We start from the raw sequence: 141,913 nt of genomic DNA, 5'->3' as shown, positions 1-141,913 counted from the left end.
TAACACAGTACTATTTAATGCTGGATGTAATAAAAAAACCATATTAGGGAAGTTTCTTGAGGAATAAGATTTTAAATTATAAAAAAAATAACTTCTGTAGGGCTGTATTTATTGTTACTGAAGAGAGGAAAGTTTTTTATGAAGTTTTTTTTAAAGGGGAAGCCATCATCCATAGGCTGATGATACTGTTTTACAAATGTTACAAGTCATAACTCTAACAATTAATTCTCATAAATCTGATATAGAATTAAATTCTACAGTCACTTAAATGAGATGGGTGGTATAGAAATTTGATAAATAAAAATCGTAATTGCAAACATTCTTGGACTATATAACTTTATATATTGATTTGTTTCAAACTCAAATTTTGGGTTTATCTACATCCAGAACCTACATTTTAACTTGCTAGGAAATTAAATTTCTAGTATTGATTTTAATGTATTCCAGTTAGGGATTTCTACTGTGTAAACAGGATGTCTTTAATTGAGAAACCTGAATTTTGTTTCTGGTTTTTTTTTAAACTGGCGTGTCAAAATATAAGCAACTAGAGTAGCCTTTATGATTTTTTATTCATCTATTTGCATTGCATTACCTATACTTTAGTACTTTTACTTCTATATGCTGTCCAAACGTGACAACTTTTAATACCAGTGGACCTCAATTTTTGCTTGGCTGGCTGGGGAATTCTGGGAGTTGAAGTCCACAGACCTTCAAATTTGCCAAGATTGGACACCCCTGGTTTAGATCTTCTCTTGCTTATATTCTTTACTAAACAAAAACCTGTTCAACAACAACAACAACAACAACAACAAAAATAGTTCATTCTCTGTCTACATCAAAGGACCTGCATTACTGGGTGCTGGGGGTGGTGGAACAGAAATGTTTAACTTTCATTATGGATCTATCTCAAGACTTTGGGCACCCAATCTATTTTATTATTATTAATTCCATTTTTTTTAAAACCCCTTTAATGGAATGGCTTATGTTTTTCTGCTAAAAACATGTCTAACTGATCTACTATCCGGTGGTTTTTATTTATTTATTTTTATATATAGGGATGCGGTGGCTCAGTGGGTTAGGATGCTGAGCTTGTCGATCAGAAGGTCGGCAGTTTGGCGGGTCGAATCCCGAGTGCCACGTAGCAGAGCGAGCGCCTGTTACTCGTCCCAGCTTCTGCCAACCTAGCAGTTCGAAAGCACGTAAAAATGCAAGTAGAAAAATAGGGACCACTACGGTGGGAAGGTAACAGCGTTCCGTGCGCCTTTGGCATCTAGTCATGCCGGCCACATGACCACGGAGACGTCCTCGGACAAGCGCTGGCTCTTTGGCTTTGAAACGGAGATTTGAGCACCGGCCCCTATATATCCAAGAAGCTTCTTCGGCTCTGCCTGGATGGTGGAGGGACGGAAGGATTTGTATTCCAATGAAGGAGGGCCTTTGTAGCTCCTGGTTGAAATGGGGGGGGGGTGTCGTTGCTGCTCTCTGAGCTGGCTTGTTTTCTTGCAAACAGGATTTGTATTCCTTGTAAGCGGGATAATCCTTCCCTTCCCCCACCATCCAGTCAGAGCTGAAGAAGCTTCTTGGATGAGAAGGGAAAGGTCTTCCAAAGAAAAACAAGAAAGTCCAGCTGCCTCCTGAAAAAGCACCTTGGCGACAGCCCTGCCCTGAAGGACTGAGAATCTTCGGAGACATCTGTCATATATATATATATATATATATATATATATATATATATATATATATATATATATATATATATATATATATATATATATATATATATATATATGTTGCAACTCCATTTTGGAGTTGGGTAGGAATAAGCAGCAGGACAAAAATAATTAGAGAGAAGAATGCAAAGGGGAAACGTGCTTCAGAGTCAGCTTTAGTAAGTGTGATGTGAAGCAAAGGGTGACATCAGCAGGGTGGAATAGTTGTGGGATGGAATCATTGTGGTTTGTCAGAAGGGTGACACACAAAATACCACTGAGTATTGCTGCTTGCTAGAGAGAGGTCTAAATTTCGCCTTTTTGTCCTCTTGAAAAGTTTCAATTCCCTTTCAAAACAACCCAAACATGAGGTCAAGTCGGGAAATCCTGATCTGGTCTAATCCACACCTAGGAAAGATTCCAATGCCCACCAGCTGGAGGAAAATTGAGCAAGGGAAGTCTCCATCCAGGAAGAGTCCAGATAGGAAAAACACACACCGTTATTTAACCCAACAAAGACAGTTAAAAGCGCTTATAGCTTATATCTACTTATGAAGTAGACGGAAAATGTTTAGGAAAACTGGAAAGCGCGTCTCTCCCTGCCGCCGAACATACTAACTTGGTTAATTAAATCTGGGTTAATGCAAATTGACCCAGAGAGCTGCTTTCCCCCAAAAACAGCTGAGTAAGAAGTAAAAAAAAAACCACAGATGTCTCCGGAGATTCTCAGTCCTCCAGGGCAGGGCTGTCGCCAAGCTGCTTTTTCAGGAGGCCACTGGACTTTCTTGTTTTTCTTTGGAAGACCTTTCCCTTCTCATCCAAGAAGCTTCTTCAGCTCTGACTGGATGGTAGGGGAAGGGAAGGATTATCCCGCTTACAAGGAATACAAATCCTGTTTGCAAGAAATTAGTGCAGGTTCGAGTCCCACCAGGCTCAAGGTTGACTCAGCCTTCCACCCTTCCGAGGTAGGTAAAATGAGGACCCAGATTGTTGGGGGCAATTAAGCTGACTTTGTAATAATGCCGCTGGGGGGGGGGCGAAAGCCCTAATAATCAGGCATATACATAGAATGAAGGCTACTGCTAAGCACATTGGTTTGTGCTTCTTAGATTGTAAGCCGCCCTGAGTCTTTGGAGAAGGGCGGGATATAAATGGGATTAAAAAAATAAATAAAAAGAAAGAAAACAAGCCAGCTCAGAGAACAGCAAGGACCCCCCCCCCCACCATTTCAACCCAGAGCTACAAACACCCTTCTTCATTGGAATACAAATCCTTCCGTCCCTCCACCATCCAGGCAGAGCTGAAGAAGCTTCTTGGATGAGAAGGATGAGAAGCGAAAGGTCTTCGACAGGAGAAAAAAAACCCCACCAAAAAGTCCAGTTGCCTCCTTAGAAAAAGCACCTCGGGCGGGGACAAGTCAAAGCCAGGCCAGGAGAGTTGAGGTGGCTGCCAACATTAAACAGGGAAGGAAGCGAGGGCAAAAAAAGAAAAGAAAAGAAAAGAAAGGGTGTGTGTGTGTGTGTGTGTGTGCGTGCACTCACCGACATGCAACGTCTTCGGGGTTCAGAGACACCGCCACCCCAAGCTCAGCCCAGGGGCTTTGCTAGCAGTCCCCGCTTTGCACAGCTGCGAGCGCACGTCGGAACGGGACTGTCCCTGGCCCGGTTCGAGCTCCGTCGGCTCCAGCAGGCGAAACCCAGCCCCGGCAATGGCTGGGGAGGCGGACGTGGGTCCTTAAGGAAGGGTGTGTGTGTGTGTGTGTGTGTGTGTGTGTGTGTGTGTGTGTGTGTGTGTGTGTGTGTGTGATGGAAACACAAAACGCGCAGCGCCCGCAACGACAAGTCTTTCCCCCCCCGCGCGCGCCCTTCCTTAATCGAGTTGCTGTTGATGGGGCGCGTCGTGGCGCGCGTCGGCCACCAGGCGGCGCTGCTCCGCTCCGGCTGCCCGGGACGTGGCGAAGCGGCCGCCTCGGCTCGAAGCTGCGCTCTTAATCCGGAGCGGCGGGGGGGGGGGGGGCTTCGCTGGTTCGCCCGGGGAGACCCCGGCCCGGGAGGTGAGTGGCCGCTCGCCGCACTTTGCAGGTGCGGGTCGTGGGGAGGGAGGGGACGAGCGTGCAAAGGGAGGCTGGGGTCGGTTTCCCTGGAATGGGAATTGGGGAGGGGGGGGAGGGAAAAGAAGGATGCCCTGGAGTGGGGGAGGGAGCCAAAGACAGGATGCAATGATAGACCGGTCCTCTCTCCCCCCCCCACACACACACACACACCCCGCGCGCTCCCACGGATGCCGAAGCCTCGGGAGCGCTAGCCCGGAGGGAAAGTGCCCCCTCCGCCCAAGTGGGACCGATGGAGTCGGAGGTAAAGGTCTTCGGCCATGGGGTGGGGTGGGGTGGCTGGGGGGAACTTGAGGTTGAGGAGTCCCCCCCTCCCTTGGAGAAGGCAGACAAGGAAGCCAGTGGCTGGGCGCGTGGCGTGGGTGGAGAGGGAAAGAGGGGTGGGTGGGTGGGTGGGTGGTGGGTTGAGGTCAAGCCAAGTGCCAAGTCCTCAAGGAAAAGACGCGCGCGCGCGTGTGTGTGTGTGTGTGCCCGAGGTCTGTGTCCAAGAAGGGCTGGAAGTCCTTCGAAGCCGATTTAGAGGGATTAGCGCCTCCGAAGGAGACTTGGCTGGCGTTGAGGAAGGCCAACAGAAGGGAATCTCTTAGCCCAGGGTTGGAATGAGGGGTCTGTCTTTGAGCTGGGTTGTTTTCTTGCAGGTGTTTCGTTGCCCAGCTGAGTAACATTATCAGTGCTAGAAATGAGTGGGGAGTGGGGAGCGCGGAAGAGAAGGGAAAGAAGAGAACAAGGACTGGGGGGTCCTTGGTGCTCTCTGAGCTGGGTCGTTTTTTCTTGCAGACGTTTCATGACCCAGCTAGGTAACATCATCAGTGCTAGGAGGGAGTGAGATTGTGGGAGGAGGAGGAGGAGGAGGAGGAGGAGGACTGTGGGGTCCTTGGTGCTCTCTGAGCTGGGTCGTTTTCTTGCAGACGTTTCATGACCCACCTAGGTAACATCATCAGTGCTAGGAGGGAGTGAGATTGTGGGAGGAGGAGGAGGAGGAGGAGGAGGAGGAGGACTGTGGGGTCCTTGGTGCTCTCTGAGCTGGGTCGTTTTCTTGCAGACGTTTCATGACCCACCTAGGTAACATCATCAGTGCTAGGAGGGAGTGAGATTGTGGGAGGAGGAGGAGGAGGAGGAGGAGGAGGAGGAGGAGGAGGACTGTGGGGTCCTTGGTGCTCTCTGAGCTGGGTCGTTTTCTTGCAGACGTTTCATGACCCACCTAGGTAACATCATCAGTGCTAGGAGGGAGTGAGATTGTGGGAGGAGGAGGAGGAGGAGGAGGAGGAGGACTGTGGGGTCCTTGGTGCTCTCTGAGCTGGGTCGTTTTCTTGCAGACGTTTCATGACCCACCTAGGTAACATCATCAGTGCTAGGAGGGAGGGGTGTGTGTTCTGCTATTTATATGTGACAGTTTCTGCAGGAATTTAGTTTCTGATGCAATGGCAGAGGTGATCAGGAGACAAGAAAGAGAGAAATTTTTTTGTTCTTTGTTTGCAGGAGTAGCAACGCAAAGGCAATTATTCCCCTTTCTTTGTTTTTTGGATCCTTTTCCCGCAAACTATTTACGGGAAGAAGCTCAAGATGCTTTTTTTGTTTTGTTTTTTGCAACCCACCCATCCACCCACCCATTCCCACATACAGGGGCAAGTAGAAGCTTGCCTGGTTGTCACGGGTGACCCAGCTGGGACAGTTAGGGCCACCTGGCCTTGTGGTGGGTGCTCGGTGGGCTTTTCCAAACTCTTTGGATTGTGTCTTTCCGCTGGATCTGGATGAATGGTTTGGAGGCGATTATCCAGCTGTTCGGATCGTTTGTTCAGTCTGGGCTTTTAAGCTGCAATGTGACTGAAGCCTTCCAGAGAAAGGCGGAGAAGGAATTTTTCCTCTGACATTTCTGCTCCATGGAGACACAAGACGCTGGTCAGGCTGGGGAGTTGTGTGTGTGTGTGTGTGTTGGAAATCAAAGCCTCATTGTTATGGCAGTGAATCCTCCCTTCCTTGGCTTTTGCAGTTGTTGAGAAATTTCAAAAACAGAGCAAGGTTCCCTCAAGTCCAAGGAAAGGATGGATTGGACTTGGCTTTCCAGGTGTTTGTGTTTGTGTCTGGGCTTTGCAAAGAGCCAGCATACGGCTGGTGGTTTTCGGGACACGTGGCATTATTTGGGCCGGACCTAGGGGGGTAAGACCAGGAACAAATTTTCTACGATTATCATTTTCCGACGCTCCGTCTCCGTTCTGACGCTCCGTGCAATTGCCTAATGGTGATGGCTGCAATAAAATCTTTATTAAGCAACCTTCGGAGACCTGTGGCGTTTGGGAAGAGCTGGGATGCATTCTTTTTTTGTTCTTGCCTGATGCTTTTTGAGAAGCCAAGAGCCCAATTGCCTGGGCCTGGGCTGGAAAATCGTTTTAAATTCCGACGCCCAGCGTGAATTTTTAAGCAGCCAAAAATTCCAGCGCCAGCAATTCGATAATTTTTTTGGGGTGTTTCCCCCTCCCCCCTCGTTTCTTTGCTCCGTTTTAAGCTATTCAGATGAGGAGGTTTTCAATTTTTTAGCCCACTCGGTGTGGGATGTGTTGGAAGAAAAACCATGGAACGCCAGTCAGTTGGCACAAGCATTATAAATTTGTGGATTTATTTATTTATTTATTAAAAAGACACACTGTCCTGCCTCTTAGAACAAGGCTTGGTCAGCAAAAACAAAGCAGCTTGCTTGGCTTGCTTGCTTGCTTGCTTGCATGCATGCATGCTTGCTTGCTTGCTTACTATTTATTTATTTATTTATTTATTTATTTATTTATTTATTTATTTATTTATTTATTTATTTATTTATTTATTTATTTATTTATTTATTTATGAAGTTTTTGCCAGAAACCTTTCTGTGACTTTGCTCAGGAGTTTGCAAAAGCTGACTTCCCCCAGCACAGTTCTGCCCAAATGCAGACGGTCCAGATTTAAGTTTTAGGTGCAGGCCGTGAAAATTAAGGACTTGAGCCCCAAATTGTTCCATTTTGACTTTTTTTTTTTGTCCTCAACTTGGCAGTCTGCTCATCAGCTGCTTTATTCCAGTAGGGGGTCAGATCAGGAAAGACCTGGAGGAGGATTATTTATTTATTTATTTTCCCCCAAGGATGCTTCACCGGCAGCAAACAGCTGATGTCACCCTGTGGTGGAATGCTTAGTTTGGCCATGGAGAAGAGAAGGACAGGATATAAAATTTGGCAGAAAGCAAAATTTTGCTTCAGTTTCCTATTTTCGTTCCTCCCCTCCGCCTTCTATTTCCTTTGCTGTTTTGGAAATAATAATGTTTTCCACATGGCGACTCTGAAACAACAGTTCCTCTTTTACATTTTCTCATCTGCTTTTTCGTTCCGTGAAGACCGCGAAGGTTTAATGGATTTCCACAGACTTGGTTAAAATGAAGAGGAAGGGGCAGGATTAGAGAGGAAGGCTGCCAAATATGTTCCCTTGATTTATTGTCACGGCCATCTGCAAATTATAGCTCTTAGGAGGGTTAACAAAGCAAACAATACATTCTCTCCAATGATTATAGAATAAAAGAGGGGAAGCAGTCAGCAAAATAATATACTAGGCCTGACATAAATCGGATTTGGGTACATGTCCATTATCCGGCTGGAAAAATCGTATTTTTTGCAGGTTGAAGTCCTAAATTCTCCACTGTTCCGTGCGGAAAACGACCCACAGTTACTAGCTGGAGCTATGAAAGAAGAGAGCATCATGCAGTTAGTTCTTGACTTACGACACAATTGAGCCCCAAATTTCCATCGCTAAGCAAGAGGGTTGTTAACCGAGTTGCGGCCCATTATGCAACCTATTCGGCCGCCCTTGTTAAGTGAACCTCTGCGGTTGTTAAGGGAATCAGGTGGTCGTTCAGCAAATCCGCCCCTTCCTCTTGACTTTCCTTGTCAGAAACCAGCTGGGAAGGTTAACCAATGGCGATCACGTGACCTCGGGACGGTGCATCCGTCCTAAGTACATGCCAGTTGCCAAGCCTCTGAATTTTGATCACGCAAGGATGTAAAGACCGGTAAACTGGGGGGAGGGGGGAAATCCTAAATTGTAGTTACATTTTTTTAAAAAAAATAATTAAATAGATTTTAAATTCATTTGCAACCTCTCTCGCCGTGATATTACCGTAGTTGTAATTGCTGAGCGCTTAAAAACGCAGTCACGTGACCTGGGGAGGAGAGGCAGATGCTGAAACTTTGGAACTGGGTCCTAAACATCTTTCCCCCCCCCTTTGGGTGTGGGGCTGTGTTTGTCTGTTCTGACGTCGAATGACCACGAAGCAACCCGCCGTAAGTTGAGGACTGCCTGGGTGTTATTCTGCAGAACGTGTTGTCTAGGGTGGGGATAGCCAAGCGACAGGTGTTCGCAGATGTTGATGGTCAAGAAGCTCCGACAGAGTAACAAAATTTCTTCCCCTGCCTTCTCTGCCCCCCCTCCCCCCCCCCGGTGCCTTTCTACCCAAGTTTAATGCCTCGTTTAAAGAAGCTCGCTTGACAAATCCGTCCCAGCCAGCAGGCAGGGTGGTTCCCTTCTCCTAAAAATAGAAGCTGAGATTTTTGGCATGAAACTGTCCATTCCCTCCAGCCGTGGTCTCGCGCAGAGCAGGGGCTTGATAAAAGAGCCAAGTGATGGCAGATCCCTTACAGATTTCATTAACCTCCCCACGGGGGGGGGGGGGAAGGAGGCATCAGCTCCGCCAGTCTTGTGGCCATGGGAACGTCTTCCGCATTCTTCGTGGAGGACGGAAAAAAGGCAAAACATATTTAGACAGAATTCAGAGGGGGCCTGCGGCTCTATTAGTCCCCCTGCCAGGCTGAAGGGTACCCAGAGCTCCGAACGGTGAAATGTTTTGCATCCAGACAATGCTGTGTCCAAAACGAAGGCGGCTGGTGACGTTGCTATAAGATATGCGAGTAAATAAAATTATTCAGGAATTTTTACACGTGGCAAAACAACAAAGTTGGAAGGGGCCTGGGTGTTCATCTAGTCCAACCCGCTGCTCAGGCAGGAAACCCTACACCATTTCAGACAAATGGTTGTCCAATCTCTTCTTAAAAGCTTCCAGTGATGGAGCACCCACAACTTCTGGAGGCAGGCAGTTCCACTGATTAATTGTTCTCGCCGTCAGGAAATTTCTCCTTTGTTCCAGGTTACTTCTCTCCTTGGTTAGTTTCCATCCATTGCTTCTTGTCCTGCCTTCAGGCGCTTTGGAGAAGAGCTTGACTCCCTCTTCTTTGGGGCAGCCCCCGAGATACTGGAAGACTGCTATGCTATCATGTCAGTCCTTCTTTTCACTAGACTAGACATCCCCAATTCCTGCAGCCGTTCTTCAGATGTTTTAATCTCCAGTCCTGTGGAAGGACCGATCTTCCCTTGAGCCCAAACCTGGCTTTTGTTCACAGTGCATCTGTGACAAGTTCTCCAGATGGTTGGCTGGCGGGTTCAACAACGTTGGCAAGGACAAAATGATTGTTTGATCTGCTCTCCCGTCGCTGAAAGCAACATGGGATGGCCGGAATGAGTGAGAACATTGTAATACTCAGGAAACACCCTCTTTCAAAGGGGTTCTAGTTCAGGATGGGCAGGAGGTTAATTGGCATCTGGATGATGGTTGCTAGAGCAGTGTTTATCCCAAAGTTGCCACGTTTGAAAGTCCCTACCTTGGGTGACTTCGCCAAGCTTCCTTTGGTTTTCTTGGACCGTTCTCAAAACCACGTTAGCAAACTCCCTCTGGTGCTCCAGCCAATGGTAGGCTTTGGAAGCCACCTGTACTCTCTGGGATTGTTGCTCTTCTGCAGAGCTTCTGTGAACATCTGCAAGTTTGTCAGCCGTTTGTCCTCTTGTTTTCGACCTCCCGACGACACATTCATGGCTCTGCTTTCTTTCTGTCCAGCCACCCCCCATGACGCCCTCCTGCGCGATGTTCTACAGGTCGCCTTCAGCCATGTCGCCACCTTCCAAAAACCGATTCAAGCGACAAAGTCGGATCTTCTCCCAGGTCTTGTACCGGACGCTAAGCTACAAGGATCGCAGCTCAGCGGCCAGTTATTCGGGAGCAAGCAAGGAGGATCCGTCGGAACTGTCCACCCAGGTCTCGGCCCCGGGGGTCCTCAAGATCTTCGGATGTCACGTCTGTGTGGGGACTCACTACAAGAGCGTCTTGGCCACGGCCAGCTCGTGTGCCCGGGAGCTGCTGAAAGAAGCTCTTGAGCGGTACGGACTCAGCAAGGTAGATGTGGGCTGTTACGCTCTCTGCGATGTCGTTGGGACGTTTGCCGGATCGGAAAAGCAGTGGAAGATGGAAGGCTTGAGGATCCTGAGAGACCAGGAGAAACCTCTTTTGATCCAGGAGCTTTGGAAGCCCCGGGAAGGTTTCTCTCGGAGGTTTGAGCTTCGGAAGAGGTCCGAAGTGGAGGAGATGATGGCCGAGGACAAAGACACCATCACAGCAGGTGAGGGACAGGAGAAGTTAGTTGATGGCGGCCTCTGCGGCCTCAAGGTTTCAATGTCGCAAGCTGTCATCTTGTGGTTTGTTGGGTTTGAGCTTAGCGTGCAAAGTTGGCATGATGGAGGGATAGGGGGTGGGTGGGGAGGAAAGGATATATCAACACATGGCTTAGAACTAGAGAAGTGGGGCCATTCCAGGAAAACCTGGCGGAGACGAATTATTCAGCCAAATAGGTAGACTTGGTGGAAACCGTAAGGAAGCTTTGGAAGGTGTAGCTATTGGCTCTGGGGCTTCCCATGGATTAGGCTTTGGAGGAGGTGGGTGGGAGGGGAGGATATTTGGGTTGAAATCTTGGCCTGGCCAAAAGTCCTTCAAACTAGCCTTGTTTTGGGAAGCAAGGGATCAGCACTGGATCCCTTCCTTGCCGATGGACGAACACTGCAATGCAGCGGCCATCCCAGCAGAGTTTATTCGCAAGGCTGCCCCGGTGCATACAGTCGAAACAGTGTGAGAGATTAAGGGCAGGCAGGCGAGACCAGTTAACCTGGATAGTCCTGGGTTTACGACCACATTTGGGCCCACGTTTCTGTCGCTAAGCAAGGCGGTTGCAGGAAGGCTGAGAGCTGAGGGGCCCTGGGTGCTCTCTGAGCTGGGTTGTTTCTTGGTAGGCGTTTCGTGGTAACACCATCCGTGCTAAAGGGAGTGGGGTTTGTGGAGAGGAGGAAGAGGAGGGGAGGAAGGAATGAAGGGGGGGAGGAGGAGGAGGAGGAGGTGGGGGATTGTCAGGTCCTCAGTGCTCCCTGAGCGTGGCTGTTTTCTGACAGACGTTTCATGACCCAACTAGGCAACATCATCAGTGGTGTTGTTACCTAGTTTTGGGTCATGAAACATCTGCCAGAAAACAACCAAGCTCGGGGAGCACCGGAGACCCCTCATCTCAACCCCGAGCTACAAATATCAGAGAAAGAGAGAGAGAGAGAGAGAGAGAGAGAGAGAGAGAGAGAGAGAGAGGTCTAGGGGGTTGCAGAACCCTCTTGCTGGCAGGTTAATCATAACCATAATAGTAAAGTTGGAAGGGACCTTGGAGGTCATCTATTCCAACCCCCTGCTCAGGCAGGAAACCCTATACCGTTTCAGACAAATGGCTGTCCAGTCTCTTCTTGAAAACTTCCAGTGTTGGAGCATTCGCCGCTTCTGGAGGCAGGCTGTTCCACTGGTTGTCTGAACTTGATTCAGTCTGAAAACCCCGTCTGGTGGCATCTGCTCACCGAGTGGAATTTGAAGAACCAAACCTCTCAACCAGGAGCCCGAGAGGCTGAGACAGGCCAGTCTCTCTACAACCAAGCAACACTCAGTGGGCTTTGAAAGCAGAAGCTGCTTGGCTGCTGTCAAGAAAGGCGTCCAGCCGTAGGGCCAAGTCAAACTTTGGGGCTGAAAGAACCAAACGGCCTCTCCCCCCTTTGGCACAGGAGGAGTCACATCACGCCCAGAAAGCCATGTTTTCATTTGCAACCCAAGCCCAGCGTCCAGCGTCCAGCGTCAGCCGCAGCAGCGTGGGAGGGAAATTCAGACCCACAAGCCAGAGAGAGAGAGAGGGATAGAGTTGGCTGCATCCAGGAAAAGTCCTGGTGTTTGTTTTTCCAGCAAAGCTTTTTCAGCAGGGCTTAACCGTCTTCTCTGGAGAGCGAAAACTCCACAGAGTGGCTGTTTTTCTTTTTTTTTCTCTTTTCCCCCTATTTTGCTTTCGTTTGGCTACCCAAAGTCAACACAGCAAGTTCCTTCCCTACAGATAAGGAGATTCAAAGTCGGCTTTCTTTAGCAGAGGAAGCTGGAGGCAGAATGCTGAAGTTCGTTTTTTCCCCCCCTTCTTATTTTGACTTGAGTCTTGTTCTTCATTTGGACTCTTTTCCCTCACAGAATCCTGAGGTTGGAAGGGACCTCTAAGGCAGACATGTCAAACACAAGGCCCGGGGGCCGGATCTGGCCCGCGAAGTGGTTTCATGCAGCCCGCGAAGCCATCCTGGAAACAGTGAGGGAACGGCCCCCGCTTCCTTGGCCCTGGCCCAGAGACCCTCCTTCTGTCGGAGACCCTCAGATCTGTCCCACTCCTGCCCAGGCACCCATAGGCACCCTTGATGCGAATGATGTAGAGCTGGCCACGCCCACCCAGTAGGCCACACCCACTCTAGCCATGCCCACCCAGTAGGCCACGCCCACCCTGGCCATACCCACCCGGCCCCCTGAGGGCAACCGCCATGCTGATGCGGCCCTCAATGAAATTGAGTTTGACACCCCTGCTCTATGGGATCCCAGTCCAGCCCCTTGCTCAAAGCAGGAATCTTACACCGTCCCGGATCAAAGTTGTCCAGTCTGTTTTTGAAAACTTCCAGGGATGGAGCAGCCACACTTCCAGGAGGCAAGCTGGTCCACTGAGTAAATTGTTTCCGCGGCCAGGAAATTTCTCCTTAGCTTTAGGCTCTCTCTTTCACAAGCTTTCGTCCACTCCTTCAAATCCCGGGTAAAATCCAGGATCGATTCCTAGGGCGACCTGCTATCGTTGACAGATTATTCAGATCAGGAGAACGATGGAAGACGAAAAGATAAAACAAGCTCAAATCCTTCCAGGCTGGCCCATCTTGGAAGTTTTCCCCTTCTTCCCTCCACTCAACCTTCCGGGGACTGCCTTAATTCGAAAACTCAGGTTTTTTTTTAATCTCAGCTTTGACCCTGTGCTTGTTTTTACAATGTATAGTCATCCCTCCTGCTCCCAGGAAAAGCTTCCAGATCAAGAAGGATCTTAAACAGCTTGAATCAATTGGACTCAAGAAGCTTCTTGGACGAGAAGCAAACTATTTTTTTAAGAAGGAGGCAAGAAAGTTCAGCTGCCTTTTGGGAAAAGCACCTTTGGGAAAACCACGACCTGGATGGCTGAGAATCTCCACAGACATTTGCTGCAAGTAAGGTAAAGGTAAAGGTTCCCCTGCACATGCGTGCTAGTCGTTTCCAACTCTAAGGGCTGGTGTTCATCTCCGTTTCATAGCCGAAGAGCCAGCGCTTGTCCGAGGACGTCTCCGTGGTCATGTGGCCGGCATGACTAGACGCCAAAGGCGCACGGAACGCTGTTACCTTCCCACCGTAGTGGTCCCTATTTTTCTACTTGCATTTTTTTACGTGCTTTCGAACTGCTAGGTTGGCAGAAGCTGGGACAAGTAACAGGCGCTCGCTCTGCTACGCGGCACTCGGGATTCGACCCGCCAAACTGCCGACCTTCTGATCGACAAGCTCAGCGTCCTAACCCCCTGGTCCTAAGCATTGCCTCCAGCTCTAGATTAAGTTTGGACTTTCGGCTGCTCTTCTGGGAGTTACAGAATCCTCTGAAAAGCTTTGAAAAGCTTCAAGATCTTCCAGCAGCTTGGAGCAGCTGGGCTGCTAACGGATGGCCTGTTGATCCCTCTCTTCCCAAGCCACGTTGCTGGGAATTAGGCTGGTTGTGGACAGTGCCAGCTGGGAAAAGATTTGCCGCAAGTCCCAAAGGCGCTTTTCCAAGAGGCAACCGGGCTTTCTTAGTTGATTATTTTTTTTTCTTCATGAAAAACATCTTGCTTCTCCTCCAAGAAGCTTCTTTGGTTCTGAAGAACCACCTAATGATGAAGGAGCTTCTTGGAGGAGAAGTGAAACGTTTTCAAAGGAAAGAAAAGAACACACACACGAGAAAATCCAGTCGCCCTTTGGGAAAACCATGACCTGGATGCTTGAGGAACTCCGTAGACGTTTGCTGCAAGTATCGATAACCGAATCAAAACTCAACCTGCGCTTTGCTTCCAGCTCTCGATTTAGGTTTGGACGTTCAGCTGGGAGTACAGAATCTTCATTATCTGACCCTTGAGTGTCAAATGTCCACATTTTCTCCTCCACGCTTCAGTTTTGTGTACTTGAGCCCCCTTTTCTTGGTGGCCAAGTCCTGCTTCCTACCAATCATTTTTTGGTCCAGCTTGACCTGAAAATCATTGCTTGTTATGGCGATAGACTATTCTGCTCTATTTGTCCTTTTGCCTAATCTGGAGACGTATAAACAAACTCAGTAAGCGTCTTTGACCATTCCCTGCTCCAGTCACCTCTTTTGAGTTTCTCAGCAAAGGCAGAGTTTAAAGCAAACAAGAACAAAAAAAAATGTATTTAAGAACTGCAAGGCTGTTCCTCACCAAATAAGGTAGATGGCTTGGTGGACTCTAAGCCGTTTCCTTTATAACTGGGCTTGGAGAGTTTTCTGACCCTGATTTCTTGTTTCGTCCACGAAGAAGCTGGCTCTTTTCATTCTTTCTCCACCTTCTTCAAAGGGGGGGAGGGAAGAGTCCCATCTCTAAATTTCACTTCTGCCCAGGAAATGCAGAGGTGTTTTTTTTTTGTTTAGTCCCCCACTCAGGGACTGTGAGCAAAACTCGAGAAATCTAGTTTGGGGAAGATAATGGAAAGTTTTATGGAAAACGGTGGTCCACCTCAAGAAGAAAGGGGATATCTCGCTTCTACGGGAAAACTGCGGATAGAAGATGCGATCACCAGGACCAGCTGCCCCATTGGGCAGAGAATGGAGGGCAGAGGTAAATCCATTCAATGAATGTGTGGGTCCAAATGAAGTTGTGGGTTCACCCATACTCAAGGTATGGTGGGAGGTCCTCAAGAAAAGATTGCACAACCATTTTTTTTTCCAGGATGGCATAAGGACTCCTTGCCTCGGGCAGAACATTGCAGATCTCCAAGTTCCCTCCGATTCTATCATTCGTTGTTTTTTTTTTGAGGTTGGCGTAGTTGTATCCATGCCCCACACCCCAAACTCATTGGGGGGGCTTCCTTCTTCAAGAGCCCACCCGGACTGCTTGAACTGTTTAGCAATAAGGTACCTTCGCTGGTCCTCCTCGGATGGTTGAAGAGCAAAGGTGTCAGAGATAGGAGAAAGGAGGAGAGCGATTGCTCCTCTGCTTTTGCACGAGGAGGCGCATGGGACTTCTGAGCTGGCATTTTACAAGCTTTGTCCTGCCCCAGGGAAGACACACACACACACACACTCTCTCCCTCTGTCTCCTGGAGAGACGGTGTGGAGAAGTTAATTGTTCCTTTCCTCTGCAGCTAATGCGCAGAGTCTCCACTGCAGTCGGCAAGTCCTGTCAACCAGCCAGCATGCTGGCAAATGAGCTTGGCTTAAAGCTAGTAAGGAAAGCGAAACCCTTGGGAAGCCCTTGGTTCAACTTTGCGGTAAGACGTTGATGCTCTTCAACCTTCCTTGGTCCAAGGAAGCAGATCCGTCCTCTGCATTCAAGCTTTGGCTTGTTTCCAGGGATCTGGGGGGGGAGGGGGGGAGGGAGGGAGGGAGGGAGGGAGGAAGAGACTTTTTCCTTTTCTTAATCCCCCCCTCCATCCCGATAACGGAAGGCAGGCTAGGAAAGGTTGCTGCACAAGATGTGAAATTGGATTTGTGTGTGTTTTGTGGTTTGTGTGTCAGAAGAAAGAGAGCGGAGCTGCTGAAAGGGCAGAAGGGAATCTGGAAAAGGCTGACGGAAGGGAGTGGGGGGGGGGAGGGAGGGAAGCCAAGAGAAATGTCATTTGCCTGGCCCAGCCAGATGGTCTTTTGAGGTGTGTGGGTGTGTGGGTGTGTCTCTTCTGTGTGTGCAATCTCTCTTGGAGTTATATTTTGGGCTTTTGTTCTGCAGCATGGTTTGGGAGGGAGGCCAGAATGGAGAGCAGAAAGAGGGAAACATCTTTATCCCGGCAACATGATTTTGATGATGGATAAGCGCCCTCCCCCCCCAACTCCCTTTTCCTTGACCGCCATCCCAAACTTTTTTGTTGGTTTGTTTCAAATGCGTATTTCCTAAAGTTAAAAAGAAAACCTGCATTTCGCCAGGATGCGGCCGTTTACAAGAGGTCACAGAAGGGGCCAAGTTAGCAGGAAAAAAACCAAACGAAAAACTAGAGGTCCCCAGATGTTCCTGTTGAAATTGGCATGAATTTACCGCCCCAAAGTGGGTTGAGATGAGGTGAAGCAGCCATCTGCAAAAGGACTCCAAGTTCCTCGTTAGGTCTTCTCCCTGAAATTGTGGGGTTGTTGGTTTTTTTTTTCTTCATTTACTTTTAATTAAAGTCAGACCTGAGGTTTGCTCATTTTGCCATCCTGGTATTTCCCACCAGAGTTGACTTGTATTGATTCTTCTACAATGTAGTTCCTGTGTGTGTGTGTGTGTGTGTGTGTGTATGTAAATTTTTTTGGTTTGCTAACAAAGAATTAAAGGGAGACTGATATGCATTTCAAACGTATTTGTTTTCGTCAGTCAGCCACACCCTTCTGAGATTCGAACCTGGGCTGATTGCACCTTAGGCAGTTGTTTTAACCTCTAGGCCACAGGCTCTCTCTCGCTTTGTTAGCTGAGAAGCAAGGGAGGTATGTGTTAAATGCTTGTTAACTATTTAGATTACCTTGCTAGGCCCCAAACATGGGACAAATCTTTATTTCCTGTTTCAGCCTAACCGAAGGCCATCGACAGGCAGTAGTCACACCGGTGACTATTTACACAAATATGAGCTGTCACCGGTGTGACTACTGCCTGTCGATGGCCTTCGGTTAGGCTGAAACAGGAAATAAAGATTTGTCCCATGTTTGGGGCCTAGCAAGGTAATCTAAAAATAGTTAACAAGCATTTGACATATGTATGTATGTGTATATATATATATGTCTATATCTCTCTATATGGCATATGTATATGTATGTGTATGTGCATCTATGTGTATTTGTATATATCCTGTCCTATATCTGAAATTGAGTATGTCTAGTGTAGTGAAGAGAAAAACGAAGGGGGACATGGTAGCAGTCTTCCAATATCTCAGGGTCTGCCCCAAAGAAGAGGAGGTCCCACCTATTCTCCAAAGTACCAGAAGGCAGGACAAGAAGCAACGGATGGAAACTAGTCAAGGAGAGAAGCAACCTAGAATTAAACAGAAATTTCCTGACAGTTAGAACTATTAATCAGTGGAACAACCTGCCTCCAGAAGTTGAGGGTGCTCCATCTCTGGAGGTTTTAAAGAAAAGATTGGACAGCCATTTGTCTCAAATGGTGTAGGGTTTCCTGCCTGAGCAGCGGGTTGGACTAGAAGACCTCCAAGGTCCCTTCCAACTTTGTTATTCTGAAATAATGTCTAGCACTGTTCTTCGCAATCAGGGCTCAGAGTTGGTAATTTTACAGAAGTGGACCTTGAACTAAATTCAAGTCTTCTAGACGAGACTTCACAAACATGTCCATGACATTCCCTTGGCAATGGTATAGAAATCTTACCTTTGCCTTCTTCATGGATGTTGTCTCAATGTCCATCTTGCAGCCTGAAGATCTCTTGAGGTTCCTCATGCTTCCTGCTTCATTTTAAAGACCAGCCAGGATCAGTGAGGAGCATCCGTTTAGCTGGGTCCTTCGTTCCAACCAACTGGGAAGTCACGGAGGTGGGATAAGGGGTTCCCGATGGAATTCCTAGCTTGAAGGAGGGATGATGACCAGCTATCCAGATGGATTTTAGTTGCGTCTGTATGGAACCTGCAAGGTCAGGGGAAATGCATCATGAGTAAGAAAAGAAGCCAGGATGTTGGCTTAGATGGTGCAGATGAGTCTTAGCTGCCAACTTTCTTCTCCTTCACCCTCAGGAATTAACGCCCAGGCTCGGAAGCTCCAGCGCAACCGGACCAAGGGCACCATGACCCTCTTGGCAGCTTGCCATACTTCGCCCCCCAGCCTTAGGCGCACGGTCAGCGAGACCAGCCTTAGCCAAGCAGGCCCACCAGAGGACCAAGAAGAGGAGGGGCCTCTTCGGCGGCACTACTCCACATTGCCGGAGACCCTCCGATGCATGGAGGGGGTGCCAGACGGGCGGGCATCTGCCACCACCGAAGAGCCAGACGGAAGCAGCACTTTGAGGCTCTCCATCTATCAGTCCCCACATCTTCTCCTCCTGCAGGGATACAGCCAACAACATGTAAGTGTCCCCTCTTACCTAAGGCAGCCTTTTTCAAGCTGCCTCCCTGCTAGATGCCTTGGACTGCACCTCCCGTTATCCCCAGCCAAACCCCAGGTGCGTTGGAAAGGCATGGCCATGATTGATGGTGGCCAAGATGCTCCTCTGCCTTGGAGTTTTCTAGACTGCAACAAGAGCTCCCTAGCCAGGTTCTGTGACCCCTTCCTCCCAGAAGAGTAGGACTGTAACTCCCATGTCCCCCAGCCAGACTTCATCCCCATCCTGCTATTCTCTAGAGTGGGGGGGGGGGTGTCTTCAAACACGGCCCTTTTATGACTTGTGGACTTCAACTCCCAGAATTCCTCAGCCAGCCCTGGCTGGATGAGGAATTCTGGGAGTTGAAGTCCAGAAGTCTTAAAGGTGCCAAGTTTGAAGACCCCCTGCTCTAGATCCATACCTTTGCCGGTCTTCTCAATCGCCTCCCTTCTCAGCCAGCATCCCCTCCAGCCAGTCCCAGGAGATTGTCCACCATCCCAGCATGTGATCCTTCATCTGTGTGGAGGAGAAAAGTTCTAAGTTGCTTTTGGTAGACCCCTTGTTGGGCTGTGAAAGGGAAGTCCCTCCCCCCCCGAACGTGGTATGAAGGTCCCCCCCGCCCCCCAGTCAGAACAGGTTGCCCTGAGCTCGGCCCCGTCTACCTGCTTTGTGTGTTGAACTCCATAGGACAGTCTGGTGTACCTGTTGAACCGCGAGCAGCACACGGTTGGCCAAAGGACTCAAGCTAGCAAGCCAAGCATTAGCCTTTCGGCACCGGATATCCTTCCTCTCCACTGTTCCATCCGGCGGGTGAAGCTGCCCACCCGTTCTCACCATCGCTCCAAAGAGAAACTCATCTTGGAACCCATTCCCGGCGCCAGTGTCTCCATCAACTTCTCTGAAGTGGGAAAGACGGTGGTCCTCCACCACGGGGATCTCATCTCCCTTGGCCTCTCCTACTTGTTCCTCTACAAGGACCCCCTCAAAACTCAGCTGCTGCCCACCCAGACACTGGTGAGGCTGAAAGCCCTGCGCCAGGCTTCTGAAGCCGAGCCGTCCACCTGCAAGACGTGTGGCACCCATTCCAAAAAGCAGGATGCCCAGGCCTACTCTGGCCGGAAGAACGGCCGGAGAAAGCTGCAGCTGGAATTTGACAAAGCCAACGAAGATCTCTTGCTGAGAAGGATCATGACGCTCATTGAACCCACAGGAGATGACCACAAGTTGGCGCCGGCCTTTTTGCTGTGTCTCTGTATCCAGCACTCGGCCACCCACTTTAGGCTGGGAGACTTTGGGCAGCTGCTCCTCAAGGCAACGAAAATGATTCAGAAGAGCGTGTGGGTCAGTAGATTGGTTAGAAAAGGAGAAAATGGGAGGACTGGCAATTTGGGGGATTGGATGGTGGGAGATTTGTAGTCCTCTCTCTCTCTCTCTCTCTCTCTCTCTCTCTCTCTCTCCCTCCCTCCCTCCCTCCCTCCCTCCCTCCCTCCCTCCCATCCAAGGGGTCCTTGGTGCTCTCTGAACTTGGCTGTTTAATTGCAGATGTTTCATGACCCACCTAGGTAACATCATCAGTGCTAGAGGGAATGAGATTGTGGAAGGAGGAGGAGGAGGAGGAGGAGGAGGAGGAGGAGGAGGAGGAGGAGGAGGAGGAGGACGACCACTGTGGGGTCCTTGATGCTCTCTGAACTTGGTTGTTTAATTGCAGATCTTTCATGACCCACCTAGGTAACATCATCAGTGCTAAGAAGGGAGTAGGGTTTGAGAATTAAGAATGGGGAGATGTGGAGAAGAATGAGGAGTCCGTGATGCTCTCTGAGCTTGGTTGTTTTCTTGCAGATGTTTCTTTCCCCAATGAGGTAACCTCATCAGTGCTAGAAGGAAGGGTTTTGCAGAGAGGAGGAGGAGGAGGAGGAGAGCTGTGGGGTCCTTGGTACTGTGGGTTTATTCAGAAATGGCTTGTTCAGTCAGTGTCGATGGTTCTTTGATTAGGCTCTTATTTACTGTTGTTTGGCTGAGCTGATAGTTCCTTGACTGGGGTATTGTTTACTGCTAGGTGTTAACATTCCCACCAATACTGACAAGGCAAATGACTTGTACAGGAAGAGAGAGGCAACTCCATACTCCCTAACACTGAAGATGTTGCCCAGTTGGGTAATGAAATGTCTGCCGCAAAACAACCAAGCTCAGAGAGCACCTCATTTCAACCCTGAGCTACAAATATATTATCTCCTGTTGGTGCCTCTCTGATCTTCAAGGTTCCTCCTTTCCCCTCTTTCCAGATCAAAATTTGCATGGGATCCGAATGGCCCTTTTTCCAGAAAATGCAAATTACACAGCTCGCACGAAGATCCAGTTCACAGTAAAACTTCATTCTGCGTGTTCCGTTCTCAAAATACGCACCGTTGATCAGTTTTTCTCTTTCTTTTTTTTCTCTCTCTCTCAAAAAGCTCTTGGGGTTGGCACGACAGCCTCAAATTCAAAATGGTGGTTTTTGAGCTCAAAACACTTTTCGGAGCGATCAAAGCAGCCTCTTCGACCGTGCCAAACGCTCCATGTCAAACTTGAAGGGACCGTTTTGAATTAAGAGCCAGGCGTTTTGAATTCCAGATTGAGATGTTTTGCAGGCACCAAATGGAAACTGCATTTTAATGGCCACACACACATTTAGGCAGTGTGAATCGGCTTGGTTTTCATAAAAATGTAGATGTATCCTCATAACGGCCAGCAGAAATGGAATGTGTGGTCCAGCAGTTAGATATCTTCAAAAAGGACATTAATTCTTGCAAATAAACGGTGCTGTTTTGCTTATCCCATGCAATCGAACTCATACGTACAGAGCCCGGAGATCACAGATAGCTTTGTCCGTTTCTGTAGATCACTGGCATAGATTTTAATTTTTAAAAAATTTGTTCCTATGTGCTTTCTGATTCTAGGAGAAAACAAACGAGCTTGCAGAGAAACAATCCTTACAGTAAGTTCTCTGTATTCATATTTCTGTTCAAGAATAGTTGAAGAGGGATTAATGTTTATATATTTATTTGTATGTAAGGGTGTAGGTAGTGACAGATTTTATTTTCCTGGGCTCCAAGATCACCGCAGATGAGGACTGTAGCCAAGAAATTAAAAGATGCTTGCTTCTGGGGAGGAAAGGAATGGCAAATCTGGACAGCACATTAAAAAGCAGAGACATCACCCTGCCAACAAAAGTGCGTATAGTCAAGGCTATGGTCTTCCCAGTTGCAATGTATGGCAATGAAAGCTGGACCATAAGAAAGGCTGAGCGCCAAAGAATTGAGGCCTTTGAACTCTGGTGCTGGAGAAGACTCCTGCGAGTCCCTTGGACTGCAAGGCGATCCAACCGGTCAGTCCTAGAGGAGATCAACCCTGACTGCTCTTTAGAAGGCCAGATCCTGAAGTTGAAACTCAAATACCTTGGCCACCTAATGAGAATGAAGGATTCACTGGAGAAGAGCCTAATGCTGGGAAAGGTTGAGGGCAAGAGAAGAAGGGGACAACAGAGAAGGAGGTGGCTGGATGGAGTCCCTGAAGCAACAGGCGTGAGCTTAATTGGACTCCAGAAGATGGTAGAGGACAGGAAGGGCTGGAGGAACGTTGTCCATGGGGTCGCAGTGGGTCAGACACGATTTCGCAGTTAACAACAACAAGGGTGTAGGTCTATCCCTGTGTTGTACTTAGCATGTTTAAATGTGTGTTATGTATACGTACACTTTGAGGGCAAGCAACTCAATTCATTTTTAATGTGGGCCATTGTGCCCACGGTAAAAAAAAATGGCAATAAAGGTCTAGCCATCTTAGACTCCTTTTAATTCTTGGTCTGTTTTGTCAGCCAGGAGGATCCAGTGTCACTTTCCCGCTTTACCATCACAGACCTTCTCCCCAACCTTCAGCACGTGCTTTTCTGGATGTCCAACTCCATCGAAATCCTGTATTTCATTCAACAGAAATCCCCTGTTTACATCCAGAACATGGAAGAAGAGCTGGACATCAAGGGTAAGTGGAAGAATGTCCATTCCTGGAGCTGAGGTGTCAGTAAGAGCTTCCTCGAAATTTTGATTCAGAACGTTGAGTAGAACTTGACTTTCACCCAGTGCCATTGGGGAAGCTGGTGGCCCTCCAAATATTCCTGAACTCCACTTCCTTCCATCCTCAGCCATTTTGGATGAGATGTCTCTTGGTTTCTTTAATTGCAATCCACCTGGAGATCTATTGCGATTAAGCCGAGCTCAACAGAATTATGAAGGATCACTAGTTCCCTATCTCTACTGTGAGAGCAACCCTTTTATGGGCCACCAGCTGGGCCACGAAAGGTCCTACAAAGCAAACCACGTGCGTCTTTTTCTCCTTTGGGGTTGTCTAGCCAAAGAGAAATCCCCACTCAGCTTAGCAGAAATAATTCCCAGGGCAAGGAAAGCTTGAGTTGGATGAAAACTGGCTAATTCCTCAGCTGGTTGACCTTGTGTTATCTTGGGTACTTCTCCTCCTCCTCCTCCTCCCCCTTGCCCAGCTTCGTCCCAAAGGGAAAAAGAGAGCAAACAAACCATGTTCTGGACGGCTTCCATGTTTTTGTCCTATCTCAGTTCCCATGCTGATAAGTACAGCGAAGAAGGTCAAGGGAAGAGAATTAAATTCCACCGAAAATTCAATCAGTGGATTCAATCCAATCGCTCCCCACCCCCAACGCTACCCCCAACCCCTCAAAGTAGAAAGCTAGCCTGTTAGGAGGAGGAAGACTTCCAAAAGCAGGCTTCTGAGTTGAGCTGGACTGATCCAGGAATCTGATCCTGAAATCTCCACATCTTTCTTTTGCCACAGGTTCCAAGGAATCCCTCTTCTCCTTGACCATCACAGCCAGTGAGGAAGCCATGACGGTTCTTGAGGAAGTGATCATGTACACCTTTCAGCAGTGTGTTTACTACATCTCCAAGGTACGTCAACCTGAAGTGGCTCCAAGTTAGCTAAATCAGGAAGGTGTGTTTTGCAAGGAGAAACCAAGCCCGTCTAGAAAGAGGGCAGAGAAGAGCAACAAAGATGATTGGGGGACTGGAGGCTAAAACATATAGGGAACCATTGCTGGAAATGGGTACGTCTAGTTTAACGAAGAGAAGGACCAGGGGGGACAGGATAGCAGTCTTCCAATATCTCAGGGGCTGCCCCAAAGAAGAGGGAGTCAAGCTATTCTCCAAAGCGCCTGAAGGCAGGACAAGAAGCAACGGATGGAAACTAGTCAAGGAGAGAAGCAACCTGGAACTAAGGAGAAACTTCCTGACAGTTAGAACAATTAACCAGTGGAACAACCTGCCTCCAGAAGCTGTGGGTGCTCCAACGCTGGAAGTTTTTAAGAAGAGACTGGACAGCCATTTGTCTGAAATGGTATAGGGTTTCCTGCCTGAGCAGGGGGTTGGACTAGATGACCTCCAAGGTCCCTTCCAACTTGTTGTTGTTGTTGTTGTTGTTGTTGTTGTTGTTGTTGTTGTTGTTGTTATTATTATTATTATTATTATTATTATTATTATTATTATTATTATTATTATTATTATTATTATTATTATTATGAGACGAGCTTTCTCCCTGCAAGGGTGAGGATCAGTTGGAGGAATTAGATCCCACGTCTTGGTGTGAACGACACGGGCTGAAAAACTCAGGAATTCTGTGGGTTGATCTTGGCCGTTCTTACAAAAGTTCAGCTGGGCTGTACGTGGATGGTAGACTTTGGGAGATTTCAGTCTTGCAAATTAAACAAGGAAAAGTGGGCCGCCAGCGGTTCTCCAGATGTCCCTGCATCACACTTTCCATCAGCCACAGCCAGCAACAAATAAGAATCCGAGACTGGGCCCGTCATTGCTTCTGGCTCAGCATGCCAGGACTACCCCTTCAGACCTTCGAGAGACAGAGACGTGTGACAGAATTGGATTTCTTCGCGGCACATTATGAAGCTGTGACTCTCTTCTTTGCCCGTCCTGTGTTTTTAGGTGAATAGGGCACAACAGGGAATGTCGTTCCCAGGGTTGTGGCCAAGAAAAGAGCACGTCTGCCTCCATTGGGTCACCAGAAATCCCCTTCAGCTCGAAGGAGACTTTCTGCTTTCAGAAACTAAGAGCTTTGTTTGTTGTTGTTTACACTCGCGATGGGACTCTCCTCTCACGAATGGCTGAAATGGGCAAGGATCTCCTTGCCGAGTTGCTGCTTCCTGGTCCAGGAGGGGAGGGAGGTCCCCGTTGGAGAATAGAGCTTGTGGAAAAGAGAATGGTTGTACACCACAAGGAAAGAAGGGAGGGAGAAGGACCAAGGAGAAACATCTGGACGGCTTCCCAAGTTGGAGAAGGCTCGCATTTCACCCCACGCTGGGAGTCGGTCCTGAAATGGTTGAGTTCCTCCTTGGGGCAGGACGTCAGCCTTGTCCTTCAGACAGAAGCCTCTTTTCTTCGCTTTTGCACAACAGGCTGCTCTGTTTGGGTTTGTTCCTCCCCCTCTTCCAAGCAGCGGGGAGGGGGGGCAGAGATTCCTTCTGCTTGTGGGGGGGGGGAGAGCCAAGGGGGCAGAGCCGATCTGAGAGCACTGAGGCGCGGGACAGGAAAGGCCTCCGACCGGAATTTTTTTTTGTTTGTTTGCCGCAGAGTAGAAATGTAAGCCAGAGAGGGGACTGCCTCCCAGGAATTTGCAATCCAGATGTTAGGTGGGGTAGAGGCAGCAGAAGAGAGAGAAGCCAATTGCTGCATTCAATAAAACACAAGCACAAACAAAACCCTCAAATGCGTTTTTCCTCTTTGTGGAAACAGAATAAGGTCAGGAGGCGGGGGTGGGGGTGGGGTGGGGGACCTTGAAGCCCTAGACGAAACCCAGATGGGGAACTGAGCTGCTCCCCACCTGGAACACAAGAATGGCATCACCTTTGCATCGACCTGAGCTGTGCTCACAATTAGAATAGAGCTGGAAGGGACCTTGGAGGTCATCTAGTCCAACCCCCTGCTCAGGCTGGAAACCCTATCCCATTTCAGACAAAGGATTGTCCAGTCTCTTCTTGAAAATCTCCAGTGATGGAGCACCCACGACTTCTGGAGGCAAGTCTTTCCACTGGTTAATTGTCCTCACTGTTAGGAAATTTCTCCTTAATTCCAGGTTGCTTCTCTCCTTGATGAGTTTCCATCCATTGTGTCTTGTCTTGCCTAAGTTGAGCCCCCCCTCCTCTTTGTGGCAGCCCCTCAAATACTGGAACACTGCTATCGTCTCTCTCTCTCTCTCTCTCTCTCTCTCTCTCTCTCTCTCTCTCTCTCTCTCTCTCTCTCTCTCTCTCTCTTCTCTCTCTCTCTCTTTCTCTCTCTCTTTCTCTCTTTCTCTTTCTCTCTCTCTCTTTCTCTTTCACTCTCTCTCTTTCTCTCTCTTTCTCTCTTTCTCTCTCTCTCTCTCTCTCTCTCTCTCTCTCTCTCTCACACACACACACACACACACACACACACACACACACAGAGTTCTTCTTTTCTTTAGCCAGACTCAATTCCTGCAACCGTTCTTCATATGTTTTTCTCTTCCAATCCAATTCAACGCCTCCTGTTTCTCGTTTTTCCTTCTTCCCTCTGTCCCTCTTTTGCAGTCCCTCTATGTGGCTTTGCCCCCCTTACTGGAGTGTAACCCCTTCCAAAGCGAAGGCCGGGATGGTTGGCTCGCCTCTCCCCCATTGCCTGAGGAAATCCGCAAAGTGGTTCTGATTTACCAAGCTGCCCTGGACCTTCTCCATCAGTACGATGTCCACCCTGAAGTCACCTCCCAGATGTTTGCCTACCTCTTCTTCTTCTCCAACACCCTCCTCTTCAACCAGCTCATGGAGAAAGGTGAGTGGCTTCCCACCAAGGCAGGGACAGTTGGTTCATCCTGGCTTGGGGAACTCATAAAACCATGGGGCACTTTTCCCCGTCTCCCAGTGACCTGCAATGTAAGGATCTCCTTTTCCTTCTGTGAAACTTGAAGGACTCTAGAAATACGTCAGTCAGGTGTGGCTGATCCATTCCTGTTCTTACTCTCTCATGTCCAGGTTCTTCTCTGGGCTGTTTCCACTGGTCAAAAGGGGTCAGGATACGGGCCACCTTACGTCTCCTTCTGGATTGGGCCCAGAGTGTGGGCCTGGGGCCATTAGCTGACCAGTTCTTCATCAAGCTTGCCAGCCTCGCCAGCCTGTTAGCCATGCCAAATTCTCAGCTGCTACAGGTGAGTGTGTAGACAAGGGTGAGTTTTGCATGGCTGACCACTTATTGAAGGCCACCCAGTCGAAAACATGGGTTAACTCATGACCAGATGTGGCTAGCTGCTGAAGATAGTGGAGGGCCACCACAGACACCCAGAAGTTCTAGAACGAGGAAGGTTTGGATGGATGGATGGATGGATGACCTTTATTCTCATTTTTTACTGTGGGCACAATGGCACACCTCAAAAATGAAATTTAGTTGCTTGCTCTGAAAAGCGTACACATACATAACACACATTTAAAAATACTATATGCAACATATGTATAGACCTACACCCAGGGCTTTTTTTGTCATAGAACGCTCAGAACGGAGTTCCGGCACCTTTTTTGGATGGAACCTTGTAGGGTAGGCAAGGTGGTTTGTATGACATGTGTAAGTTCTGGCACCTTTTTCTTTTACAAAAAAAGCACTGCCTACACCCTTACATATAACTAACGTATAAATAGTAATTGCTGTCCATCTTGAATACATAACATCATCGTACACACGATCCTTACAGGACTCTTTTTTTGCATTTCTCAAGTCTGTTTTATTAACGCTGAAATATTTTTTAAAGCAGGTTTTCCATTCATGCATTTGCTGGGATGGGAAACACGGCTTTCTAGGAAGCCTTTCCCAAACCTGCACGTTAGCCCAACTGACACAGCTTAGAATTAAACAGAGTTTTTTTTTTTTTTTTAAAAAAAAGCTTACCCAAGACTTCCTTACTTTGCTCAGATGACCTGGCCAGTTTTGAGAAGCGAGTTTCCTGCCTTGAATGCAGCACAGCTCAATCACATTTTGACGCAGTACCAGACTTCATCTGCCATGGGGTGTGTCCCTGCATGGCAACCCAGCAACACTGATGCTCTTGCAGCTGTGAGGACAGGTGAGGCTTCAGATGTTATGCGGCTGAGCTGGTTGACCTGGAAAACCTTAGGCCAGAATCCTGGAGAAGCTTTAGTAGAAGGTCCATTAACATGTTGTTCCAAACCCGGAGGTTTCCAAGAGAAGCTGATGTTTTGGTTTGCGAAATTACCGGTACCTGGTTTTCAGAGCTGCACCCTGGAGATGGGGTGGATGGGTGGGTGGGTGAAAGAGCTGGATCTTGGGGCCAAAGAGGTTCCACTCAGCCTGGCAGATGTTTGTAGCCCCAAACCTCCCTCCCAAATAGGGAGTCCTTGGCACTGCCCCGTTTTGGACTTGACGTGCAAGGCTGGATTGGGGTGTGTTGACTTGAGGGATGTGTACCCCACATAACCTAGGAACAATGTGAATTCAAGCACAGATTGAAACAAAATGGTTTTGATGGGAGGGCTGTCCCTTGCAGATGACATTCTGGAGTCTTTTGATAACCATCCCCCCATCATGCTGCCCACTGGGGGGTTCAAGGTGGACCTGGAGACCGATCATCTGGATGATAATGTCTACCGGCACCTTCTGTACGTCCGCCATTTCCTGTGGAGCCTACGCAGCAAAAGCCCTCACTCCAGTGACTCTCTGGAGGCAGAAGCCCCAAAGGTAACCCCACCCTTTAGTTTGGATGGATTTCAAAAATCCTGCCTCAGCAGAATGTCAATCTTACCAAAGCATAGTCTCCTTTGAGTTCAGCTGGGTTGGAGGCTAGGCCAAGGATAATGTGGGACATTGGTAGAAATGTCCTGAGGTGGGACAAAAACATAAAATAATTTTATTTTTTTTGAAGGAGAAGAATTTTTTGGGGGTGGAATGTGGTCTGGATTCCCAGGAGGGGTTGGAGAGCTGCATTCCAGAGAACCAAGAGACGGCAGAGTTTAGATAGATTGGTCGGGAGGAAGAGGGTCAAGATAGTTCCTCCTCAGAGGTGCCCAAGAGTGTACTTTTATTGATGCAAGTAGCTGCTTTAGCTTGGCAAGATTCTGTCTATAGGCGAGGAACAATAAAAGAATCTGCTCAGAAGGACCTCAACGTGTCTCTCTTGGTTTTTGGAGCCTGATATTTTTCTTTGTTTTCCTACTATCTTCTTAAAGACTGAAACAATCAGCTGCCAAGTGACACCCCCAGCAGAGTCTGAGAAAATAGTTGGGTCAGTCGAGAGTGCCTTTGACTGGACAAATAATGGCAGGCAGATGATGAACTGTGAGAAGCCAAAGATGGAGGAGAACGTCTCCCAGGTCACCAGTACCAACCCATCCATCCCAGACTATGGGACTTGTGAGACACAGCTAGCTAAGACCCTCCAACAGCACCATCTTGAGGGACCCAAGGGGAAGAACGGGACTAAGGTGGTCACTGTGTCCATGGACTCTTCTTGTTTGCTGACTCCGCCGAACACACCCCTGATCTTTGACTCCATGGGTCTGGAATTGTCCCCAGAAAGTACTGCTGGGAAGGACATCCCAGCGCCTCGGAGGAACGGACTCAGTGGCACCAAAACCCCAACCCAGGAAGGTATGAAGGATTGTTAATCAGGATGGGGGTGGAGAACAGTTTGACCTTCAAGATGAGGAAAGTGTTGAAAGGAAACAACTAAAGGAGAATTATTTGTAGCTCAGGGTTGAAAGGAGGGGCCCTTAGTGCTCTCCGACCTTGGTTGTTTTCTTGCAGAGGTTTCATTACTCAAACTAGGTAACATCTTCAGTGCTAGGAGGGAGTGAGGTTTGCACAGAGGAGGAGGAGGAGGAGGAACTTTGGGGTCCTTGGTGCTGAGTTTGGTTGTTTTCATATAAACGTGTCACGACCCAATTAGATAACGTGATCAGTGCTAGAAGGAAGTGGGTTCGCAGAGAGGAGGAGGACTGTGGGGTCCTTGGTGCTAAGGTCGGCTGTTGTCTTGCAGGCCTTTCATTACCCAACTAGGTAACATCATCAGATGTTAGGTGATGAAACGTCTGCAAGGGAACAACAAAGATTTACAATGCTTTCCCAGCCATGTGGTAGGAAGTTATTGTTTCGAGGAGCTGCAAATCTGGTTTGATTTAGGCGTGCTTTTTTGCAAATCTCTGACGTTATTATAATGGTGATAATTACCTGCTGCTGCTTTCATAAAAATTGCTGGGCTAATGTTTCTTTAGTGCTTTGGGCCATTTTCAGTGGGGGCGGGGGCTTTGCACTCTGTATCCCACTGTGCTAATTGCGCCCCGAAGCAGCCTTATCCGTCTTAGTAGAGAGAAAGGGGGCAGAAATGGAAACGAAATGCAAGAATAGAACACAACCCACTCCATCCCCGTGGAGCAAATCTTAACATTCCCAGTGATTATGCAGGTTAGAAATCCAAGTTGGGGGAGGATGGTTTATGAAATTCAAAGGAACTGACAATAGCGTGTGATGCTTATAAAAATACAATCGGGTTACTTTTTCTCTCCTTGGCCTCAGGATCTTCTCCCACGCCCTACGACTTTCCTACTCCGGCTTCTTCGAATCGCAGCTCAGCCACCGATGATTTTTGCTATGTCTTTGTGGTGGAACTGGAAAAGGGGCCCATCGGTTTGGGGATGGGACTGATTGACGGCTTGGTGAGTAGGTTTTTCTGGGTGAAGTGGTACAAAGTGAGGACCGCAAGGGGTAGCTTCCAGGAGCTGCGGTCGATAGCTTCCATTGTTTCTCTCTGCTGGCTCTGGTCCCTGACGTGGAGGGGAGGTGTAGCTAAACAACATTTGCTGATGAGATGGCCTTTCTTGTATTAGTGCTCTGCAGATGTGCAGGACTAGAATTTGAATCTTCCTCCTACCACCGTAGCCAGTGGGAATTCCAGTCCATCCCACTTGGAGACCCCTGGATTGAGGAAGGACTCCAAAGAATGTCTGTTTTAGGAAGGAAGGAAGGATGGAAATAAGGTAGCACGGAGGACCTGCAATTTCTCAACTCTGACGTCCTGCGTTCTTCTCTCTCTCTTAACTACTCTGCTTGTGGCCGACCTGGTATATTGGAACTTACTCACGTTCTTCTGCTCTTCTCTCCTCTGACTTGTAGCATACCCCTTTAAGTTCTCCTGGGATCTACATTTGGACTTTGACTAGTATATTGGAACTTACTCATGTTCTGCTCTTCTCTCCTCTGACTTGTAGCATAGCCCTTTAAGTTCTCCTGGGATCTACATTTGGACTTTGACTGGTATACTGGAACTTACTCATGTTCTTCTGCTCTTCTCTCCTCTGACTTGTAGCATACCCCTTTAAGTTCTCCTGGGATCTACATTCGGACTTTGATCCAAGACAGCCCAGCGGCAGCAGATGGCAGACTCTCCATTGGGGACCGCATCCTTGCTGTCAACGGCACGAGCCTCATTGGCTCTCATTACCAGAGGTACGGGCAAAGTAAGGTTGATGAGTTTTGCAGGACAGCCATCTGTGACGGTGTCTTCCCTCTGGTGGCTTTTGACAGAGAATTCTGGAATTGCAGTTCGGAGACCTTTGGAGGCAACCCAGTTTGGGAGTGTGTGCTATCCCAGGTCCATCCATGCTAGTTGGTTTTCGTTTCCTTTCTCCCCAGTAGAAATATTGAACATCCCTCGCAAATCTTGGATTCAGGGGGTAAACTTATTTCCGGGACTATGTGAAAAGGGTCAAACGCCGTACCTAGAAGATCAAAACGTGGCATGATTCCGTTTTCAAGATGCAGCCTAGAGATACAGACCCTTCATATTCCAGAGACAACTTGCAGATTTCTGTAGCCTTTAATGGGTGGAGCTTCATCCTACAGATACCCATCTTAACGGATGAAAGTCTCATGGGAGAAGTAGCTCAGGGTTCTCTCATCCTTTTCATTTGTTTTTTTTTTCTTTCCTTTCTTTCAGTGCTGTAGACCTCATTCGATCTGGGGGGAAGAAGCTGCGTTTCCTGGTAGCCAAGTCTGATCTGGAAGTTGCCAAGAAGATCAGCTATAGTTCTTCCCCTTCTCCATAAAAAGAAACTGGTCAAAAGCATCCTTCGGCATTCATCTACCGTTGAAGGTGCTCCAAAAGTAGCAGAGTAAGCTTGGTAGGACCATCAGCAGTGGACACACTGGGAAGTTCAGAATGCTGCCCGGAGTTGCAATTGGTCAATTTGTGTGTAAGTTTGGGGGACGGGGACACAGCACCATGGTATTCTGAGACCCAGAGGTTTTCCACCAAGTGCCCCAGTACTGACTACAAAGCATTTTTTTTTCAAGAGGACATGAAAAAAATTGATCTTCTAGCAATTCCCAAGTACTGGAATTCAGAACAAGCTAAGCCCATCTCTGCTTTGCTTTGCAGCAGTGAATTCCATCTGTGTCCCACAGTCCTTTTAATACAAAGTTTGCAATGGTCCCAGCTGGTCACTTGGGATCTGCCGCTGATGCTAAGGACTTCACTGGTTGCAGATATCTTGAATTGCCCACTGCACCAACTGATCTTTGTTGCAATGACTGGTCAAGTGAACGGACTTTAAGGATACAGTACTGAGGTGGTGGTACTCCATCACGCTGGGAGGCCCTGAAGCTTTCAGCTCTGCTTTTTGCCCTAACGGTCTCTGTATTCAGCTCAGAATGGTCTGGAACCAGCTGCCTGCTGCCGGGTGTGGAAATCAAATTGTTGTTAGCTGCGAAGTCGTTTCCGACTCATCGCGACCCTATGGACGTTCCTCCAGGCCTTCCTGTCCTCTACCATCTTCTGGAGTCCCTTTAAGCTCACGCCTCCTGCTTCAGTGACTCCCATCCAGCCACCTCATTCTCTGTCGTCCCCTTCTTCTATAGCCTTCAATCTTTCCCACCAGTGAGTCCTTCTCATTATGTGGCCAAAGGATTTGAGTTTTAGCTTCAGGATCTGGCCTTGGCCTGATTTCCAGCCGAAAGGAAATCAAATTAGGACATTTTAGTTGCATGCCGGTAACCAAAGATGGATGCTTTCTAAAAACATTCCCTTCCTCTGGTTAAGTAAAAAAGGAACGCTGCTATGCACGTAAGGGAAAATGGGCTATTTAAGCAAAAATAGAATGGGCGGTTCTCTCTTGCAAGTATGGCTCATCTGCATACAGGATTTCTCTCTCCGGATCATCTGTGGGGTAAACCAAAAGCAGTAAGAGGGATAGCTCTGAAAAATTCACAGGAATTCTTGAGTTGGGATTAGAGAGTTGGATGAAGACCCCTCCCGGCTGATCATTCTTAACTTAGCCAATCTCACGGGGCTTTCCAGTAAAGTTAATCGTATCCGAGAGTGTACATGATGAGGTAGGCTGCTACCTAGAGTCACTTGAGATAGGAGAAAGACAGACAGACAGAGAGACAGAAAGAAAGAAAGAGGAGGGAAGGAAGGAAAAAGGAGGAGGGAAAGAAGGAGGAAGGAAGGAAAAGAAAGAGAAATAAATAAATAAAGAGAAAAAAAGAGATTTGGGCTGCACTAATCGAGATTACCACTAGACAGCAGCAGATACAGGACACAGTAAATCTCTGCTGCCATCCAGTGGCTGTCCAGAGATGGAACAGTAAGGAAAACTATCTGTACAGAATCAGAAGGCTACGTTGATCAGGACATTCCCTTTGGGGACTTCTCAGACCAAACTCATTTATGAGCTTCACCAGCGTCTGAAAGACCAGCGGCCAATGCCGGGGCAGGCGATGACGTTCAAGTATGACTAGACTCAAATTCAGAGGTTTTCCTCTTAGGAACATCAGATGGTTCGAATTGCTGAGGACCAACAGCCAAGAGCGTCGTCGCTCAGCTCTTCCAACCATCTACAGATGCCAAGATCAACAATCGGCCGGTTGCCACTTTGGTGAGGCCGTGCCGCCCCCTGCTGGCCTGCCAAGTCCCTTTGCAATCCGAAAGGGGAGGCTGGGGAGAGAGCTTCCAACCCAGACCAAGACAGACAGGATTGGTGGCCAGTAGCAACGCCACAGAAATAATTCCTGAAATAAAGTGGATTTTAATTGCTTAGCTACCCACTCACTTCCGGGCTGTTTGCCAAGGACTGCAGGAAAAGTAGAAAATTCAGATTGCGGCATCGAAAAGGTCAGCATTCCCCAACCGTGGCGCTTCCCAGATGCTTGCTTGAAGGTGCCAAAATCTTCCAAGATCAGGAGATCATTGCTACCTGGGGCCTGGCAATCCATCTCAAGCAGCTGAGGAGGATGGGTTGGGGGAACATTGGAAGAATCTAATCTCAACGTGTGATCTGAGAGGTGGAGGAAAGCAGAGTTGGCCCAGGGATCCTCCTCCAGTCATCAAATTCACCTGTTCCTTACTAGCTTACAAAATTCATCTGCACTGCTGGCTTGGAAAAAAAGACACGCAGAAGTGGACGATGGTCCAAAATGGTGTTGGCAATCCTCCAAAACTGTTGGGTATTATTTTTCTTTCCAAGCTAAGGGCTGTTTTGTTCCGTGCTAATGCCACGTTCTTTGTAGGCTGGCAATCAGTTGTCCATCTCTTCTATTGATCTCCAGCGACAAACATTGGGGAGGATCTGTGCGGCTCTTCCACTGTTCCTGAACCACAGATCCCACCTCTCTCCTCTCCCAGATCTGATGACACTGACAGAACAAGATCCAGAGGGTCAACCGATGGATCGTGAACTTTCTCATAAGCACAAAGTCCCTTCTGCTTCTAAGGACACTTGTAGGAAGTGTGCCACCATAATAAACCTAGGGCATCTCCAACCTTGGCAACTTTTTAAGACTTCTGGACTTCCAACGCCCAGAATTCCTGGCTGGCTGAGGAATTCTGGGTGTTGGAAGTCTGCAAGTCTTCCAGTCGCCAAGGTTGGAGACCCCTGCCATAAACCATGAACGCCTCTGTCTGGGCAAATTCCTGAGACCTGAGGTTGCCCCTCATTTTCCAGAGAATGTGAATCCTTGGCTTGTAAGAATTAAGGGCAGCTGCCTTTTTGCGTTCGTTATTTCTTAATCTGCTCTGCATCTTGCAGGTGGGTGGGGAATGTATATAGTTCTAATATTGCAAAGGACTTTAGTGGGTGGATTCGAACCGCCCCCTTCTGTGTCAAAGAACGGGATGAAGTAAAGAAAGAACATCACAGGTCCTTGTGTTCAAGTCTGTGCTTCCAAACCTGTGTAAGGGGGGAGGAGGAGGAGAGGAGGAATAACCACCTGGGACGTGAGACAGTCCTTGATTTACGGCCACAATTGAGCTCAACACTTCTGACGCTAAGCGAGACCATTGTTAAGTGAGTTTTGCTCCATTTTACGTCATTCCTTGCCACTGACTTTGCTTCTCAGATCACGAAAGGGGGTCACGTGACCCCAGGGGGACACTGCGACCGTCATAAATACGAGTCCGTGGCCGAGTGTCTGAATTTTGATCACGTGGCCATGGGGATGCTGCAACGGCCGTTAAGTGTGAAAAACGTTCGTAAGTCCCTTTTTTCCGGTGCCGTTGTAACTTTGAACGTTCACTACACGAACTCTTGTCAAGGCAAGGACTAGCTGTAATCTGCTCTATGGTTAAAGTCCGGCGTGGAATGAGAGCACCCTTTTTTATCTGGACCCAAACTCAGAAGTGGAAGATGGCGCCTGAGGGATCTACAGGGAGTTGGCACTGCTGCCCTTGCTCCTTGGAAGCAAGAGATCCACCCACCACCCAAACAGGAAGCCGGAGGTCCTTCCCCACGCTGCCCATCCACGAAGGACACTTAATTTGCTGAACTCAACCAGAACTCGAGGAGACGTGTACCACGAAGTCTTTTAATATGCGAGACATGCTGATGGAGTGAACGTTTGCCATCAATGGTAGACATCGAGGGGTGCTAGGAGATGGGCAAGTAGGACCTGTAAGAGTCCTCAGAAATGGAGAAGGCAACAAGATCTACCCGTCACCAGGAAGCAACCTTATGTTGATCCGGAGAGCTTCCTCAGACAGTAACGGATCCGGTTCCGCCTTCCAGAAGCTGGCTGGTCATCTTCATGGCCAGCAACAAAGGGATGTGGGTCTCCTGGTGGCTTATGTCCCCGGAGGATGGCCTGAGCACAAATTGAGCCACGCTGGGCATTTTCAGCAAGTTCATCAGCTCTGTCGCCTGGGTTAGGATGGCCTCGGCTTCTTCGGCGCAGTATATGGAGGACACAGCCGTGCTCTGGACGAATATCTTCATCTTAGACAGAAACAGGCAAACCCTGCAGAGAGGACCAAATAAGTCATAAATAAAGTCACTTGGAAGCAGCAACAATTGGTTTATAAACCAAGTTCAGAGGGCAGTAACTGCTCCAGATCCAGAGCTGTGCTCCTGCAAACCAATGAGGGAGGGGGGAGGGAGAGAGGGGGGAGGGAGGGAGGGAGGGAGGGAGGGAGGGAGGGAGGGAGGGAGAGAGAGAGAGAGAGAGAGAGAGAGAGAGAGAGAGAGAGAGAGAGAGAGACTCACTGGGGACCATTCAAACCTGGGGATCAGGTCCTGGCTGCGAGAAGCTAGCTTGGTCAATGCGGTCATGAGAACAGCTATCACACGAGGGGACGACCTGGGGATGTTAGCTGAAGGGCGCAGCTGGGTGATCTCGAAAAGCATGGCTTCCAGAACGTCAAAGAAGGTGTTGATCTGCTCCACCGTGCAACGCTTATCGTGGGTCACCGATGCATATTCCCCGATGGCCCAGACCTAGGCCAGAAGAGAAGAATGGAATGGAATGGAAGACACTTGCCGTAAAATGACCTTTCGTTTTATGACCTTAACAAGTGTCGAAACTGTTACAAAATTCACCCGTCCACTGTCTTCCTCGGCCACGGAAATCTTTGGGCTCTAGTGTGGTCGTAAATGGAGGACTACCTGTAACTCACTGGGTTGACCTGCGACTGTTCCATGGACCAGCTCGGTAGGATATCCAAGGCACGTAATTGTTAGCACCGCCTCTCTTAGTGGCACAACAACGGAGAGGAACGTGTAGTCTAGCCGGCTCAGGAAAACTCAATGAATTCAAGTGTCAGGTTTCCGATGTATGGGCTTTTCAAGTGACTCTGAGGCCTTGTTTACTTTAAAAGTCCTTTATTAGCCTAATACAGCGGCAAATGCTTGCTCGAAGGAAACTGGAATCTGAAATCTCCGTCCCCTTGAATCAGCTTCCCTTCCGTTAGAAGACCCGCCAAAGCCTTATCTTCTTTAGAGACAAATAGCCTTGAAAGTGCACGCCTACTCTTCCCTCCTCCCAACTTTAAACTAAAGCAATACACAAGTCCTAAAGCAAATCACAAGTTTAACATATGAAATAGCTACTTCTTCATCTCTTGTCAAGCAAGAACATTCGATGTTAGCAGCGTTGACATCAAGAACGAATTTAGGTTTCCTGGTGGAAACAGGACTAGGGGACAATTTGGGGAGGGGGGGAAAGTCTCTGGGACATGCAGGTATCTCCTTACCACGTGAATGAAGAGGTCCTCCTTGGTCTGGATGTTGGACACGGTTCCCGAAAACTCCAGAAGTGGCTTGGACAGCTCCACCACCAAGGAGGGGTGTTGCTTGCATAAGACTCGTAGCTGGGAACTCATCACTCTGTCGGGCAACAAGAGACCCTGAGAAAGTGAGGACGCTCCCCCAAAGAGGAAGGGAGCTCCTGGCACGTCCCCAAAGCAAGGTTCAAGCAGAGGACCAGAATTTAACTCCAGTTTCTGAAGAGGTTTGCAGCAGAAGTCGGTCAGAGCTGATCCAGCTCAAGCTCCTGTCTCTTGATTTAGATAGCTCTCCACTTACCTGAACACCTCGGCCTTGAACCCGGGGATCTCGTAAAGCTGATCACTCCTCTCCAGAGCTGCCAAGGTCAGCTTCTTGGCAAGAGCTTCATCTGCAAACTGGGGAAGAAGCTTCGAAGAATCAGCCAGTTAATTCTTTTCCTTGGACGAGGATCGCAACGCGCTTTAGCAAACGTTTTCTTCAGGTTTGAACCTTTACTTTTTTGAGCTTGTAAAATAAAAAGGGCTAGAAAGGAAAGTTTTTTTTTTGGGGGGGGGGCGCGCGATTCTCTTGCCGTTTGGCTTTCCTGAAGACTTCACACCTGTCTTTCAATCAGAATACACCCCGGATCATTGCAGCAAACCTGGCGGGGAAGATTTTAAGCGCATCTTAATGTAATTTGTGGTCTTCGGTGCTGCAGCCATTTTGGAAAAAACAAACAAACAGCTCTTTTATCAAAAGAAGACTTGAGGCAGTGATTTTTGCAAAGCCACACACTGGAACACATGAAGCCTTCCTTCCCTATCATTTACATCATGGTTAAGTATTATCACTATCTAAGGCTGGTGCTTAATGCCGCAGATGTTGTCCAGGTAAACAAACCATGAATGCTGATTCTTGATGTATTTCAAGGGAAGAAATCCTGGATTAAGACCAAGAAAACCTGGGTTCAAATCAGGTTGGTTTGTGGAACCACCTGCCTCCAGAAGCTGCGAATGCTCCAACGCTGGAAGTTTTTAAGAAGAGACTGGACAGCCATTGGTCTGAAATGGTATAGATTCTCCTGCCTGAGGAGGGGGTTGGACTAGAAGATCTCTTAAGGTCCCTTCCAACTCTGTTATTCTGTATTTTTTAGTTGTGAATGCTACAGCCTTGGCTGTTAAGCTGCCGTCAACCACATCCTAGCCATAACCTTTTTTGGACCAGGTGGCAATGGACATCCTACAGGTGGGATCTTACCTTGGACACCAACCTGAAGAAGAGCTGCAGTAAGTGTGGGACGCTCCTGGCACATTGCCCAACACGAGGGTGGCTGGCCAGGGACCCCAAAAGCTGCCGGAGAGGAGTCAGCCTGCGGACAATCAAACAACATACGTCACAATGTACACCACACAAGGCTGTGTAAATTAGCCACATCATTTTTTTTTATTTTAAAAAAGGCTTAATCTTGACGATACCTGCCAGGGTCCCCGGGAGTGGTCTCAACCCGCAGGAGATAATGGAAGAGGCCCCTATACTGGGGGTGGCGGAAGGCTTCCAGGCAGGTGGCAGGCTTTGTAGTTGCATCTATGGTGGTCCTCTCAGACAGGGGGGTCAGGACAGACCTAGTGAGAGATTTAAGAGACTGGAACCAGATATAACAGTGGAACAGCCTGCCACCAGAAATTGTGAGCGCTCCATCACTGGAGATTTTTAAGAAGAGGCTAGATAGTCACTTGTCTGAGATGGTATAAGTTCTTCTGCTTGAGCAGGGGGCTGGACTAGAGGACCTCCAAGGTCCCTTCCAGCTCTGCTCTATTCTATTCTATTCTATTCTATTCTATTCTATTCTATTCTATTCTATATTTTATTATTTTATTCTATTCTACTCTACTCTACAATCTGTTCTATTCTATTCTACAATCTGTTCCATTCTATATTTTATTATTTATTATTCTACTCTACTCTACTCTATTCTATATTTCTATTCTATTCTATTTTACATTCTATTCTATATTTTATTATTCTATTCTATTCTACAATCTGTTCTATTCTATATTTTATTATTCTATTCTACTCTATTCTATTCTATAAAGGTAAGGTAAAGGTTCCCCCGCACACGTGTGCTAGTCGTTTCCAACTCTAGGGGCCGGTGCTCATCTCCGTTTCAAAGCCGAAGAGCCAGCGCTTGTCCGAGGACGTCTCCGTGGTCATGTGGCCGGCATGACTGGACGCCAAAGGCGCACGGAACGCTGTTACCTTCCCACTGTAGTGGTCCCTATTTTTCTACTTGCATTTTTACATGCTTTCGAACTGCTAGGTTGGCAGAAGCTGGGACGAGTAACAGGTGCTCACTCTGTTACGCGGCACTTGGGATTCGACCCGCCAAACTGCCGACCTTCTGATCGACAAGCTCAGCGTCCTAACCCACTGAGCCACCACGTCCCCTCTATTCTATATTTCTATTCTATATTTCTATTCTATTTTACATTCTATTCTATTCTATATTTTATTATTCTATTCTATTATTCTATTCTATTCTATTCTATTCTATTCTATTCTATTCTATTCTATTCTACTCTACTCTACTCTACTCTACTCTACTCTACTCTACCAATGTCTGGAGAACCCTCACAAGGACCAGCCACTTCGTTCATCCTTTTAAGCCTGTCTGGGCATTGTGGTTTGCCCCTTCTCATAAAAAGCTTGCCCCCATCCAGTCCACCGGGGCCTAGACCTAAATTATGAGAAAACTCTTTGGACTTTTTCCACTGCAAGAACCAGAATGGAAATAGGCCTTTACAAGTGGATTTAACAACCTTCGAGGTACCTCAGTTGGGTGTCCAGTGCAGCCGTTAAACATGGAAGGTCAAGCAACAAGTGGAAAATTTCCAAGGCGTTATCCGGACTGAGCAGGGCTGGTAAAAGATCTGTGTAATCAACAATCAGAGCTGGGCTATTCCAGGCCAAGAACTGCAAAAGGAAGCAAATGAGCGTCCATGCAGGGGATCCATTTCTTGGGAAAATCTCAAGAGATCTATGTTCTGGGAAGAAAGCAGAGAAAGAAATTCCCAAAGGGAATTCTCTGCTCCCCCGCTTCCCTGTTTACAGCTTCAGCTACTCCTTGAGTTGTCAGGGTTTTCGTAAAACTCAGTTAAGACTCTTAAAAGCCCTGCTAATGTCTGAGTGGGTTTCCCAGGCCAAAATCATGCTAAGCCACACGGCTTTTCTCTTTTAGCAACTTTCCTGGGCGTCTTGCCGGAATGTGGAAATTAGGTGACCTTAGGTCGGGGTGTCAAACTCAATTTCATTGAGGGCCGCATCAGCATTGCGGTTGCCCTCAGGGGGCCAGGTGGGTATGGCCTGGGTGGGCGTGGCCTAATGGGTGGGCGTGGCCAGCTCTACATCTTTGGCATCAAGGGTGCCTATGGGGGCCTGGGCAGGAGTGGGACAGATCTGAGGGTCTCTGGCAGAAGGAGGGTCTCTGGGCCAGGGCCAAGGCAGTGGGGGCCGTTCCCTCACTGTTTCCAGGATGGCTTCGCGGGCCACATGAAACCACTTTGCGGGCCGGATCTGGCCCCCGGGCCTTGTGTTTGACATGTCTGCCTTAGATGGTGGCAGAGGCACCCATGGGACCTCTGTGTGCGTCTGTGTGTGTGTGTGTGTGTGTGTGTGTGAACACAGACAAAATGCCTCTTGCAGATGTTCCTGCGTGGAGGTCAAAAGCCCAGAAGGATGAAACAGTCCGGGGTCTGATACCTTAAATAGATTTGGGGTGCTTTGTCGGAAGATGCCGAGATTCCCAGTGAAGAGTCCAACGTTCTGCCGGCAGAACTGGACAAACTCGTAAGCCAGCATGAGGTTGTGGAAAAGCTGAGCAGGTACTTTGGTGAAGAGATGCCGATAAATGGCTTCAGAGTCCACCGCTGCCGTCTCACCTGGTCGACGAAGGAAGATTTTAAATACCTCTGCAGGTCCAGATGGGGCTGAATTGACCCACAAGCACCCGCCGGGGGTGGGGTGGGGGAATGCCAGGCGTGGACAACTTGAAAGTCACCCCTCTTTCTTTCCTCCCACCTAGCAAAGCCCTAAAATATTTGTGGAGTTTGAAACCCCGCTCCCAAGAAGCTAAAAAAAAAAAAGGGGGGGGGTTTCCTTCAATTTTGTTTTAAAGATGCAAGCTTCCCGGCTCACTGTGGTTCAGGAAAAACCGGGCGATGGGAATCAGCACACGGGCGGAAGAAGGATCCCCGCTGATCCGTCCGTGGAGGTTTTTCAGGCAGGAGAGGGAGCGGTAAACGTAAGAAGAGTCGTGTCGGCAGATGATGTCCATAATGGTGACCGCTTCAATGAGACACTGGAAGGCAAAAGAGAAGCAAAATAAATAAAATAAAATAAAATAAATCCGTCTTGTCAACTTCTGGGTTCCTGCTAAACCACCCCCATCCTTCGGCGATACTTACGGCTTTCTGCAGCTCCCCATCGGCTTTCTTCAGAGCTCCTGAGGGACAAAAAATGAACTGCGCTCAGGGTCCCGGCCACCAAGAGGGAGAACTTTTGACTGCACGGCTGTTTTCGTGCAGTGAGCCATAAACAAGCCTGGTGGGTGAGCTTGCAAGGCGGCAAACTCTACGGGCTTTGATCCTAAACCCTGTTCAAAGGCAGGGAGAGAGTGTTGTAGTCCTTGGCTTATGACAAAAGGGACTGGGAAATTCATCCTTACGCAGGGCGGTTGCTAAGCAAAGCATTACATGACTGCCCCTCGGTTTTTCCCCAATATCTGCCCCCCCCCTACTGCCTAGGCCAGAGCTCCTCAAACTAGGCCGCTTTAAGACTTGTGGACTTCAACTCCCAGAATCCCCCAGCCTGTGAAGTCCAGAAGTCTTAAAGCGGCCAGGGCTGCCACTCACTGCGATTGCTCTGCTCCAGAAGACGCTGGCAGTATTCAAAGGCCTTTTCTCTCAAGCGTTCCCTTGGAGAAAGGAGGCGACTTGAGGTGGACGTGACGGAGACCATGGACACGAGGGAGCCATCCACCTCCGACTTGTCATCTGTAAGGGAAGGGACAAGGTGGGGGAGGACAAAGTGTAGCACGAGGCTGGATTAGCAAAACAAGATAACAGAATAACAGAAGGGACCTTGGAGGTCATCTAGTCCAACCCCCTGCTCAGGCAGGAAACCCTATACCATTTCTGACAAATGGCTGTCCAGTCTCTTCTTAAAAACTTCCAGCGTTGGAGCATTCACCACTTCTGGAGGCAGGTTGTTCCACTGGTTAATTGTTCTAACGGTCAGGAAGTTTCTCCTTAGCTCTAGGTTGCTTCTCTCCTTGGTTAGTTTCCATCCGTTGCTTCTTGTCCTGCCTTCAGGTGCTTTGGACAATAGCTTGACTCCCTCTTCTTTGGGGCAGCCCCTGAGATACTGCATGACTGCTATCCTGTCCCCTCTCGTCCTTCTCTTCATTAAACTAGACATACCAAATTCCAGCAACCGTTGCTTGTATGTTTTAGCCTCCAGTTCCCTGATCATCTTTGTTGCTCTTCTCTGCCCTCTTTCCAGAGTCTCAACCTCTTTTTTTTACATTGTGGTGACCCAAACTGGGGGGCTTTGGGGAATAGGTGGACCCCCCCTCTTCTTTGGGGCAGCCCCCTTAGAGACTGGAACACTGCCATCATGTCACCCCTGGTCCTTCTTTTCATTAAACCTATCCCACATTAAATTTGTCCCATTTTGCTACACTGTGTTCTTTTAGACAGTCTCACTGTGATGGAATATAGTCAGAATAACAGGGCTGGAAGGGACCTTGGAGGTCTTCTAGTCTAACCCCCTGGTCAAGCAGGAAACCCTGTAACATTCCAGACAAGTGGCTGTCCAGTTTCTTAAACACTTCCGTCGTTTTTAAGGTAAACAAGAGGGATTTTTGTTTTTCAATTCCCACAAATTTCGCCAGCCTTTCGATAGGACGGCCCACCTTTCCCTGGAACCCAGGACCCAAAGGTTTCCATGGATTTGGAAAAGTCCCGTTTCTCTTCCACACGGGGCCCCAGGAAAAACTCTCACCAGAATTTGGATTGCTTGTTGTGTCACTCCTGTAACACAAGAGCCACTTCCTCAGCATGGAAAAAGCCTGCATGTTGAGCCATTGGTCCTCTGTGTAATTCTGGCCCAGCGAGAGAACGGTGAAGAAGTCAGTGGCCACCGTGCCGTCCACCTCGGTGATGGGGCCAGGCTGGGAGAAAGGCAAAAGACAGGTTGAGTTGTAGGATCCTGGGAGCGAGACAAGGGGCAGGGAAAGTTACTCCGGGTTTAAATGTGAGGAGTGCCAAGGGTTTGTCAAGGGGGCTACCCAACACCAGCCAGGCAAAACAATCGAGGGGTGAGCCCCTAAAGCAAGGGTGCTCCTGCTGGCTCAGGAATTCTGGGAGTTGAAGTCTACAGGTTTTAAACTTGCCAGAGTTGCTAACCCCTGCTCTAAGTCATGGGAAAATGGCTGCTCACGCCATTTTATAGCAAGGCTCTCCTAACTTGGATGATGACAAAGGCACCCACCCATCACCCTAACTTGGCGACATTAAGTCTTACGGACCTCAACTCCCAGAATTCCTAAGCCAGCCATGTTGGCTCAGGAATTCTGGGAGTTGAAGTCCACAGGTCATAAAGGGGCCATCGTTGCCCACCTCTGCCCTAAAGGCTGGGCCGAATACCTGTTTTCCTCTTGGATTGAAAAAGCCACCTGTCACTGGGGTCACTCCTTGCTGAAGGCTGGCATACCTCAGCCAGTCCACCATCCTTTTGCTGATCAGGTTGATCTGGTCTAGGAACACAAAAGAAAGACACCACTGAAGAGACTGCAGGTGATATTTGCAACTCTAATTATTAGGGTTTTTTTTAAAAAAAAATCAGACAACTTTTATTTTATTTTTATTTTATTTTAATTCCATTTATATCCCGCCCTTCTCCAAAGACTCAGGGCGGCTTACAAGCTTAGCAGTAGCCTTCATTCTATGTATATGCCTGCTTATTAGGGCTTTCACACACGCACACCCAAGCGGCATTATTACAAAGTCAGCTTAATTGCCCCCAACAATCTGGGTCCTCATTTTACCTACCTCGGAAGGATGGAAGGCTGAGTCAACCTTGAGCCTGGTGGGACTCGAACCTGCACTAATTGCAGTCAGCTGGTGTTACTTAAGGAGGCTTTAGCCCACTGCTCCACCAAGGCTCTTTAGTCCAAGCGTCCCAGACAAGCAGCCACTCAGCGGAAGTCTGATTGAGGAGGGTTGAGAAGTTGCCTAAAATTTTTAGAGTTGAAATATTCACCTTCATTCAGGCTCAAGGGTGCAGAACTGATGACATTGGAAAGAATGGGAAGAAGAGGGCGTGTGCTCTGATCTTCAGGCAGTCTGGCTTCCAGAATTTTCACCACGTGCTGTCCCACTTCTTCAACCGTTGCCTTTTTACTGCACTTTGGAGAAAGCAATGATTCAACATCCGAAAGTAGAATTGGATCAAGTCAACCAGAGAGTCATCGGAATTCTGGAGAGGCATTTTAGAGGTCGCACAATTAAAGACCCCCAAAGCAACTAGAGGTTCTTTGTTATTTTTGTAGATTTCCAGAATTTGAAAAATATCCATTTCTACCACACGGGGGAGCTTAAAGAAAGTGTTAAGGAAATTCCTTCTGCATGTGTTTATCAGGTCCAACATGGAAGGGAGGGAGGGTGTGTGTGTGTGTGTGTGTGGGTGGAGAGGGAGAGAGAGAGAGGGAGAGAGAGAGGGAGAGAGAGAGAGAGAGAGAGAGAGAGAGAGAGAGGGGCAGGCCAAATGGAAAACAATTGCAAAACCAGTTTTAAAAAAACAACAATATTTTACTATGCAATATTATTATTTAGCTTTTTTTTTTTGCTTGATTACATATGATAGGGCTGAAAGCTGTTCAGAGTTAATGGGAACAGAGTTGATTATGTACCATTAAGTTGTTTTTGATTCCTAGCAACCATTCAGATAGAATAAATTGGGGGAAAAAGTAAATAAGAAATAATAATAAAATGCCTTGCTTACTTGGGATTGCACGATGGAGAAAGCTAAACTCAACAGCCTGGTGTCCCGGAACTTATCCCAAGGCAGAGATAAATCATCACAAAATGATACCTCTCTTAATATGGCACTACAAAGTATCTGGATTTGCTTAGGAGACGTTGGTAGGTATAGGGTTGTTTGCAGAAGCTGAAGAAGTTTGTCCTCCAATCTGCAAGTCATCCAAAGGAACAAAACAGGAAGTTTAAAGGAACAGAAATACCTAAACAATGTACTATCTACGCGATGTTTTCCCATAAACCTTCCAGAATAAAAGACACAACTGAATGAAACTACGATGGCAGTTCTTTCATTGTATTTTCTAGATTTTTACCCCATTGTTGTCAACCACAAATTCCTGATTTCAGATGCCTCTTAATTCATCTTTTTTTAAAAAAAGAATGTTGGATAGATATTGAAAAAAGGCTATTTTCTTACCTTCCCCACCCAAACCCAAAATAATTAAGCAGTAAATCTGATTAGGAAAATAAATTCCACAAAATACAGTACATGTTATATGCAGTGCTGGTTCTCACTCACTTCCGACTATATTTGCTGGCGGAGACAATAAGAAATAGTCTTCGCAAGGAATCAACCGTTTCATTTCCAAAGTCTTGATTTTGAAGGAAGCCTGAGATCCGAGAAGTGAATTTTTTAAGTTCATCATCCTGGATCTCTCTAGCAAGAAAGAGGAATTGACAAATTAAGAAGTGCCATTTTTGATACCAATTCCAAGTCAATTTTGGTCAAACGCCCCACTACAGATAGTCCTCAACTTAGGATCTTGTTGGTAGGAAGGAAAAAAAAGAGCCTAATTATTTCTGAAAATCTTGCCAAGAAAACTGTGGGAGCTTGTCCAGGCAGTTGTATGCAATCAACGCTGACTCAAAAGTATGCGCGCGCACACGTGCACACCTTCCCCTAGCACAAATACTATTACTATACAAACCAGGAAGTGGTCCCAGCGACCAGGCACCACCACAACGGAGGGACAAATGTTATAATGGGAATTATTTTAAAACGGCTGTTCGCTCCTATTCCCTTCTAGCACTGATGATGTTACCCAGTTGGGTCATGAGACGTCTGCAAGAAAACCATCAATCTCAGAGAGCACCAAGGACCCCACAGTCCTCCTCTTCCTCCTAGCACTGATGATGTTACCTAGTTGGGTCATGAAACATCTGCAAGAAAACGGCCAAGTTCAGCGAGCATCAAGGACCCCCAGCCCTCCTCCTTCTCCTCCCTGTCCCTTTTTCCTCCTTCTCCTTTTCCTCCCCCCTTCTCCTTGTTCTTCCTCCTTCTCTGCCTCTCCCTCCTCCTCCTCCTCCTCCTCCTCCTCTTCCACTCCACAAACCCAACTGCCTTTTAGCAGTTGGTATTCCCTAATGAAACGTCTGCAAGAAAACCATCAATCTCAGAGAGCACCAAGGACCCCACAGTCCTCTTCTCCCTCCTAGCACTGATGATGTTACCTAGTTGGGTCATGAAATGCAAGAAAACAGCCAAGCTCAGAGAGCACCAAGGACCCCACAGTCCTCCTCCTTTCCTTCACCTTCTTTCTCCTTCTCCAATCGCTCCTTCCTATCACTGATAATGTTACCTAGCTGGGTCATGAAACGCCTGCAAAGAAAGCCACCCAGCCCAGAGAGCACCATGGATCCCACTTGAGCAATGAGGCTGAGCCTCTTGGGAATAGGCAGACAGGCATGAGGACCCCTGTGCCGCAGGAGGGCGGCCTGACAAAGCTCAGCCAGCCAGGGAGGCTTGCACAAGCCAGGATGAATCTAGGATTGTCCAGCTGCCAGCCAGCAGATGGGAAGCTGGCTTATGCAAACCTTCCCCCCACCTCCTCTCCTTCCTACCTGGCCTGCCGCAGCAAGCTTTCCGTCCCCGCCGAGTACATCCCGCTCTCTTCTCCCGCTCCAGAGCCGGGGTTACTCGGGAGGAGGAAGACAGACCCGACCAAGCCCCAAAACCAAGTTAGTTTTCAAGCCCAGTCGAAGACGACTCTGCGCATGCGCGCGGGTCCTGCCCTAAAATCCTCCCGGGCGGAGCGCGAGGCTCCCGCTCGCAACGTTCCGGGTGAGGTTTTGGGCGCTGCTTTGCCAAGAAATAGGGAGAAATAAATGGAAGAGGAGAAAGAAGGGAGGGAGAAACGGCGGGGAGGAGGTGTGTGTGTGTGTGTGGGGGGGGGGGCTTTTCAGTCCTGGCATCAGCTGATAAGATGCATAGGAAGAGGAAGAAAAGGAGGGATGGAAGTGGCTGGAGCAGACAAGGAACAAGAAGAGGTTGTTGCAATGCTTCCCAGTCTGGCAGCTTGGAGAAGTGGACCAGCCTGCTGGGTGTTTTGGGAATTATAGTCCTGATGCATTTAAGGACTGCCAGATGGAGAGAGGCTGACACAGCCTTTGTCTATGCCAGGGTTTCTCAACCTCATCCATTTTAAGATGGGTGGATTCAACTCAATCAATCTAATACGGTCAGACCCGCAGGAGGAGGGTGGGTACAGCTAATTAAAAACCATAGAAAATGCAAATAAAAACACGGTTCTAAACACCATTGTGGTTTCTTAGTGACAGTTTCACTTAAAAGACCAATTTGCCTGTCTCAATTTTTGTTGCTAAATGAGGATGATCAAATTGAAAGGAACAAAGCTTTCCCCTGCTGAATGGGTAAATAGCACCTTCCAACCTCCAGGTAAAAATTGATCACTGTATGAAGAACAGTAGTCTGCATTTACAAGATTCACTCACCACAAGATGATTAGCCATTATTTTATCCCAGTGCATTGAATGAACCCAGCTACATGTTTGAAACCTGAAATTTAACAATAATGTACAATAATGAAATGGTATAAGGTTTCCTGCCTGAGCAGGGGGTTGGACTAGAAGACCTCCAAGGTCCCTTCTAATTTTGTTATTCTGTTCTGCACCTAGCTGAAATAACGAGTATTGGAGTTTAACTTCCAACCATTTTGCTTTCTGTGTAGAATAAATGATGCTCGTTGCCTCTTCTGCAGGTGCTTACAGTAAATTGCTTTTTAAAAGCTTGTCAATGGTTTTAGCCTAGCCCTATTCAGCTAATGTGATTTTTCTTTCTCACCCAGCCAGTCATTTTAATTAACCTTCTGAATGCAGCAAGCTTCAAACACGAATGCTTCTTCTAAGGTGATGCACAGTTCATTCGGCTGATGGGTAGCCGGCAATCCAAATGACATCCCAGCTCAAAAGATTTTATTGCATCTCTACGCTACATTTAAAATTAGTGTAACCTGTGTTCCTGAAAACAGTAGACGAGTTCACAGCTTTTGGACATGAATTGACTCTTTAGTTTTCCACTGATTTGGTTTTAATCTTTGGTATTCTTTTTCCTGTTTTTAAAACAAAATGTGTTCTCAATTTGAAGTAGAAAAGTCAACCAAGGCACAACCTTAGTTCCTGCGGTATCTTGGGTTGGGATTAATGTTCTGTAGTCATATTGCATCTAACATTAGATATAAATAATACTGTACTAAATATACTATTCAGCAAAACGTACTCAGTAGGGCTATTCCCTGGAGAACAGCCTAAAAGATGTATTTGCCCATTTGTTCTATTTCCTCTCTGGCATCTCACAGCTGAAATTTAGACTGATGTCCAGAGATTTATTATTTTTGCCAGACAGGTAACCTGGAGCTGTTTTCAGAAACTCCCATCACAGCATCTGTCGCAACTGGCCATGCTTATATACTCCAGCAAATCTGGATTTGTCTAGATGTGCTACCCAACCCCATACAAGGATAGGAACAATGTAATAACAGGCAAGCTTAACTTACCAACAAGCACAAAGCTTCTCAAGCGATGGAAAGGAAGTCACTAGTTGGAAGATCTCACAAGAAAGTCAAGTATGAAAATTCACCAGGCTGCTGTTAAACCTCCTGTCCTTCACTTCCACCATTCTCATTTCTTTTAGCAGTTTTCTCAAACTTGGGAATTTCAAGATGGGTGGACTTCCAACTCCCAAAATTCTTGGTTGGGGGAATTCTGAGAGTTGACGTCCATGTCAGAATCCATTTATATCATATTCATAAATGTATGTTTAAAACATTATTCCATGGATCCTGCCATCTCCCGAGGAGGAGGGAACGGATGTGTGAGGAGGAGGGAACGGATGTGTATTGAGTCGGTATTAGGCATTTCAAAGGAGAAGAGAAGCCTTTTGAACTGGGGAAACAAAAGGGGGGGGGTTAGGGTAGGAGCATCTGGCTTGTGTCAGGGAAGAGAGCAATAAACATAACAGGTCCTAAGTTCCTTTTTCCCACGAGAGGGATGATATGATACGAGGTAAATGATGGGGGTCTGACCAAATGGGGTTAAGAGGGGGTTGAACCGGGAACTCTATATAAGGGTTTAGTTTGTAGTACAATATTAAGTCCTGTCTTGTATTCCTACAACCAAGCATGTCATAGTAAAGATTTCTTTTGGACTAAGATTTGGCTCCAAGAGTTTTGTCTTCCTAAGGCGTGGTTTGGGGTGGGTCCTGACAGTCCACACATCTTAAAAGTTCCCAAATTTGAGAAACACTCACTCTTAGCACAGGGAGGGCTGGGAAAGGACATAACTTCTGGTTTACTATCTACAAGGCAAGATGTAAAAGGGAGAATAGAAAGAAAAGTGGGAAGCGGGAAGTTCATTTGCCCTTCTCTTCCTGGATGGAAGACTGGACACCCGTTCAACATTTGTGAATGCTAACCAAGGACGGAGAGAAAACTCACTAGAAGTATTTTTGCATTATACATCTGGAATTTTTTTAAAAAAAAATATGGTGGGAAAATTGATGTTTGTTTTTTTTTTAAAGAAAAATGCTAATACTTCCTACCAAGAGATATATTGGGCTACTTTTTTCCCCATGAATATTTTGGTCATGTCTCTAACCAACCCTTCTTTCAGGAATTTATACGGCAGTATAAATGCAAAGCATGCTTTCTGGAGATGGGGCTGTTTGACAACTGCGTACAATTTACTACTGGGTTTTTCTCCCCACCAAGAAGAAATTCCTCCCAGATTGCCACAGTACACCAAGAGCCTAGGAAGATGGTTATCTAAAGATCTGGTTTGCTTTTTTCTTTAAAAAAAAACTATTTCAAAATGATTTGAGACCTTTTTTATTTATTCAAAAGAGTATTGTTCTGACAACACAGTAAATGGGATTGTGTAAATTTTGTCTCTCTGAGATAGTTGCTGCAAATTGACTTGGCTAAGTCGGGTGGCATATAAATTTATTCTTCACCAATTTTGCTGAAAATGGGCAGGTTGAAGGATCCAATCACCCTAAAGAGCTCTCTTCTCCACTAACTGCATCCACCTTTAGATAGTTATTTCTTATTCTCTTCCCAAGTTGGCAATTCTGTTATTATGCTTTTAAATTACCTTTCCCCTATCAATAGCCATGGCTCTTTTCCTTGAATTTTATTACCCTATGATACAGAGATCAGGGTCTCTTTTATACATCATCCTGTAATTCGTTTTAACCATGGTGTTAGTTGAACAAATGGCAACGTATGAGATCCCCATAATTTACTTAGCACAAACCAGGCACGCAGAATCCAGCATCTTAAAACTATCTCTGCCTCTCCCACCACCCGGAAGGCTTGGGGACACCACGGCTTACTCCCATCTTATCCTTTTTAGCGTGAAAGGAAATTGTTAAGGCTATGGGCAGCAATTACATTAACTGTATTTAATTAAAATTAATTTCAGTTACATTTCAAGGTCAATTAAATCAAATTTGGCTTTTGTCTGGATCCCTATCTACGTCTTGGAATTCAGCTTCCCCAGCACAGCATTTTTTTAAAAAAGAGGACAAATATGATGTATCATACAAAAATAAGAGCACGCTGGTTTTGTAAAGTGTGATGACATTCACATGCTTGGTTAAAGTCAAGCAAATTACCCAAAATGTTTTCTGCAATGTCCCAATTCGGTCAGTAATTTAACCACCCAGACAGTGGAACAATTGATAAAAAAATAAACCCATAATGAAACTAGCTACAATCCATTAAATCACCTTTGTAATTAATGATAGAGGTGGTCCTCGACTTACAACAGTTCACTTAGGGACTGTCCCAAGTTACAACGGCACTGAAAAGTGACTTATGACCATTTTCCACACTTACGACCGTTGCAGAATCCCCATGGTCAGGTGATCAAAATTCAGATGCTTAGCAACTGGCATGTACTTACGACAGTTGCAGCATCCCAGGATCATGTGATTCCCTTTTGCGACCTTCACTAACTTAACAACTTCAGGGCTTCATTTAACAACTGTGGGCAAGAAAGGTCATATAATGGGGCAAAATTCACATAGCGAGAAATTTGGGGTTCCATTGTGGTCATTGAGGACTATCTGCACTTTGAGACAATTTCTACCATAGAGATGGCAATGCCTATCAGCTCAGAAGCTAGAAGGGCAAATTAAATCCAACACAACTTGGCTGTCACTTGTGATAAACTCAAGTTTGTTTCGACAACTCGATGCAAATTCAGGTCAGCAGGTCAGCCCCTGTCAATTTTCTGCCCTGACGTTATTAAAATGTTGTTTTTTTGATATGGAAATCAGGAGGGGGGGAAAAACGCTTGTACAAGCAGGTTGCAAACCGCAGCTGGCTTTCTGGGTCAATCCTTTTCCTATACTTAAGATGACAGAAATTCAGCCTGGGTAAATGCTCCATTACACAAAGACATTATTCTTTTAGCATCAGAGCAGAGACATTTACATTTTGGTTGAAGCTGACTGTGTCATTAATTCAGGAACTCCGACCCAGGGCGTTTGGCAATTAAAAATGAAAACTGGTTTATCACCTGCACAGCAGGAGTCTGCAAACATATTAAGCAGTGATAAACAATCTGTAAATTAAAATGTTAAAATGCAAGCGTGAAAAGGCCAGAAAGATACCCTTTCTTTGATTTATGTGCATCTGGAGCAACGAACAAAATATACCGAGGTACAAAGAATGTGGCCATTGACATTTTGAGAAAAATATTTACTCTCAGGAAACAGCGCACTTATATGCAGAGATTCATTTCCAAATAATCTGCTTTTCAATGGTTTCCAAATGTTGTTAGATCTGGAGTTGATCCTAAAGATTCAACTGTTCAAAGAAAGCCAAACTGGCATCAGCGCGCGCGTGCACACACACACACCCCTCTTGCCCGGCTTCAAACACCAACGTAAGAAAACAAATATTACCGCAATAAGATCTTGTAGTAACACAAAACAGCCGATCAATTCACAAGCGCTTTTGAAAACAAAAGAACCAGCTCAACTTGACCCCTGCAGAAGCCTCACCAACCTAGCTGTATCAGTTATTCAACCAACCCTGGTTAAAGGAAACTAGGGTTTACTCAAAGGTATGTACTCAGCGACTAATTACACGGCACCTCACAAGCTCAGGGAAGTAAACACAATCCTGAGCACAAAAATCTCCAGTGCAAAACATCTCTCTGGACTAATCAGTCATTGGTGTTAAGATGAAACACCCAGTCTGCTCAACTTTACAATGGCCGGCACCTGTCCTTAGTACTTTCTGGGTGACCAACTTCATAGTATGTGCAGTGACGTGGGTTTTTTTGGGGTGGTGTGGATGTTGGAATTGGGTTTTTCGATAGACAGCCAGCCAGCCAACCAGCCAACTTTTACACTGGATGGAACCATTACTTATTTCCCATCTCCATGTATCAAGGAACTGTGTCCCCAGTTTGTGGGAACTTCAGTCAGAGATGGAGCTTTGGGGGCATGGATGGAGGACTTGGGTCCCCCCTCCCCACTTTATGGCTTGTCCTATAGCAGTTAAATGGGCTAATTGCCTCCTTAAGGAACACCAGCTGCCTGCAATTACTGCAGGTTCGAGTCCCACCAGGCTCAAAGTTGCCTCAGCCTTCCATCCTTCCGAGGTAGGTAAAATGAGGACCCAGATTGTTGGGGGCAATTAAGCTGACTTTGTAAAATGCCACTTGGGGGCCCCGAAAGCCCTAATAAGCAGGCATATACATAGAATGAAGGCTATTGCTAAGCACATTGATTTGTGCTTTAGATTGTAAGCCGCCCTGAGTCTTCGGAGAAGGGCGGGATATAAATGGGATTAAAATAAAAATCTGGGCGCACCTCTGCTTTTTCTCACAGCTTTCTGTTCCAGCTGGACTCAATGCACTTGTTTTGGACTTCCCTTTCTCATCGCCTGTCCCAAAGGTGCTTTTTCCAAAAATCAAGTGGACTTTCTTATTTTCTTGGAGAACATTTCGCTTCTCATCCAAGAAGCTTCTTCAGTTATTCTTCTTCTGGGTTGAAGAAGCTTCCTGGGTCAGAAGCAAAATGGGATTAACCCCTTTGGGACAACCATGAACCTGGATGATTTGAGAATCTCCATAGATGTTTCTCATCATCAGCCGGAAATGTTTGCCAGGTGTAGGGTCACAACCCTGTCCTGGCTCCCTTTTTTATGTGTGCCTTTGGGCCTCTGCAAATTCCTACTGCCAGCTGCAAATGAACGAAAGGATCAGATCAAAGGCTAACGGTCCACTTGTAAATTAAGACCATCACACTCTTCTTGTGATGTGTCTTGGTTCTTACAACTTTGCTTGGCGTGACTTACAGCCTGAAATAGAAAAAAAATAATAGTAAGACAAGTTGCTTGCTTGGAAGAGCTTCTGATTTACCAAATCTGAACTGGGGGTACGGTCCTTTGTGGCCTGACGTGAACTTCCTGCTTTTGAAAAGATCCCAGGAAGCGCAGAATCAGCCAAAAACATCCGGAGAACTGAGGCTCTTACAATACAGGGACTTTTTTGGGGGGCAAACAGCTTCCGGGTTATGATTATTTGCAAAGGGAAAACGCAAACCAATGTATGGGATAGTTCAAATGCTTAAAGAAAACTGCAGAGAAGACATTCGGTTTAACCCACAGTAATTAAAACCTTTTCCCGCTATTTCTTATCTTCCACGATGTCCGTCAGGGGTGCATTTTTTTTTTAGTATCAAAGGGCTGCTAAAGTCAGACAAAAGAAGGAAGCCTGCGTTATTTAAATATTAGTATCACTCCAGTATTAGCATTGAAATGATAAATGTTATTAATAAATATTTAAATAGTAACAACTCTTTTTGTTTCGATTTTGTCTTACTGGAAGCCCTCGGGACTCCGTTTCACCTGTGAAGTGGATCATAAGGGGATTCTGTTCCATTTTATCTTCAATTTTTGGATTCGTCCTTATCGGGGACGGTCCCAAAGCTGCCATTAAGAAATTTCTGCTAGGATTACCGGCTTGCAAAACTTACCAGAGGAAAACAGGTCGAGATTCCTGTCTTGTTCATCACGCACAAAAAAACCCCTACACTCTGACGTGAGACAAGGGATTGTGTGACCTGAACACGTTGATGGTTACTGATTTATTACGTTTTTTTTTAAATTCTGCCTTTCCTCCAAGCTCAAGGTGGCATACATAGCTCTCCTCACCCCTCCCCTTTGTCCTCACAACAACCCTGTGAGGTGGGTTAGGCTGAAACAAACAACGGCTGGTCCAAGGTTTACCCAAGGAGTTTCATGTTTTTAAACCTGGTCTCTCCAGACTTTAAGTCCAATGCTCGAACCGTAACACAACAGAGAGCTCCGGGGAACTGTCCTTAAAGGTTATAAATGTTAAAAACATTCTATTCCTTCTCTCTCAAAATCAACAGGAATGAAATTAAGGAACCCACTTGGTTGTTTTACAAGCCTGCAGGTAGGACAATTCTTAACAAGACCCACAAATTTCAGGCCTTCTTATCACAACTGGCTGTTTTCATTGAACAGACAATATTTTCCAAGGATTGAAATAAACTTTTATCTCTTTCTCCAAAAGGCACCTGTGGGGTGGGGGGGCAAGTGCTGTGTAGGTCAGCCATCCCAACGAGGTAGGCTGTGACTGCGATTCCCAGAATTCCCCCATTTGTCCACTAGGCTAAGAATTCTGGGAAGTTGAGGCTTCGAATGCATTGGGAAGCCATCTAAGTGGGATAAACTGATTTTATTGTGCTCTGAGATCAAAACTTTGGATAGGGATGTGACTCCCCATTATCAGAACTGCATGTAGGCAACAAGAAGGAAATATAAACAAGTTTCTGCCATTTTAGGTGGCAGTTACCGACGTATGATATTGCTTTGCAAGTAATTTTTTTTTTTGCAAATAATTTTCATAAATTGGGAGTTCCGAGATACAAACCCGGACGTGCTTCTCTTCCTTGGAGAGTGAAAATAAAAATAAAAAATAAACCTGTTTTTGAGGTCAGACGTTCCCACCTGAAGTTCGTGTCTCTGTCTGGCATTTTTAGTACGCTCACATAATAAACTACCATGCTTAAAGGAAAACAAGGAAGGGATGAAATTAAGGAAGGTGAGCCAAGGGATAGAGAAGTATCCCAAACAATCAAAACGGTCTGCGTTTCTTTTTTAAATCAAGAAAGAAAGAAAGAAAGAGAAAGGAAGGAAGGAAGGAAAGAAGGAAGGAAGGGGGGGGCAGGAGGATGTTTCCAAAATAAAAAGCAGAAAATTAATTCCCTGGGTCCAGAACGATGGGAGATTTTGCCCAATTCATTTGGCACCTCGACAATCTTGACAAACGCTGGCCTGTCCTTCAAAATGTTCAGAAGGATATTTTTTTTTAAAAAAAGGAAAGCACAAAAAAAAAACCCAACAAAACAACAACAACCCAACCCCACTGAAATGATCCAGGTGTTAACAGCTTCAGAAAGAAAAGATTTCTGCTAAGGGGGGGAGAAAGAGAGAGATATATATATTTTTCTCCCTCGGTGCCTTTCTGATCTTTCCGCGGCCTCATTCTCCAGCGGACTGTCCCGAGGGGGCTGTGGATGTGATGACACCAGTTTGCAATGCTGCAACCGCTCTCGGGTCTTCGATTCGAGGTCGTTTGCCCTCAGGCTCTCTCAAAAGCTCCTCTGGATCTTTCACCCCGGCTTCTCTCGTCTGGCTGATGACCACGGGGGTGGAGGAACTGGCTTGAGCGGCGAGCACTTGCAAGGGATTGGAGAGGGCTGGAAAAAAACGAGATATGAAGGACTTTAGGAAAGCTGACAGGGTCTATCTAAAGGAAAGGTAGAAGGTTTCCCCTGTCCAGTTGTGTCCGACTCTGGGGGCAGTGCCCATCTCTGTTTCTCGGCCGAGAGAGCCAGCATTGTCCGAAGACATTTATTTCATTTGGCCAGGATGACTCTACACTGAGGTGCACGGAATACTGCTAATCTTCTCACTGAGGTGGTACCTATTCATCTACTCGCATTGGCATGCTTTTGAACTGGCAAGAGCCAGAATGGGACAACTTGCTGCATCCAACTCGCTGGGGGAGAATTTAATAATTCAATGACTCAAAATAATTACACCGTTATTTTAATTTTTGCCATTCAAATTTTAACCCAGCTTTCCAGCTTGGCAGACCTGACAGGGGTCGGGGAGAGGGGATGGTTCTGCACAAGTGGTGTGCGAACGTGCGTGCGTGCCACTCGCGCCAATGGAGCTTCACACGTGTCTGCGCATGCCCGGGGTCTGTACAAGTGCAGCTTCCACGGCCCGGTTCTGAATGGGCCACAACCCGGGGGTTGGGGGACCCGTTTTGCACAAAAGGTTCGAAAGGCAGGTAAACTCTGGGAGAATAAAGGAGAATTTGTATGTGTGTGTATATATATATACCGTAAGTCCCACTGCTTAGGCTGTTTGTGGGAATGGCATGCTTTCCATTTTGGGTCACTGTGCGGACGGGTAACTGGTGCTGTCCGAGGGCCATGGGGGTGGCTGGCTGCAGGATGGTGACCGTCTGTCCAGGGACGCCCTGACCCATCTGGCTGGCCACTGTCTGGATGACCCGACTGGCAGTTGGTATGGCGGCAAAGGCGATGGTGGGCTTGTCATCCAGCCCTGCAGGGAGAAAAATTTTTTCAAAATTTATTTATTTAACAACCGAGAGTTTGGGCTCCGTTGTGATTGCAAGCAGAGGGCTACCTGTATTCTTAAGCTTTCTTATTATGTCCGTACATTTATTTTTGAGGGTCCAATTAATTAACCAGCCTGAAAGGAAGCTGGAGAAATTTGCCTAGCCCTGAGTTGAGTGAGGATCTTTGCCACTCTGGAGACAAGCTACTAGCCCGAAGCTCACCGGCCAGGTCCAGGACAGCCCCTGTCGCGTCGTGGGTGCTGCCGGCTGGCCCCTGGTTGGTCAGGATGTATCCATTTGCTGAGTTTGCCGATGTTGTCACAACTCGGACCATTGTAACAGTGGGGGCTTGCTGGACCACGTGGACCGCGTGGCCTGGAGGCTGCTGAGAGGTCACGATGGAGGCGGGCAGGTAGGCGAGTGGTTTGGCCACCAGCGCTGAAGGCCTGGGAGGAACAGCCATGATGACCGGCTGGGCACTTACGGGGGATCCTGAAAGAGGGACAGAGAAGGAGGGAGGGAGAGAAAAGGGAGGGAGGGAGGGGAAGAGAGAAAGGAAAGGAAGGGAGGGAGGGATGGGGGAGGAAAAGAAGGAAAGATCAAAGGGAGGTTGCAAGGAAGGAGAAAAGGAAGAGGGAGGGAGGGAAGAAAAGGCTCATCAATGGCTTAGAAGAGATTCAAATCCAAAATTCCCAAATGAAGCTAAACAAATTTTGAGAACAACACTCCACTAAAAGCCAAGAACCGGTTTCTCCATAACTTGACGATTCTCAACCTGTGTGAAAAAACCGGGGCACTCTGTTGCTCACGACACTCTTTTGGGGATGTGGTTTTTTTTGTGGGATAATTCTTCCGCTCTCTTGCGCCAGGAGCCTAAACAGGGCGGCCGAAAAGCTGACTAGAGCCCACCTCTCCCCCCCCCACCCCCCCGAGCCCTCCTTACCAGGAGCACTTTGTGAATACCGATACTCTGGGACAGAAGCCAGCTTGGCGCCAAAGTCGTGGTCGTGAGGAATCGGGGAGCCTTCCCTCGACACACACTCTGGAGTCTGTAGGCCGCTCGTGTGAGGAGAAAGCAAGCCGGGGTGAGTAGGGGAGGCGGGGGCGCTCCTGGAAGAGAACGGGGAAGAGTGCAAATCAAAGCAAACCTTCTTTGCAACGGCAGTGTGCGTCAGGACTGCCATCCTGCTACGCCAGGGGTAGGCAACCTCGGCTCTTTTATGACTCACGGACTTCAACTCCCAGAATTCCTGAGCTGACTCAGGAATTCTGGGAGTTGAAGTCCGTGAGTCATAAAAGAGCCGAGGTTGCCTACCCCTGTGCTACGCCGTGCATTGCCTTGCTCTCCGCCTGCCACACGCTCAATGGGAGGGGGAGCTGCAGGGCGGGATAAGGGAGCCGTGGTTCCAAGGTCAAACTATGGACTGCAGAGCCATCCAGCCCACGAAAGCAGGGACCCTTACCCAAACAATTTGTTAGCGCCCAACTGGATATTAGTTGGTAACCGGCGAGGAAGGTGGGAACAAGGAAAAAGTTGCCCATGTGCTTTGGGCAGGAAAGCTTCAGATCCGGCTTTGCTTCTTCTGTAACCACTCGGCTTTAGTAAAGTGAAGTTTGGTTAACAATGGATCTGAGAGTCTCTCTTTTCCAACTTCCGGTTGCCCTCCGGGTGAGATTCAAGGTGCTGGTGATGGCATGGGTGATGGTGATGGCATGGGCCCGGATTATCTAAGGGAACACCTGCTGCCAGCGTCAATTTCCCATCGTCCTGTGCGCTCCCACAGGGAGGGCCTCCTCAGGGTACCGCCGGTCAAGGATTGGCGATCCCCAGGGGGAGGGCGTTCTCTGTGGGCGTGCCTGCCCTATGGAATCAACTGCCAACGGAACTCCGGACTGCCCCCGACCTTCGTTCATTTCGCCGGGACCTAAAAACCTGGCTCTTTGAGCTATCTGGTCTGGACTGAGGGGTTTTAATGTTTTTAAATTGTGATTTAATTTTTGCGGCTAGACTTAATTTAACTTAATTTTAATTTTATATTGTACTGTTTTTAAATTTTGCCTTGTAAACCGCCCTGAGTCCTTTGGGAGTAGGGCGGTATATAAACCGAATAAATAAATAAATAAATAAATAAATAAATAAATAAATAAATAAATAAATAAATAAATAAACTGACCAGGTGGGGAGGGTTGACAGGGTGCATTTGTCATTCATCCCTATCTCTTTATTTTACTACACTAGGTAGCTAGTCCATAGCATCTTACTGACCTCACTTTTCTCTACTCAACTGAGCAAAACACAGCAAGCCCCTTTCCCTCCAGTATCAAGAAGAGTTGTGCCCCAAATTTGGCTACCAGAAGAAAATTGGAAATAGTCATTGCTTCTGTTGTTGTGTCTAAGTTTCTATTTTTTTAATTTTTCTGTTGATAAATCATCCTCTTGGCCAAGTTTTCTATAGCTAGGGAGTGGTAAGCATGGTTTCTGGCTGGTTACATTGAACTTACCGGGAAGAGAGAGGTCCAAACGGGGTTCGGAAGCAGGACACCCCTCTTTGCCTCCGTTTTCGGAATGCCTGCTCCACTAGCTTGCCTTCGGAGGGAGGGTCTATCCGCCAAAAAGAGCCTTTCCCCGGCTCTTCTTGAGAACGGGGGACTTTAATAAAGTATCGGTTCAAGGATAGGTTGTGCCGAATGGAATTCTGCAGGAGGAAAACGGGTTATCCAAGCTTTACGGTTAAAAACTGACAGGTCCAACTTAAGGTGTTGTTTGTCCCCTTGAAAGCCCTACACAGCTTGAGGTCAGGTTATTGGAAGGACCATCTTTTCCTAGTTGTGTCTATGGCGATTCTCAGTCATCCAAGTCATGGTTGTCCCAAAGATGCCTTTTTTTCCCCCCTTCCAAGAGGCAGCTGGATTTTCTTTGTTTTTCCCCTGAAGACGTTTCTTCAAGGAAATGAGAAGCAAAATGTCTTCAAAGAAAAAACAAAGGAAGTCTAGTTGCCCGTGGGGTGGGTGGGAAACAGCTTTGAGACATCTTTTCCTAGTTTTATCTACCCAACCCACCAGAGCGGGGAGGCAGGTATGTTACAGGTCCCCTCTCTTAAGAAGGACAATCTAAAGCAGGGCTGGGGAACTATGGCCCCTTTGTGGACTTCAACTCCCAGAATTCCTCAGCTAGGGTCTTCATCGTTGGCAACCTTAAGACTTTTGGACCTCAACTTCCAGAATTCCTCAGCCAGGCTCTCCAACTTTGGCAACTTTTAAGACTTGTGGCCTTCAACTCTCTGAATTCAGCCAAGGTCTCCAACCTTGGCAACTTTACAACTTGTGGACTTCAACTCCCAGAATTCCTCAGCCAGAGTCCCCAACCTTGGCAACTTTTAAGACTTTTGGACTTCAAAACCACCAGAATTCCTCAGCCAGGGTCTCCAACCTTGGTAACGTTAAGACTTGTGGACTTCAACTTCCAGAATTCCTCAGCTAGGGTCTTCATCCTTGGCAACTTTAAGACTTTTGGACCTCAACTTCCAGAATTCCTCAGCCAGGCTCTCCAAATTTGGCAACTTTTAAGACTTGTGGCCTTCAACTCTCTGAATTCAGCCAAGGTCTCCAACCTTGGCAACTTTTACGACCTGTGGACTTCAACTCCCAGAATTCCTGAGCCAGCCAGTTGAAGTTCACAGGTCATAAAGGGGCCATAGTCTCCCACCCCTGCTCTAAAGGGACCCAGAAGGAGGGACTTTGGATTCGTGGCTTTCTCCCTGTGGAACATCATCCCTGCGGAGATACGACTGGCCCCCACCTTGACACCTTTTCACAAGGCCCTGAAGACACGGTTCTGCCAACCGGCTTGGGGAACCCAGAGTAATACGGAGCCCATCAAATGGCTGGTTTGATTGTCGTTGCGAGAGTTGTGGAAGATTATTGCTTTGTTGTGGTACTGGGGATTTATCTTGGTAAGCTGCCTGGAGTCTCTGAGAGTGAGTTGGACGGCCAGGTCCATTTTCTTAAATAAGTAAATAAACAAATAAACATGGAATGAGTCGCTTGAGCCCGTTACCTGCCAGCCTTTATCTGCTGTCCTGTAATACGGATAATGCTTCGTAATGTGAGCATAGATCCCACTTAGTGTTAATTGCTTGTCCTGAGCTGACGAGATAGCTTGAACAATGAGCTGGGCGTAGGAATACGGTGGCTTGGATTCGTCCTGCGGACCAGAAACACAAACACAAAAGACGCAAGGGAGTTTTTTTTTTTAAAGCAGCTTCGCAGATCGTTAATAATTTAGACCTGAGCTTGTCTAACAAGATCGGAGGCAACTAAACAGCTGCTTTTCAAGGTAAAGAAGGACTGGGAAAAAAATAAATAAAAATAAAAAACCCGAAGACCCATTTTTCTGGGAAAACTGCCCGCTTTTTCGATCTGCAAGCCCACTTGAAATTCTTCACCTCAGACGCACGTCCAAATAGCCATAGGGTGGCAAAAGGCTTCCCATGAACCACCATTGCTGCTATTGTGTTTTGCAAACCCCTTTTTAGCGGTTGCAATAATCTGGGTGGACTTTTCGGAGTGGCTAGCTAAGCCCCGGAGCGCCGTGTTAATACCAGACAAAATAGATTATTGATCCGCGCAGTTAAAGAGATTGCTTGAGAAATCTCGCCTTAAAATGATTCCTCGTGAGTCTGTCAGAGTGAGGCCAGCTTTGGACATACTAGCAAGAGCTCAAATCCAACAGGAGCGTGGAGGCTTTGCCAGGCTGGCCTTGGGAGACACGTTTAAAGGGTGCCAGGCTGGAGAAAGCTGGCTTGAACGCCATGCCAGGGGTGGAAGTTCAACCATCTCCTAGAGGATTTTGGAGCCAGGAGGAGGCAGTTGTGAGCGGGTGGGAGAAAGGGAGGAGGGTTGCGCAGTTGCTCTCCGCCTGTTCCTGCCACAATTGTGGGTCTGAATTCCTCAAAGTTTCCCCTTCACCCTTTGGCCACCACAAAATATCCTCAAGGCAGGATGAAGAGGCACCGGATGATGGGAACTCTGCTCTTTTTGGCCAAGGCGATGGGTCAACCTGGGTGCAGTAGCAGAGGACAAGGCGAGAGAGCAGAAGACGTGGTAGCCGGTCCTCTCTCCCCTGCCTTCCCTCATCTTTTCTACAACTCCTAGTAGGGAACAAGAAGAAGACCAGATCCCACCCACCCAAGGTTTCTCCAGGTCCCAAGATGGCCTCCGCTCTTCCTTGGTTATCTATGCCCCTTACCCTCCCGGCCGCTGACCCGGCTTTTGCAAAACTGATAAGGAGAAGGGTCTTCCAACCTTGGGGCTGTCTCCCCCAGAGGCGTCCGTCTGCTGCTCCAAAGTAGCTTTTGCTGCGTATTCGGCAGCCAGTTGGAGGTCAGAGGTAACGTTGTGGGTGAAGCGAAAACCTGAGGAACCGGCACCTCGGGGACTAGCTGGGCAGGAATTAGGAACACTGGAGGGAGGAAAGACAAGAGACGTTAGAGCTGTTCACTCTCCTAGTGTCAGGTACAAAAAAAAATATCAGGTTCTCACACATGAAGGACCAGGTGATGTATTTGCTACTCCTGTCTATGCACAGGTAACTACTCAATTAATGGTTAGCAACTGCTTGGGGTTGCATTAACAGAGGGATGGAATCAAGATCACGTGAAGTGTTAATACCGATACCGTATACTTGGACTACGGCATCCAGTTTTGGTCACCACGATGTAAAAAAGAGGTTGAGACTCTAGAAAGAGTGCAGAGAAGAGCAACAAAGATGATCAGGGGACTGGAGGCTAAAACACATAAGGAACCATTGCTGGAAATGGGTACGTCTAGTTTAACGAAGAGAAGGACCAGGGGGGACATGATAGCAGTCTTCCAGTATTTGAGGGGCTGCCCCAAAGAAGAGGGAGTCAAGCTATTCTCCAAAGCGCCTGAAGGCAGGACAAGAAGCAACGGATGGAAACTAATCAAGGAGAGAAGCAACCTGGAACTAAGGAGGAATTTCCTGACAGTTAGGACAATTAACCAGTGGAACAACCTGCCACCAGAAGTGGTGAATGCTCCATCACTGGAAGTTTTTAAGAAGATACTAGACAGCCATTTGTCTGAAATGGTATAGGGCAGGGGTAGGTAACCTTGGCTCTTTTATGACTCATGGACTTCAACTCCCAGAATTCTTGAGTCAGCAAAGCTGACTCAAGAATTCTGGGAGTTGAAGTCCATGAGTCATAAAAGAGCCAAGGTTGCCTACCCCTGGTACAGGGTTTCCTGCCTGAGTAGGGGGTTGGACTAGATGACCTCCAAGATCCCTTCCAACATTATCATCATCATCATCATCAAGTTTACCTTGCTCACCATCAATAGCAGCAAAGCTCATTTACAGGTAGTCCTCCATTTATGACTATCACTGAGCCCAAATTTTGTGTTGCTGAGTGAAACATTTATTTAAGTGAGTTTGGCCTCATTTTGCAACTTTTCTTGCCACCGTTGTCAAGCAAGCATTCCAACTGTTACGTTAGGAACACGGTTGTTCAGCGAATCTGACTTTTCCTGTGGACTTGGCTTGTCAGAAGGTCGCAAAAGGGGATCACGTGACACCCCCCCCAGGACGCTACAACCGTCATAAATACGAAGCAGTTGCCAAACATCTGAATTTTGATGACGCTGCAAAGGTCGGAAGTGTGAAAAACGGCCCTAAGTCACTTTTTTTTCAGCACTGTTGTAACTTTGAACGGGTCACTAAATGAATTGTTGTAAGTCGAGGAAAACCTGACTCGGATATCTGGATAAACAGGCTTTGTTACTATTGATGGTGAGCAAGGTCAATTGTTGATCCTTGGGCGCTGGGGGTTTATATTGGGGGGGGGGCGCGTTCATCCCTTTTAATCTTACAAGCCACCCTGATTTATTTGTGCGAGATGGGCAGCTAAATAAATCGTATCAATAAATCAGTGCCTTTATAGATTTAGTATATTTAGATAGCTGTGCATCTGACAAACATGTGACTTTGGGCAGCAGGCCACAACAGCTAAAAACTCTCCACGACAAGCTAAGAACAGTCGAAAACTAAACAAAAATAAACAGATAAACCATCAACCCAACAGCCAAACATAATAATAATAATAATAATAATAATAATAATAATAATAATAATAATAATAATAATAATAATAATAATAATAATAATAATAATAATAATAATAAAAAGTTGGAAGGGACCTTGGAGGTCATCTAGTCCAACCCCCTGCTCAGGCAGGAAACCCTATACCATTTCAGGCACCTATCAACCATCAATCCAGTTAAGAGAAGGAGGTCTCTTTTGGATCCTGCAAAAAGCAGAGAAGCACAATCCTTCTCAGTCTTTTTAAGAATTTCACATAAAAAATTTTTTTTTTAACTTTTTCTTCTGAAGAGCTATCAAGAGGGTTAAGTGCGAAAGAAATTCAAACCACAAGGCACATTTATTTACAACTGCAGATAAGGAACTTGTGGTTCTAAAATATTTCTAGCAGAGGTCTTGTTTTTATTCCGGATTACCGTCACATGGTTTTTGTTAGACTGAAAGACAAATCAACTTGAAAGAGAAACTAAGATAAGATGAACCTGTTGAAGCTTAGACCTTTGTAATGATTTGACCTCAGGTCCACTTCCTCCAAAACTAATATAAGAAGCCAACCAAGTTCCTAATTCTTTGGTTTCCTTCCCATTTATGAGAGGACTTCTAAGAATTTCAGCCTGACCTGGGTACAGAGGGCAACATTTGTTGACCCAGCTCCAAAACAAGGCTGTTTTATCCTTCGCATTAAACGATTTCCACTTTGGAGCGCAAGCTTCCAGATACCACTGAAATTCTGAACGAAAAGGGTGGAATATTCCATTTTTTTTCTTCTGCACAATTTTCTACAACATTCCTTTTCTGGATCCGTGGATTTTGCCCATCCCTAATGCACACCGAGATTTGTTAGTTGCCTTTTGCGGTTTCTTAACCATTTCTGAAAGCTGCATCTAAGTTACATTAAAATAATTAGCCAACCTCTGCTCCATCAACAAAGCTGTGTTATTTTGGAGCGATAGAAAAACTACCTTTTGCCTTTTACCGGGACACTGGAGGTTTATTTCCAAAGAGTTGGCAGAGGTTAAGAAAAACAACTTTTGCTCGGGTTGATGTTTAACTCCCAACCGATGGCGGTCCTACCTCGCAAAGGTGGGCTGTGTGTTTTCTCAACAAACATTGCAAGCCGTTCCTTCCAAGAACCCACTTGGGGAAATCACACCTTTTACTTCTTAAAAAAATATTTTTTAATCATGGAATACAAACCGCGACAATGTCAACAGGCGAAAAAAATAATAATCCTAACAGACAATGAGAAAAAAGGCCACATATATTCTTGGTATGATTAAAGTAAACATAAGCCAAGCCTCAGCTCCTGTTTTAAAGGTACATCTTGCAAAAGGAGGAATTGAAAGCTAAGTCACGTTCACAAGACCATCTCTCACTCCAACAATCATGCGAAATCAACTGATTTAAGTAGTTTATCCCGTCTGACTCAAGTGTTCGAGGGTTTATCTTCCCTGCAGTCTACAGGTTTGGTTTTATACCACAAATGTTAATTTTTCATGTGATTCTGGATCCAAATGTAACTGCTTACCTATTAAAAGCCGAATATGTTTAAAAGCTACCAAGGCTGAATTGGGGGCACCTCTGGGATTTTTTTGGGGGGTGGAGGCATAAGTAGTCTGGTATCTTAGATTGCGTGTATCCTAAGCTATGGTTTGCTTAATCCGTTTGTTGAACAAAATGCCACAATCTGTCTTCACACAATGGTTTTGGAACAATGCAAGGGCTGTTATTTTTCCTGATGGTTAGCCCACAATACATTGTGATCTACAGATTTTCAAAATGTAACTCTCACCGTTGCATAGTTTATCTTAGAAATTTGTAGTGAAGTTTAGATCTGTTGATGATTAAATTATCTTTATTGTCCTCCTGAAGTTAATGATTCAACCAAGGTTTGGGGCATAACAGGACAATGTTTAACCAGTTGAACTGAGCAGATCTTTTCAGATAGGCCAAAAATAGTTAGTTGGTTCACGACAGATCTCAGATCTCCAACCGAGTATGTTCACACCTTACATTATCCCATAATGTATAGCTTCTTTTGGCTTAGATTGGTTTTACAAACTACTATTCATGGCGTTAAGTGTTGTGTGACCCCCAACAAGATATGGTGGATGCAAACTGCAGGTAATCCAACCAGTTTAGGACAAGGATGTCCAACTTTAGCAACTTTAAGACTTGAGGATTTGCATCTTCTATGCTAGGCTGTCCAACCTTGGCAATTTTAAGACTTGTAGACTGGCTGGGGGATTCTGTGAGTTGAAGTCCACAAGTCTTAAAGCCGTCAAGGTTGGACACCCTGGCTTAGAAGATGCAAGTTGACACTGAGGAGAAGCTGTCAAGTTACAGTCTTTGTTGTATTTCAATTTCTTGCTGAAAGAGAGTACTGTATTGCCGGGGATAAGGGCCACAAGAGGGCACTCACAGCCCAAGCTGCAAATCTAGACGAAAACACACACATTGCCAAAGAACAACACAGAACAAAAAATAAGTAATGGCTGCTTAAGCTCCTGCCTCTTTCAGGAAAACACGAGTCAGTCTGTTTTAGGAGGATTAAGAAGCAAGCAAGGCCAACAATCTTGGTCAAGTTTGATCCGAGGGAGGCCATCTTTTCAAGAAAGCCAGGCTAAAATGGGATGATTTTGCATGCAGGCTCACAAAAACCATACTGCAAGTATTACAAAGCCCATATTGTGTGTCCCTCAAGGGTCACCTCCATGGGATGGCCAAAAAAAGTCAAGAGGGTGTCAAGATGATGGCCACAACTACTTCCGTCATCTTGACCTCTTCGATTAACCATTTTTTGCAGCCCCCCCTTCTTGTAAGCTGTGGTTTGATCTGTCTTCAACCCTCATGAGCCAAAACCACCATAGCTAAAGCAATGTGCAAAGTATGCTGAACAGAATGCTTGGCTATGGGTTATGAGACGTTGTGAACATTACCCATTGAGTTCCCCAGAAGCTATCTATGGGTAGAAAACCATCGTAAAATACTGTCCTTGAAATAATTGAAGTCTATGGGTTATGAGACGTTGTGAACATTACCCATTGAGTTCCCCAGAAGCTATCTATGGGTAGAAAAGCATCGTAAAATACTGTCCTTGAAATAATTGAAGTCTATGGGTTATGAGACATTGTGAACATTACCCATTGAGTTCCCCAGAAGCTATCTATGGGTAAAAAACCATCGTAAAATACTGTCCTTGAAATAATTGAAGTCTATGGGTTATGAGACGTTGTGAACATTACCCATTGAGTTCCCCAGAAGCTATCTATGGGTAGAAAACCATCGTAAAATACTGTCCTTGAAATAATTGAAGTCTATGGGTTATGAGACATTGTGAACATTACCCATTGAGTTCCCCAGAAGCTATCTATGGGTAAAAAAGCATCGTAAAATACTGTCCTTGAAATAATTGAAGTCTATGGGTTATGAGACGTTGTGAACATTACCCATTGAGTTCCCCAGAAGCTATCTATGGGTAGAAAACCATCGTAAAATACTGTCCTTGAAATAATTGAAGTCTATGGGTTATGAGACGTTGTGAACATTACCCATTGAGTTCCCCAGAAGCTATCTATGGGTAGAAAACCATCGTAAAATACTGTCCTTGAAATAATTGAAGTCTATGGGTTATGAGACATTGTGAACATTACCCATTGAGTTCCCCAGAAGCTATCTATGGGTAAAAAAGCATCGTAAAATACTGTCCTTGAAATAATTGAAGTCTATGGGTTATGAGACGTTGTGAACATTACCCATTGAGTTCCCCAGAAGCTATCTATGGGTAGAAAAGCATCGTAAAATACTGTCCTTGAAATAATTGAGGTCTATGGGTTATGAGACGTTGTGAACATTACCCATTGAGTTCCCCAGAAGCTATCTATGGGTAGAAAAGCATCGTAAAATACTGTCCTTGAAATAATTGAGGTCTATGGGTTATGAGACGTTGTGAACATTACCCATTGAGTTCCCCAGAAGCTATCTATGGGTAGAAAAGCATCGTAAAATACTGTCCTTGAAATAATTGAAGTCTATGGGTTATGAGACGTTGTGAACATTACCCATTGAGTTCCCCAGAAGCTATCTATGGGTAGAAAAGCATCGTAAAATACTGCCCTTGAAATAATTGAAGTTTTTCCTCCAAAAAAGGGAGGCTATTTGTAGCTCAAGGGACCTTGGTGCTCTCTGAGCTTGGTTGTTTTCCTGCAGACATTTCGTGACCCAACTAGATAACATCATCAGTGCTAGGAGGAAGAGGGGTTTGCAGAGAGGAGGAGGAGTTTTCTGTCCTTAGTGCTGTCTGAGCTTGGTTGTTTTCTTGCAGATGTTTCCTTACCCAAACTAAGTAACTCCATCAGTGCGAGACGCAGAGAGCATGAAGGACCCTCCACTGATGTTCAGCCAACGGAGATGCAACATCAAATGGACCAGAAATTTGTGGGAAAGAATCGACAAGGGATATGGGGAATCCCAAACTGAAAGGTATGTTCTTTGCGGAAATTACAAAAACAACTTTCCTCTTTTTCAGCTAGCTATACGTAGCTTCAGTTAATACAATAGGTCCTCCTCTGAAACTGCTTCCAATTCCAGTTTGAGGAGGGGATTGGATTCTCAAATATTTGCAAAAAAAAAAAAAAAAAAGCTTCAGAAAGAACGGAAAGATCGCTGGCGTCACAATGGAAAGAGATGTTGGTTTCTACATTCGGCTGAAAACCATGCACCTGGTGTTCCCCGTCAAGCAACCCGTGCAATTTAGCGACAGGAAAAACAGGATTATAATCCAATCCTCAACACAATCCAATTGAGAAACACATTGCCCTGTCGTTCCTTTTCCTGAAGTGGGTGCCCTCCTGTTCTTCGGGATATCAATTCCCACAATTCCTTTTGGTCTTGGTCCCTAGGAATTCTGGGAGTTGGAAGTTCAACGTCTCTTAGGAACCACAAATGGTATGTACACAGAAGTGAAGTAGCCCCTCAAATTACACCCTTCGCTTAGTCTCCATTCAAAGTTACGACAGCTTTGGAAAAAGTGACTTAAGAAACCGTCCTGGCAATTATGACCTCGGTGGCATCCCCACGGATTGGCGATCAATTTATTTAGCGTGAGGCGTATCACGCATGGCTTAGTAACATATGCTAACAGTTTGGGGGATCAAAATTCAGCTCCTTCGGAACTGGGTATGTAATTATGAGGGTTGCAGAATCCTTGGGTCACGTGATTTCCCCAGTCGGCGCCCAAGAAGCGAAATCAACAGGGAGAGTTGGATCCGCTTAATGACCGCATGCAGTTCGCTTAGCTGCAGTAATTTGTGGTTAAAAAAAAAGCTCATAAAATTAAGACATGACTAACTTAATAAGCGCCTTGGAAATTCTAGTTCAAATTGTGGTCTTAAGCCGAGGACTATCTTTGAATTGGGCTCTAAGTAGACAAACTGACCAAGCTGCCTTCTCCGACGAAGGGGGTACATGGAACAGACCAAGGTTTGCAAAATTAGACAGAGCAGAATAGACAACTCCAGGGAAGAACTAAACCAGGGCTAGGCAACCTTGGCTCTTTTATGACTCATGGGCTTCAACTCCCAGAATTCCTCAGCCAGCATGGGGAGTTGAAGTCCACGAGTCATAAAAGAGCCAAGGTTGCTTACTCCAGAACTAGACCAAGATAGGAAAAAAGTTCTTCTCAAGGCTGCAATTTTTTTCTACTCGCAGTTCTCTTCGTTTCTAAACACACACACATAAGCCAATGACCCCTCCTTCAAAAGGAGAGGCTCTGAATTTTTGATAGGCTTGTGTGTGTATTTTCTGAAAGTGACATGTTGTGTAAGGAACAGGCTTGGTCAGTTAGGTGCACACCTTTCATTATAGCTTCAAAAATGCTGCCCCAGAACCTCAAAATGTGTGCGGCAGATAAGAGAGAGCTCCACCCATAAAGGGTTTTCCTGGATCGTTTCCTGGAGAGGCTGTCTGAAGCCTTCCACACTGTAGCCGAGACAGGATCTGACCCACAGTGGCTGCAATCCGTTCCAACGCAACGCACACACGGCTTGCATTCGGAGAGCAGAAGGGCGACATTGGCTAACAAGATTTTTAAAGTTTTGTCCGCAATTGTTCTTATTGGGCATAATTACAGATACTACTGTTGTGGACACTAAGTTGATGTTGAACTTAATTACAGCAGCAAGACTTCTAATAGGTCAATATTGGAAGAAGGAGGAACTGCCGACAATAGAAGAATGGACTCTAAAAGTTTCTGACCTGGCGGAAATGGCAAAGATTTCGGCTTATTTGAAAGATCATTCGCAACAACGTTATATTATGGAGTGGAAAAAGTGGATTGATTATATCCAGAACAAATATGGGACTAAAAAGTTTCATTTAGCATTTGAATAAGTTTTTTCTTTTTTCTTCTCTTTAGGTGATATTAGTATTGCTTGTAGTCATTTCATATGAGCTAGAGTGCGATAGACTTAATAGTTTATTGTTGTTAGCATATGGTTGTTTATGATTGTTTTTACCTTTATACCTTGTATTTAGCTCTGGGAAGTCGGGGAGGGGGGAGGGTTAGGGAGGGCTAGGAAGGGTTGGGTGGGGGGTGGGGGGGAGGGATTGTTAAAGATAAAATGTATTGAAAAACTTTTCAATAAAAAAAAAGATTTTATGCAGATCTGAGACTTATCCTCGTGGGCTAACACAAGTGTTCATCAGCTTTGGTTTCTTTAAGATGGCTGGACCTCAACTCCCAGAATTCCTCAGCTGGTTAGAATTTTCCTGGGCATGCCTGGACAATGCCTTTTGTATACAGGTAATCCTCAACTTATGACAATTCGTGTAGTGACTGTTTAAAGTCACAGCGGCACTGAAGAGAGTTACAAAAAACGGTAAGAAGCAACTTTTGTAACTTTTGCTTGGCAACTGACTCGTATTTATGACGGTTGCAGCGTCCCGGGGGCCACGCGATCCCCTTTTGCGACCTTCTGACAAGCAAAGTCAAGGGGGAAGCCAGATTCACTTAACAACCATGTTACTAACTTAAAACCCGCAGTGATTCGCTTAACAACTATGGCAAGAAAGGTCGCAAAATGGGGCAAAACTCACTTAACAAATGCCTCACTTAACAACAGAAACGTTGGGCTCAGTTGTGGGTGTTTAAGTTCAGGACTAGTTGCGTAAGTATGTTTCTCAGCAACTTTAATGGTGGGTGGACTTCAACTGCTAGAATTGGAGTTATGGTGGCTGGGGGAATTCTGGCAGTTGAAGTCCACCCATCCTAAAGTTGCCAAGGATGAAAAACACACTGCACCCAGATTGTTGGGGGCAATAAGCTGACTTTGTAATAATGCCGCTTGGGGTGTGTGTGAAAGCCCTAACAAGCAGGCATATATATAGAATGAAGGCTACTGCTAAGCTTGTAAGCCGCCCTGAGTCTTCGGAGAAGGGCGGGATATAAATGTAATAAATAAAAATATCTCTGACAGATGGCCATCTATATGGTCAGCCTAATTTTTCTCCAACTTGGTAACTAGATATGTGGACCTCAACTCCCAGAATTCTCCAGCCAGCCGGTGCAAAATGCAACCTCTGAATGGCAGAATAGAATAGAATAGAATAGAATAGAATAGAATAGAATAGAATAGAATAGAATAGAATAGAATAGAATAGGATAGGATAGAATAGAATAGAATAGAATAGAATAGAATAGGATAGAATAGGATAGGATAGGATAGGATAGGATAGGATAGGATAGGATAGGATAGGATAGGATAGGATAGGATAGGATAGGATAGGATAGGATAGAAAATATGGAATGGAATAGAATAGCATAGAATAGCATAGAATAGCATAGCATAGAATAGAATAGAATAGAATAGAATAGAATGGAATAGAATAGGAGTAGAGTAGAGTAGAGTAGAGTAGAGTAGAGTAGAGTAGAGTAGAGTAGAGTAGAGTAGAAGAGAAGAGAAGAGAAAAAGGAAGGAAGGAGAAAAGAAGGAGAACAGAACAGAACAGAATAGTAGTGTAGGCAGGAAACCCTATACCATGTCAGACAAACGGTTGTCCAGTGTTGGAGCATGCACAACCTCTGGAGGCAAGCCGTTCCACTGATTAATTGTTCTGTCAGCAATTTTCTCCTTAGTTCTAGGTTGCTTCTCTCCTTGATGAGTTTCCATCCGTTGTTTCTTGTCCTGCCTTCAGGTGCTTTGGAGAATGGGTTGACACCACCTCTCTTCTTTGTGGCAGCCCCCAAGATATTGGAACACCTATTGGTGAAGGATCTCAGTAGGCTTCACCAATATGAACCACTTTAAGCCATACCAGTTGTGGGCGTCTTCTATAAAAGAGGCCTGTTTTCCATTAAAGGAGCTCTGAATTTAGCTGCATATTATGAGAAACAGGAGAATTTCACACATAGTGTACAACCCAATGGGATGGGCAGAAACAACCATGCCCATCTCTGGAGACAAAGCAATACCATTATACCAAAAGCCCAGATGCAACCACAAAAACCCAGAGAGGACATTCTCCTACAAGTAGTCCTCAACTTACAACTGGTCAGTTAGTGACTATTCCACATTATGATGGGCTCAGAAAAGAATTTACGACCTGTCCTTGAAGTTATGACTGCCTTGCCACACACCACTACAGCTCGGGTGTTTGGCCAGCAGCTCACCAGCTTAAGACCACACGATTTGCTATACGATTTGCTTAATGGCCCTGATGACTTGTTTAACAACCAGAGTTACAAAATGGTCAGAAACTCGAATCCGGTCTCTTTTAAGGAAGAGATAAATTACCTTAAGGTCAAGGCAGGAAAGTGTTCATCTCTTACTACCTGGCCAGGAACTGAGCAGAGTTATCCCTTTTTCCCCCTGAAGCACCTCTTGACTGGCATCAAGAGAACTTCTTGGAAGGAAAAAGCAACGTCATTGTTTGTGGTCCAGCAAAGGAGTTGCCTCACCACCCGCCAGATGGGCTTTCTGCAATTTGTGACTTGTGGAGCTCAAGGCTGTTGCCAGGTTCCTGGCAACAGCTACAAACCAGCTGGTTCCCCTCGCCCCATCCTTCCTTCTGCCTGGTTTTGTTATTCTGGATTTTCAATTTTGTAACTTTGATTGTATTGGTCAAGGGCTGTAGATAAAGGAGGGTGGGGGGGGAGAGAGAGTTTTTTGAAATGCTGAATTGAAGCCGCAGGACCACCGCTGTGGCATTAATGCTTCCTCAAAAGGTGGTGTGTGTGGGGGTAGAGGAACACGAGGCTCACCTAAGCCAAGATGTGACAAATTTAAGAAACCTTGTGAGTTCAAGGTGGACTGGAGTCTGGATGACTGTCTCCATCCATACCTCGTGGCAATCACAGAAATGATTTACCAAGGCTGGGTTGGAGATGGTTGTTCAGTGTCCTGGTTTGACCAAGAGCCCTGGACTCCTGGAATGACCTGCCATCCAAGTATTAACTGGATTGGATCTCATTTCAGGTCAGAGGTCAAGTCTACCCAAGGCTTGTCATCTCTCTTCCTTGATTCATTGGATTAAAAAGTCTGTATTTCCATCGGGGTTTCATAAACTTAGCAACTTGATGCGTGGACTTCAACCCCAAAATTCCCTAGTCAACATGGGTGGACTTCAACCCTTCCTCTATGAGGGAGATGGGTTGCTTCTAGATAGATAAGATAGCTAGATAAAGCCTCCAGATTTCCTAATCAGCTTGTGTGGACTTTTTCAGCTCCCAGAATTCCTCAGCAGCCTGCTGGCTGGGGAATTCTGGGAGTCGCAAGTCCACGCAACTTCAAGCTGGCAGGGTAAGGGATACCCACATTCACGATGATTCTGTGGTAAGAAACAGTGCTGTGTTTTTATGATTATTCTGACAGATTGGTAGATTGTGTTGAGAGATTGATAATTTCTGTTTATATTTAAAAAACAATTGCCTGGCTTTGTTCTTGTCGACTGTGGCTTCTCAGCTATTTGGAGACAAAGGCCACATAAAAGGACCTGTAATACATATTTTACAAAGTGTGTTTCTAATCGGGATGCTTTAGTTTCAGCAACAGAAAATCACAGTTTGTTTGACAAGAAGAGAAACATCTTAACCAGTAATAAAGATCAGTCCAAGCAAAGGTGCAAAATGGACTGCAAGGCAATCAAACCGGTCAGTCCTAGAGGAGATCAACCCCGACTGCTCTTTAGAAGGCCAGATCCTGAAGTTGAAACTCAAAATACTTTGGCCACCTAATGAGAAGGAAGGACTCACTGGAGAAGAGCCTAATGCTGGGGAAGATTGAGGGCAAGAGAAGAAGGGGACGACGGAGAATGAGGTGGCTGGATGGAGTCCCTGAAGCAGTAGGCGTGAGCCTAAATGGACTCCAGAAGATGGTAGAGGACAGGAAGGCCCGGAGGAACGTTGTCCATGGGGTCGCGATGGGTCAGACACAACTTCGTAACTAACAACAACAGGGTGGAATTGAGGCCTTTGAACTCTGGTGCTGGAGAAGACTCCTGCGAGTCCCTTGGACTGCAAGGCGATCAAACCGGTCAGTCCTAGAGGAGATCAACCCTGACTGCTCTTTAGAAGGCCAGATCCTGAAGCTAAAACTCAAATACTTTGGCCACCTAATGAGAAGGAAGGACTCACTGGAGAAGAGCCTAATGCTGGGAAAGATTGAGGGCAATAGAAGAAGGGGACGACAGAGAATGAGGTGGCTGGACGGAGTCACTGAAGCAGGAGGCGTGAGCCTAAATGGACTCCAGAAGATGGTAGAGGACGGGAAGGCCTGGAGGAACGTTGTCCATGGGGTCGCGATGGGTCGGACGCGACTTTGCAGCTAACAACAACGACAAAGCAAAGGTTTTCAGATTCAGACAGCTATCAAGATGTTAAGAATGAAGTCTGAGAAGCAGAAATTAAGAGTGAACACACTATGCCCAACAGCTAAGCTTTCACATCATTAATCTTATTTTTCCCTGTCTATTCCAGGTTTCCCCCCCCCCCCCTAAAAATATGAACAGCTGAAAGCCAGAAGATATAACTCTATGTTATGATTGTAAGGATGGCTGGTTTCTTCTGTCTGGTTAAACTTCATATTTACATTTAATAAATATACCGAACATGGTAATTTTACGAGCATGCTAAGGCTCATAATAAAGCGTGTTATGTTTTTCAAGTAGCAAAATCAACACAGATCAGTGAAAGGAGCTGCAAAAATGACTATTATTGATTCCCAGTTTTTCTAGGCAGTTTTCCCTCCCAGAGAAAGCGCTCACATTTTTGATGTTGACACAGTTATGTAACAATCAGATTGGGGGGGAAAAAAGTCACAAAAAATGAAAACGGTCCACTCCAGCAGCCTAATTAGAAGCTGAAAGAGAGAGAAGAAATTATTATTTTTATGCTACCACTAGGAAATCTCTTAGTGAGTTGCTAAACTGCTGAAAATCAGATCACGACGACGCAAGATGAAGCCCGCAAGCAGCTCTTTAAAAACAAGTTTTTATGTATGAGTTTATGTACGAGCAGGCAGTCACTCCTTCAATTGCTTACATCCCAACTGAAATTATGCCTCCAGCGGAAACATCATTTTTTAGGTATTTTCACTTATCAACAAAATTTACTACAATAATAATAATAAAAAACATATCTATTACTTTAATTTATTTCTAACCGGGTTGACTTTCATTTTGGCATGCTGTTTTTTTTCTCTCCTTTTTTTGTAAGCCAATTTTATCTCAATCTGTTTCTAACTGAACTGTTTTTCTTCTGTATTATTATTTTTTTTAAAAAAAAAAACCCAGCAAGAAACTGTAGACCGTGGTTAAAAATATTAAAAGACTTAAAAACCTGCAGCTTGAAATGCTTTGCAACTCATCCTAACCTTTGGATTTGTTCACAAGAGTAAACCAAGATCCTGGAGAAAACAGAAAGAAATATACCGACTTGCATTTCAAGTTTTTTTTTATTTATTTAAACCTCGAGGGCCTTATTAACACCCTCTGCCTCAAAAAACGCCATACATCCAACGTTCCTGCTTTATATTTTCTGTAAAAAAAAAATCTTGGCTTGTCACCATTTTTTCTATTTTGGCAGTTTGCAGACAAAAAGCATGATCTCAGTTGCAGGATGTTTCTACTAGCATTTTACACCCAGCCAAGAGCTGTTTCCCTTCCCTCTCTGTTCTGCAAAGCAGTAAACAGAAAATTGCCCACACGTAACTTGCTTTCGTTTTTTTTTTTTTAATATTCCCTTGCTTGACAAATCCAAATCCAAAACAAAGGCTTTTAGCCCGTGCAAAGCCAACTAACTGCTCTCAAGGACTGGAGAAAAAAAAATCTAATTATTATTGCCTTGCCTTTAACGTGGGGAAACAGCAACTTAAGATTGAAGTGAGGGTCTAAGGGGGGGGGGTGGGAAACAGAGGGGTGGGTGGGAGAGGAGGAAGAGGCAAGGAGGAAGGGAGGCAAAGAACTCTCAAAAGCAACAGAGTCTGTTGTTGAAACCGCTGAAGCTGGTAGGTCTTGCTAAGCAAGGCATAATTCTAATTAAAAAAAACCCTCCACCGCCACACTTTCGATTTTAAATGACTTTTAAAGAGTAGAGCAGGGGTCTTCAAACGTGGCCCTTTTATGACTTGTGGACTTCAACTCCCAGAATTCCTCAGCCAGTGTGCCTGGCTGAGGAATTCTGGGAGTTGAAGTCCACAAGTCATAAAAGGGCCACGTTTGAAGACCCCTGGAGTAGAGTGTCAGACTTAAGTCCTTAAATTTATTTCTAAAGAGGAGAGAGATAGCCCTCAACTTATTATCACAACTGAGGCCAAAATTTAAGTTGCTAAGCGAAACATTTCTAAAAGGGGTGTTTTGTCCCATTTTACGACCTTTCTTGCCACGGTCCTTAAGTGAATCGCTGAAGTTGTTCAGTTACTAACACGGTTGTTAAGTGAATGTGGCTCCCCCCCACATTGACTTTGCTTGTCAGAAGGTTGCAAAAGGGGAATCACATGACCCCGAGACGCTGCGACCATCATAAATATGAGTCACTTGCCCAGGGTCTGAATTTTTGGTCCTGTGACCACGGGGATGCTGTAACGGTCGTGTGTGTGAGAAACGGTCACAAGTCGCTTTTCCCAATGCAAGTTTGAACAGCCACTAAACGAAGCATTGTTAAAAGTTGAGGCCTACTTGTACAGTGTTGGAAAGGAAGAAGGAACGTAAAATTCCTTTCTCAAAAGATTGAGAAATGTAAGATTTACGCAAGCTCAAAATTTAAGAGAGAACTTTAATAAAATGTTTTATAGGTGGCATTTAGATCCTAAAAAATTAGCAAGTACGTATCCGAACTGTCAGCCTAAATGTTGGAGGTGTGGTGGTGAAGATGCAACGTATTTTCATATATGGTGGACCTGTAAAAAGGTTAAAGCATTTTGGATTAAAATTTGGTGGAATATGCAGAAGATATTTAAGAAAAGGATAAAGTTTTGTCCGCAATTGTTTTTACTGGGCATTATTACGGACACTACTGTTGTGGACACTAAGTTGATGTTGAATTTAATTACGGCAGCAAGACTTTTAGTAGGGCAATATTGGAAGAAGGAAGAACTGCCGACTATAGAAGAATGGACTTTAAAAGTTTCCAACCTGGCGGAAATGGCAAAGATCTCAGCGTACTTGAAAGATCATTCGCAACAGAGATATATTGTGGAGTGGAAAAAATGGATTGATTACATTCAGAATAAATATGGGACTAAAAAGTTTCACTTAGCATTTGAATAAGTATTGATGCTTGTAGTTATTTTATAAGAGTTAAAGTGCGATAGATTTAATAGTTATTGTTGTTTGCATATGGTAGATTATGATTGTTTTTACTGTTATACCTTGTATTTAGCTCTGGGAAGTCGGGGAGAGGGGAGGGGGAGGGAGGGAGATGTTGGGGAGGGTTGGGAAGAGGGGAGGGGGTTGGGAGGGGTTTTGTTTTGTTAAAAATAAAATGTACTGTAAAACTTTTCAATTAAAAAAAAAGATTAGGTGTAATTTGAACCCATCACTCTCTGTGACGGGACACCACCTCCACCTTAGGACTGACTCTGCATTGAGAACCATCATCGGATGGATGGATTTTTCCCCACCCCCCACCCTCCCAGACCCAGCTTTTGATTAAAATTTCCCTGGAACAGAAATTCCAAGAGAATTGCAAAAACACGTACAGACGTTTTCGACGTGGCGCAGACTGGCTTTAATCGAAGGGCGCTAGTGATTTCAACTGCGTTTCCTCGGAAGCCGAGAGGTTCAAGGATCGCCTTGAGCAAATCAAGACAAAACAGAGGAAATTTTTCCCCAGCGTTTTTGTTTTTAAAAAGAAAGTTACGGAGGAAAAAGGCTTGCAAGAGCCAGAGAAGCAGAGAAGGGACGGCCTAACAATGTTTGTTTGCGTATCGTATTCCGGTCAATGCTGCCGCTTAGCTTAAGCAAAACAAACAAACGGGGTGGGTGGGTGGGGGTGGGAGAGAGAAGGAATCATCATCATCATCATCATCATCATCATCATTAAAAGTTTGGGAAGTGTCTGCCAGCACAGGGGAAGGAAGGAGGGAGGGAAGGAGGGCGGTCTCTGATTTCCAAAAAGGAAACGAAACTTGGGATCTTTGTTGGAAAACTTTCCCGGGGACCAATCAGGAGCACGCAGGGTGCGGGCACACCAAATTAGGTAAGCGAAAGCTGCCAAAAGGGGTGGGGTGGAGTGGGGTGGGGTGGGGTTGACAGGGAAGGAGAGGAAAGCTGATCTCATGAGAACAGCTTCCCAGCTCGACCAGGAGGGGGAGGAACCCAAACAGAAAAAGGGTTTTTTTTCCCCCCCCCACCCTCTCGCCTTCTTGCCGGGATGGCTGGCATTCCTCAAAACGAGCCTGCAAAGCTTTGAGAGAGAGAGAGAGAGAGAGAGAGAGAGAGAGAGAGAGAGAGAGAGAGAGAGAGAGAGGGGTCTAGGGGGTTGCAGAACCCTCTTGCTGGCAGGTTAATCATAACCATAATAGTAAAGTTGGAAGGGACCTTGGAGGTCATCTATTCCAACCCCCTGCTCAGGCAGGAAACCCTATACCGTTTCAGACAAATGGCTGTCCAGTCTCTTCTTGAAAACTTCCAGTGTTGGAGCATTCGCCGCTTCTGGAGGCAGGTTGTTCCACTGGTTGTCTGAACTTGAGAGAGAGAGATATGCCTGGTGTTGTGGCAGACTTGAATAATAAAGCCTCTTGGATCAACGGGATCCTCCCCTAGCCCCCCCCGCCGTTTGCATTAAAAAAAAGAAAAAAAGAGAGAGGGGTGGGGGTGTCTGGTGCGCTAAGATAGAGTGCCTTGGAATATGGAGGCTCTGTTCGGCACCGGCGAGCTCAGCGGAAGTGAAAAGTATTGAGTGACTTTGTAGAACGAGGGCAATGCCCAAGCTTAAACTTTTCCTTCTTTGGGAGGGAGGGAGGAAGAACAGATTTTTTTTAAAGGGGGGGTGGAAGAAACGAAAGGTGAGAGGAAGGAAGGATGGAAGGAAGGAAGGGTTAAGAAGGAAAGAAGTGGAGGAGTAGAGAAGAAGGAAGGGAGGGAGGGAGGGAGGGAGGGAGAGGAAGAAAAAAAAGAAAAGAAGGGAGGAGAGATACAGAGGAAGAAGATTAAGAGGGAAAGAAGTGGAGGGCGAGGGAGGGAGGGAAGGAAGGAAGGAAGGAAAAAAAGAGAGAAAAGGGGAAAGTGAAATTCTGTATTAAGACTCAGTATTAGAAGGGACGTGGTGGCTCAGTGGGTTAGGACGCTGAGCTTGTCGATCAGGTCGGCAGTTTGGCGGGTCAAATCCCGAGTGCCGCGTAGCAGAGTGAGTGCCTGTTATGCGTCCCAGCTTCTGCCAACCTAGCAGTTCGAAAGCATGTAAAAATGCAAGTAGAAAAATAGGGACCACTACGGGGGGAAGATAACAGCGCTCCGTGCGCCTTTGGCGTCTAGTCATGCCGGCCACAGGACCATGGAGACGTCCTCGGACAAGCGCTGGCTCTTCGGCTTTGAAACGGAGATGAGCACCGGCTCCTAGAGTCGGAAACGACTAGCACGTGTGTGCTGGGGAACCTTTACCTTTTATAAGACCATATGATAGTCAGGGGGGCTGTTCTGCCCTCACTTCCACTTTAAGTTTTTTGCTTAAAAGGATGCTCAGGGGTCAATCCCATCAAAGGACCCCTCCCCACTTTTTTAATATCCATGAGAAAGTGCATTTCAAAACCACAGCAAAGGTTGGGGGGTTTAGCTGCTGCCAGCTTTGCCCACCCCTTTTCCTCCTTGCTGCATCCCACCCAGGCCAAGGAGGAGAAGACGGATGCTGCTCGATCAGGTGAGGCCACCTGCTTGAGTGACGCAGGTAAGAAAAATCTGAAAACTGTCATTCCAGCCCATCTAACAGAGCATCAAGTGGAACAAAGCTGATGCAGCCAGATGTGGTCCTCTCTCAGCCTCTGGAGCAGGGGCCTCTAAACCTTGGCAACTTTAAGACTAGTGGACTTCAACTCCCAGAATTCCTTACCAGCATAGCATAGCAGACTGAGGGATTCTGGGAGTTGAAGTCCACAAGTCTTACTGCCAAGGTCGGAGACCCTGGCTGAGGAATTCTGGGAGTTGAAGTCCACAAGTCTTAAAGTTCCCACGGTCGGAGACCCTGGCTGAGGAATTCTGGGAGTTGATGTCCACAAGTTGCCATGGTTGGGGACCTTTACTCTAGCAGGTCTCCAGCATCTCCTGTTCAGAGGAGACTTCACACTTCTCGGGACCCTTGGACTCTGCGATGGAGATCTTGGGTCTCTCCCTCCACCAGCTTGGGAAATGACTCGTTTCCCATCCAGACCAGCAAGCTGAAGCTTGCCTGTGTCAACACTGGCTCTCTAGGGTGTGTCAAGCTCAACGTATCAGTCTGGGGCACGTGACATTTTTGCTTCCTGAAAAAAAGTGAAGTCACCGCAGAAAGAAAAAGCCTTCCCCCTCCCACTTCAGCGCCATAGTTCCAGCTGGGACTTCTGACAAAGCATGGCAGAAGATAGCTCAGGACTTCATAGCTTCGGGTTTCACGTGAGCTTCGACCCATGCTGTCCAAGATCATCATCGCCATCATCATCATTTTATAGCATGCCTTTATTACTTTTATAAATAACTCAAGGCAGCGACATACTTGAATGTCATACTTCAACTCCCTATTCCCCCCACAACGACAACCCTCTGAGGTGGGTTGGGTGGAGAGAGGGGAACTGGCTTAAAGTCACCCACCAAGCTCTCATGAAGTGGGACTGGAACACCCCGTCTCCACCCCAAAATCATTCAGTTGGATTTGATGCCAAAGGCGGGACGAGAACCCACAATCTCTTCGTATGTTTTAGCCTCCAGGCCTTTGATGGCCTTAGTTGCAATTCTCTGAATTTTTTTCCCGCCCCCAAACTCTCAACATCTTTTTTTGTGACCAAAATTGGCTGCAGTATTCCAGGTGTGGTCTTATTTGGGCTTTGTAAAGCGATAAGAAGAGTAGTATTTTTTTTTTAAAAAACAAACCAAACCATGGAGCTCACTTAACAAGGAAAATCTGGGGCTCCATCGGGGCTGTAAGACAAGGATTGCCTTGGATAAGGGGAGAAATGAGAATTTTGGGAAGTGGCGTTTTGTTGACACAGGGATGGCCACACCTGTACTGGAGAGCCACACCCCTTTCTTACCTGATGGTGCCGGTGGGAGAAGGCAGGGGGCTGACCAAGCTCCGAAGATCCGGCTCCGGAATGTGGATCTTAAGCGGTGATATCTGGGGGTAGAGTGGCCGGAGTGGAGGAGATGCTGTGTCCTCCCTTGCCTCCTCTCTATGGTAGAGTGACGTGAACTGGATTTTGATGACGGTGCTTGGGAACCGAATGACACACCTGAGGGGGGGGGAAGGAAAAAACAACAACATGGGTACAATTGAGTGTGTGAAACGTTCAACCGGAGTTAAACATCAGGCACCGATTTAAAGCAAGGCCCCCAACCCCCCGGAACGTGGACCGGTAGCGGACCGTGGCATGCCAGCAACCGGTCCGCACAAACAAGCAAAGCCCCATCCTCAGGATGTGGGCAGCACACAAAACCACGCACTCTCCGGTCCGTGGAAAAACCTTTCTCCGTGGAACCGGTCCCTGGTGCCCCAAAGGTTGGGGACCTCTGATTTAAAGGATGCAGGATTGCAGGGGTCTTGATGTAGAACCAGATCTTGGGTTCCAAACCTTAGCCTGAAACTGGCACCTCCATCAATGGAAGTTTAGCTAACTATTACTATAGGTCAGGGGTAGGCAACCTTGGCTCTTTTATGACTCGTGGACTTCAACTCCCAGAATTCCTCAGCCAGCATAGCTGGCTCATGAATTCTGGGAATTGAAGTCCACGAGTCATAAAAGAGCCAAGGTTGCCTACCCCTGGTATAAGTAACCCTTGACTTATGGCTGCAACTGCGCCCAAAATTCACCTTGTTAAGCAAGGCAGTTTAAGCGAGTGTTGGTCGGGGGATCAAAATTCAGATGGCTTAGCAACTGGCAGGTCCTTATGACGGTTGCAGAATTCCCAGGATCGTCTGATTCCCCTTTCGCGACAAGCAAAAGCCAACAGGGAAGCCAGCCGCCCTTAACGACCGTGTGACTAATTTAAGAACCGCCACCGCCACGATCACTTAGATCACTTAACGATTGTGGCGAGAAAAGTCGTAATACTGGGGGGGGGGAGGGGGGCAAGGCTGACTTAACCAATGCCTCACTTAGGAAACATCAAGCTTGGGCTCCGTTGTGGCCGTACGTCAAGGACTGCCCCGTAGGGCAATTCTTTTGTGACGCTTCTTTTGAAAACTCCCGCTATCAACCCTGGGAATGCACGCAAAGCCCGAACAAGGAAGGACGAAGCAGAAGAAAAACAGTAGTATTTTTTAAAACAAAATCACCAAACGAAGAGCAGGAAGTATAAAAGGCCGCAGCGTTTTTTCTTTACTTAAGGGAGCCGCCATAAAAAAAAGAGGGGAAAAGGAGAATAAAATAAATAAATAACCCCCCCCCCCGGAAAGGAATCTGAAAAAAAAGAGCTTCTTCTTGGTTGATCCCTCTGTATTTTGCTTCCCCCCCACCCCACCCCGTTTTTTTTTTTTTTTGCAACTACAGCTCCCTGGGCTGTGGGAAGTATAAGCAAGCCCCAATAAAGAGGACTTCCATAAATCACAGCCAAACTGTAAATTCTACTGACATCTTAACATGACTGTTGCTTGGAAATATGCGCCTTGGAAAAGCTTTTGTTTACACTTAGGGATTTCCGTGGCGCTTGCAGCAATGTTATTTCCAGGCCCTAAGCCTGGTTAGTAAGCACGGGGGTCTTCTAAAAAGGACGTACACCCACAGACGTGATTCCGGGCACTCCATCATAAACTGTTGCCGTTTTTTTTACAGTTCGATTATTGAATGCAAATCATGTATATTAAATTGTAAATTATGTATATTATTGAATGCAAATTATGTATATTGACTCAGCCTCCCATCCTTCCCAGGTTAGGTAAAATGAGGACCCAGATTGTTGGGGGCAATTAAGCTGACTTTGTAATAATGCCGCTTGGGGGTGTGTGTGAAAGCCCTAATAAGCAGGCATATACATAGAATGAAGGCTACTGCTAAGCACATTGGTTTGTGCTTCTTAGATTGTAAGCCACCCTGAGTCTTCGGAGAAGGGCGGGATATAAATGGGATTAAAATAAAAAAATAAATAAATATGTGTGTGTGTGTGTGTGTGTGTGTGTGTATTTCTCCCCTAAAGTCAGGCCAACATTTGGCATTTTGGTCTACCTGTTCAAACGGAAGGGGACCTTGCTGCTCTCCGAGCTTGGATGTTTTCTTGCAGATCTTTCATTACTCAAACTAGGTAACATCACACCCAATGGCACTGATGACGTTACCCAGTTGGGTCATGAAATGTCTGCAAGAAAACAACCAAGATCAGAGAGCACCAAGGGCCCCTCAGTTCTCCTCCTCCTCCTCTCCACAAACCCTTCTAGCACTGATAACGTTACCCAGTTGGGTCATGAAACGTCTGCAAGGGAACAATCACGCGCAGAGGGCACCCAGGACCCCCCCCCCCAGTCCTCCTCCTCCTCCTCTCCCCCTGCTCAATTTTATAAACCCCAACGGTCGTGAGTGTGAAAAGGTGTCACAAGTCACTTTTCCCAGTGCTGTTGTAACTTTGAATGGTCATTAAATGAACTGTTGTAACTGGAGGACTTACGTGTAGTCCACCCTTTCCGAGCACAAACGCTTCTTACTAATCTATTTCTTTCAGTTGTGGTTGAAAAAGAATTCTTTTTTCAAAGCCCACTTTTTTTTTGTCTTTTAAACAAAACAAATTACACGGGCGAGATTTTCATCCCCCCATAAGCATCCACGGGAAGTTTTCTGAGCGTGCCTTGATATCGAAGAATCTCACCGTATCTCCCCTAGAATAATGAGAGTTATTTGCAGCCTTGATAATAGCACAAGACATCTGGACACATTTAACCGCTCCGAGCTAGATCCGTCTCATCAGCGCAGGAAGGAAAATAAAATGACAACAAAATGAAATGCAATTGCTGTTTATTTTTCGCATTCCAGTTGCAATATTCTGGCCAATTGGGGGGAAGGGGGGGAGAATTACATTTGTTCTTGGCCTCAAACGAAGCACTAAAAGGTTTTTAGGTGGAAGAAATGGTCCCAAATGGTAAAGTTCCCTTCCAGCTTTTAAGACCATATTTGTAGCTGGACCATCATGTTAGCAAACAGCCGATGCGCACTTAGTAAGATCTGCCTCTTGTCAACTAGGATCTGAACTATTGAAATAGCATAATGCACAGACGTGGCTTCACGCTCTTTCTTGGAACCGGTTCTGAAGATCCATCTTGGTGATTCTCCCGGCGATGCTTCCTTCTGAAGACCAGACTCTGTGGACCTGTGGCGGTTTACATCGGTTGCGTGTATCCAAACATTTCTTTTGTCGACCAACTTCCATGCTCTGGTCTTTAGGGCAAGGATGTCTCTTTGTGTTGTCCAGCAAAAATGTGAAGTACATACTGGTGTCACGTCTTCTGCCAGAGTGGAGAAAGGCTTCCACCCCAGACTGGATTAGAGATCAGAAGAGAGCAACTCGCCCATCTTAGGAAGAACAGGACATTTTTTCCTGGCTATGCTGAGCTACAAGCGCACATGAAAGGATCTTGTCTGTGGGATCCTCAGTACTCTCTGAGCTTGGCAGTTTTCTTGCAGCCGCTTCATGACCCAACTGGGAACCATCATCACTGCTAGAAGAGAAAGGGGTTTCTGGAAAGTAGTAGTAGTAGTAGTAGTAGTAGTAGTAGTAGTAGTACTGTGGGGTCCTGGGTGCTCTCTGAGCTTGGTTGTTTCCTTGCAGACATTTCATGACCCAGCCAGGTAACATCATCAGCGCTAGAAGAGAAAGGGGTTTCTGGAAAGAAGGAGTAGTAGTAGTAGTAGTACTGTGGGGTCCTGGGTGCTCTCTGAGCTTGGTTGTTTCCTTGCAGACATTTCATGACCCAGCCAGGTAACATCATCAGCGCTAGAAGAGAAAGGGGTTTCTGGAAAGGAGGAGTAGTAGTAGTAGTACTGTGGGGTCCTGGGTGCTCTCTGAGCTGGGTTGTTTCCTTGCAGACATTTCATGACCCAGCCAGGTAACATCATCAGCGCTAGAAGAGAAAGGGGTTTCTGGAAAGGAGTAGTAGTAGTACTGTGGGGTCCTGGGTGCTCTCTGAGCTGGGTTGTTTCCTTGCAGACATTTCATGACCCAGCCAGGTAACATCATCAGCGCTAGAGGATACTGGCATTTGCAGAGTGGAGGAAGGGATCCACTGCAATTTTGGTCGTTAACTCAAGGACTATCTGTACTTTGGCAGCCCCGAACAGTATGGAGCTAATGCAGGGGCTGGAAGACCATCAAACAGGGCTCCCCATAAGATTGATTAAAGCAGGGGTCTTCAAACTTGGCCCTTTTATGACTTGTGGACTTCAACTCCCAGAATTCCTCAGCCAGCGTGTTCTAAGTCCTTGACTTACAGCCATTCATTTCGTGACCGTTCAAAGTTACAACAGCACTGGAAAAGTTGATCATGAAGTAGAGGAAAGAAGCTTAAACAGGCAATAAAAGGAAAAAAGCTGCCGTTTCACATTTGGCTATGGAAATATATTCGGCGCTGTCCCATTTGCACCCCCCAGCGCATCTTTTTTTTTTTTTAGCAGCCTTGGACTCTGGGAAGGAAAATATTTAATAACCCCCCTTTTCTCCTGAAATAGAGCCTGCACAGACACCCGTTCCAATTCCACCCCATTGTTTAACCGAACAAGTCATAACAACGCCGCTTGGCCAACGTTTTTCCTCCCAAAGTGAACATCAGCATTAAGAAATACAAGACGTTGTTTTAAAAAAGGGGGGAGGGAAGAAAAAAAAGGGGGGGGGAATCCAACTGTGCTTGCCAAAAAGGGTTTTTTTTCAGCTGCAAAACGCTTCTTCCTTCCTTCCTTCCAGATGGGCGAGACGAATAAGCTACGATTCGTGGTTCTGGATGGTGGAGTCTGACCATCCCCCAACTTATCAACAGAATAACAGCGTTGGAAGGGACCTTGGAGGTCTTCTAGTCCGACCCCCTGCTCAAGCAGGAAATCCTGGTTCAGAAGAAGGGACCTTGGAGGTCTTCTAGTCCAACCCCCCTCCTCAAGCAGGAAACCCTATATACCATTTCAAACAAACATTCAACATTCAAACCAGCTTCTGCTTGCTTTGCAGGACGGCTTTATCGAGAATCAAGATTCACTTCTCCTGCCAGTCACGTGCAATTTTCCTTTCCTCCTTTATCTGTTTTGTTCTCCTCAACTTACAACACTGATTTAGCAACCATTCAAAGTCACAACGGCAATGAAAAAACAAAAGCAAAAAAAAAACAAAACAAAAACCCCCGGGTCCTCTCACTTACAACCATTCGCAAAATCCCCAGTCACGTGATCCAAATCTGGTTGCTTGGCAACTGGCACATATTTAGGATGGCTGAAGCATCCCAGGATCACGTGTTTCCCATTTGGGATTGCTTTCCTAGCCGGCTTCCGTCACCGAGGGGGGGGGGGAAGGAAAGCTGGATTCATTTAAGGACTTCGTGATCCACTGAACGACGGTGATGTTTTGCTTATCATCCCCGGCAAAAAAAAACAACCCAGTAAAATCATGCATAATTCACTTAACAACTGCTTTGTTTAGCACAGAAAATCTTGGCCTCAGTTGTATGAATGAACCTTTATTGTCAAAGTACAACCATGTATACACTGAGATTGGCTGAGCCTCCCTTCGTGCCCCCACCCCCAACTTACAGTGACACAAACCCTCCATCTTATTACACCATGTGAGCTAATTGCACAACACACCAGCCTCGCAAGTCAATCATGCATCAAGTTTATAAAATTATTTCCCGTTCAAGAGCCTAACAGCCCATGGATAAAAGCTGTTCTTCAGCCTGTTGGTACGTCTGGCTATACTCCTGTATCTCCTACCCGATGGTAGGAGAGTAAAGAGATGCCGTCCAGGGTGTGAGTCATCCCTGAGAATTTTCCTCACTCTTCCAAGGCAGCGAGCCCTGGCGAGGTCATCCAGTGGTGTCAGGGGACAGCCCACGATGTCTTGTGCTGTGCTCACCACCCTCTGTAATGCCTTCCTATCCGCGGCTGTCAGACCAGCATACCAAACCACAATACCGTACGAGGACGCTCTCTATAGTAGACCGGTAAAAGAGAGTCATTAGCTGTTGTTCTACCCTGTTCTTCCGTAGTTGTAAAGTGAGGACGACAAGGAGAAAGTGCTAATAAGTTTGTTTCTGCATTCCGTCAAAGAGTTTCCCAATTGCTTTACTCATGGCTAACCTGTTTGTCCTCTTGAGGAATGTAAGGATTGTGTGGTGTCTGTTCCCAGGGGAAAGTAGGGGCCCTACACACCACAAACTTGCCCCAATCAATGCCCGCTCAATAAAAAAGGATAGGAACGGGGAGTAGTTCTTCAGAACTTTCCTGGTGACACCAAACCCCAACAAATTATTGACCCTCAAGACATATTTTAAGAACCAGCGCAGACCTGCTTCCACCCCCCCCCCCAGATAATTTAATTTAATTTTAATTTTATTAGATTTATATACCGCCCTTTCCCGAAGGACTCAGGGCGGTTTACAGGGTATTTAAAATCAGCAATACAAATACAAAAGTTAAAAAAAACAATTAAAAAAGATTAAATTATCCCTTAAACTAAAAACCCCGGTTAAAAAATTCTCAGCCTGGGCCGGAAAGCTCAAAGAGCCAGGTCTTCAGGTCCCGGCGGAATGAACGAAGGTCAGGGGCAGTCCTCAGCTCCACGGGCAGATACCCAACATAAATCTGACAAACCACACAGCACAACAGTTTGCTGGGTGTTCCTCAGCGAAGGACCTCAGCGAAGAACTACAAGATCACACAAAGCTGGTGCCGCTTCAGAATATCTGCTTGCTAAGCGCTAATTGTGCCCTGGGGCGCAACTTTTAGGAGGTGCCAATTTGCTCAACAGCCTTCTGTTATGGGACAACCTCCACTCCAGATTTCAAAGAGGGGTTTTTTTGGTGTGTGTGTGTGTGTGTGTGTGTGTGTAAGTCAACTCCAGCTTCGTTTGGTTGAGAAGGTTGTCTCCAGATTGTCTTCTACTCAAGCTAGTTACAGCTCCCCACAGCCAACGACAGTTGAGGAACGTTTCAATCCGATGATAGGTGGGAATATTTGCATTCCTGCTGGATGATCCAACCAAGATCATCCCCGCCTCGTCCAAGATGGGCTGTCGTTGCAATTTGGCAGCGGCTTGGTGTCCTTTCCATCAACAGCCACTCAAGGAAACCAGAAGGGAAGCAGTTGTGTAGTTGTGTCTGATTTCTAAGTACCGATTGCATCACATTTCATTCATATTCATTCAGGAATATGAGAGCAAAGCCCATTCCTTTCTAGCACTGATGATGTTACCTGGTTTGGGTAAGGAAACGTCTGCAAGAAAACAACCCAGCTCAGAGAGCACCAAGGATTCAACTCCTCCTCCTCTTCTCCTCCTCCTCCTCCTTCTCCTCCTCCCCCCCCTCCGTGTGAAGAGTTTTCTATCTCTTCACACTGAGTTTTCCAACTCACTTTGCCCTGATGACGTGACCTACTAGGGCAATGAAATGTCTGCCAGCAAACCACCAAGTTCAGGAAGCATCATAAACTTTTTCTAAGACATAAAGGCAGTCCTCAACTTACAACTGTTCCTTTAGCGACCATTCAATGGCGGTGAAAAAAGGGACTGGCGACCGTTTTTCACACTTATGACCATCGCAGCATCCCCGCGGTCAAAATTCAGACGCTTGGCAACCGACTCATATTTAGCACGGTCACAGTGTCCCTGTGTGTGTGTGTGTGTGTGTGTGTGTGTGTGTGATGTGATCCCCTTTTGCGACCTTCCGACTGGTGAAGTCAACGGGGGCAGTCCGACTCACTTAACAACGGGGTTGACAATTTTACAACTGCAGCAATTCACTTAACGACCATGGCAAAAGAGGTCGCAAAACGGCTCCAAAACTGTTTTGCTTAGCAACGGAAATGTTGGGGAGGTGGGGGGGGGCCCTCAACTGTAGTCATAGGTTGAGGACTTCCTCCACCTGATATTTGGAAAGGCAGAAGGGAACGGCACGTGGAGCCTGGCTGTTGCCTTCTGTACTTTCTCTCTCTCTCCGTGTCAATAAATCTCCACTCGGCTGTTTGAACAAGGATTAATAATAAACAGACTTCAACAGAAAGCCCTAATAAGCAGGCATATACATAGAATGAAGGCTATTGCTAAGCACATTGATTTGTTCTTTAGATTGTAAGCCGCCCTGAGTCTTCGGAGAAGGGCGGGATATAAATGGGATTAAAATTAATTTTTTTAAAAAAAAGGATATTAGGAGCCCTGAAAACAGCAGAGAATAGAATAGAATAGGAGCTGCTCAAGTAGGAGAACCTGTATCATTTCAAACAAATGACTTTTCTAGCCTCTTCTTAAAAACCTCCATTGAGTGCCCACGATTACGACCGCTGCAGCATCCTTCGCACACACCACCCCGTGGTCACGTGAAAAAAGTCATACTCGTATTTACGACGCCGGAAGCCTCCCGGGATCACGTGACTTTCCTTTCGCCACCCACCTGGCATTCTGGACCAGCAGAATTGAGCTTGTGAATGTGAGGTTTTTCTAACTCTAATTTGCATCAGGGTAATTCCATATAAGAAGGGACACGGTGTGGCTCAGTGGGTTAGGACGCTGAGCTTGTCGATCAGAAGGTCAGCAGTTTGGCAGGTCGAATCCCGAGTGCCGCGTAGCAGAGTGAGTGCCTGTTACTCGTCCCAGCTTCTGCCAACCTAGCAGTTTGAAAGCACACATAAAAATGCAAGTAGAAAAATAGGGACCACTATGGTGGGAAGGGAACAGCGTTCCGTGCGCCTTTGGTGTCTAGTCATGCCGGCCACATGACCACGGAGACGTCCTCGGACAAGCGCTGGCTCTTTGGCTTTGAAACGGAAATGAGCACCGGCCCCTAGAGTTGGAAACGACTAGCACACATGTGTGGGGGAACCTTTACCTTTACCTTACTCCATATACATATACATATGTACACACACACACACACACACTGCTCAAAAAAATAAAGGGAACACTTAAACAACACAATGTACTGTATTTAATAGTAGGATGTCTTATCTTGTGTTCCCTTTATTTTTTGAGCAATATATATATATATATATATATATATATATTGCTCAAAAAATAAAGGGAACACAAGATATATATAAAAAGTGATTATTATTATTTTTTTAAAAAAGGGGTGGCGGTGGGGGAGACTTCTAAGGAGGAGCAGCTGGCTCCTTCAGAGAAAACTTTGCAGTGATGAATGGCCCATTAAGAAGAAAGTGGAGGGCAGAGCAAGTGTAATTTACATAACAATCAAACCAGTCTGGTGTGTCCAGGAAAGATGCGAACACAATGACTCTCCCTGGGAGATTTTGCTATTAAGCTGCTTTATGAACTTGGGCTCGGGGCTCTTCTTGCATTTCGCTCCTCCGGAGTGTGAAAGTGTCTGAAGAACTTGGGGAGAAAAAGAAATGGAAAAAATTCTTCCTTTTTGCTCCGGGGTACCAAAGCAGAACTACGATGTCCAAAAAGATCAGATATTTTTCTACCGAGTCCTGCGGGGATAGAAGAAGAGACCATTGGAAGGGGGTCGAAATGTTGCGGCTTTGGAGGCCGTCACTAAGCGATCGGTCGTTAAGTCAAGGACCAAGTGTACGGCGGTTTTCGATTTGTAACTACTCTCTAAGTGACCGTTTGAAGTTAACAACGGCACGGGAGAAAGGGACTTGGGACAGTTTCCCCCCACTTATCACCGTTGCAGCTTCCTTTCCAGGTCACGTGATCAAAATCCAGAGGCTTGGCAGTACCTAGGACAGTTGCAACGTCCTGGGGTCATGAGACACCCCCCCCTTATGCGACCTTATGACCAGCAAAGTCAATGGGGAAGCCAGATTCACTTAACGACCGTGTTGCTCCCTTAAGAACTGCACAGATTCACTTAGCAACGTTGGCAAGAAAGGTGGTCCAGTGGGGCAAAACCTCACTTAACAACCCTCTGGCTTAGCAACGGAAACGCTGGGCTCAATTGCGGTCGTAAGATGAGGACTTCCTGTATTCCTCTGCTAAAAGGGGCACGCTGGCACCCCGTTTGGTTTTGAGCAGCAGGCAAAGACCTGGAGACTGTCCGATCGTCCAAATTCCTGTAGGACGTCTACTTATACCCTGCCCTTCCCCTACGCGGAGAGCAGAAGCAGCTTAAAACGCCGTTAACCAGGGGCCGAAATCTTCCTTTGCTTATTAGACTCTCCGCTGTGTCGAGGAATCTAAACTTACAAAGCCGTAAACCCTCATCTTTTTATTTTATTTTTTGGGGGGGGGGGGAAAAAGGCGAATTTTCACTGCAGCCGATGCTAAACCGAAGGCTTTTTTGCATTTGCTCTCTGTGCCCGCCCAGATGTCTGTCAGTCACGCTTGGCAACCTTTAATAAACATTTCCGCTTAAAAAGATCCAAGGGAGAGCCTTTTCCTGGGTACACTGGCTCACTGTTGATAGAAAGCGGGACTCAGGGGGGGGGGGTTAGCCATGAAATGGAGACAAAGATTTGAAAACCCAAAACCACAAGGATGGTTGGGCGATCTTTCTGTCCGGAAAAGGTGTCCATGAAGCCTTCAAAGGTCGAACGGGACTCGAAGGGGACTTTCTCTTGTTGCATAAGATATAATAATAATAGTAATAACAACTACAACAACAATATAATGTTGGAAGGGACCTTGGAGGTCATCTAGTCCAACCCCCTGCTCAGGCAGGAAACTCTACAGCATTCCAGACAAATGGCTGTCCAATCTCTTCTGGAAAACTTCCAGTGTTGGAGCATTCACAACTTCTGGAGGCAGGTTGTTTCACTGGTTAATCGTTCTAACTGTCAGGAAATTTCTCATTAATTCTACATTGCTTCTCTCCTTGATGAGTTTCCATCCGTTGCTTCTTGTCCTGCCTTCGGGCGCTTTGGAGAATAGCTTGACTCCTTCTTCTTTGGGGCAGCCCCTGAGATATTGGAAGGCTGCTATCCTGTCTCCCCTCATCCTTCTCTTCATTAAACTAGACATACCCAATTCCAGCAACTGTTATTTAAATGTTTTAGCCTCCAGTCCCCTGATCATCTTTGTTGCTCTTCTCTGTACTCTTTCTGGAGTCTCAACATCTTTTTTACATCGTGGTGACCAAAACTAGATGCCGTATTTCACGTGTGGCCTTACCAAAGCATTGTAAAGTGGTATTAACACTTCACATGATCTTGATTCTACCCCTCTGTTAATGCAGCCTGGCACTGTGTTGGTTTTTTTGGCAGCTGCAGCACACGGCTGGCTCATGTTTAAGGGATTGTCCACTAGGTAGGACTCCGAGATCGCTCTCACAGTTACTACTACTATTACTTCTTTCTCTCTCATATGGCAACGATCATAACTTCAAACAGTCGCTAAATGAACTGTTGTAAGTCGAGCACTATCTCTACATAAAGCTTGTGGCATTGCACCACCACATCTGTCTCCTGGTTTTGATGAACCAGACACTACTTTGCATTATTAAAAGCTGTCTAATTATCACCAAGAATGAATCAGAGAGAAACTAGATTCCTATCTTCCCATCTTCCTGGGTCATAAGGAACAAACCTAGGTGGCTGGGATAATTCTTAATCTGGTTCCAGGAACTTCAGTTTGACGCCAAAGGGATGGAATATCAAGGATTTATCGCAGGAGAACAGCTAGATAACACCACACAGAAACTGTGCTGTTTTTAGTACAACAACCTTTCACACCCCTGGGGTCGGGGACTGGGTGTATCTGTCCACCAAATATTTATGTCTACAGATACCAAGTAAGAAACTGGGCCCCAAATTCTCTGCTCTATCCTGCAGAAGCATAGATCTCTACGATTCTAGAGAGAGTGCAGAGAAAAGCAACAAAGAGGATCAGGAGACTGGAGGCTAAAACATATAAGGAATGGTTGCTGGAACTGGGGATGTCTAGTTTAATGTCCCCAGGGGGGACATGATAGCAGTCTTCCAATATTTGAGGGTTTGACACAAAGGAAAGAGGTCAGCCTATTCTCCAAAGCACCTGAAAGCAGGACAAGAAGCAACGGATGGAAACTCATCAAGGAGAGAAGCAGCCTAGAACTAAGGAGAAACTTCCTGACAGTTAGAACAATTAACCAGTGGAACAACCTGCCTCCAGAAGCTCCAACACTGGAAGTTTTTATAAAGAGACTGGACAGCCATTTGTCTGAAATGGTGCCTAAGCAGGGGATTGGACTAGAAGACCTCCAAGGTCCCTTCCAACTCATGTTATTCTAACTATGGTTTGTCGAAGAAAGCACAACGCACTAAACCGAAAACAATTACTGTTTAGTGTGACTTGTAAACCCAAAGATTGAGTAGACCTGCTTAACATTATGTTGGTAAGAGAACTGCCAGATACAAAGCTTAAAAAATAAATAAAAAGATCAAACAAAAAGGTTAAAACATTTGTGTAAAAATGGTTTGTTTCATTTTGGTTTAGCCTGTTGTATAAATCTAGCTATGCTGTTTTGGAAGCCACGGTTATCAAGCTTGTGCACAATCAGGAAATCACGCTTTATTGAAGTAACTGTAGTTAAAAACCAAGTTTGGATCTTCATCGTAACTTATCGGAGCCTGCTTGCTGGTACCTACTATTTTTGTGAAGCGTTTCAGTTTCATTTAATGCAATTTGCCCACTCAAAATGAACCGGGGAAGCAAAGAAACAGCACGGAATTAAAAGCCACAACACCCCACAGGTGTTTCTCTGCTTGCTTTGAGCATCTCCACCTTTCGATGGTCCTCCCTACAAACCAAACATTGACATGACACGGAGCCAAGCGGCAGCCTCAATTTTTATAAAATTCATAACCTGGATTGGAGGAGCATGGAAACTTTTTCAAGACCCCTTGAACACCTCTAGGTGCATCTTCCTTCTGAACTAATCTTGGATTTGCTGAAAATATCTGCGGCATCCAACCAACAAAGCTTGTGTTAAGATTTGTTTGTTTGTGTGAAATCTGGAAGTGAGAAATCAAATGACAATCTTGGCTTGCTGCAAACGTGGCATCCAACCAAGAAGGCTTGCTGTTAAGATTTTTGGGTGCTTGTGTTAAAATTTGGAAGCGAGAAGTCACCTGACATAATTTTGGTTTGCTGCAAACGTGCCATCCAACCAACAAAGCTTGTGTTAGATTTGTGTGTTTGTGCGTGTTAATCTGGAAGCGAGAAGTCGCCTGACATAATCTTGGTTTGCTGCAAACATGGCATCCAACCAACAAGGCTTGCTGTTAAGATTTTTGTGTGTTTTTGTGTGTTGTTCACTCTGGAAATGATAAATCATCTGACACAATCTTGGTTTGCTGCAAACGCCTGTGGCGTCCATTTCAGACAGCTAGCTTTGAGACATCTGTGGTCAATTCTCGCCGTAAGACTTTGGGTTTGACCTTGTGCGAAAGCAACTGCCTTCCGAGGAACCCCACACTCGTTCACTCCATCAAGAAAACAAGCCTCTTTCCATGCCCGAACAGTCTCCAGGGACAAGAATTTCAGATTAATTCACAGCAGCCAAGACGCCCTCAGCTCTGAGAGACCAATGTTTTGTTTCTCTGAGTTCTTCCTGTTCTCGAGGAAATTCGCTCAGCGTAAAGCTGCTTTCACTGCCTTCCTTGGAGAAATTTTTTTTTGTTATTTCTTTGTTCACGGTGCAGAAGCGGACAACAACACAGCTGCGAAACCTGAATCTCACCAGCTCGCGCTGAGATTTATGTCGCTGGGAAATAGAAACTTGCAAGGCGTTTATATTTTCCAACACAGCCCGAAGGAGAGGAGAGAGAAATGCAGAACTCCTTAAGCGCCAGAGGTTTTTCTCAACGGAAGGATTTTAACCACTCTATCACAGAAGGGGCAGAAAAACACAAACCGACTTGAAGTGCCTTTCCTAAAAACACAGAAAATCCAGGCTAATAATTAAACCCACACCAGGATGATTGAATGTCTCCTTAGAGCATTAATTCTGGAGCTGATCGAGCCTTCGATATCTGCTCTCTGCAGGCCCGGAGGTAATTGGCTGAGTTCTCTTCAATAACAATGCAGTTAAATATTTTAAAATAGTCCTCGATTTTCAACACAACTGGGATCAGAACTTCCCTTGCTAAGCAAGGCAGTTGTTAAGCCGTGCCTGATTTTACGACCTTTTTGCCACGTTGTTAAGCGAATCTGATGGTCATTAAGAGAATGTGGCTTCCTTGGCTGAATCTGCCTTGTTGGCTAGCCAGCTGGGAAGATTGCAAATGGGGATCGTGTGACCCCCCCCCCGAGGATGTCGCAACCACTGCAAAACACAGGCTGGTGGCCAAGCGCCTGGGTGTCAGTCACATGACCATGGAGACGGTTGTAAGTGGGAGGACTGATTGTAAGTCAAACGGTTGCTCAATGAAGTGTCAGATTGATTTGTAAAAAAAAAATGCTTGCACCAACGGAAGAGAGGGTGTGTGTGTGTGGGGGGGAGTTCATTTTATTAAATCTGTGTTCCTCCAGGAGTTAAAGATATAAAGATACAAAGCATGTTGTCTCCTCCAGTTTTTTCCAACAGCCCTGTGAAGTAGGCCAGGCAAAGAGCCAGCAATTGGCCACTCAAGAAAGTGTGAGTTTCCTTGATTTGGGTCCATCAGCACAATCATTAACCTGGCTTATTGGTCACAAGCAGGTCATTAGTTCATCTTCCACAATCACTCTTACCGGCTTTAGCTTTTCCTGCAAACTCTCTTCTAAGCCACAGTTACAGTCAAACTCGTGGCAGGCGGCTTGCTTTAACAAACCAAGATCTACTACAAACCCTAATTTAGGCCCAAGTAAATACAGCTCGCCCTTGACTTACAACGGTACACTTAGGGACTATTCAAAGTTACACTGAAAAAAGCGACCATTTTAATGACCTTTTTAGCATCCCCAGGACTGGGGGTATCAAAATTCAGACGCTTGCCAACTGACTCATATTTATGACTGTCGCTCTGTCCCGGGGTCACGTGATCCCCTTTTGCGAACTTCTGACGAGGAAAGTCAATGGGGAAGCCACATTCACTTAACAACCGAGTTGTGATTCACTTTAACAACTGTGGCTACTAGGAAGGTCATAAAATGGGGGCAAAACTCTCACTTAACAAATGTCCCTCTTTACAACAGAAACTTTGGGCTCAACTGTGGTCGTAAGTCAAGGACCACCTGTATATAAGTACTGCCCTTGAGAAGGAAACCTTGTTTTTGATCCAACTCCTGTGGCCCAAACACAGAAGTTCTTGCTAGCAGAGTCTATTTATAAAGCGTCTCTCGATCTTCGGTCTCCCAACGGTGGGAAGGCTAACACAAAACGGACAAATATTTCAGCCGCTTCTTTCTGTCCCGGCGAAAGCCCTGCTGCGTAAAATCTAAAAACCCAGAAGTAATGATATCCATGTGCTCAGCCAGATCCAAACAAGTTTCAAGTTTTAGCCTGGAAAGGAAAACACGCCACACGTTTTGAGGCCTGGTCTGTGAGCACGCAGAGAACTGGAATTGTTTACCTGCAGGAAACCACAGGGCAAATTCCATTTAAGGGGAGGGGGGGGGAAAGCAAGCAAGCAAGAAGGGGTAGGAAATATTGCATCATCGGCTTTACAACTGGAAAGGGAGGAGTCTGAGGTTTATTTACCCTGATCATAAACAGCAGCTGAAAGCGTATGGGTTCTCCCCCCCCCCACCCCACTTCAGCAGAATTATTAGCAGCGTAGAAATCAGGAAACCAAATAAAAGCTTTAAGGTTGCTTTATAAAATTCCTTTGCAAAATGAAATAAAAGGGAATGCGTTTTAAAATTTCTTTCCAATTAAAAGGCATGGCACGTTAAAATTTCTTTGCTCGTGAAAATAAAGGGCACTGCTTTTTTAAAATTTCTTTGCCCATTAAAGCAAAGGCATTACTTTTGAAAACTTCTTTGCCAATTAAAACGGAAGGCATTGCTTTTTAAAATTTCTCTGCAAATTAGAAACAAAAGTCACTGCTTTTTAAAATTTCTTTGCAAATTAAAATAAAAGGCAGGGCTTCCCAACTCCCCCCCCTTCATTACCAAAACTTATCAAAAGGCCCTTTACATGTTTCATGCTCCTGTTGTGTTGGATGACAGCTTCCTGTGTCGCTACCCAAAAGGGGGAAAATATACAGTTTTATCCAATTTTGCATAATTTACCCAGGTGTGAAAAACACGTTTACAAGCGTTTGGAAGGGGAAAGATATTGCTCGAGCATTTTAAAAACAAATCAATCATGCAAAGACAAGTTGCCTTTCCCAGGCTCTTAATTTGGCACCCGTTGCAACTTTAGCAGAGAGAGAGGAAGTTAATTGAGGGGGCACCGACGCCAAGGGCTCTTGCAAAGCAGGAAGGGAAAAGTCAGCCATGTTTTACAAGGAGAAATTAATTGCCCTGATAAAAGAGTCCCAGATTCCCCCCCCCCAACAAAAACATTTCCAAGCCCAGATTGCCTTGGGGAAAAGCAACGAGCCTGGGATGGGTCACCAAATATCTAAATGCAAGAAAACAGCTTGCAGTTATGTAACTTTGTATATATATATATTTTTTAAAAGAGAGAGCGCAAAGATTAATTTGGAAGCTGGTGACAAAAAGCCAGCCAGGCTATAAGGTTTCAAGTCTGAAAGATGCCACTTTTTGCCTGTTTTTTCCATGTTTATTTGTTTTTAAAATAAATGTTTTTTAAGGAGTGTTTTATTTATCACTTTGTTGCTTGTATGTACATTGAGAGCTTCTGCACCAGAGACAAATTCCTTATGTGTCCCATTACACCTGGTTTATAAAGCTATTATATTTATTTACGGAATTTCTACACTGCCCACCACAATTGTGTGCATTGTAGACTATCTTCTGCCTATTCTTTCCATGTTTATTTTATGTATTTAACAAATTTCTATACTGCCTATCCCACTTCAGTGCCTATTCTTTCCATGTTTATTTTTACAATAAATGTGTTTTTTTACAAGTATGTTTTATTGTATTACTTTGTTGCTTGTATGTATACTGAGAGCTTCTGTGCTAGAGAGAAATTGCTTGTGTGTCCCATCACACCTGGCCTATAAAGAGTATTCTATTCTATTTATTTAGCAAATTTCTACACTGCCCGCCATACTTGTGTGCATTCTAGACCATCTTCTGCCTATCCTTTCCATGTTTATTTTTATTTTATGTATATAGCAAATTTCTACATCTGTCCACCACTACATCTTCGGCGTATTCTTTCCATGTTTATTTTTTTATTTTATTTAACAATTTTCTATACTGCCTATCACAAGAGAGTGCCTTTGGGCTGTTTACTCAAAAAATTCAATTACAAAAATGATGCAAATTGCAGGCACCAATGACTACCGTATCTTTCAATCAAACAACTCCGGGTAAGGCAAAAATTGGACACCTTATTGGAAGACTGCACCTCGCACAAACTCCTGTTTCATGGCTAGTTTGCAAAAATAGCAATCGCCCGTTGGAAAATTATCTTGGAGGGGAGAGAGGTTAGCAAACTCTTGGGCATTACTGCTTCCTTTTACTGTTTCCAAAGCACACACATACGTAACACATGCAGAAACGCCGAACCTGAAACCACACTGAGCTACTGTGACACGCAACGTGGAGGCTACAAATATCAGGAACTCTTTCAATGATGCCCACAAGTAAGTCAACAGGCTGGGCTGACACATTTCACCAAACCATAGTTTGCTTAATTAATCCTTGATCCGTCAACTCACCCCCCCAATGGATAGTGTACCCATCTATGCTGAGCCATAAACCATGGTTTGCCAATGATCACGCCAAGTAAGACTCACTTTTCTGCAACCACCCACATGAACAAACGTTTCTATGTTTGTAAGCAGCAGCCCTGCATCCATCACAATCCTGCATCGGTCAAGAAATTGTGTTCAATTTAATTTTATCTCCCCAAAATGTATTTATGGGATCCAGCTGTTGCTGGGACTTTTTTGCCGCCCCCCCCCCCGCTTCCTACCAACCAAAATCCTTCAAGGAACTTCCAAACGTGGACTATTTTATAGCAGAAAACTCTCTGCTAAAAAAATTATATTTAATTACCATCCAGAGGCAGATCTGGCTCTCTAAATACAGGAGATCTGCTACCTAAATCCATTTTTCTTCCAATCAGAAAATATACTCCACCACTTTCTGCCCCATATTGGTGTTTTAATTGACCAGGTTTGGACAGAAGAGTGTTCACACAATTCCTTGTTCCGATTCAGGCAGCTTCATCTTGGTTTATTGCCCAAACGTCAATAGGCTGGGTTCGTGTAACAGGCAAAAACTTTTTTTTCCCAGGAAGGAGAAAGGAGATTTAGAATTTCATCCTCTTCTTCATCACCCTCTTCTTCCTCATTCCTCATCATCTGGCACTTTCAGGAATGTTCTTCCTGCTTTTTAAAAAATGTTCTTTCTACCCTGTTTCTGTAGCCTAAGGACAAGGACTGGCTTTATTTTTTTATTTCTTTTTCTTTGCATTTATCTCTGTGCCAGAGATTCTTAACTTCGGCAACTTTTAAGAGGCGTGGACTTCAACTCCCAGAATTCCCCAGCCAGCCAATGAGTTGATTGAAGAGCAGAGCCAAATGTTCAAAATCCATTTTTTTTAAAAAAAATAATCCTACAGACCCTGTTCTTTTATCATCTGAAGGATTCCATTTCCAGACCCAAATTTTCCAGAGTAACAGCTCCAATTTTACACATTGTTTTTGGTGGCTTTCTATTTCCTTTAGAAGGGAATATCAACATTCATGCTAAAGGCATTCCGTTTCCCCCCCCCCCTCTTAAAACTGAAACTATTTCACACACACACACACACACACCCCCTCACTTGCTTGGAATTTTGACTGCAAAAGTCGAGGAATCTCATTCTTACCATCCTCACTTTAAACACTTCCCCTCCTTAAAACATTCCTTCATTTGTTAGTTCCCCTATTACACACTCATAATTAGCTCTCAGGACCACCCACATTAAATCCTTTTGAAATTCCGGTTGTTCTGCTCTAAAATACCCCAATGCTTTCTGTTGGGATCCAGGTCTAGCAGACTATAACTGCCCACCCCACAAAACAAGTTACCTTCTGCTTAAAACAGGGGTGCGCAAGCTTGACAACTTTGAAACCTGTGGACTTCCAACTCCCAGAATTCCCCAGCCAGTCATGTTGGCTGGGGAATTCTGGGACTTGAAGTCTACAGGTCTTAAAGTTGCCAAGGTTGGACACTTCTTGTCTAGAAAAATAGATATTATCTCATCGTTCTGGGCTTCAAACAGGCTTTGGACTAGGGATGTGCAACGTTGACAACTTTTAAGGCTCATGGACTTCAACTCCCAGAATTCCCCAGCCAGCAATTCTGGGAGTTGAAATCCACAAGTCTTAAAATTGCCAAGGTTGGGCACTCCTTGTCTAGAAAATAAACCTGGTTGTAGTGTGAACTGCTTTCCAAACAATTTTATAAACACAGACCAAGCAAAAATATCCAAGATTGCTTCAAAAGGAAACTTTTGCACCACATGATCTAAATATCAACAAAGGATTCTTCGACATGTGCAGAATTTTTCTTGTGTTTTCTTGTCCTTTTCTAATCTCCCCAGAGGCGAAGGTGCTGGATTAAAAAAAAGCAGAAAAGAATAAAAAAACCCTTTCTCTCAGGCCCTAACTAACGCTGCTCCGGAAAAATCACTTCCGACAACTTTGCCAAGAAAACTCACACGGAGCAGGCCCGAAGGACTATTAACCACAGAACAAGCAACAGGCTTTGTGCCTTTTCACAACCAGGCTGGGAGGGCGAAAGAACAGAGGAGAAAATGGAAGCAATTCTACATTAGATCCGAGTTGAATCTTGACTGTAAAGCAGGCACAATTCATTTGCATTCTTGTGGCCCTAAAAAAGCATCTTACGCCATGTTACATGCAGCTATCAGGGACAACCCCCCCCCATTCTGGAAACACCAGGTTGCCTTCACACCTCTTACAAAGCTGAATTGTGGATTTGTTTACTTTTGGCTGGGTTGGTTGTTTGTTCATTAAGCTGTTTAGCTTCCTCCCCGGTGTCCAGTATCAACACCCAATCTTTTCAATTTGCAAGGCTGCCGCTTGAGATTGATGATCAAGAGAGACCTCTGTCCTTTCCTAAGGACCCCAAAGCAGGATTTCTGCCTGGGAGGGGGGGTTTGGTCTGGACACCCCCCCCCCCCGACTTTCCTCCCCTTTCTTTCTAAATAGACCTGAGATGGTGATCTCAGCAACTGACTTATCCAGCTAATTAATTAAGCAATGACTGGTAGGAGAAATGACCTTATAAAAAGGAAGTGTTCCCGGCTACGGGGGTGAAGAGTTGGGGGTGAAGTTTCTCCAGTCCTACAAAGCTCCCCCCGCCACTCCTCAAAAAGACTCCCCTCGAATTTCTTCCCCTAGTCTAAGCTGGTTTCCAGACCAGGAACACTACCATTTAAACGCCTTCCAGATGCAAGGCCTAGCCACTTCCTCTGCCTTTGATCCCCACCCTATCAAAGGCCCACCCCTCAAAGCCTTTTTAAAAGAGACCCCTGTTTTTGGGGGGGGTTCGCCCACCCCGCTGAACCAGCATGAAAGGCCAGCAGGTCTCTTCTGATAACCTGCCACGGATGGAGCCTGTTGGGTGAACCGATCCATCAGGCCATTCCACGATTCAAGTCGTTGCTCCCTTCCCCCCCCATTTAGGGGTGCATGCAGCTCCTCTGTGCCCTTAAGTAGGGTCCAGTGGATTGTGCGAACCCCATAGCACCCTCCTGACTCTGTCAGGAGTTGGATGAAGAACAAACGTCAGACGAAACTCAAACACTGGCCCCCTGCAAGGTAGGCCTGCCTTCCCCAGCCAGAGTCCCCCTGCTCAACCGTGGTCCCCTTCTTTAAGAGGGACACCCCCCTTTTCAGAGCTCCCCCCTCTCCCCGAAGCGGACTCCCATCCCCAGACCTTTCCTGGCTAGGGGGAGCCCCTTCCTTTCCAGCCTGGTTTGCAAACGCCCCTTCTCACGACTCCCGCACCCCCCCCCCGCCCGCCCACAAACATACAACACAAATATATACACAGACACACAATGCCTGCCAAGCGCGTTTGGGGACGCCGGTTATTCTTGCCCCTTTCCCAAGACCGAGACTCGCCCGTGCGCGCAACGAGCCCTGTCAACAAATCGTCCCGCACCGGTCCCGACACGTGTCGGCCCCCTCCCTCTCTCTCTCTCTCCCCCTCCCCTCGCCCCGCAGCGGGGCTTCCCTTCCCCTCCCCTCCCTCCCTCCCTTCGGAACCGCCCACCGGCGCGTCTCCTCCTCCTCCTCCTCTCTCCCCCCCTTCGTTCGCCCAGCTGCATCTCCAACCGGGCCCGCGGCGGGCGCCACCACCATCCCCATCCCCACCCCCAGACCCAGCCGCTCCTCTCCTCCACACACACACACACACACACACACACACAAACACACACACACACACACACAGACAAAAACACACCCACCCACCCGCCGGCCGGCCGGCACTTACTGCGGGGGCAGCTGGAGGGGCGTCCCGCCCCGCCGCTGGAAGGCGCCGTCGACGAAGACGCCGTTCTTGCCGAGGCAGCGGAGGAAGAAGTGGGGCGCGCGGAAGGCCAGCTCCAGGTGGCGGCGGGAGATGAAGCTGGAGTGGCCCATGTGCACGTCCACCGCGCCCTGCGAGGAGTTGCGCCCGATGCTCACCGCCGCCTGGCGCATCAGGAACTCGAAGTCGCGGCCCTGCAGCCGGGCCAGCGGAGCCCCGCCGCCGCCGGAGGAGGAGGAGGAGGAGGCCGCGGAGGGAGCGGCGGGCACCAGGGGCAGCAGCAGCGGCGGCGGGGGAGGCAGCGGCGGGGGCGCGGCGGGGCTGCAGGGCGCCGAGCGCAGCGCCACCAAGGCTGCTGCTCCGCCGCCGCCGCCGCCGCGCCCGTCCTCGCCGACTTCAGCCATCTTCCCCCGCCAGCCAGCCAGCGTGCGAGCCAGCCAGCCAGCCAGCCGACTCCCCCGCCGGCCTCCGGGGCGGAGCCGCCGCCCTGGGGGGAGCCGCCCCGCTGCCGCCGCCGCCGCCGCCGCTAATGCGCCCTGCTTTGGCTTGGCGAGGCTGGGTGCCGGCGTTGCGCACGGGCTGGCTCGGCGGGGGCGGGCGGGGGTCGAGGGCCGGGGCGGGGCCCGGACGGCCCGCCACGCGTGTCCGCGGACCCCCACCCGCGAGTGGGGAGCCCGCCCAGAGAAGAGGGCTGGCCAAGGGGAGCGCGCTTTGGAGAGGTGGTGGTGCTGGTGGTGGTCCCCTATGGCAGCGTTTCCCAACCTTAGGAACTTGAAGATGCGTGGACTTCAACTCCCAGAATTCCCCAGCCAGCTATGCTGGCTGGGGAATTCTGGGAGTTGAAGTCCACGCATCTTCAAGTTCCTAAGGTTGGGAAACGCTGGTGGTGGTCCCCTAGGGCAGCGTTTCCCAACCTTAGGAACTTGAAGATGCGTGGACTTCAACTCCCAGAATTAGCTGGCTGGGGAATTCTGGGAGTTGAAGTCCACGCATCTTCAAGTTCCTAAGGTTGGGAAACGCTGGTGGTGGTCCCCTATGGCAGCGTTTCCCAACCTTAGGAACTTGAAGATGCGTGGACTTCAACTCCCAGAATTAGCTGGCTGGGGAATTCTGGGAGTTGAAGTCCACGCATCTTCAAGTTCCTAAGGTTGGGAAACGCTGCCCTATGGGTGCGGAGTGTGGAAGGAGGGCTGTGTGTGTGTGTGGAGGGGGGAGGAGGGGGGGTTAAGGTGTGTTTGTGTGCCGAGTGTGAGTTGATCCCGGAGGAGGGTGCAGCGGGTGGGGGGGGAGGGGGAAAGAGGGAGGCGACCGCGTGGCCGGGCAAAACAAACACGATCGGGCTGGACTGAGCCGGCCCCGCTCGGATTCCGCGGCTCCGGAGTGGGGGGGGGGGAGGGAGCGGGGTCCTTTTCCACCGAGGGCACGGGTGGGGTGAGCTGTGGGGCTTTCTGGAGGGGGGGGAGGGGGTGGGACGTGTTGCAAGGGTCGGGGGGCGTTGCAAGAGTTGGCTGGGCTGTGGACGATGGGAGTTGCGGTCCGCGTGGCCTGGAAAGCGGCGCGCGGGGGGGGGGATACTGGCACCCGCGGAGGTCTCTTGAGGGTGGGTGGGGGGGGGGAGAAGAGAAAACAGGTCGGAGGGAACAGAAACTGAACCGGCGCAAAGGGAGGTTGGCACGGATGTAGCGATGGGTGGAGGCTCCCCACGTCAGCCCGGGGAGGGCCTTTCGCGGCAGCCGCTTGTACGCAGATTTGGGGAGGGAGGACAGGCCGTTATGCAACGGTCTGGCAAGGAGAAGGAAGCCTGCCCTTCGGAGTCCCGCTTGGGCTGCGTTCACACGACCCTTGCCCCTGTTGACTCGAATGCACGCCTTCGGGCTTGCAAAAAATCCACGGCTGCACCTTAGGCTGAGTTCGTGAAGCCCTTAAGCAAGAAACCAAAGACGGGTCGTGTGAATGCAACCCCTTAACACGGTAACCTTAGTTAAGCGTCCTTTTCCGTTGCAAAACGGCTTGTTTTTATCCGTCCAAGATGTGCCGGGCAAAGCATAGCCGGGCCAGGCAAGTCGTATCCGCCACCCAATGCGCGGCGGGCATCGAGCAGCGCGCAGGGATCAGCGCACCATTGCAAAAGAACGCGCAACGCGGCCGGGAGCGCAAGTGTCAGCTGGCCCTTGACAATTGGGGTGGGAGGGGGCCTCCTCCGGAGTGAGACACAGTCGTGCAAGCCACGTGGCGTCGGACAGACCTTGCGGTTGGTCCTGGTGGCGCCCCCCTTTTACACGCCCCTTTTAATGTCGAATAAACTTGGCTCTTTAAGAATTCTGGGAGTTGAAGTCCAGATATCTGAAAAGTGGCCAACTTTTGAAAAACACAGATTTAAGGGGGAAAGGGGTGATCTCTCTCTCCCCCCTCCTCCAGTGTCACAACTCACCTCTTGGTACCTTCACAATAAACTCGCTAGATGTAACAAGGTCCTCTTTTTCAACTGGATTTCAAGCTGCAAAAGAAGAACAATTTAAAGTTTAGGGGGCATTTTGACAAAAGAACACAACGCTCACCCAGCTGGGAAATGACAGCTTTAGGAGGGGCAGGATTGTCTGGATGTGTTGTCACACAGATGTTAACCAATCCGTTGGGTGGCTGGGGAATTCTGGTTCTTACCTATAAAGCCCTACATGGCTTGGGTCTGGGATATTTGATGGGTGGCTGGGGAATTCTGGTTCTTACCTATAAAGCCCTACATGGCTTGGGTCTGGGATATTTGATGGGTGGCTGGGGAATTCTGGTTCTTACCTATAAAGCCCTACATGGCTTGGGTCTGGGATATTTGCAGGACCGTCTGCTGCTAGGAACGACTGCCCATCACACAGGGAGGGCCTCCTCAGGGTGCCGTCGGCCAGACAATGTTGACTGGAGCTCCGGATGACCCCGGATCTCCGTTCAAAACATGGCTTTTTCAACAGGTCAACCTGGACTGATGGAGGTTTTCTTAATTTTGTTTTATTGTGTTTTTAATTGGACTATTTATGGGATAATTTGATTTAATACCTTTTAATGTTTGTATTTTGTGTTTTTATCGTTGTTAGCCGCCCTGAGTCCTTTGGGAGATAGGGCGGCATACAAATCCAATCAATCAATCAATCAATCAATCAATCAATCAATCAATCAATAAATTCTGGTCCTTGGAAGTCCACCCAATTTCAACAGCTACACAGCAAGGGGTCTTCAAACTTGGCCCTTTTATGACTTGTGGACTTCAACTCCCAGAATTCCTCAGTCTACAGAGATTCTCAATCATCCAGGTCGTGTTTGTTCCTAAGGTCTTTTTTTTTTCTTCTTTCAAAAAGCAACTGGGCCTGTTTTTTTTTTTCTTTGAAAACGTTTCGCTTCTCATCCAAGGAGCTTCTTCAGTTCAGTTCTTCTTGGATGAAAAGCAATTTTTTGTTTTCCGAAGAGAAAACCAAGCAAGTCCAGTGGCCTTTTGGAAAAAAAAAAGGACCTTTGGGACAGCCATGACTTGGATCTCCATAGACATCGAAGATGGGTTGAGAAACTCTGCTTTAAAGAGTGGTCTAACCTAGTTTGATCGTCTTTCTAAATCTGTCAGGTTATTAAAGAAGTGAGCTTATTTTTTTCATCCCAGATTGAGACATTTTAATGATGGTGGCTAACATTTCTGCCCCTAGCCATGTTTTCCCAAGATATAAAGTGTCTCTAATATACCAAATGCAATGTATGGCAGTGAAAGTTGGACCATAAAAAAGGCTGAGCGCCAAAGAATTGAGGCCTTTGAACTATGGTACTGGAGAAGACTCCTGCGAGTCCCTTGGACTGCAAGGCGATCAAACCGGTCAGTCCTAGAGGAGATCCACCCTGACTGCTCTTTAGAAGGCCAGATCCTGAAGCTAAAACTCAAATCCTTTGGCCACCTAATGAGAAGGAAGGACTCACTGGAGAAGAGCCTAATGCTGAGAAAGGTTGAGGGCAAGAGAAGAAAGGGACGACAGAGAAGGAGGTGGCTGGATGGAGTCACTGAAGCAGGAGGCGTGAGCTTAAAGGGACTCCAGAAGATGGTAGAGGACAGGAAGGCCTGGAGGAACGTTGTCCATAGGGTCGCGATGGGTCGGACACGACTTCGCAACTAACAACAACAAAAACAACAATCTACCAAACATTAGATAAACTTTAAAAACATTTTGGACTGACCTAGAGTGAAATACACACAAAAGGAAAAAAAAAAGGGGGGCAGGGGATTTTTACAAACTTTAAACCCTTTTTGTTTTTATAAAAACATTTTTTGTAAAAGTCTACACAAGAAGGTGGGTGTATTTTTACATGAAAGAAACAGAAAAACAAGCTCTCGGGAGAAAAATCCTGTTTTCTGTTTGTATGAACAAACTAGGTCTGGAATCCGAAAATAACACTTCCTTGAGTTTTGCAGCTTGGATTTTTGTAACCTTACACTCATCAAGAATATATTAGCACCTTTTTTTAAAAAAAAGCGTGTTTAGAATTTGGAAAGCTGTATAATCTATTTTTTGGTGCCAATTTTCTTTCCACGGTTACATTTGTCGCCTGCTTTATGCAAACATATTGGGCAGGAAGGTGTTATAATAAAATATTGTTCTAGCTATATTATAAATGGTTATAATTGAGTATTATAAAGGATGCAGAACATTTTTACAATAAGAGCCAAACAGGAAGGCGGGGAATGATAGGAAAAAAGGCAAAGAAACAGATTTTCCTTCTGTTCCACTCTAACTAGGTGAAATAAACTGCATTAAAATGTGTTAAAAGGAAGGTAATCATGAACAAAGCTTCTGATTTCTTCTAGCCCCAAAAGTTGGCAGCGTTTTTCTTTTCACAACAGCTGTGAAATAGTTATTAGCACCATAATGACAAGACAGCATACTACCAGCTTTGTGCCAGCTGCAAATATCATCTGTTGCCAACAGATTTATTTACTAAACTATTTTTTTTAAAAAAAAGTCTGTTGTGTTGAAAATGGAATTGACTCATCTTTCCTTGGACTCAAGTTTCAGCATTGCTATGGTGTCCCATTTCCATGTTTAAAATGCAACCTGGGAAGGAACCTGTTTCTTAGCAAGTCCAAAAATGAGACTTAAAAGTCGTTGGAAGGCGTGGAAGCTGAGTTGAAAAGATTGTGGCTGTTTTTCAAGGGTGGTGTCATTCAGGGATATGTTAGGGCTACTGCAATGTTTCTCAGCTAAAACAACTTTTAAGTGTGTGTGGGGGCTTCAACTCCCAGAATTCCTCACTGGCTGGGGAATTCTGGGTGTTGGCATTCATGCCCCTTAGAATTGATGAGGCTTGCGCTTCTTTGGATGCCCGCTAGATGGCAGCAAAAAACCAAACGTTTTTCTGTCGGTCTTTTCTGCCATCTAGTGGCCAACCAAACATTTTTCAGTCCCAGTATGGTAGCCTTAATACCATAGATTTTGGGGATGTGACCTGCGGAACCCCACCCAGTGGGATGAAATCAGAAAATTATTAAATTCCCAGAAAATAATCATAACAATGCAGAAGCCCCTTAATGAACATTGAGATGCAATTGATGTTCAACCTGTTTGCATGTCGTTCCGGCCTCCAGATTCCCTCTGGTGCCATGGAAGGCAGCTGGGTGGACCAATCCCTAATCAGAATCAAGTTCTGAGAGAAGTTGTCTGGGGAAAAAAAATCTAGCTGCAGAGCTAGTTTGCATAACTAAGCAGTTCGGCAGTTCGATTCTCGGTGGTTCAAGGTTGACTCAGCCTTCCATCCTTCCCAGGACAGTAAATGAGGACCCAGATTGTTGGGGGCAACAGGCTGACTCTGTAAACCGCTTAGAGAGGGCTGTAAAGCACTGTGAAGCGGTATATAAGTCTCAGTGCTATGGCTATTGCCCTCCTTCCTTCCTTCCTTCCTTCCTTCCTTCCTTCCTTCCTTCCTTCCTTCCTTCCTTCCTTCCTTCCTTCCTTCCTTCCTTCCTTCCTCTGGTTAGAATGCAGCATTGCAGGTTAACTCTGCCCACTGCCAAGAGTTTGATCCTGACAAGCTCAAGGTTGACTCAGCCTTCCATCCTTCCCAGTTTGGTGAAATGAGGACCCAGATTATCGGGGGACAATATGCTGACTCTGTAAACCGCTTAGAGAGGGCTATAAAGCGCTGTATATAAGTCTCAGTGCTATTGCCCTCCCTCCCTTCCTCCCTCCCTCCCAGTGGCCAGCGTGCAGTATTGCAGGCTGACTGCCCGCTGCCAAGAGTTCGATCCTGACTGGCTCAGGGTTGATTCAGCCTTCCATCCTTCCGAGGTCGGTAAAAGGAGGACCTGGATTGTTGGGGGACAGTATGCTGACTCTTAGAGAGGGCTGTGAAGCGGTGTGTAAGTCTCAGCGCTGTTGCTAAGTCGGCTGTGCAAGGTCTGTTGTGCTCTTCCTGACCCCTTTGGCTAGGGCTCCAGCGGTGGATGGATGGATGGACGGATGGTTCAAGCCTGCAGCCTTGCCCAGCTGTTTTGCTTCGGGATGCTCACCGTCCTCTGCTCTTACCCAGCGAGAAAATCTGAAAGGAGAGAATGAATGGCAGAAGCCAGCTGAGCACCTTGAAGTTCGGGTAGATTGATAGCTCGCCGCATCCGTCTCTTGGTTCTGCTGCCAAGAGAAGTCCTACGTTCCTCTGTTGGGAAGATACGAGTGTGTTTTCCTGCCGTTGTATTTTTTTTTTCCTTCCTGCCAATAACGAACAATTTCTCCAGCTGCTGCTGTAGAAAAGGAGATTCTACGCAAAATTCACGCTGGCTACTCAAGCCTAGCTGGAGCCTTGTGTTGAAAAACCGCAAGCCCCTTTCGCAGCTGTCCGGAACAATTTGTGCAAGGTCTCACAATTTGGAGGCCCGATATTTCCGTTGCTATTTGAGGCAGTCGTTAAAAGAGTCAGCTTTGCTCCATTGTACGACCTTTCTTGCCACGGTTGCTAAGCGAATCACTGCACTTCTTCAATTAGTAACACGGTGGTTAAGGGAACTCGTTTTCCCCTTTGACTTTGCTTTGCCAGAAGGACGCCAAAGGGGATCGTGTGACACACACACACACACACACACACACACACACACACACACACACAAATAAACACACACACAGACAGTACGGGACACCGCAACCATCAGAAGTGCATGCCAGTTGCTAAGCATCTGAATTTGGATCACGTGACCATGAGGATGCTGCAGTGGTCGTCAATGTGAAAAAAGGGTTGTAAGTCACCTTTACAGATTTTATTTTCCTGGGATCCAAGATCACTGCAGATGGGGACTGTAGCCAAGAAATTAAAAGACGCTTGCTCCTCGGGAGGAAAGCCATGGCAAATCTAGAAAGCACCCTAAAAAGCAGAGACATCACCCTGTCAACAAAAGTGCGTATAGTCAAGGCTATGATCTTCCCAGTTGCAATGTATGGCAGTGAAAGTTGGACCATAAGAAAGGCTGAGTGCCAAAGAATTGAGGCCTTTGACCTCTGGTGCTGGAGAAGACTCCTGCGAGTCCCTTGGACTGCAAGGCGATCAAACCGGTCAGTCCTGGAGAAGATCAACCCTGACTGCTCTTTAGAAGGCCAGATCCTGAAACTGAAACTCAAATGCTTTGGCCACCTAATGAGAAGGAAGGACTCACTGGAGAAGAGCCTAATGCTGGGAAAGGTTGAGGGCAATAGAAGAAGGGGACGACGGAGAATGAGGTGGATGGATGGAGTCACTGAAGCAGGAGGCCTGAGCTTAAAGGGACTCCAGAAGATGGTAGAGGACAGGAAGGCCTGGAGGAATGTTGTCCATGGGGTCGCGATGGGTCGGACACGACTTCGCAGCTAACAACAACAACAACAACAAAGTCACCTTTTCCCAGTGCCATTCTAACTTTGAACCCATGTTGAACAAAATGTTGCAAGTCAAGGATTACCTGCGTTTATCCTTGCTTCCCAAAAAACAAAGGACAGGGCACCACCTGGTGGCTTACCCAGTATAAAATGCAGCGGGCGAGCGATTTGCTCCTTCTCATGACTTCGGGGCAGGATCGGGGAGCCCAGATTTATGAATTAGTTATTTATTAAACATGTTTTATCGAACCACCCAGCTCACACGCAGGGACTCTGGCTGGCGTAGAGCACTTAAAAATAAAAATAAAAATCCCGCACAGTTAAAAATCCAGTTCTTTCTTTTCTATCTTTCACTTTAGACTTTCCTTCTTGAGCGGTGGGTTGGGCTAGAAGACCTCCAAGGACCCTTCCAATCCTATTTATTCTACATTCTATGTTGTTTGGAACTGGGTTTTTTTCTTTTTCTTTATGTAAAATCTTACAAACGACTTTGGAAGAGGAAACAAATGGGGTTTTTTTTGTGTGTGGGGGGCCTTCTCAGTATTTTCAGGGTGCCGGTATCTACCTGTGGCACAGTGGTGGGATTCAAATAGGTGAGCAACTGGTTCTCTGCGTGCATGCCGGTTCCGGAAGTCTGTTCTGGGCCCGGTCAACAACAAAAGTAGCTACCGGTTCTGCCGAAGTGGTGCGAACCGGCTGAATCCCACCACTGCTGCGGCAACAGATCCTCCACCTGGTGGTCCAGTGGCTTTGTGGCTACCTGTGGCGTGTGGGATCCCTGCAGGCACCTTTCCTGAGCCTGCAAAGCTGCATCCTGGCCGGCAGGGGGCGCTGTATGCCTTTGATAGACCTCAGCTGCAGATTTTCCTAAAAAGGCGGGTTTTTTTTGCTAGATTTGTTCATTGCAAACGTGAAAGGTTCAGCCCAAACTTTGCTCTGGAATGCAGGAGAGTCGGAATAAGATTCCGAGGGGCTTGCCCCTTGCTTTTCAGGCCGGGAGGGAGAGCAAAGACTCTCGTGAAAATCGGATTTCACCTCCTTCGTGCTCCTTGAGATTCTCAGCATCTTCCAAAGGGCTTGTCGGCTAAGGCAACCTGCGGGAGGGATGCACAGGTATCCCAGCTTCCTTTAGGAGGGATGAGATCCTTTTTCTGCAGGAATCGTCCTCCCTCTTTTGGGATTTCAGGCGAAGGCGCTTAGGGAGGCTTTGAGCTATAGAAATAGGAGGGGGATAAAGCAATGTCAGAATCTGGACCATATGCTTGTTAGGAAGGGACACTTTAGACCGGGGGTCAAGGGCACCCCCAGATCCAGACTGAGGAGTTGTGGGTTGTTAGGTCAAGGTGAACAGAACTCAAGGAAAATTGGACTTAGTTTGTTTATGCCTAGGTAGGGATTCTAGGCTGATGCCTCATTTAACTCCACCCTCCAGGATCTGCTGTGCTATCTCCAACATCTGGTCAGGCCAGTCTCTGCACTCTTTCTTCTCTTACAAGGAAAGGGGGGCTAGTTTGAGAACTAGACAAAATAAGGGAGCAGTCCGAAAGCTTCCTGGAAAGTTAATTCAGAGCTATTCCCTGCCGTTTCAAGACACCCTATTGATCATCACAGCATCGTGGGAGAAAGATGATTAGTTCCAAATTTCCGTAATGTTTCTCCAAGAATGCCATCTGCACCGTTTCCATCTGCTCCGAGGTTCCACTTTGGCACAAAAGAGATTTTGGTCTTTTTGGTTACTCAGCTTTATACGCCTCGAAATAACTGTATCCTGCTCCAGGAATTAACCGGTTAACAAGAATCTAAAGAAATAATACAGGTAATCCCAGACTTACGGCCACAACTGAGATTGCTGTTGCTAAGCGAGGCATTTTGTTAAAGGAGCTTTGCCCCATGTAAAGACCTTTCTGGACATGCTTTGTTAAGTGGATCACTGCACTTCTTAAGTTAGTCACACGGTCATTAAGGGAATCTGGCTTCCCCCATGGACTGTGCTTGTCAGAAGGTCGCAAAAGAGGATCACATGACCCCGGGACACTGCGACCGTCATAAATATGAGTCAGTTGCCAAGGGTCCGAATTTTGGTCACGTGGCCATGGGGATGCTGTGAACGCTCGTAAGTGGGAAAAATGGTCATAAGTCACTCTGTAACTTTGAACAGTCATTAAATGAACTGATATAATTCAATGATTCTCTGTAATTATTATTTTTTTTTTAAAAAAAACGAGCTAGATTGGGAGGCAGGGAGAGAAGCTTTTTCTGAACATGGGGCCAGATGTTGGAATTTGCTCTCCATTACAAAGAGAACAGCCTCTTTCATCATCTTTGCCAATAAACTCCAGTGATCTTTGGGGTCTGCTCAGTTGCCAATAAACTCCGGTGATCTTTCAGAGCTGCTCAATTGCCAATAAACTCCGCAGATCTTTTGGGGCTGCTCAGCTATGAACTACCTTGAACTTGCAAACACTTTTATCTGCCCCGGCTGATTGAAAGTGGAAAATAAACTCCTTTGGCTGATGAAATCCATCTGATACCTGAATAGCTATGGAAAAACCGGTTGGACGAGGGAGGGAATGGGATAATTTGTGCAAAGTAAATGAATCCGGATGAGAACCAAGAACCTGTTAGATTTCCAATATTTGAGGGGCTGTCACAGAGAAGAGGGATCCACTTACTCTCCAAAGCACCTGAGGGCAGGACAAAAAGTGATGGATGAAAACTATTCCAGGACACAACCAACCTAGAACTAAGGAGAAATTTCCTCACAGTGAGAACTATTAACCAGTGGAACGGCTTGCCTCCAGAAGTTGTGGGTGCTCCATCACTGGAGGCCTTTAAGAAGAGACTGGATGACCATTTATCTCAAATTGCATGGTGTCTCCTGCTTGAGCAGCGGACTGGACTAGAAGATCCCAAAGGTCCCTTCCAGCTCCATTCTGGCTGATTGATCTGGGCAGCCAACCCACAAAATAGGGCACCGTGTAGCTTTTACTCTCCAAAATGGTTAGAATCAATTATTGAACTCACTGCCCACCCTTATTTTACGAAGTGTGACTTGCCTATGGTTAATACAATACAATATTAACCCTCACAGCATGTCCACTATCCAATTTAGCTAAATACTAAACATTCTTGCATGTTTTTACTTAATTCCGTCCATGTACAGTCGTATGTCCCTTGTCAGAGACAGATCTGAAATCAAACACTGTTGGTTGTTGACTAACAACTAGCCACCAGAAATCAGACACAATCCCCTAATAAACATCATGGCACGTCGGCTTCTGAGTATGGACAACGGCTGTCTAAAAAACATTGCAGTCCATTGTTACATTGTGCGAGAATGAAAGCTTGAACGTCCCTTGATGAGATCATGGATTAAAACCGAGAGGGGACAGTGACCACTTCTGTTATTCCAGAGACATACAGGCAGTCCTTGGCTTACGGCTACAACTGAGGTCAACTTTTCTGTCGCTAAGTGAAACAGAACCACAACTCTTGTTAAGTGTTGTGGCTCTATTGTTGTGAAGTGAACGTTGCCCCATTATGCCACCTTCCTTGCAACAGGTGTCAAGAATCCCTGCAGCTGTTAAAGAGAAGGGTGAGGGGTGACATGATAGCAGTGTTCCAATATCTCAGGGGCTGCCCCAAAGAAGAGGGAGTCAAGCTATTCTCCAAAGCCCCTGAAGGCAGGAGAAGAAGCAACGGATGGAAACTCATCAAGGAGAGAAGCAACCTAGAACTAAGGAGAAACTTTCTGACAGTGAGAACAATTAACCAGTGGAACAACCTGCCTCCAGAAGCAGTGAATGCTCCAACACTGGAGGTTTTTAAGAAGAGACTGGACAGCCATTTGTCCGAAATGGTATAGGGTTTCCTGCCTGAGCAGGGGGTTGGACTAGATGACCTCCAAGGTCCCTTCCAACTTTATTATTATTATTATTATTATTATTATTATTATTATTATTATTATTATTATTAATAATAATAATAATAATAATAAGCTTGTAAGCCGCCCTGAGTCTTCGGAGAAGGGCGGGATATAAATGGAATTAAAATTAAATTAAAAATTATTATTATTATTATTATTATTATTATTATTATTATTATTATTATTATTATTATTATTATTATTATTATTATTAGTCACATGGTTGTTGAGTGAATCTGGTGTAATTTGCTTGTCAGAAGGTCACTAAAGGGGATCACACGGCCCCAGGACACTGCAACCGTCCTAAATACATGCCAGTTGCCCAGTGTCCCAGTTTTGATCATATGACCCTGGGAATGCTGCAAAGGTTGTTCGTTTGAAAAACAGTCGTAAGTCTCTTTTTTTTCAGTGCTGTTGTAACTTTGGTCACTAAATGAACTTTTGTAAGGCGAGGACTGCCTGTATTTTTTTTTTCTCTCTCTCTTGCCCTGTTCTTGCTCTGGTGTCAAAAGCTGATTTTGGCGTCATCTTATAGGAAATCAATCCTAGGAGTCTTACAGCTTCGATCTATCTGCTCAACTCCCCATGCCTTGATTGCAACAGATACAGGATCTTTCTGCTTAATTAAATTACATCAGACTTATTAGAGATTGGGGAGAAGCCCTGGAAGAAGAAAGCAGGGAAAAAAAATAATAATTCTCTTTTCGGCTCGTTATAAGGTTTTAATGATGTGGAGGACTTTGATTCAGCACTGTGGCAGATCGGTAAAAAAATATGATAGGGAAGGATATAGAATTCTTTAGAGATTCCGTGGCTTAAAAGCGAACAGGAGAATGAGGCCCAAAGAGTAGGATAATACATTGCCTTTATATACATTTGAATAAAATAAAATAAAAAAGTTTGCATATTTTACCCCTGCTTCAGAAAACACAGCTTATCTGGTTTTCTACAAAGGCGCCCCATCTGGGCAAGCTTGCTTTCAGGAGAATTAATTCCTTTCAGGGAGAATTGGGGGAAGAAAAAAAAAACACCGCCCCAGGAATACAGAAACCCAATTTAATTATTTCAGTTTGGGGTTTCATTTCATTCAAGGACGAGCGTCAGGCCCTTTTACCGCCCAGGACAGGTTCGGATTTAAAGCGATGTGGAGAAAAATAACATAGGCCCTTGTAGCCTTGGGTTCAATGCTCACTGAATTTCCCACAATGCCTTGAAGGAATTCTGCATAGGAAGATGGTAGGGAATTTACAATGGAGGTACAGTAGGGGGGCAGTAGAGTAGGGAGCAGGGATAACAAACCTCACTCCTTTTAGCATGGATATTATTACTTAGTTGGGGAAGAAGAAGGAGAAAGAGAAGGAGGAGGAGGAGGAGGAGGAGGAGAAGGAGAAGAAGAAGAAGTAGGAGAAGAAGGAGAAGGAGAAGAAGTAGGAGGAGAAGGAGAAGGAGGAGAAGAAGAAGGAGAAGGAAGAGAAGGAGGAGGAGGAGGAGGAGGAGAAGAAGAAGAAGAAGAAGAAGAAGAAGAAGAAGAAGAAGAAGAAGAAGAAGAAGAAGAAGAAGAAGAAGAAGAAGAAGAAGAAGAAGAAGAAGCTGTAAAACAAATACAACAGAGAGAGAAGTTTGCTTGGGCAATCCCAAAGGGTGACTAAATGCTGGAGGAGGCATTTCTTTGCATGCAAAACACGTCTGGTGCCAGAGAAGAATGTGCACCTTTCCCAATAAAGGTTTACATCCCATCTGACTTCTTTTTCAGTCCTTTTTCCCGAACATCCTGAAGAACAGTAACATTTGCCATCCATTTGCATGTGACCGCATTGTTTAGAATATCATGGTTATCCCACCCTGATTTCCTGATTGATTTGCACTTGAAGGTCTCAGCCAAAAGCAGGAGGAAGTGAGGAACGCCGTCTATTCCACAGTGATAAAGGTCAGAAGCTACAAATCACCAAGGCTGATGAGCAATCACTCAAGCTAGATCTCCCCGTTTCCAGTCCCATCAATGGAGTCATCTGAATTTCTAGTGCAAAGCTTGAAATGAGAATAAGTGTGTGTGTGTGTGGGGGGGCACCGAGATGATCTTAGATGCTGGATTTGATTGACTAAAGATGGACATCTGAGACAGTCGTGTTCCTTCTGTCCCTTACATAAAAAATGTGATAGACTATGCTTTGGAGACCATCTTGGTCATCCAAATACCAGCCTCTGGATCCTAGAAGGTACTTCTAAAAATTAGTTATCTGATGAAAGTTCTGCTTTCATCTATGGAATTTGCTGGCAATGCAGTGCTGATGAGGTTACCTAATTGGGTCATGAAATGTCTACAAGAAAACAATCAGATTCAGAGAGCACCAAGGAGCCACAGTCCTCCTCCTCCTCTTCCTCCTCTTCCTCCTCCTCCCTCTTCCTCCACTCCACAAACCCCCTCCCTTCTAGCACTGATGATGTTTGCTAATTGGCTCATGAAATGTCTACAAGAAAGCGACCAAACTCAAGAACACCAAGTACTCAACAGTCTTCCTCCTCCTCCTCCTCCTCCTCCTCCTCCTCTTCCTCCTCTCCCTTCTAGCACTGATGATGTTATCTAGTTGGGTCATGAAAGTCTACAAGTAAACCACCCAGCTCAGGGAGCACCAAGGACCCCATAGTTCAACCCTGAGCTACAAATACAGAACAATCCCCCTTTTAGGGGCATTTCCTTTGTGAACAACTTATTTTTAGGCACTTTGTGAAAACACATCTTTCCATGTTGCCTTTGGGAATTTCTCAGGACTCTGGGTCAGGCAGGGAAGTTGAAAATTCAGGCCAGAAGACTGCAATGGGACCCGCAAAGCGATGAATAACATGGATATGGTCACTACCAGTGAGCCCAACTTGAGAACTTCTCAACTTCCTCTAACATCAAAAGAAGTGGAGATGTTTTGAAGTTGAACTTGACCTGGGTTGACCTGTTTGCTTGATAGATTTGTCACAACCTGCTTTGGCTGTACATATATAAGAAATGATAGACAAATATTTCACTCCATGAGTCAACAATCTTGCTTCACATTCTGCCAAAGCCACATTGTGGTCTTTCAGCCCTCAAAACCACCTAGATGCAGGCTCATAGATGGTGGCATAGTTGAAGTTACCTGTGATTACTTAACAGAGCACACACCGACATGTCCTTGTGTATTCTGTTAAAGAAAATAAAAGTTTCGAAGTACATAATGTTCTTGCTAACAAAGCTGGTCTGAATTCCTCTTTCATAAGAGGGCAAGCAAGTTAATCTAACTTCACAGCCTATTGTGTATCAGTAGGAGGAGCAATGACTCCTCCTTTTTTGCAAATAAATATAGCAGAAAGTCCCATCAGGACAGGCTCACATCTCCAGTCATAAGAAAGCTGACAAAGGACAACCAAGAAACTGTGAGAAGAAGACTGTCCCAGAATTGTCCACTCAAGGACAGAATTCTAACTGAAGCTCATAGAAGAATCGCCCAGCCAAAAGAATCAAGATTCAAGAATCACGATGGATCTTCTTCCTACCTTATCCTTGGGGACATGGTTCATGCTGGTGCTTTTGATGGGACTTCTGCTGTACGTATCTTTTGTGGGCTTTCCTCCTTTCTGTTCTTTTCCCTCATTGCTCCTAAGTTTCAAAATCGAGAATATTTGTAGCTCAAGGATGAACTGTGGGGCCCTTGGAACTCTCTGAGCCCAGTGGTTTTCTTGCAGATGTTTCATAACCCAAGTAGGTAACCTCATCAGTGCCAAAAGGGAGTTGGGTAAGCTGTCTGAGCAGAATTCCAGCACTGATGATGTTACCTTTTGGGGTAATGAAATGTCTGCGAGAAAACAACCAAGCTCAGAGACCACCAAGGGCCTCAAAGTTTCAACGTAACAGGGTGGATGGGTGTAACCAGTCTACAAAGAGTACAACCGCCCAGCGCCAGGTTTCTATTTGTTGATGGGCAGCTAGGAATCCCAGTACAGGTGGTGATAATGAATCGAGTCTGATCTTCTATCCAGAATGTTTTAATTAATTGTAGACGGTAAGAGATGGGTCTTCAGAACTTGAAGCTTCTCGTTCAAACCTTGTCTGTGCATCATTAATTCTTAGGAGGGGGGTGGGGTTGCATCACTTTCTCTGACCCGCGCCAAGGTGAAGAATACTTTCCACCTTGAGATTAAGTTTAGAAACTGGATTAATTGAGTTCTATTCCAGGCTGTTTTCAAAGAAAGCCCGACTTGGAGCAATTCACAGGACCCCAATACAGAATGAGATATTTTTAAACATCGATGATAAGATATTTCAACTATCTATGAAATGTCGCACCCAGGCTTGTAAAAGGAAGCTGGTGAATCATTTGTTGTTGTTGTTAGCTGCGAAGTCGTGTCCGACCCATCGCGACCCTATGGACAACATTCCTCCAGGCCTTCCTGTCCTCTACCATCTTCTGGAGTCCATTTTAAGCTCACGCCTACTGCTTCAGTGACTCCATCCAGCCACCTCATTCTCTGTCGTCCCCTTCTTCTATTGCCCTCGATCTTTCCCAGCATTAGGCTCTTCTCCAGTGAGTCCTTCCTTCTCATTAGGTGGCCAAAGTACTTGAGTTTTAGCTTCAGGTGAATCATTTACCTGGATAAATATCAGCAAATCTCAGTTAAGTTATTTTAAGAAGCGGAAAGGGTGGCCGAGTGCAGGAGATTTCAGTGGGTGGCACTTGATTGCAACATCAACCTCTTTGCCTCCTGTGCTGAGAACCCTAAGCAGCTACATCTGGAAGTTGAGTCATAGCAGCTGTCTTTTCCTGTGGGTTCGAAACGTTTCGATGCCTAGGTAATATCATCAGTGCTGGGAGGGAGTAAAGTTGACAAGGCAAGCCACCAGAATGTAAAATAAGAGCACAACCCACTCTCTTCTAGCACTGATGTTGTTACCTAGTTGGGTTATGAAATGTCTGCAAGGAAACCACCCGAGCTCAGAGAACACCAAGAACCTCTATGGTGATTTTTAAAAAAAAATCAGTGCATAGCCATCTGAGTAAGATTTACTCAACAGAGCACGGTTCAACAAACATCTCCTGGCTTTTTTGTTAATCACATTCCAGGTATGGAGTTTGGCCATTTCGAGTTCTCAGCAATTTGGGGATTCCTGGTCCAACCTTATTGCCATACTTTGGGACGACCTTAAATTACCGCAAAGTGAGTATTCATAGATACATAGAGGACCAACTCATCCTTTAGAGCAGGAGTGGAGAACGATGATCTTTTTATGACATGCTGGCTCAGGAATTCTGGGAGTTGAAGTCCACAAGTCATAAAGGGGCCACTGTGCTTTAGATAAAGAAGGCACAGTGCTTAGACCCCATGAAAAAAAATAATATTTTTGTTTAATCTGAAAGAAGAAAAACGAAGTAGAAGTCATTTGTTTCCGTGACTGTTAATAATGATTTCTTTGTTTTCCCACTTTTTATTAAAAAGCAGGCAAGCAACGCACCAGTTCTGAACATTAGATTATTATTATTTTTTGTAACCTATAGGTGTAGTGTGAATGCTAAATTTAGCAACTCTGGTGATAAGCCAAAAATGTCATAATTAATTGGCCACAGCTGATTATTATTATTAGAAAATAATGCAGACATTATTTAGTATCCCACAGTTCTCTGTAAAAATACACAGAAGATATTGACCATCATGTGAAATGTAATTTATAACACTATTATTGTGATGGAGGGAGAAGCCCATGAAGATCACAATGTGTGTAGCCTACAAAATCACGATTAAGCCCAGGATATGCATTCTCTGTTAACAAGCTGAGCAGTTCATGTAATCCATTTTTCTAAACCTTTAACATCTTTTTCCCCCCAGGGGTTTGTAAAGTTTGACTCTGAATGCTACCAGAAATACGGGAAGATCTGGAGGTGAGCACTCTATTTATTGCAAGTTTCTATTTCTCAGCTCAGATCTAAGGAAGACTAGGCATGGCCCAGATAGAAAGGAAGGAAGGAAGGAAGGAAGGAAGAAAGAAAGAAAGAAAGAAAGAAAGAAAGAAAGAAAGAAAGAAAGAAAGAAAGAAAGAAGAAAGAAAGAGAGAGAGGGGGGGAGGGAGGGAGAAAGGACAAATAAATAAAAATAGCAGCAAACCAACACTGAATATTCATCAGCAGGTTTGATGATTCTGAATTGGTTTCTGCTTCTCATCAGCTTGATAAAAATATCTATTCCTAAAACAGATTTGCTTCGGGTTGCAGTCTAAATTTCTGAATGAAATTTACACTTTTTCTTTCTTATGCATATATTTACAAGGCTACAGAAATGCTTATGAAGTTCTAGCAATCTAAGGACCTTTGGGCCTCTCTTTCATAGCTACCCTGCCCCAAATTATAGAATGAAACAGAAATCCAGGCGTTCCTCTCTTCCCTTTGGAGCCTTGCTGGAGATTTGCTACGGCTTCTTCTGATGTCTTGAAAGCCACGTATCCTGGCACTAATCTATCGAGGGGGCAAAGCTGGACTGGCTGTACAATAGCTAAATACAATGGCTTTCTGTTGATAAGCTTCCGGGCAGAAGAATGGTTTGCTGCTGGTGTTTCAACAAAGCAAATAGCTGCCCTTTTCAAATATGATTTTTCGTGGAGATTATCCTCTTGGCTGTTAAAGGAGCAGAGAAGCTCTTTCCTAGATAGTAAGCAGATCTAAGCCCAGACTGTAAACAGCCAGGAAAAGTTAGAGGGAGGGAAAGAGGGCTCACAAAATGATCTAGGGTAGAAATTTCCCTGTTTTCATTCATGAGAATAACAGAATTACAGAGTCGGAAGGGACCTTGGAGGTCTTCTAGTCCAGCCCCCTGCTCAAGCAGGAAACCCTACACCATTTCAGACAAATCTCTTCTTAAAAACCTCCAGCGATGTGTAAAGTCACACCCATAACTTCTGGAGGCAAGCTGGTCCACTGATTAATTGTTCTCTGGAAATTCCTCCTTAATTCCAGGTTGCTTCTCTCCTTGATGAGTTTCCATCCATTGCTTCTTGTCCTGCCTTTGGGTGCTTTGGAGAATAGCTTGACTCCCTCTTCTTTTGCGGCAGCCCCTGAGATATTGGAAGGCTGCTATCCTGTCTCCCCTCGTCCTTCTCTTCATTAAACTAGACATCCCTAATTCCTGCAACCGTCCTTCATATGTTTTAGCTTCCAGTCCCTTAATTGTCTTTGTTGCATTGGAGGTTGTGTAATCCACTAGTAAATGTCCTTTGCATCATTTGTTCCCCTGGTTATGTCATGGACATGTTCATCCATGGAATCTTCTTGACAAAGGGGAAATAAGTGGTTTGATGTTGCCTTTGGCCAGAATGTTGTCATCTTCTCTGTCTAGGTGGCAACCATACAATTTGATGACACAATTTAGCTTTTCAACATGAGTTAGTTCCTCTATGGGATCCCAGTTAAGTTAACTCTATTGAGAGTTGGGCAACTGAAGGGAATATTGGTACATGTTGGTGTCTATAGGGAAGAAAAGTTATTTCCATAAAAAAAATAGCTGATAACCCATCAGCAACTAGACTCTTCTGATTGCTAGAGTTTTCTGTAACCTATAACAGTCATTCTGTTTTAGATTCTCCATAAAGACTACAATCACAATAAGGCTCTCTCAACTCAGGATTGCTTCAGCAATACCAGTCTACACATCCCATCTTCTTCAAAAATGCTGGATGGGGATGATGGGAGATCTCTTCCTCAAACTAGGGCAGGGGCCAAGTAGAAAAGACTGCGTTATAAGCTCAGAGAACATAAATCTCCTTTTCAAAAACCAAACCAAACCATAAAAAAAAAATCTCTCTGTGTTTCTTTCTTCTGAATGCAGACTTTACGACGGGCGTCAACCTATCATTGCTGTATTGGATCCTGCAATTATCAAGGCTGTATTAGTGAAAGAATGCTTCAGCACTTTTACCAACCGGCGAGTAAGGGGCTTGCATCTTAAACCCCCCCCCCAGATAGCAAAATGAATGTCTTTATTTCTCTCGTATTTTGAAAGATGTGAAATTGAGCCTGGATGGAGATTTTTGCTTACATTTTTTATTTAATTTATTTTAATTCCATTTATATCCCGCCCTTCTCCGAAGACTCAGGGCGGCTTACAAACTTAGCAGTAGCCTTCATTCTATGTATATGCCTGCTTATTAGGGCTTTCACACACACCCCCAGGCGGCATTATTACAAAGTCAGCTTAATTGCCCCTAACAATCTGGGTCCTCATTTTACCTACCTGGGAAGGATGGAAGGCTGAGTCAACCTTGAGCCTGGTGGGACTCGAACCTGCACTAATGGCGGGCAGCTGGTGTTACTTAAGGAGGCATTAGCCCACTGCTCCACCAAGGCTGGATACATCCACTTTAATTGGGGGCAGGGGGTAAATGCCTTCACCCCCCCAAAAAAAATATATGAGTGAACTTATCACCTCACCGTCATGGTATCTGGTGACGGTTGCATCCAGAGGTTTCTTCAGAATTTTGAAATCTGAATACTGCGATCTTTTCTTCCCGATCCCTAGCCTTTCCCTGCACCAGAGATGTTAAAAAATGCAGTCTCTATGACCGAAGATGAACATTGGAAGAGGATTCGCACCGTGCTCTCTCCAACGTTCACCAGTGGGAAGCTGAAGGAGGTAACAAGTAAAACCTTCAAAGATTGGAGGACTTTCTCTAAAGAGTCTCCCAATTTCTTTCTTCAAAGAAGTTGTTTCCTCTACATTTCATTTCCCACCCCAAAGCTAGAGCTGAATTTTGAATGGGAGGGAGGGAGGAAGGAAGGAAGGAAGGAAGGAAGGTAGGAAAGAAGGAAAGAAGGAGGGAGAGAGGGAAGGAAGGAAGGAAAGAATGAATGAAGGAAGGAAGGAAGGAAGGAAGGAAGGAAGGAGGGAAGGAAGGAAGGAAGGAGGGAAGGAAGGAAGGAAGGAAGGAAGGAAGGTAGGAAAGAAGGAAGGAAGGAAGGAAAGAAGGAGGGAGAGAGGGAAGGAAGGAAGGAAGGAAGGAAAGAATGAATGAATGAATGAATGAATGAAGGAAGGAAGGAAGGAAGGAAAGGATTCCTACATTGCTTATTTAGGAGATCTGTCTTTTTCCCCCCTAATCATCTGATTACTTTACAATCCTAGACTTGTTTAGGAGTAAATATGGACTGTGGAGACCATATATCCCACGCGACATTTTAGTTTTACAAAAAGCCATAACAGATATCCAAAAAAATGTTGATCCCTGTTCATTTCAGCCCTAAAATGTCCCATGGAGAAAGAAAAATAAATTTTGCAGAACATGTCAAACCTAAGAAAGAGTGCCGCTTTCTCTATCCCGCTTGAATTTGTAATTATTTATGAATCAGCCACAGGCTTTGTTGGAACACATCAGTAACTAAGAAAGGGAACTGTCCATAAATGTTTAAAAATGTGTCCACGGGTTTGTTTTTCAGATGTTTCCCATCATTAAACACTACGGGGAGATTTTGATTCAAAATGTTCAGAAGAAAATGGAAAATGATGAGCCCATAGATGTGAAAGAGTAAGTTCTGTGGAGCAGGAAGAACATCCAGCCCTGTCACAAGGGGGGATGTGGGAGAGATGGATTCAGTTATGTCACATTTGAAAGCCATTTCTCATTAACCGAGCGACACCCAGAGTGAAATGTGGTTATCACTGAAATTGTGTACTGTTGTGATACATTTCAGAGTTCAAAAGAATGCTTGGGACCAATCTGGAGAAAAATGCATAGAAAACAGCATTATATCAATGGAGTTTGTTTGCAAATGCGAAGTATATTTATACTAGAGAAAATTGCAAATTAAAATGTAGGGATTTGGAGAAATGTAACTTGAGGAAATGTGCACCAAAATACAGACATTTTAGTATCTCTGTTTTTCTAATTTCTCTCTCTCTCTCTCTCTTTCTCTCATCATCTTTCATAGCTCTCTCCCATCCAGTATCTATATCTATATCTATATCTATATCTATATCTATATCTATATCTATATCTATATCTATATCTATATCTATATCTATATCTATATCTATATCTATATCTATATCTATATCTATATCTATATCTATATCATCTATTGTTGTTGTTAGCTGCAAAGTCGTGTCCGACCCATCGCAACCCCACGGACAACGTTCCTCCAGGCCTTCCTGTCCTCTACCATCTTCTGGAGTCCCTTTAAGCTCATGCCTACTGCTTCAGTGACTCCATCCAGCCACCTCCTTCTCTGTCGTCCCCTTCTTCTCTTGCCCTCAATCTTTCCCAGCATTAGGCTCTTCTCCAGTGAGTCCTTCCTTCTCATTAGGTGGCCAAAGTATTTGAGTTTTAGCTTCAGGATCTGGCCTTCTAAAGAGCAGTCAGGGTTGATCTCCTCTAGGACTGACCAGTTTGATCGCCTTGCAGTCCAAGGGACTCGCAGGAGTCTTCTCCAGCATCACAGTTCAAAGGCCTCAATTCTTTGGCGCTCGGCCTTTTTTATGGTCCAACTTTCACTGCCATACATTGCAACTGGGAAAACCATAGCTTTGACTATACACACTTTTGTTGACAGGGTGATGTCTCTGCTTTTTAGTGTGCTGTCTAGATTTGCCATGGCTTTCCTCCCCAGGAGCAAGCGTCTTTTAATTTCTTGGCTACAGTCCCCATCTGCAGTGATCTTGGCGCCCAGGAAAATAAAATCTGTCACTACCTCCATTTCTTCCCCATCTATTTGCCAGGAATCGAGAGGGCCGGATGCCATGATCTTGGCTTTCTTAATGTTAAGTTTCAAATCTATATCTATATCTATAACTATAACTATTATCTCAACACTGACTTATCTGTAAAGATCAGAAATAGAGAAACTGAGAAATGGCAGAAATCAAATGGATATATTTGCCCAAAGTCTCTATGAAGGATGAGCTGGAAAGCAAAGACGTCAAGCCAGTTGCGGCCTACAAAGTATTAAATCAATTGCAACAACAGGCCTTGTATGTTGAATGTCCCAGTTCAATTCGGGGTTGGTCTACAATCCAAGCCCTTGGAATGCTGCTGGTGATATCAGGCCGACGTTCTTCAACTTGACGTGCTCCAGATGTGTTGGGGATTTCAAGAGCTGAAACTGAGGTTTAACCAACCCACCCCATCAAGGAGCTGTGGATTTCTGTCTTGGCTACCCATGTTTTGAACTATCTTCTGCCTGGCTTTACAGCCATGTTCTAAATCTTTTTCACTGAATGCCTGCAGCTTGGATCATCTGCCACTCTCCTTTCTCTTCTCAGCATCTTTGGCGCCTACAGCATGGATGTGGTCACCAGTACTTCATTCGGCATTGACATCAATTCCATGAACAACCCCAACGATCCTTTCGTCAAGCAGATCAAGAAGCTCACCAAGTTCAGATCTTTCGATCCACGGATCATTGTTTCATGTAAGTTCTGATTTCAAGGAAGGCTTTCCCTAACTTGTCCAGAGGAATTTGGCCTCCCCCTTTCATCCTCTATAGTGACACGGTGGCTCAGTGGGTTAGGACGCTGAGCTTGTCGATCAGAAGGTCGGCAGTTTGGCGGGTCGAATCCCGAGTGCTGCGTAGCAGAGGGAGCGCCTCTTACTCGTCCCAGCTTCTGCCAACCTAGCAGTTCGAAAGCACGTAAAAATGCAAGTAGAAAAATAGGGACCACTCCGGTGGGAAGGCAACAGCATTCCGTGCTCCTTTGGCGTCTAGTCATGCCGGCCACATGACCACGGAGACGTCCTCGGACAAGCGCTGGCTCTTCGGCTTTGAAACGGAGATGAGCACCGGCCCCTAGAGTCAGAAACAACTAGCACGCATGTGCAGGGGAACCTTTACCTTTACCTTTCATCCTCTAGGTGGGACCTCCTGCTGCATTTGAGATTAGAGATGGGAAATCTTTCTTCTCCTGGGTGATGCTCCCTCTTGTTTGCATCTACTCACGGAAGATGGTGTGACTGAGATGGGGTTACGTGCAGAGCCAAAAAGGGGGTGGAATGTAATTTCATTGCTCCATTGGATGTCTCTAATTTATATATGCCCTGTTAACCGCCCTGAGTCCTTCGGGAGAAGGGCGGTATACAAATTGAATTAATAATAATAATAATAATAATAATAATAATAATAATAATAATAATAATAATAATAATAATAATAATAATAATAATAATAATAATAATAATAATAATAATAATCGGAGTCCAAAACGAGTGGATGCCTCTTTTCGTCCACCTCCGTCTCTCTCACTGTTTCCCTCTCCCTTTGCTGATCAGCTTGGGCTGCTCTTTTGCAGAGAGCTTTTGAAAATGAAATTAAACCGAGCAGCAGGTATGAACCTCAGGTTGCAAGGCGCCTGCTCCCAATTAATGATGGATAATGACACTGCTTTGAGTTTCTCTTGCTGCGATACAAGCACAACCTTTGCACTGTATTTTCATAGGAAAGGACGCATCTTTGCGTAATCCGGAGACTCTTAATGCACCCGCAAAAGGGCCATTGGCGTTTGCAGACGCTGGCCTTTTCAGTCAATCTTGCTAATGTCCATTCGTCGCTCACTTTGGATACTTTGAAGGAAAGGAACAAATGTGTAATAAAAGAATGTTTTCCTCCAGGGATATGGCTGTGTTTTTCACAATTAATTTCTTTTTCAGTTATGTTCCCAAAACTCTTGCCAATTTTGCAAGCCTTGGACCTAACCCCTTTTCCGCAGGAAGCTCTGAACTTCTTCTCCAAAGCTTTTATAAAAATGAAGGAGTCACGGCTGAAAGAAGGCCAGGGGGTGAGTACTCTGACGGGATGGGGTTGGGTTTTTTATAATTAGTTTTAATTTTTAATATGTATTAATTATTACGGGCACAATGGTTTAATCACTTTTTAATTTTTGCATTCTGTTTTTTTATTATGTATTGCCCTGTTCACCGCCCTGAGTCCTTCGGGAGAAGGGCGGTATACAAATTAAATTATTAAAAATTAAATTACTCATAGTCTGCTGAAACTCGGACGAGAAAAAAAACAACGGACCACAATGTTCTCCAATGAAAAGAATTTGTGCGTCAAACGGGCAGTCCTCGACTTAACGACCAAATCTGAGCCCAAAGACAGTCTTTGAGCAGGTTTTACCCCGTTTTATGACCTTTCCTGCCACCGTTGTTAAGTGAACCCATGCAGTTGTTAAATGAGTCACATGGTTGTGAAGTGAATCTGGATTCCACACAGACTTTGCTGGTCAGAAGGTCGCCCAAGGGGATCAGATGACACACACACACACACACACACCCCGGGATGCTGCAACTGTCATAAATACATGCCAGTTACCAAGCTGCTGAATTTGGGTCACGAGACCCCGGGGGAATGCTGCAACAGCCGTGTGAAAAACGGTCATACCTTTATCAGCGCTGTTGTAGCGGTCACTAAATGAGCAGGTTTATGTCAAGGACGAGCTGTATTTTGTCCCTTCCTCCATTCCCCTCGTGCGTAATGACCCCCAAGGGACTTTGAGCATCTGTTTTCATTGGTCCGTTCATTTGATCTCCAGAGCCGTATGGATTTCCTCCAGATGATGATTGAATCCCAAAACAACAACAAGAACTCTGAAAATAATGACAAAAACTCTACAAGCAACGGACTGACACACACATATAAAGGTAATACTGCCCCATTCCTGTTTAGCGTTATACGTTTTCTGTGTGCTGTGGTGCATTTCCGCGGATCGATTGATAAGTCCTAGCTACCCCGCTCATAACAGAATAATAGATCTGGAAGGGACCTTGGAGGTCTTCTAGTCCAACCCTCTGCTCAAACAGGAGACGCCTATACCTTTCCAGACAAATGATTGCCCAATCCCTTCTTGAAAAGCTCCAGGGATGGAGCACCCACAACTTCTGGAGGCAAGTGGTTCCACTGGTTAATTGTTCTCACTGTCAGGAAATTTCTCCTTGGTTCCAGATTGCTTCTGTCCTTGATTAGTTTCCACCCGTTGTTTCTTGTCCTGCCTTCAGGTGTTTTGGAGAATAGGTGGACCCCCCTCTTCTTTGTGACAGCCCCTGAGATATTGGAACGCTGCTGTCATAATTTATGGCCGTAAACCGCCAAGAAATATGTGGAAGTGACTTGCTAAAACCCCACCATCTGAATTCTGTAACCAACGTTGGTATTCGGAGTCCACATACCTGACTGATTATGTGTCATCAAGTCAATATCAATTTTTAATAACTCCATGGATAGATTTTTCTCAGGATAACCACATACCTGGAGTAGATCCAATATTAATTTCCACAACTTAGCATAACATGTTTTAAAGAACCTTGTACTTACGGGGACCTGGCAAGATAAGATATTCTTTTTCAGTAGAACTTGCAAGTCTCAAATCAACAGGACCTCAAAAGTCTATCTTGAATGCTAGCGAGAAGTTTTCTTCCAAGAATACGATGGTTCAAAGAACAAAAAAAAAGACGGCATATGTGATTTTTTTTAAAAAAGCAAAGTCAGCATCAATCAATGCTGTTCTATGAAGCCCTTTGGCACCTTTTAGCTGTGTTTCAAAGTACATAAAACAGTACGAGGCAAGGTCCATTATTATCCTTGGTATAAACTCATAATGGTTGCCAACAGTAGAGTTTCTGTACTGCATCACCCTATTTGTTTTTATTTCTATTTTGCAGGCCTGACTGATAAAGAAATTCTAGCCCAGGCTTTTATCTTCGTTTTTGCTGGATATGAACCCGGCAGTAATTCCCTTGGTTACGTGGCCTACAGCTTAGCCACTTACCCAGACATTCAGAAGAAGCTTCAAGAGGAAATAGATACTGTTTTACCTAACAAGGTAAAGAGTGTGGTGATGGTTAACTCATAGGTTTGCAGCTGGGCCCGGTGAATTCATTTCACTTTGCTTGGATGGCTTAAAAGCAGTAATAATATCTGAATTATTGGATTAATGGTGTGAGGAGAAGTCCACGACTCTGTTATCCAACATGCAAGACACAGAATCGTGCCGTTCATGCAGAAACCAGTTTAATGTTAGGAAATTCTGTTAGCCTATTTTGTCCCACACGGAGTCAACATTCCTGCTTGAGCAGGGGGTTGGACTAGAGGACCTCCAAGGTCTCTTGCAACTCGTTTATTCTTCTTCTGTAGAAATGGGCAACAGATAGAGAGGAAAAGGGGACTGGATGTGAAATTAATTATTTTAATTATCTCCCTCCTCTCCAGGCACCGCTTACCTACGATGCCATCATGCAGCTGGAATATCTTGACATGGTGCTGAACGAAACCCAGAGAGTATATCCCTTCGGAGGGCGTATTGAAAGAGTTTGCAAGGCGGATGTTGAAATCAGTGGGATGACCATTCCCAAAGGCACCGTGGTGATGATCCCACCCCTCGTTCTTCATCATGTCCCCGAATACTGGCCAGAACCAGAAGAGTTCAGACCTGAGAGGTAGTGTAGAAAGAAAAATCTTCATCAGGGTCCAGTCCAAGCTGGGAATAAACAAAGGTGTAAGAAAAGAGCGGATAAAAATGGGGGAAGGTGATAAGTGCATCATCAGCCCAGAGTCCATAAGTTGACACAAGTGATCAAAAAATACAACTACTCTTGAATTCCGTTGACCCTTATCCGGTGCCAATTTGGTATGGAACTTTATTTTTTTTTTAGTTATTTTTTTTTTTAAAATTTGGTATGGAACTTTAGTTGACTAAATTCTTGTGTTTGAGCTGGAGCAATACATCTTTGGAACCGCAACTTATGGTATGGATTCTATGCGCCTGAGATAAGGGTGGCTATTGGATTCGTCACAGGATGGGATCCATGGTGTATTAATTCTGAGCTCACAGGATGCACTCCATCAAAACGTTGGCCTCTTTGGGGTGTTGCATTTCCAGTGAATCTACATAGTGGGATAAGACATTGTTAAGCAATGCCCAGGCCCCATTCACACATGGGGAGGTCCTAGCTTCTTCTTACAGTTCCTGACCTTCTTTCTTACCTCTATTCACCCAGGTTCAGCAAAGAAAACAAAGAAAACATCGATCCCTACACATACCTGCCCTTTGGAGCTGGACCCCGGAACTGCCTCGGCATGAGATTTGCCTTGGTCTTCATGAAAGTTGCTATAGCCATCCTTATGCAGCACTTCTCCTTTAGAGTCTGCAAAGAAACGCCGGTGAGAAAGACGGATTTGGAATAGATCGGTTAACACAGGGGTGTCAAACTCAATTTCATTGAGGGCCGCATCAGCATTGCGGTTGCCCTCAAGGGGCTGGGTGGGTGTGGCCTGGGTGGGCGTGGCCTACTGGGTGGGCGTGGCTAGAGTGCGTATGGCCTACAGGGTGGGCATGGCCAGCTCTACATCGTTCGCATCAAGGCTGCCTATGGGGGCCTGGGCAGGAGTGGGACAGATCTGAGGGTCTCTGGCAGGAGGAGGGTCTCTGGGCCAGGGCCAAGGCAGTGGGGGCCGTTCCCTCACTGTTTCCAGGATGGCTTCGTGGGCCACATGAAACCACTTCGCGGGCCAGATCCGGCCCCCGGGCCTTGTGTTTGACGTGTCTGGCCTACTGGGTGGGCATGGCCAGCTCTACATCATTGGCATCAAGGGTGCCTATGGGGGCCTGGGCAGGAGTGGGACAGATCTGGGGATCTCTGGCAGAAGGAGGGTCTCTAGGCCAGGGCTAAGGTAGTGGGGACCATTCCCTTACTGTTTCCAGGATGGCTTCGGGGGCCACATGAAACCACTTCACGGGCCGGATCTGTCCCCCGGGCCTTGTGTTTGACATGTCTGGGTTAACAGAATAACAGAGTTGGAAGGGACCTGGGAGGTCTTCTAGTCCAACCCCCACCCCCAACCGTCTGCTCAAGCAGGAGACCTATTACCATTTCATTGCAGTTTCATACAAATGGTTGTCAAGGCTCTTCTTTAAAAAAAAACAAAAACCCAATGATGGAGCACCCACAACTTCTGGTGGAAAGCTGTTCCACTGGTTACCTGTTTTCATCATCAGGAAATTCCTCCTTAGTTCTTAGTTGGGTTCTTTCCTGGATCTGTTTCCATCCGTTGCTTCTTGGAGACGCATTGGAGAATTCGGTCAACCCCCACTTCTTTGTGGCAGCCCCTCAAATACTGGAAGACTACGGGAGAAAATGTTTTACCGTCTTCTGAAAAGGGGCAGCCTCTTAAATCACAGATTTCTACAGGAGCAGCCCTTGCAACCTGAGCCCTTACAACTTGAGCCCTTACAACTTGAGTCACTGTGTGTTGGGGGGGTGGGTGGGAGCACAAAGGGAGGCTCAGCTAATCTCAATGTACACATAGTTGTACTTTAACAATAAAGGTTCATTTCGTTCTTGGTCTAGTATCCTGAAACTTCTGAAAGGTGTTGGATATCAGTGGATGGTCTCCCAAAAAAAGAAATAACAGAAGGGACCTTGGAGGTCTTCTAGTCCAGCCCGCTGCTGAAGCAGGAATGAGTTTGTGTTCCATGGTTCTGTTTAGACCTGGGAAGGCCCTAGCTGACCTTTTGCTGTGATCTTCGATTTGGTGAATCTGGAAGTTGAGTTGATTTACCCTGTTTGCTAACTTGTTCTTTCTCTGCCTCTCCATCTTCTGCAGATACCCCTGGTGATGAGCGACAGAGCTTTCTTAGTGCCGGAGAAACCAATCGTTCTGAAGTTAGTCCCACGATAAGACGGTCGAGAAAGTGAGGAATAAAGATTAGCCACATCTGTATCATCCCTGCAGTGGATTTTACAGTTCTGGGCTTTGTCTTCTGCAGAACTTTAGAAGAAAACCATTGAAATATTCACTAAATAGCTTTGGACAAATGGACTTGTTGCTTTAAGTAGCTCTTATAAGGTTGAAATAATAACAATGCACTTAATAGGTGGGGGAGATGTTAATATTAGTTGTTGTTGTTGTTGATGATGATGTATAATTTGATATTTTGAACAGTCTTGAATTATAAATTAAGCCGGTGATGAATCCAGTTGCCAAATCCAGACCGCACATGTCCATGAATTGGACTGTTCTTATCACCATCAGAATTTGGAACTTTCCACCAAAGAAATGTCAACTGATTTCCCCCCCCCTCTAATATCCACTGTTATCCATTAATATGTAAAGATGACCTCATCCAGCCTTGGAGAATCTTGAAACAGGGGCTAGATGAGGCTTTAATTGGATGGAGTCTGTACCATGGATGAATTTTAATGGGCTTTTAACTAATTATTAAATGGCTTGGTTTGCATTTTATTGTATTTTTTTTAAAAATAATTAGCCATACCTCCTTGCAGTTCTTGGCAGAAAATACCTATTTTCAAAAACAAGCAAGCATGTTAAAATACAGACATACATGATAAATAAAGGATGTTTTTCACTTTCTGTTTCCTGTTCTTCTTGAGTTGCCTTAGTGGAAAGGTAAATTTTTAATGTGGGCAAAAGACAGGTTGCACAAAGGAAGAACTTTTGCTAGTGCTTTCGGAAGAATTTGTATTCTCAGAAGTGGGCAATAAAGGAGAATAACCAATAACGCAGAATCTGTGGTCTCCAGAACTTTTTTGAGCAGTCTCTGCTGGGGGGATTTTGGCAGTCCACACAGCTTGAAGTTGCTGAGGTCGAGAAACACGGCTTTAGAACAATCAGGGAGGGTGCATGAGAGTAACATGATGCCGTGCTGCTAGAGGCAACAGAAAGACCCAGAATGCAATCCCCAATCAACACCCAATCATACAATATCCCAATCAAGGAACTATCAATTCAGACAAACAATCAAACAGTAAACCACAGCCTAATCAAAGAATCACCAAGAAATTCCCACCAACACCGAGAGGACAAGCCACTTCCATATAAACAGAGAGATCCCCACTCTATTCTAGCACTGATGATGTTCCCTAGTTGGGTAATGAAATGTCTGCAAGGAAACAGCCAAACTCAGAGAGCACCAAGGAACCCACAGTCCTCCTTCTCCTCTTTACAAACTCCACTCTCCTCCAGCACTGATGATGTTCCCTAGTTGGGTCATGAAACATCTGCAAGGAAACCACCCAGCTCAGAGAGCACCAAGGACCCCACAATCCTTCCTTCCTTCCTTCCTTCCTTCCTTCCTTCCTTCCTTCCTTCCTTCCTTCCTTCCTTCCCCCCTCTCTTTCTTTCTTTCTTTCTTTCTTTCTTTCTTTCTTTCTTTCTTTCTTTCTTTCTTTCTTTCTTTCTTTCTTTCTTTCTTTCTTTCTTTCTTTCTTTCCTCCCCCTCCTCCTCCACAAGCCCCCCTCCCTTCTAGCACTGATGATGTTCCCTAGTTGGGTCATGAAACGTCTGCAAGGAAACAACCAGGCTCAGAGAGCGCCAAGGAGCCCACAAATAAAGTAATTTCAGAAGTCTTGATCCTTTTCTTCCTTTCCTTGGCTTGCAAACACTGCTTCATTTTGCCAAGCTGCTGCGTTACCTCCATTGATCAGAGCTCTCCTACATTAGAACACCCCATCTGGATTGCTTTGAAAATTATCAACCTTTGTTGTATCTGTTGTGGTGCTGCATTCTAAGAGATAGTTCTATCTTCATAGTTTTCCTCCAGATGTTGCTAAAACAGCCCTACCTTACTTACGCCAACATTGTCAACTCATTCTTTGGGGCATCAAGGAATGAGCCCAGTGACTTGATGGAGACAACATTTTGTCCTAGTGGTTAAGGTGCCAGCTAGAAACTGGGAGACTGTGAGTTCTAGTCCCATTTTAGATGGAGAGTTAGATAGATTGTGAGTTCTAGTCCCGCCTTAGCCATGAAAGCCAGCTGGGTGGCTTTGGGCCAATCACCAGGCGATGGTGTGTTCTAGTTCTGCCTTAGGCACCAAAGCCAATTGGGTAACTTTAGGCCAATCACCAGTTCTAGTCCCTCCTTAGGCATCAAAGTCAGCTGAATGACCTTGAGCCAGTCCGCCTCTCTCAGCTCAACCCACCTCACAAAGTTGTTGTTGTGTGGAAAATAGAAGGGGGAAGGTGTGTTGGATCTGTTCACCGCCTTGATTGATTTGTAAAAATAATAATGGCAGGATATACGTAGAATAAATAAAATTTCCAGCCTCCCCAACTTCCCTTTGCAATGGAACCAGATCGGAGAATCTGCGCTTCGTTGAAGGCAGCAACGTAGATGCCCAAAAAATCACTAGCAGATTATTTACTAGCGTCAAAGGGGAAGGACCGTTCTGTTTGGAATCACAGATGGTTATTCAAGTGAGGATAATACATTCAACACTGTCCTTGCGTGGCAAGCTGGAGTATCAAAAGGGAAGGCGTTCACCTATACGCAACTTTGACTTCTCGCCAAGCAATACAAATGTATTATAGAGACAGAGGCAGCCCTACTGTGCATGTCCAATTTAAAAAATATCTCAGGTCTCTTAGGATTCACCATGATTTAGCAGATTAAGCAAGACGTGTGTAAAACAGTGAGTTCAATTTTCTAAACACTATCAGTTTGTGGAGTCCTTACAATGAGCCAAGAGTTGTGCAGAAGCCTTTTGAAGTGGGCCTGGAAACAAACTGGGAAGAGATTGAATTTCTTGAGGAAATACAGTCTCATTATACAATCTGTACCTGATCTATACCTAGAAAATCTAGAGCTGATCAGTAACCTTGAACTGTTACTTCCTAACCATCTTGATTGGCAGCACTGTGGAGAACACATTGCTGTAATCTAATCTAGGAAATAGTAAGAACCGAGTAAGTGATAAGGGAAGATAGAGTTGTGACTGGTTTCAAAATATTGTGGTGAGCCACGATTTGTTTAAGCTTTGTGGAACCTACCACAGTCGGCTAATTTTGCTTGCATAAATCATGATCAGCAATGTTCATGGCTGTGTTCATAAATCACATTGGTGGAAAATGTTGACGTTGTCAACTTTAGCATCTCCTCAAATGTAGCCAATTTTCTCAAAATGAGCTTATTTTCTTCAAAGGTTGAGTGCAAATTCTAAAATGTTGGTTTTTCAAGGTATGATCATATCTAATAAATCAATTCCTCTCTGTTCAGTAGAGCTTCTTTGATTGATCGATCGATTGATTGACAGATATCCTTGAATCCCACTGTGTTCAGATATAAGTCTGATATGAAATATGATTTCTTCATTTTCTGTATATTGTAAATGTTTTTTTGTCTTTGTTGGTGTATGGTGTGTTTTTAACACGAAATGTAAATAAATATTTATTTTTTAAAAAAAGATATAAGTCTGATATGCAGGTTGCCTTGAGGCAGACATAGCTAAAATATATAATTATTAACTATTAGACTTTCATACTGTTTATCCCAGCTGGTAATATGTCCAACCTAGGAGGGCATTTTAAAATAGAAAATCGTCATGTTACAACTTGAACAAGGATGTTATGAAACCTATTTTAATTCCCGAGAATTCATTGATGGCACACCTATCTAAACAATTCTTTAATTTTGGAGACTGAGTAAGCATCCATTGCCCAAGACTTCAAAGAATTCTAGTTTTGGTTGAGGATCAAATTAGAGTTAGGAAGAATTACAACCCTATCAATGGCTGTAATACTTGCACATTATTTATTTGAATGTCTCACGAGAGCAGGGTTTCTCAACCTTGGCAACTTGAAGAGGGGTGGACTTCAACTCCCAGAATTCCCCAGCCAGCCAAGTGGGAATTCTGGGAGCTGAAGTCCACCACTCTTTAAAGTTGCCAAGATTGAGAAATATTGCACAACAGAGAGCGAGTTCCTGTATTTTTTCTCTTTTGACTTTCAATTTTTAACTCCAGAAGCCATCCAGAGTCATACTGGAGTTGGATGATCTTCTAGGTCAAATGAATGAATGGATGAATGAATGAAAGAATGAATGAAATTAAAAACAATGTAAGAAATGCAACAGCCATCCTTCAGAAGAGGGTTCTTGCTTGGATACCAACCCAGATTTGTGTCTTCCTATCTTCCTTTGACAAGATCCAAAAGTTTGTACATTCTCCAGATTTCATTGACGTTTACCCTACTGCCTCCGTCCAACACCAAAGATCACTTGTACTTCAAATGCTTCTCCTTAATCAAACTTCTCCAAGCTGATATCCCCAAATGTGCTTGGATTACAAATTCCCTTGATCTCTGACTCAGGAAGAACATGACATTTCACGAAGAACGAGATTTGATAGATGAAACAAAGATGCCCAGGATCTGGTACTTTAGCAAGCAATTTTGGAAGGCAGGGATCTAAAGTCCTTTTGTGGCCCTCGGTGGTGGCGTTAGTTCAGACTAGACTTTGCACTGGGTTATGAGCTCACAGTTGGCAGCCACCTCACTTGTCCAGATGGCTTCAGAAGCCTTGTCTTCACTCCTGAACTTTGCTGAACTCTTTGTCTATGCAAACATGTTGACAAGAGAAACTCAAGGCGCTGACTCACTGGATCTTAAAACTACTCTACGCAACTTTGCATGCCAAGTTAGATGAAGGACAGCCAGAGATAAAGAGATTATGTATCCATTATCTGTTTACTTTTACACACACATGCCAAAGGATTTCTACTATGGCAAGTAGCAGTCTTGATGAGAACGCCTACAGAATGAGAGAAAGGATATTAGAGAAAGCAATATCACTAGTTGCAACATCTTGGAAGAAACTCTGCTAACCTTTTGTCAAGTCTGAAAAAAGTAATAACTACAATCACAATAATAATGATATAATAAAACCTTATAGCGGGGGGGGGGAAACATTGGCTTCAAGGAACATCTTATCCATCTTTAATCTCAGTTGCTCCAACCCATGGAGAAGACATAATTCCAGAGCCAATGTCTGTCTTCCTTTGCTTTGAAGGAACATTTTTATTTACAATCCTACCTTCTTCATCCCAACACTCCATCTGTGACCTATACTTGTCAGATATAAGTAGGTAACTAGTGTCTTAAAAAATGTCTTAAAAAGCTGTAGACCTAGGACCAAAACATTATTTTTGTTTTGTGCAATTCTGCCTTTTAGCTAAACAACAAATAACTAGAAACTCTTCAGACTGTTGGGTATCATTCTAAGCTGGGTGTTTGGGATATGTAGTATCTGTGATGCGTGAAGACATTGTACGGTGGCAGCTTCCATCTTGCCTTTTTTGACCTTTGCCTGATTCTAGTGTCCCTTCCTGGATAAGATTCACATCTTGTCAACTCCTCTTGACTCCCATTGCTATCTGAAATTTGGCAGAGGAAGAATATAAACTTGATAAATAAATAAATAAATCTATTCTTCACAGTGACTTCCAGATTCTACAGCAATGGCTTCTATACAGTTAACTTTAGAAACCTGTTTTTTAAAATTATTATTATTTTTTAAAAAGGTCCTGTTTTTCAAGAAGAGTTGAGCATGTTTTTAGCTGCATTTATGATTTCAGATCTACTAAGAAGTAAATTTGCTCCAAATCTGTCTTTATCCCACGTTTAGCTCCAGCCTTTGGTGGTGTTTTGGGAAAACTGTATTAGGTGTCTTTACTTTATCTGCTAATACATCTACAAATACCACAAAAGTTACAATTGTGGAATATAAATTTAGAAATTATAGACATTCACAGGAGGTCAGAGAGAAAGAATGATGATGTGTCCTGCACAAAAAGTTGGGTTGCTAAATAGTTGTTGGATGATATTTTTTTCATGGGTCACTCAGCAGGTTATCTATCTGTCACCAGAACATCCACCCATGTGCCAAAAAACAACATACTATTCCTAATTCTCAGTAGAAATACTTGTGCCCAGAAGCAGATGTTCTGAACTCATTTCATCTCTAACGTAGACCTTCTACTGGTTCATTCTTTGAGTTCATCTCATTCAAATACACAAAGTTCTTCCTTCTATTCAAAATGATTGTGTTTCTTGGGGTCTTCAAGATAGATAGGAACTACAATTCCAAGCCCTGGAGCAACCTTTGGAGAAAGACAGTCCAAAGTTGCAGAAAAGCAGGCTAAAACAGTAGCTTTCTTCTCTTTTGACACCCCTGGGTCTTGCGTTCTGGTGCACAGCTTCATTTTTTTTCTGCACAAGACATTGGCCCCATACCCAAAGGGTTCCCCACCTACTCAGGAGAGAAATAATTTTATGGGACTAAGATGTAGAAGAGTTTATAATGTTCCAAACATAGCTGCACCTTAAATCTATTTATTTGCTTATATACCACTTAACAGTCCACTCCCTCTTGGTCAAAGAGGTCTGGAGTGGTTAACACTATCACAAGTTGAAAACATAAGCAAACAAAAACTTAACACCATTACAGCCAAAAATGGACACACAATAACTTCCATAAGTATAACTGTAAAATCTACAGGAGAAGGTGAGCTTTCAAAATTTCACTGGAAACAAATCGGGGAGAGAAACAACCTGGAAATAAGGAGAAATTTCCTGACAGTTAGAACAATTATCCAGTGGAAAGGAAATTGCCTCCAGACATTGTGGGTGCTATTAAGTTAATTCAGAAAAAAAAAACAATAACAGGAATTGGGAATTCGTATCTGTAATCTGTAATCTTTTCCCAGTAAAGTAGCTTCATAATTAGTCATAAATAAGAGACATGATGGCAGTCTTCCAATATCTCAGGGATGGCCACAAAGAAGAGGGAGTCAAGCTATTCTCCAAAGCACCCGAAGGCAGGACAAGAAGCAACGGATGGAAACTAGTCAAGGAGAGAAGCAACCTGGAACAAAGGAGAAATTTCCTGACAGTGAGAACAATCAATCAGGGGAACAACTTGCCTCCAGAAGTTGTGGGTGCTCTACCACTGGAGGTTTTCAAGAAGAGACTGGACAGCCATTTGTCTGAAATGGTAGAGGGTCTCCTGCCTGAGCAGGGGGTTGGACTAGAAGACCTCCAAGGTTCCCTCCAACTCTATTATTCTGTTATTCATTGACTTTATTTTACTTATTGCTGAATAATATTAGTTTACTGTTCCAAGATAACCAACCTGAACAAGGATAGCATACTCAAAAGGAAAAAAAAAACATTTAACCATCTGTTATGCTCAAAAAGGGACGCGGTGGCTCAGTGGGTTAGGACGCTGAGCTTGTCGATCAGAAGGTCAGCAGTTTGGCGGGTCGAATCCCGAGTGCCGCGTAGCAGAGTGAGCGCCTGTTACTCATTCCCAGCTTCTGCCAACCTAGCAGTTCGAAAGCACGTAAAAATGCAAGTAGAAAAATAGGGACCACTCCGGTGGGAAGGTAACAGCGTTCCGTGCACCTTTGGCGTCTAGTCATGCCGGCCACATGACCACGGAGACTTCCTCGGACAAGCGCTGGCTCTTCGGCTTTGAAACGGAGATGAGCACCAGCCGCTAGAGTCGGAAATGACTAGCACACATGTGCGGGGGAACCTTTACCTTTACCTATGCTCAAAAGGCATCATTTTACAGTAGTAAAGGTATTTCCTACTTTAGCCTGGCCAGATGTGGCCCTTTTCAATTAAATAGGGTTATGGGATGTTGGAATCAAGCTTCCATTTCTTTTCTGGTTGAATGAGTGAGAAGGATCAGCTGAGGCTCCTTCCCTACTCTCCAGGTGGATCAACATTTTCCTAATAAGCCAGGAATTTCTACTTTGCATCAGAGAAAATTTCCTGACCCAGAGCTGTTATCTCATAATTCTTTGATTATTTTTTTCTGGCACAAACTCATCTGAACGCTGCTTGACAAAGGCACAGTTTCCACCAGGAAGATGGCAGACATCCAGTATTCTTATCCAAGAAGAGTAAAGGGCCAAGAGCTGATCAGATGAGCATGTTTTTGCTAGAGTTAAATGCACACAGTGTACTTTCAGTACAGTCTGCAGCTTTTTACGTTTCATAATCTCTCTCTCTCCCCCCTTCCCCCGAGTAATATTGGTTTCTGGTTTTAATAAATTAATTATTTGTTTTGTTAGTTTCATCTCTGCTTTTATTATTTTTGTAAACAAAGTGGTGAACATATCCAACTCTTTCTCCCCTCCTATTTTCCCCACAACAACAACCCTTTGAGGTGGGCTGGGCTGAGAGAAAAGGACTGGTCCAAGGTTACTCCGCTGGCTTTCATGACTAAGGAAGAACTAGAACTCACCGTCTCCTGGCGATTGGCCCAAAGTCACCCAGCTGGCTTTTATAGCTTTCATGAACTCACAGCATGCCCATTTCTAGCCAGGTGCCTTAACCACTAGACCAGGGGTAGGCAACCTCGGCTCTTTTATGACTCATGGACTTCAACTCCCAGAATTCCTGAACCAGATATGCTGACTCAGGAATTCTGGGAGTTGAAGTCCATGAGTCATAAAAGAGCCGAGGTTGCCTACCCCTGCACTAGACCAAGATCTAATTTTAAAACACCAACATTACCATTTCCTTCCTGGAGAAAGATGGTATGGCAGTGACATAGAGATATTTTCCAACACAAGGAGAAGAAACCTGAAGCCAATATGTGTAATTAATAACCTAAGGAGAGTTCATTTTATATTAAAGTATGTAAGGCAGAGGTCCCCAACCTTTTGAGCACCAGGGACCGGTTCTGCGGAGAAAGATTTTTCCGTGGACCGGAGAGAGTGTGGTTTTGTGTGCTGCCTGCACCCCACGACTGGGGCTTTGCTTGTTTGTGTGGACCGGTTGCTGGCATGCTGCGGCCTGGCACTGGTCCACGGACGAGGGGTTGGGGGACCTCTGATGTAAGGTATGCAGTAATACCATCATAGCATAAACAAATCCAGACCCATTTTCTACATCCATACAATATAGAGCTGTGTAAACCAGTCTTTTAAGAAGAGACTGGACAGCCATTTGTCTGAAATGGTATAGGGTTTCCTGCCTGAGCAGGGG

At 45.7% G+C, this 141,913-nt stretch overlaps 4 protein-coding genes across 4 annotated transcripts; 2 read left to right on the top strand and 2 right to left on the bottom strand.

Moving 5' to 3' along the window:
* Positions 1–6,403: 6,403 nt before the first annotated feature.
* AP5Z1 (adaptor related protein complex 5 subunit zeta 1) lies at positions 6,404–47,051 on the bottom strand. The gene is made up of 21 exons (XM_081338188.1): positions 46,787–47,051; positions 45,465–45,602; positions 44,910–45,096; positions 44,169–44,313; positions 43,553–43,662; positions 42,909–43,077; positions 41,759–41,899; positions 41,312–41,349; positions 41,043–41,205; positions 40,608–40,786; positions 39,679–39,821; positions 38,327–38,473; positions 38,109–38,220; positions 37,170–37,267; positions 36,839–36,971; positions 35,869–36,083; positions 33,429–35,607; positions 29,875–32,536; positions 18,723–18,817; positions 17,599–17,850; positions 6,404–7,516 (listed from the first exon to the last, which is right to left on the bottom strand). Exons 1-17 carry the CDS (start codon positions 46,825–46,827, stop codon positions 35,346–35,348), a joined length of 2,421 nt encoding a protein of 806 aa, XP_081194314.1. The 5' UTR covers positions 46,828–47,051; the 3' UTR covers positions 6,404–7,516; positions 17,599–17,850; positions 18,723–18,817; positions 29,875–32,536; positions 33,429–35,345.
* RADIL (Rap associating with DIL domain) lies at positions 9,731–31,424 on the top strand (the record flags this gene model as incomplete). The annotated part of the gene is made up of 14 exons (XM_081338187.1): positions 9,731–10,280; positions 17,958–18,286; positions 18,989–19,642; positions 21,238–21,275; positions 22,152–22,315; positions 23,138–23,250; positions 25,914–26,151; positions 26,352–26,524; positions 27,280–27,430; positions 27,872–28,062; positions 28,551–28,971; positions 29,896–30,035; positions 30,686–30,825; positions 31,316–31,424. The coding sequence occupies 14 exons, from the start codon at positions 9,731–9,733 to the stop codon at positions 31,422–31,424; spliced, it is 3,411 nt and encodes a 1,136-aa protein (XP_081194313.1).
* Positions 47,052–54,325: 7,274 nt separating the features above from the next.
* Positions 54,326–103,832, bottom strand: FOXK1 (forkhead box K1). Its single transcript, XM_081337828.1, has 9 exons — positions 103,305–103,832; positions 81,710–81,907; positions 62,183–62,339; positions 60,936–61,082; positions 59,381–59,574; positions 57,822–57,988; positions 57,101–57,370; positions 56,638–56,862; positions 54,326–55,985 (listed from the first exon to the last, which is right to left on the bottom strand). The coding sequence occupies exons 1-9, from the start codon at positions 103,742–103,744 to the stop codon at positions 55,768–55,770; spliced, it is 2,016 nt and encodes a 671-aa protein (XP_081193954.1). The 5' UTR covers positions 103,745–103,832; the 3' UTR covers positions 54,326–55,767.
* Positions 103,833–118,488: 14,656 nt separating this feature from the next.
* LOC308674076 (cytochrome P450 3A29-like) lies at positions 118,489–133,503 on the top strand. The gene is made up of 13 exons (XM_081338272.1): positions 118,489–118,703; positions 120,218–120,311; positions 120,978–121,030; positions 122,967–123,066; positions 123,657–123,770; positions 124,571–124,659; positions 126,393–126,541; positions 127,774–127,901; positions 128,658–128,766; positions 129,784–129,944; positions 130,331–130,557; positions 131,119–131,281; positions 132,725–133,503. Exons 1-13 carry the CDS (start codon positions 118,636–118,638, stop codon positions 132,797–132,799), a joined length of 1,530 nt encoding a protein of 509 aa, XP_081194398.1. The 5' UTR covers positions 118,489–118,635; the 3' UTR covers positions 132,800–133,503.
* The last annotated feature ends 8,410 nt before the right edge of the window (positions 133,504–141,913 follow it).

This window comes from Vipera berus, assembly GCF_964194415.1.
Source record: "Vipera berus genome assembly, chromosome: 13".
In the NCBI taxonomy this organism is placed as follows: Eukaryota; Metazoa; Chordata; class Lepidosauria; order Squamata; family Viperidae; genus Vipera; species Vipera berus.
Note: the sequence above shows the minus strand (reverse complement) of the source record. Positions and strands in the feature narration are given on the sequence as shown.

Coding starts and splice junctions, on each gene's coding strand:
- LOC308674076 (XM_081338272.1), top strand. CDS start 118,636: ATGGATCTTCTTCCTACCTTATCCTTGGGGACATGGTTCATGCTGGTG. Junction 123,067..123,656: donor GCACTTTTACCAACCGGCGA/GTAAGGGGCTTG, acceptor CCCGATCCCTAG/CCTTTCCCTGCACCAGAGAT. Junction 130,558..131,118: donor GAAGAGTTCAGACCTGAGAG/GTAGTGTAGAAA, acceptor CTATTCACCCAG/GTTCAGCAAAGAAAACAAAG.
- AP5Z1 (XM_081338188.1), bottom strand. CDS start 46,827: ATGTACTCGGCGGGGACGGAAAGCTTGCTGCGGCAGGCCAG. Junction 44,314..44,909: donor TCTCCATCGTGCAATCCCAA/GTAAGCAAGGCA, acceptor CTTTCTCCAAAG/TGCAGTAAAAAGGCAACGGT. Junction 41,206..41,311: donor ATGGGGAGCTGCAGAAAGCC/GTAAGTATCGCC, acceptor TTTGCCTTCCAG/TGTCTCATTGAAGCGGTCAC.
- FOXK1 (XM_081337828.1), bottom strand. CDS start 103,744: ATGGCTGAAGTCGGCGAGGACGGGCGCGGCGGCGGCGGCGGCGGAGCA. Junction 62,340..81,709: donor TCTCCCACCGGCACCATCAG/GTAAGAAAGGGG, acceptor TCCTCCCTCCAG/TGTTCCTAATTCCTGCCCAG. Junction 57,989..59,380: donor TTTGGACCTCTCTCTTCCCG/GTAAGTTCAATG, acceptor GTTCTCTTCCAG/GAGCGCCCCCGCCTCCCCTA.